This window comes from Melopsittacus undulatus, chromosome Z (genome assembly GCF_012275295.1).
Source record: "Melopsittacus undulatus isolate bMelUnd1 chromosome Z, bMelUnd1.mat.Z, whole genome shotgun sequence".
Classification (NCBI taxonomy): domain Eukaryota; kingdom Metazoa; phylum Chordata; class Aves; order Psittaciformes; family Psittaculidae; genus Melopsittacus; species Melopsittacus undulatus.
In genome coordinates this window covers 25,328,421-25,454,914 of record NC_047557.1, presented here as the reverse complement: position 1 = coordinate 25,454,914, position 126,494 = coordinate 25,328,421, and the positions used below count along the sequence as shown (strand labels likewise).

General features: G+C 40.3%; 2 protein-coding genes across 3 annotated transcripts; one reads left to right on the top strand and one right to left on the bottom strand.

Moving 5' to 3' along the window:
- Positions 1–10,781: 10,781 nt before the first annotated feature.
- Positions 10,782–85,114, top strand: PDE8B (phosphodiesterase 8B). 2 transcript variants are annotated; one of them, XM_034072546.1, is made up of 22 exons: positions 10,782–11,128; positions 45,378–45,434; positions 50,149–50,339; positions 51,634–51,693; positions 52,645–52,702; positions 57,564–57,652; positions 61,538–61,616; positions 62,271–62,411; positions 64,090–64,178; positions 64,795–64,855; positions 68,854–68,905; positions 72,024–72,101; positions 73,009–73,085; positions 74,327–74,491; positions 75,254–75,299; positions 75,770–75,905; positions 77,568–77,766; positions 78,713–78,930; positions 79,756–79,891; positions 82,601–82,768; positions 84,125–84,254; positions 84,788–85,114. In XM_034072546.1, the coding sequence occupies exons 1-22, from the start codon at positions 10,817–10,819 to the stop codon at positions 84,901–84,903; spliced, it is 2,658 nt and encodes an 885-aa protein (XP_033928437.1). In that variant the 5' UTR covers positions 10,782–10,816; the 3' UTR covers positions 84,904–85,114. The 2 variants fall into 2 exon arrangements, with proteins under 2 accessions (XP_033928437.1, XP_033928436.1); XM_034072545.1 differs by having other exon boundaries at positions 73,006–73,085.
- WDR41 (WD repeat domain 41) lies at positions 84,581–112,597 on the bottom strand. The gene is made up of 13 exons (XM_005142004.4): positions 112,412–112,597; positions 107,613–107,728; positions 102,495–102,543; positions 101,399–101,530; positions 100,990–101,052; positions 100,370–100,481; positions 98,953–99,015; positions 97,687–97,797; positions 96,312–96,496; positions 93,797–93,918; positions 92,733–92,821; positions 90,791–90,924; positions 84,581–89,019 (listed from the first exon to the last, which is right to left on the bottom strand). Exons 1-13 carry the CDS (start codon positions 112,460–112,462, stop codon positions 88,867–88,869), a joined length of 1,380 nt encoding a protein of 459 aa, XP_005142061.2. The 5' UTR covers positions 112,463–112,597; the 3' UTR covers positions 84,581–88,866.
- Between the last annotated feature and the right edge of the window lie 13,897 nt (positions 112,598–126,494).

The window sequence follows — 126,494 nt, the reverse complement described above, 5'->3', positions numbered from 1 at the left end:
TGTCATCAAGTACTGTGGCAATAGGACAAGATGTAATGGGTTTAAACTTAAACAGAGGAACTTCAGGTTAGATAGAAGGCAGAAGTTCTTTACTGTTAGGGTGGTGAGGCACTGGAACAGGCTGCCCAGAGAAGCAGTGAATGCTCCATCCCTGGCAGTGCTCAAGGCCAGGCTGGACAGAGCCTTGGGTGATATGGTTTAGTGTGAGGTGTCCCTGCCCATGGCAGGGGAGTTGGAACTAGATGATCTTAAGGTTCTTTCCCACCCTAACTATTCTATGATTCTAGGATTCTATCATTCTATGAATCTGTGATTCTATCATTCTATGAAATAAGATGTGTACACAAGAACCAGGCACATAAAATGCAACATAAAGCCCCAAATAACTAAAATTGATTATTATTAATACTACTACTACTACTATTGTTAAATGACACTTCCATTCTGAAGAATGGTTCTTTCTTAGCCAGTGACAAAAGCAATGAATCTCTGAGTACACATCACAGGACAAATCTCCATCAGGCAGTGTCCTATTCACTGAGCTGTGAATACCCAGCCAGAGGGTATTGTTAGATATCTATTTGCCTCAGCTTCTAATGTCAACCTTTAATGTTTGTTGGAGTTTTTTTGCTGTTTGTCCTTGCGATGACCTGGAAACCTAAGGAGAGATTAAACCCAAGATAGTGTATAAGGACTGGCTTTAAAAAAATAGTGAAACTGTTTTCTATGCTCTAGTTCGGCTTGCAGTCTGGCAAATTGTGGCCTCTTCAGGATTAATGTTCTAACCTACATGTGAGTTATATGTGTTCAGGGATAAAAATTATTTGTTCATTTAAGTAATGCTAATTTTAGATATTATTTCCTCTCTGTTAATATCTAGCAGCATTTTTAATGCTGGCCGAATATAAATGAAAAAAATAGAGAAAAACTTTCTGTCTAAGTGGCAAAAACGTCCTACTCCTGCTACTGTGAGATCACTGGAGGAAATTCTGATGGCAGAGATGCAACTGAATATGCCATTCATGGGACCAGATCTGTCTGCAGGACCAGAAACATTTTATTGTGAGCTTTGCTAATGCCAAATAAGTGGTCAAGTACAAACTTAATCTGAGCTCTGGAGTCTGCATAAGCCTAGGAGGACCAAGCTCTGATCCTTGCAATTGAGTCAGGAAGGAATGTCTGGGCAAGGACACCTCAGCTTGATCACCAGCAGGCTATCTAGAGCTTGTCTCTTCACAAACATGTGGATGCTTTGTGCTGAAGCCACCGTCAGGCTACAGCCAGCTAAAGAGGCAGAAATAGATTTTGGACCTTGCTGTACCTAGACCTACTGGCCTGCTGCTGGAGTTTGACGTTTGCTTCCATTGACTGGGGAATTCACCAGATAAAAGCAATATGCTGGATCTTATCTGTGACAAGTCTTGGATACCTCTTGCAAGAGCTCCCAAATCCACAGAGCAGGCATTTTACTTGCCTAAGAAACATGAACTCTACTGCTGTCACAGTACAATTCAGGCACAGAATATGTACTCAGGCAAGTCCACTCAGGCTGATATGCAAACATCCACTTTCTTACTCTTTGTGTTATCACAATAATATCTCAGGAACGGGCTCCTCACAAACAGGTTTGTGGATGATGGGAATTTTAATGACAGATTTATGCACAGCAAAGAAAATTGCAAAGGCCAAAAGTTCAGAACCTAACAGGTTACATGCAAGTAAGAGCAAAGCAGGCAGCATAGGAAAGAAATGGGGAACTTCAAGAACAATGAAAATATTGAAAATCACCTCCTTGGTACTAACAGAAGAAAGTCACAGGAAATTAGCATGAAAATACAACCTGAAGGAGAGTTGAAGCCTGTATATGTTACCCACTAGGAGGCACAATGTTTTCATACTAGAATTAAAGATGCTGTTCAAGAGGCTGGAATGTACTTACAATGTTCTCAGAACACAGCAAGAGCAAATTAAGAATGGTGAAATAGATTATAAAAAAGAGGAATAAAAATCCATAAGGTTCAAATGAAGGACCTAATTCCATCCCTATTAAAATATCAACAGCCACATTCCCATTAAGTTCAGTGGGAGTATTATAATGAGCCTGAGGTAAGTCATGCTAAACTCTGCACACATGCAAAACGTACTTAAAAAAAAAAACAACAACAAAAAACAAACAAAAACCAGACAATTTATTTTTTGTTTTACTTCTAAAAGAAAAGTAAGCAGAAATAATCCCCTATACTTGGGTTGTTTTCCCAGAAACAAAGACTGAGTTACTTTTTATCTCCTAAAGCACTGCAATTAGTGTCAGCAGTCTGGTCCCAAGTCACAGGTGAAGTAAAAAGTTGAGAGGACCTGTGTGCTCTTTGCTGACAGCACGGTTGCTGCAGCATGGTGTCCTTCTTTCAGAGTACACACAAAATGACAATTGTCTGCCCCATACTAAATTGTTAGTGATGGGGCTGAGCCTTCTGTGTTTCTCATGTCAGCTTCTCAGGGCTTGCAAAGAATTGATGCTTTGGCTGGTCTCAGCATTCCTCTAGTGAGTCTTCAAAAGCAGTATCAGCTTGAAGAGGATGGTACAAGGAGAAATGCAGAGAAAGGCCTAATGGCAGGGAATGGCATAAAGTCTACATGGCTGTATCCAAAACTTAGCACTGGGACACATTTGAGCACTTGTGGCCATATGAGTATCTCACCTTGATCATGATGCCGTGTCTGGGTGAGATCCTTCCTCTTTTTCCTGGGTCTTTATTGGGAAGGCAGCCTAGCTGAACAAAATTGCAGGAGTAAGAGGCATGCTTTAATTAGTCTCTAATTTGTCCTGCTGGGAAAGCAGGGTCCCAGGGCAGGCTGTGATGCTTTTTTGTCTGACAAACCCTTGAAATAACTGGGCAAAGCCAATTCTGAGGCTTGCAGCTGGCTGGCTGACATCTGGCACTTGTGCAGAGGTGCTAAAGAGGGAAGGTTATAACTCCTCTGAGACCGTAACAGGGCCACAGTTCCAGGTATCCAAGAATGTGACTGTGTGCAGCTGAGGCTGTAGCAAACCTCCCATCCACCTAATCCGTGCAGGACAAAGACCTCTGGGAGACTACCAAGGACATGAGCTCCCAGACAACTGTTCTTGCAGATGCATGGCCAAAAAGGGGGGGGGGGAGTGTTAAGGACATCTCAATATGTGCACTATCTATGATTTCTGGGGAGATCAAGAACTGTTTGCTGACTGTGTGTCTTCAGCCCTAGAAATAGGGCAGCTCTTCACAGTCCTTAGCCTCAATCTGACAAAACTTGCTGACCCACGCTGGTTCTATTTCTCCTCTCTAGAAATGGTTTTCTGCACAGGTTCAGCCCTTCGGCTGTATTTTGTATTATGGTCTGTGGTTTTGTGGGAGCAGCTACTGTGACTTATTACTTGTCCCACAGCTTCCAGTCATCTTTAATATTGCTCTGCTTTTGTGACATTCAAGTGCTGTCCACTATTTTGTCTGCAAGCCTTTGACCTTTTTGGGTAAGGATTGTTTTTTATTGCATGCCTAGTGTCATGTAGAGCTCCCTCACTGATGCCTTGCATACCACTACGGAGCAAGTAATGATGATGTTAATAAACTCCAAAGAAACAGCAGTACTCCATAAGGAAAACCGGCAACAAGCTGTTCTTAAAGCATGAAGAAAAGAGCAAAAAAATGAATCATGTCCAGTCAAGCCCAAAGATATAATTCCCGAGTTGATGTGTTCCACCTACCCAGTACTTGCTGCAAACTAAAACATCCCAAAGATGAAAGTAGGCTGCTTGACGTATGTCTCTGGTCCAACCTCTGGCAGTTGGGATTCGATACAAATCAGGACCGCTCTGCCCTCTCTCAATTCAGGGCAGTTTGCCTCCTTTCTCCTCAACTGTCAGGCTGGATTTTGCCCAAGGGTCCTGAAAACCATCAGCAAACGGCTATCTGCTTAGGGATTAGGATTTATCGCTCTAAGTGTTTTGCCTCTTTCCGAAGGCTGTGTAACTATTGGCAGACTGAGCCAAGCCAGGCTCAGAGAACACGGTTCATCTTACTTTCCCCGAGCGCTTTTCCCCGTTACTGAATGTTCCTGATCGGGGCAGAAAGGGATCTGTTCAGGGCACTGGGGCGGGGAGAGGCCGGGGGCGGCCGGGACAGCTCTGTGAAGCCGGTTTGTCCTCCTTCCCCAGCGGAGCTCCAGAGCACGGACTCATTTTCCTGCAGCGCTTCCAGCCCGGCCGTGTGGCTGGGTAGCTCTAGGGGGGAGGCCCGGCCCTGGGGGAGGTGTCGGCGGCAGCGGCGGGTCCCGCCCCACTCACCTGGGCAGCCGCACCGTAGCGCCGGTCCCGCTCCCTTTCGCTCCTTGGAGGATGAACGGTCCGGGGACAAAGGTAAAGTGTAGCCGGGCGGGTAGAGGGGCAGCGGGGCGGTGGCGAGGGGTCCCGCGGGGGACCCGGAGCCGGGGCACAGCGGCGGCGGGTGCTGGCAGTCTGCGGGTGACGTTCCGCTCCGGGCGGCACCCCGGGGCCGGTGGAGAAGTGTCCGAGTGCTGGTGCTGCCGCAGCGCCTGCTGACCCCGCTCAACACGGCTTGGCTCACCCGGAGCTGCGCCCAGATGCGCCCGGTGCGCAGCGCCAGAGGCTCTCTGCACATGCAGTGACCACTCGAGCGCTGTTTTCTGCCCAGATATTCCCGCAAAAGAATAAATTAGGGGAGTTGTGTTACTAAAGTAACAGCGAGCAAAGAACAAGCTGTCTGTGAGGAAACGAAGTCTTGATGGAAGATTTTTCAATGGTGTTAGGAGAGCCACTGTTGATTTTCTTAACTTTTGAATGGTGTGAAGTGCTTGATCCAGTCCTTCTCTTGTCCACCAAAGCAAAGGGTTTTGGTGAAGAGCATATGTCTAAGCTTTTTAAATGTGATCGGATCTTCTTGTCGTAGAAAATTTGCTTGCAACCAGAAGTGTCTGTCCACTGCAAAAAGTTGAGCTCCTCAAGGGGAATAATATTAACACATAGGGCTACTGCCGGTGACAGAAGCCTGTAGTTACCGTGCACTTCTATATGTTACTGTTCCTCTTCACAGCAGTATAGTAAAGGGTTGCAGTGTCTCCTGAGAATATGCTGATATTGACGACAATGGCCCATTTTAGGGAAAAATCCTGCAGGTGTCTGTCCCCAGGAGGGAATCTGTGTCCCTGGGGCAGCTCATCACCTATCAACACTGAGGAGCAAACACACAGGACTGCATCTTCTCCCGCCCCTGGAGAGAAAGAAGCAGCTGCAGACAGAAGAGGACAGAACCTGTAGCTCTTCCCTGCTCACATACAGAGGGATGAAAAGGCAAAATACAGGAGGTTGCATGCCCCTCCATGCACTCTCCACAGCATCTGTGCCTCACTGCCTTTACAGTGGCACAGACTGCTTGTGGAAGGTGAGCCAGACTGAGTTCCCTTTTCAGCTCTTCTTCTTTGAGTGAGCTTGCAAAATTTCCATAGAGTCATAGAATGGCTTGTGTTGGAAGGGACCTGAAAGTTTGGCTAGTTCCAAACCCCTGGTACAGGTAGGGACACAGTCTAAAGTCGAAAGTATTCCACAAACTTCTGGGGGAAAATGGGATAGCTGGCATTGTCCAAGCCAGTCAAAATCTGTCTGTAAGAGAAGGCCAAAGATGGAGTTTATGGTGTGATTAGCAAGCAATCCCAACAAAAGCTTTCTGTCTGAGCAACACCTACCTGGGGGAATTTTGTTGTAGGGTGTTGCTATCAGGAGGCTTGTTATTCACAGCACTCACAGACTATAGCATGCAAATGCAGTCTAACCAACCCATGGTAAATTAAAACACAGCTATGCTGCAATGACTGATTTTTCAAAGTTATGAAATGAAAGGAGTTTGGGACAGGAAAACAAAAAGGATTTGATTTTGCTTTTTGGCTGACTTGGAGAAAAGTTGTTTTCAGTGAAGTTACTCTTAATCATATGGGTGAGATAGTCATTGGATTTGTAGGCTGAAAAATACATCCTGCTTTTCCTCAGGCAAAAGAAATAACATTTGCCTCTTGTATTTAATATCTTTCTGTTTTCCAGGCACCACTATTTCTTGTATTGATGAGTAAAAGCACAAGGTTAACGTTTGATAATCTATTACCAAGTTATTGTAGAGGTGGGGTTTTTTGTTGTTTGGTTGGGTTTTTTTTTTTTTTTAGCAAAATAGAGGTATACAGAGAAGAGTTCTAGTCTAGCTGCCATGATTATTATTTTCCTCATATCTATTTTAAGTTAAAAACGTAGCATGTAGTCTGGATAATTTAAATAATTTCTAGGTATTTACTTTGCTCTAATCTGATTTTTAGTGTATTTTAGAAATCTTTTGAACCAATATAAAAGGATGCAGAAACTGTTGAGCTGCCTAAGAGCCTAGTGGTTTTGTGTTTTTTTGTTTGTGGGGTTTTTTTTGTTTTTTGTTGTTGGTTTTTTTTTTGTACAGGCTTATTTATAAATTCTTAAACTGGTTTTACGGTAAATGAACCATGAATAGAGGTAACTGTCTTCAGTAGCTGGTTGTCAAGTACCAGATTTTTAAGTCTCTGTAAAATGTGACCTCTGAAGTAGTATATTCTTACTGCAATGAACTGGGATTTACAGATACTGCTTCCAATAATGCCAACATAAATTTACCAAGCTTTTCATAGCATAGAGTGTTAACATTGCGGTCAGAGTGACTGGCTTTGGAAGGGATATAAAGTTTGGAGGAGTATATTTTCTTCATTGTGGAGGGATTTGCAGGTGTAAACACCATAAAAAATGTATATCCACTGGTTCTACTGGAAAAAAAAAAAAAAAAAAAAAAAAGATGAGACACTTCAGGATTCCACTGATGGCTTCCAGAATCACTCATGCACTTCAATTCATCATGCTAAAATTAGTCACATGTAAGGAATTGGTTAAATTAATTAAATAAATTGTTAGGATTTATACAGTTGTAACTAAAGGCAGTGAAGGCTCTTTAGTAGTGGAAAAACTGGTACATGTGAATATCTTCCAGAGGACTGACTTAATTCTTGGGCCATGCTAAATATGTATTTCTGAGGGCAGAGTCTGCTTCAGTACATTAACTGTCCCTCCTGGAAGTTCCTGTTTGAATTAGTGTGTGCTGCTCACTGTAGAGCCTTCTGCTTTTGTGGGCATCAGTCAGGGAAGGTTGCAGTAGCATGCCTGCAGGAGCATGACTTAAGCATGCCATAAAACGTAGTTTAAGTATGCATGTGTTTTAAATATTCCCTGTCCAGTAAATCCATGGTTGTCCTCTCACAGGCAAGGTGCAAGACAAATACCAGTGTTAGGAAAATGAATCTTTAATTTTCCATTTCTTTACTTCCTCCTCCAGCAGCAGACAGACATTTGCACCCACTCATTCTGCCCCACTCCAGGCTCTGCTCTTGTGTCGTGGTTTAAACCCAAATCGCACAGCTCGTTGACTCACTCCCACCCTGTTGCTCCCCCAACTCCCGGAGAGCTGGGGAGGAGAATCCAAAGAATGTAGCCTCCACGGGTTGAAATAAGAACAGTTTAATAACTAAGGCATAACACAAATCACTACTGCCACTACTACTACAAATAATGATGATAAAGCCAATAACAAGTGAAGAGAATACAACACCTCACCAGCCACCAACCCATGACTCACCCGACCCTGCCCGATCGATCACTGACCAATACCTCCTCCATCCCCCCAAAGAACTCCAGCCCTTCCAGGTAACTCTCGGTTGCAACCTGGGCATGATGTGCTATGGTATGGAATACCTCTTTGGCTAGCCTGGGTCAGGTGTCCTGTCTCTGCTTCCTCCTGGCCTCCCCTCCTCCCTGGCAGAGCATGAGCTCAGAAAAAGACCTTGGAAAAACCAAATATTTGAGCAGTAACCCAAAACATGCTCGTTATCAGCAACGTTCCCAGCCCGAAAGTCAAAACACAGCACTGCACCAGCTACCAAGAAGGAGAAAAAATGACTGCTACTGCTGAACCCAGGATATCTTGTTAATGCCACTTGCTTCTTCTGTCTAAGTTCCTCCTGAGCACTACATACATGAGGAGAAGCCAAGACAGCTGGGACTGTTCAATCTGGGAAAGAGAAGTCTCGGGGGCATCTCGTCAATGGATGTAAATGCCTGAAGGGAGGGTGCAAAGAAACAGAGCCAGTGGTGCCCAGTGACAGGACCAGGGGCAGTGGGCACAAACATGGGAGGTTCCCTCTGAACATCAGGAGAGAACTGTGAGGGTGATTGAGCACTAGAAAAGGGTGCCCAAAGGGGTGATGGGGTCTCCATCCTTGGGCATACTAAAAAAACACTCAGATATTCCCTTCCTGAGCAACAAGGGGTTTGGAGCAGATGACTGTTCCAACCTCAACCATCCTACAGTTCTGTGATTCTGCTGTCAGACAAAGCATTAATTTATTCTCCCCACTTCTCTGTTGCTTTTCAGCAGTCCACATACTTTCCCATCCTGCAGCTTTCGCTCTTCTCAAACACTCTGGCACTGTGCACAGGCAGGATTATTCTCTTCAGTGGTGATCCTTCCCCATCACCCCAAAACAGCCAAGAGCTGTACTTAGCAGACATTCTCCAGAGTTGTGACTTTTTGTTCCTACAACTTGTTCTCTGACAGCAACTCAACCTAAGCAAGGGAAATCCATGTAAGGATGGGCAGGTGCCTACAACACTGTCTTGACAATGTAGCAATGTTGTCAAAGTATTCAGTAGGAAAAAAAAAAACCTGAAAAAAGAAACCTGGGTGCTGGGATGTTAAGGAAACAGATATTGATGGGTGAAATCACTTATCCTTGATATCTGTTCAGAAAAATGGACCTTTAATAGCTAGTTTAGGATGTGATGTGACATTTTCACCAAGCTCAGTCAAACTACTCCTTCCTTTATTAAAATGTTAGGTGCTGTTGATACCTTGGGTGGGTAAATTCCTATGAACAAAGTCTCAAACTAGGCAGTCAACAACCCCTAGAGGTCTTTTGGGGCAGTGTCATTTACACCAATGTATGCGTCCCAGGTGGCATTCCTGAACTGGCTCTGCTGCACATCTAAGGTGTGGTCTAGGGCAGGTAACTCACTTCCCCAACTTCAGTTTCCAGACTGTTAACAGAAATTAAAAGGGACTTGAAAATATAGCAAGGAATACATACAGCTTCTTGCTCTTTTGTTATTAAATACAGTTTTAGGATACATTAATATGCAACTTAATGTATTATGCTTTGGGAGACTAGGAGGTCTCATCCAGAGCTGCAGCCTGAGCAGCAAGAAGGGCTGCATGATTGGGCGATGAAGTGCACTCTGCCTCATTTCACTGGTACTAATCTGGTCTCCAAGGTAGTCCTCAAAGACAGCCACCAGCAGAGCAGTATAGTAGGATTTGAGTCATGACTTGGGTTGTGAATATCAACAACTAAAAGGAAAACTAGGGAGGTTTTCTCTGGTAACCGGAAATCCATAGTTTGTCAAATAGATTGATCTCAGTCCAGCTGTTGATGGACGAGTGAGTGTTCATATTGCCATAATTAGAATAAGCCATGGTCTGGATCGTCAGAGGCTAAAGGCTGAAACAGTCCTCTAAACTGAGGCGTTTCAGCTGTGAAGCCACCACTTCTGAGTAAACTGGTCTCTAATCCATGAAAGCAATCCAGGAGCCTTAGGAACCAAAATAACACTTTCAAAAAACTTTGTCGTTCAGCATCACGATCCTTGCACCAATTGTGCTTCACATTTGTAGTATTTTTACATCCCTTCCTAAAAACTAGGTGGAGAAACAGTGATCAAACATCAGGTAGTGCTCCAAGGAGAAGAAGAGGTGTATTCACAAGTGTTCATTGGTAACTGGGTGTCAGATAAATGCTTTATTAGGCAGGCAGCATGCTGCTTGCATGACATGACCAATTCTTGAAAGATTTACAGTGTGCCATTGAAAACAGGGAGATTTAAACTAGAATCTTACAAAGACTTAAACCCCACAGGTTTAGCTTTACACCTCATAGGTAGTGTCACTTAGGTCAATGAAACTATTCACTGTGGAAAGCTAAGAAGGTGTGTAAATCTCTGCAGCATTAAACATTTTGCTTGATTGTCTCCTGAGGGAGTGGAAACAGGGATTGGCAGCTATCAGACATACAGGCTAAAAGAGCAGCTCGTGCCTTTGAATTTTGGCCTGATTGAAAAAAAGCATTAAAAATTGTGGAACAATCCTGGCCTTTTTCCTAATTTGCAGTGGGTGCTCTGTGGCTCTGAACTCTCACCAAGCAATTGAGATTTGCTCACCCACGGCTAAGAAAAGTAGGTGCATTTTGACTGACAACATAAGTATATTTAACTGCTTTTAGGAAAAGAAAGGCAAAGGTACTTGTCACAATGGGGACGCGAGGGGGGCGGACGATGTGATGATGTGCGTGCGGAACGCTTGCAAGCAGACCCTTGCCAGGGTCGGGAGGGGGCTGCACCACTGGTGATGCTTCTCCTCCTTCCCCCCCCCCCCGCAGCCCCAGGACCCTGTGGTCGCAGGCGCTTCGTAAGACACTGCCGAGAAGGGGAAGGATCTGGGGTCCCTGGGGCGGCTCGGGGGGACGGGCGGGGGTGCCGGGGAGGCGCCGCAGGGGCGGGAGCGGCCGGGGCAGCGCCAGCGGTGGGGGGTGGTGCCGGTGCCGCCGCGGGGTGCGCGGCGCAGGGGCGGCGGCCCCGCAGCCCGCTCGGGCGGCAGGTGGGAGCGGAGCGGGCCGGTGTGCCGGCGGTGCAGCGGGGCGGGGAAGGGAAGGGATGGGCTGCGCCCCCAGCATCCACGTTTCTCAGAGCGGCGTAATTTACTGCCGGGACTCGGACGAGTCCAATTCCTCCCACCAGACCACCACCATTTCTCAGGGCACCACCACCCTGCACGGCCTCTTCATCAAGACAGACGCGGCCGACTCCATCCCCTCCGTCCTCGCCTACCAGAGCCGGCAGCAGCCGCCGCCCTCCGCCGGCCCCCGCCGCAAAGAGCGCAGGGAGCCCGGAGCCTCCGCCCGGGCCAGGGCCACCCGCTGCTGCGGCGTCGAGGCGGAGACCCAGACGAGCAACGCCAGCGCCAAGGTACACCGCTGCTGCTCAGGGAAGAGGGGGCTCCGGTGGGCCCGGTGTGGGTCCTCCCTGCCGGCCGCGGTAGAGGGAGGACGGAGCCGGAGCATCCCCCGCCTGCACCAGGGCGGGAGCTGATGCTTCCTCGGACGGGATGCAGCTGCGGGGAGCGGCTGCTCTGGCGCCCACTGACTCACCGCAGCTGCGGCGGCCGGGCCGGGCTGACACCGCTGCGGGGGGGCCGCGCAGGGGCGCGCCTGGCCCACAGCACCCCGGGAGGCAGTGCCGGGCCCCTCGGGCTGCCCCGCGCCCGCAGCGCTGGTGTGGCTCCGGGGATCCCCTGTGCTGCGATCGCTCACAGAGTTACAGCGGGGGGGCGGAGGGGAGGGTTCGTTGCCAGGTTTGTAGCTGATGGCAGGGTTTGGGCGTCTGGGAGAGGTGTCAATGTGGCGGAATGAAATCTCCCTCTGCTCAGTTCACAACAGCATAAAGCCCGTACTTGCTGTTGGGTTTTCTTCATCCTCTTTTTTCGCTCTTCCTCCCCTGTATGCGGTCAAAATGAACTGTTGCTGCGAGGCGTGGAACCGAACCACTATGATCTGCATACAGGCAAATACGCCTTTCTGGTGTAGGGCTAGGAGATGCTCCCGGGAGGGGCAGGCAAGGGCTGGGCCTGTAGGGTCTTCTCGTCCACATCTGGAAGGCTGAGTTCCCCTCTCAGTGTATAAGGCAGCACTGCTGTGACTGCACGTCAACTTCCTCGCAGAAGTTTACTAGTTAAAAGAGATGACAGCTCTGGCGGGTTTGGGGGAGAGAGGGAGTTGGTGTACTTATGTGTTTTTCTTAGTATCAGGGCAGATTTCATTAATTCCCTGAAAATTTTCAGATCAGAATCAAATTTTACTCTGTTGTCATGTTCCAAATCTTATTATGAAAATAAATGGTGCCTTGTGATCCCATTGTGCCTTGGGTTACTCTTCTGTTGTACTAATAAAGCAGGATATCATGTCACACAGTAATTCCAGGGGATTACATACATCCTGGTATTTTCTTAGACTATAATTAAGAAACTAAAAGGTTATATAATCTTACATAATTAAAAAAAAAACCCAAAAAACAAACAAAAAAAACTCCAGATATCATCTAAGGAAAACACAAGTGAGAGACATCACAGAGAAAGTAAACCCACTTTTTTGGATTTAGGGATTTATTTGGTTTTTTTCCGAGTAGAATACTCTGATGAAATACATTGTGGTTTGTTGGTTTGTTAATGTAGAGAAGAGCAAAATAGAAATTCTTGCAGAATTCATTAAGTTGAGATATGGAAAAAAGATAGTTTTTTTACATAGTAATGCCCCTTTCTGTTCTTATGAATTGTTTATTATCTGGGATTGTGTCATGTGCTCTTATAAGCAAACACATTTGTCAGTTTTCTGGTTATTAAAAGTGGACATATTTTAGATATTTTTGAAGTTCATAATTGGTACTGTAATATTACTTTGAATAATTTCAGTTCTTTTTACAATTTTAGAGTCCCAAGCACCTGAGGGGAATTATGTGGGTTGGGTTATCATTTATTTATTTAACAACTGCTTCAATGATAGGGTAGAAATGTTCCCATTCTCATGAGATTTAAGGTCTGTAAAATACTTTATGTATTTTTTTAAACTAAGCTGTTGCCTCCATTCTTGGTATTTCTGACATTTTCCTGGTATTTCTGACACAATTTCCTACAGGTTAGTATCATGTTTGTCTGGCCAAAGCAAGGCTGGGGTATTGCAGAACTATCATGGAGGCAAAATAGTACTTGGTACCTGATGGGCTATAAGAAATCGAAAATAATGGATATATGTTCTCTGGTATTACATGATAACAATCTTTATTTCCATTGAAGTTCAAAATGAAGAAAAATACTACTTATTTTGGTACAGAAAAAGTATCTAGGAATACCACATGGTTTTAAGGGATGTAGTGCTTGGTTGCATGTATATACTGTGTTGAAATCTCATGTAACTGTATTTAAGGGACAAAACAAATTAATGGACAAACAAGTTTTAAGGCTCTTGTTGCTAACATATAGCCCAGTGGGGAAAAAAACACAACCAACCCTTTTCAGACTTCTGTTGATTACTTTATTTTGTTTTTCTCCTTGAAATGACAAGTGCAGCTAGTGTAATTGTTTGGTTCTTCATATGCTGTGTTCTTTGTGGGAGAGAAAAGCCTGTCCATGAAACTCTCTCGAAAGCTGGTCACACTAGGAACAGGTTTCGACAGTTTTTAGATTTTTTCTATAGCAAAGTATAATTTCAAAGTAAAGCTGAGAAAGAAGAAATACAATGAGACAGTGTCTTTTACCAGCATTGGTATGTCTTAAGTTCCAAGGTGGAAGCATTGAGGAGAAGAATGCACCCCAATATATGAAACACCTAGCTTTTATGGGGGTTTTAGTTCTGGGGGAATAGGGAAAAGGATGCAGCTGCCAAATACAAATTATTATGGAGAGTACTGAGAAATCCAGAGTTGCATCAGGTTTATGGATTCTGCAGAAATGCAACCCTAAGCATTGCCTTGATTTTGAATACAATTCTTCTCTTTAAAACAGTATTATGTTTAGGAAAAGTCACCAAACTTTTCACTTCTTGTTTTGTTTGAAGTGTATTGCTGTTCAGCCTGCTGCTAGTATGTTCTGCAGAACATACACAGTACCAGATGAAGGGTAAACTTGGAAAATAAACCTCCCAACTCTGTAACTTAGTGTGATCAGGGTCCATTTCGCAACTCAATAGGACACCTACCTGAGACATCAAAGTCCTCTTGAGCAGACTCTGGGGTTCAAAAGATTTGCGCAGACCAAATAGAGTTGAACTATGATACAGTGCAAAGCATTTTTAATTTAGGTTAGCTATTCTCTAAGAGATGGTGGCCTGAGTAACTCTTACCACAAAGAAAATTGTTAGTAGAGGGATACTTTACTTGGACAAAACCCAGACTTCCTGTATTTTAGTGAATACACTTAAAGGACTTTGGCAGAGGATTCGCGGCTCTGTATCTGACCTTTCAGTTTCTCCTTCAAATGGTGTAGGTAACTTGAGCAAGCACTGTAGATGTGTTTTTAAGTAATGCTGGACAGGAGAAGTGTTACTGAATGGAGAAAAATACTTCTTCAGAAAAATAATATATCAGCTGGCAAAGGAAACTGAGCAGCCTGGTAGATTAATCTTATTGGTGTTGAGTCACGCAACATTCTGGACTTCCACTACTGTTCTGAGGGATAGGCATTTATATCATAAAATATAAATGCTTGCTTCTTTTTTTTCCCCCCTGCCTTCCTTTGGTAATAGGAAAAGAGGAGTGTTGAAAGCTTGTCAGAGAACAATGAACCTCAGCCATTTCAGCCCTGAGTGTCAAGAGGTGCCTCACAGACCCATGCACCCCTCTAAGTCCTCCAGTAAGAAGTTATTTTGGAACATTTGCTTTCAGTGCCCAAAACACCAAACATTTGTAGGTAAACTGAGCATTGATAGTATCTGTTTTCTACTTTGTCTCATTTGCTATGCGCAAGATAAGACTCTGAGGTTTTACTGTCTGAGGAGCTCGATGTGGATTTTTTAACAATTTCTAATACTCCATGATCATACTGAATGAAGAGCAGAGAGATTTCAAATAAAACTGACCTGGAAGACCATGAAAGCTGAGAAGCTGTGTCATATACCATGGGGAATAGCGTATATCCTTGGGATGAAGGAGTAGGTTTGATTTCTGGCAGCTGGGAATGCTTAATGATTGTTAGGGTGTGATACAGAAAATGGGCACATGGTTTCTCATTTCTCTCCTTCATTTGAGGAATAATCCAGTCATTTATCATCCTTTAAGTAGTGGTTTAGACAGCATAGTAATTGAGCGGATTAAGGTTGTGAAATTAAGCATCACACTTGCCCTGCAGGTAGTCTGAAAGAAACAAGACTACCAAACATCTCTTGCACACATTTCCTTTCGCGTGGCTTTAGTGTCCCCTCCATGCCTTGGACATCTACCACATTAAGATGATGAGCTTGCTCCATTTGCTGTAATGAGCATTTGAGCACCTGACTCATAAAAATTTTCCTGTTGCTGGTGGGGTCCTTCAGCTTCTCCAGGAGTTTGTTATGCAGACAGGTTTCTGTACCTCTTCTGCATCCATGGTTTCCTAGAAGAGGTATTTGTACCAGGCAGGATTATACAACCTAGGCATTCCTGAAGTAAGGAGTAATGCAAGCACCTATTTTTAATAACTTGGTAATGTTCTGCGAAGCGGTCCATGATTTGTGTAATGATACTTAAAGCCTGCAGAAGTTAAAAAGAGTATTATTTATACTCTAAAAGAGATCATAGTAATTTCTGAAATGCTGGCTGCTCATAGAAAGCTTGTCAGATTAATGCAAGCAGAGCTGGGGACATTCATAAACCTTAGTCATATGTGCAAAAAAAAGCAGGAGAGCTGAGGGCTCTGGCTTGGTTTTGTGTTTGTTGTTTTTTTTTGTTTGGGCTTTTGTTTGCTTGCTTGTTTGGGGTTTTTTGTTTCTTTGTGTGTGTGTGTGTTTTGGGGATTTTTGGTTGTTTTTTTTTAATCAAAATCTTCATAGCACAAAGCAGACATGCTATTTGCATGAACGCTGTAGTCCCATTCTGGATTATCTGTGTACTCCCTCAAAAGTATTGCTGCTTGAAAACTCAAGGCCAGAAGAGTAAGCTTTGGTGAAAATGTAAGTAGTGGTGTGAAGGGGAATGCGAGATGGAAAAGAAACCATGCTTCGAGTTAAATTCTCCTCTTGCACCACCCCCACTGCCGTCATATCTCAGTGTGCTTTAGTTTCCATGTTGATCATTCTCTGTTTTTATGTCCTGGCTGCCTGTTGGTCACAACTCTTATTTTTAAAAAAGATTCAAGTCTGTCTCCATTACAGGCTTTTTTTAGTGGAGCCCAAAGTGAAAGATGCATGGTGTATGTGAAACCTGTAGAGTCATCTTTAATGTAACTTCCCTAAAATTGCCTTCAGTGAAGGCTGTATGTACCTATGTGGTTGCTAGGAAATAGCATGTGAAGCATTTTATGGTGTAGCAGAGTTTAACTCTTTAGGGGAAGTATTGTCATGGTAACCAAGCCCAGTATTTTCAGGACTTTAAAGTAAGTCAATATCAGTGGGATTATGGCTTCAGAAAATCAGCAGTTGCATTTACCAATGTAAAGATAAATATACCATTATCCCATTGTGGAACACAGCCTGTGTGTTTGAAGGGCATGAGCTTACAGTAATGACTGACACCTGATGATCTCTTGTGTAGTACTGTCTCCCTCTGGCCTAGTTTAGTAGGTGCATTTCTAGCACAGTATGATCAGTCTTACCAGACAGCAAGAGCTGATTGGCCCCTTGCTTCTCTGAGAGCATCTTTTTTGGGATAATTCTCACAGTCCATAAGGTATGTTGAGCTCATTCTATAGGAGCTCCCACAACTCCCACAAAACACTGGTGCTTTTGGCTTGTGCAGCTTGAACCAGCTTTCATTTTGTGTGAGAAAGAAGTGCTGTCAGAGATAAACTATGAGTTCCAAGAAAGCTGGCAAGCTGCACAGCCTTCTGGGGATAGTGTCTAGTGCAGATTACTTTTTTCAGTTGAGAAAACCATTAGTCCATTTGCTCAGGAGCTTTATTTTTCCCTTGCAGGTCAACCAGTTTTGTCACTGCCCCAGCCTTCAGCATCCAATTACTTACGAATGTATTTCTCTCACCTGTTAAAAGAACAAAATATGTTAGAGACATTCTGTTCCTTTGGGTTACCTCTGACACTGCTAATAGAGTTACTGTGGAGAGTGTTTAAAAACAAACAAAAAAAAACCAACAAAAAACCAACCCTGTATATTTCTACCCACTGATTTGGCCATCCAGTGCCAAATATTTCATATATTGAACATCATAGAATCATAGAACAGCTAGGGTTGGAAAGGACCCCCCCATGGGCAGGGACTCCTCAACTTAGACCATGTCACCCCAAGGTTCCGTCCAGTCTGGCCTTGAGCACTGCCAGGGATGGAGCATTCACAACCTCCCTGGCAACCCATTCCAGTGCCTCACCACCCTAACAGTAAAGAATTTCTTCCTTATATCCAGTCTAAACTTCCCCTGTTGAAGTTTTAACCTGTTACCCCTTGTCCTATCACTACAGTCACTAATGAATAGTCCCTCCCCAGCATCCTTGTGGGTCCCCTTCAGATACCAGAAGGCTGCTATGAGGTCTCCATGCAGCCTTCTCTTCTCCAGGCTGAACAGCCCCAACTTTCTCAGCCTGTCTTCATACAGGAGGTGCTCCAGTTCCCTGATCATCCTCATGGCCCTCCTCTGGACTTGTTCCAACAGTTCCATGTCCTTTTTATGTTGAGGACACCAGAACTGTACACAATACTCCAAGTGAGGTCTCACAAGAGCAGAGTAGAGGGGCAGGATCACCTCCTTCAACCTGCTGGTCACGCTTCTTTTGATGCAGCCCAGGGTACGCTTGGCTTTCTGGGCTGCAAGCACACACTGCAGGCGGCTCATGTTCATTTTCTCAACAACCAACACCCCCAAGTCCTTCTCCACAGGGCTGCTCTGAATCTCTTCTCTGCCCAACCTGTAGCTGTGCCTGAGATTGCTCCGACCCAGGTGTAGGACCTTGCACTTGGCATAGTTAAACTTCATGAGGTTGGCATCAGCCCACCTCTCAAGCGTGTCACGGTCCCTCTGGATGGCATTCCTTCCCTCTAGTGTATCAACTGAATCACACAGCTTGGTGTCATCAGCAAACTTGCTGAGGGCACACTCCCCACTGTCCATGTCACTGACAAAGATGTTGAACAAGACCGGTCCCAACACCAATCCCTGAGGGCCACCACTCGTTACTGGTCTCCAGCCAGACATTGAGCCATTGACCACAACTCTTTTTGTGCGCCATCCAGCCAGTTCTTTATCCACCGAGTGTTCCACCTATCAAATTGATGACACTCCAATTCAGAGACAAGGATGTCATGTGGGACAGTGTTAAACACTTTGCACAAGTGCAGGTAGATGACATCAACTGCTCCACCGCTGTCCATCAGTTCTGTAGCCCCATCATAGAAGGCCACCAAATTGGTCAGACAGGATTTCCCCTAGTAAAGCCATGCTTCTGTCACCAAGCACCTTGTTGTTTTTCATGTGCCTTAGCATGCCTTCCAGGAGAATCTGCTCCAAGATTTTGCCAGGAACAGAGGTGAGACTGACTGGTCTGTAACTCCCTGGCTCATCCATTTTCCCCTTCTTGAAAATGGGGGTTATATTTCCCTTTTTCCAGTCATCAGGAACTTCACCTGTCTGCCATGATTTTTCAAATATGATGGCCAGTGGCTTAGCAACTTCATTCACCAGCTCCTTCAGGACTTGAAGATGGATTTCATCAGGTCCCATGGAGCTGTGCACATTCAGGTTCTTAAGATGGTCTCGAACCAGATCCTCTTCTACAGTGGGCCTAAGGTCCTCATTCTCACAGTGCCTGCGTCTGCCTTCCAAAAGCAGAAGCAGAGTACTAGTGTTTGGAATGAAAGAAAGATTTATCGTGGTGTCAGAGGATCCCAGTGACACTTGGAAGTCTTGAGATGTGATCGTCTGACTCTAGTGATTTCTGTCCAGATCTTATAGCTACACAACAAAAAAATATAGCTTGCAACTCAGTGCTAAGAAATTTTCTGGACTGTAGCAGTTTTCTTGAATATGCTATTTCTGGATTTTATTTGAGGTAGTCTTCATGAGCTTCTAAAACTATTCAATCATACATTGGTTTCACAGCAATAGGAAATGCCTACATGGTGTTCTTGTGCATAGAGTTGTAGTAATGCATCCACTGCTGCCTAAAGTCACCTAATAGTCTGTGGTTTTGTTTCCCACCCCATCACAACAGCAGAGAATGCCTATGTAATTTAATACTTGAGAGCAAGAAAGAAGTATTTAAAATTTGTCTAAACAAATTGAAGTCTGCTAGCCATTTTATTTGCCAGTGCAAACTCTATACTCTTGAAAGGAAGAAAATTCTTGGCTTCACATGTTTTTTCTCCTTGTCTGGAGTACTGCTCCAGACAAAGTATGCTGGTTTGTTGTGGTATCGTGATAGCTGAGGGAAGAATGCTTGTAGCTAAATCAGTGCTTTTACTATAGGACAGGAAAGGGAGCTTGCTGGGAGAGTCTTGCCCTGAAGAGAGCTTTGACAGTAGGGGAGGAAGAAACTCCAACCCCTCCCTCCCCCCCAGAACAAAGCAAAAAATCCCCAAACAAACAAAAATCCCTGCCAAAACAAAACAACAACAAACCACCACCAAGCAGGGGGTAACAATCAGTCAAAACTATTATAATATGGAGATACTTCTGATACAACTTTGTGAAATAACAGCATGCATGCCGATATTCCAAGCTCAGATAGGATGTTACCAGGAGAGGATTCAATCTAAAGTCCATTAGAGCACAGTCTTATCAGCTCTGTGGGTCAGAGCATGGGAGTGAATTTAATCTTAATGGCACTTTTTTCCTTTCTAAAGTGACTTTGTATAATTGTCGCTTTATTTGGTGCAAGTTTCTTTGGTGCATTCTAGCATTTTGGTCATTTCAGTGTATAATCTCGTTGTTCAAGTGGGCTTGGAGTAAGCAATGGAGCTTGTTTGCTTCCCATATCATTAGGAGATTGAAAACTGAGTTTGATGTTACTAAAGACTCAAGCTCAAGACTAGTTGTGACAGTCTTAAAAATATATTTAAAATTTCATAATTTTAAATTCAACTGTGCATTCTAGTGCTAGAAATCAAGCTTTTTCTTTTAGGTATGAAGCCAGGTGTTTAAAAAAAGTGAATTACCATAAAATTAATTATAGCATAAAAACTAGTGGGACTGATCAGTGTTGCAATCAACCAGAAAGCATTAGGATAACCATAGCTTAGTTTGGGTTGGAAGGGACCTCCAAAGGTCATCTAATCCGATCCCCCTACAATGATCAGGGATATCTTTGAACTAGATCAGGTGGGCCAGAACTGCATCCATCTGGCCTTGAATGCCTCCAGGGATGGTGCAGCCACAACCTCCCTGGGTAAAATACTGTGCCAGTATTTTACCACCCTCACTGTAAAGAATTTCTTCCTCACATCCAGCCTGAATCTCCCCTCTTTTAGTTTAAAACCTTCACCCCTCAGTCCTGTCACAAGTCCTGCTAATAAGTCTCTCCCCATCTTCCTTATAGGCCCCTTTTAAGAACTGAAAAGCCACAATAAGATCTGCCCATATCTTAGCTTCTTCCTGCTGAACAACCCCAACTCTCTCAGCCTTTCCTGACAGGAGAGGTGCTCCAGCCCTCTGATCATTTTTTGTGGCCCTCCTCTGGACCCTCTCCATCAGATCCATGCCTGTCCTGTGCTGAGGACTCCAGAGCTGGCTGCAGTATCCAGGTGGGGTCTCACCTCCCTCCCTGCTGGCCATGCTCTTTGGATGCAGCCTGAGACATGATTGGCTTTCTGGGCTACAGGTGCACACTGCCAGCTCGTGTTCATCCACCAGTACCCCCAAGTGATTTTCTGTGAGGTACTCTCAATCCCTTCATCCCCCCACCTGTACTGATATCGAGCATTGCCCCAACTCAGGTGCAGGACCCTGCACTTGCCCCACTGCACCTCACGAGGTTCATGTGGGCTCACCACTCAAGCCTGTCCAAGTCCCACTAAATAGCTTCCCATCCCTCCGCTTGGTATCAACTTGCTGGCAGCACATTCAGTCCTACTGTCCATATCATTGATGAAGATGTTAAACAGTACTGGTCACAGTACAGATCCTGAGGGTGCCAGTTGTCGGTGGTGCTCATCCAGACAATGAACCATTGATCACAAGTCTCTGGATGTGACCTTCCAGCCAATTACTCATGACCAAACAGTCCACCCATCAAACCCATATATCTCCAGTTTAGAGAGAAGGATGTTGTGGGGGATTCTGTCAAAGGCTTCACACAAGTCCAGATAGACAACACCTGTACCCCTGGTAAGATCCTGCAGTGAATTAAATCTATATACTGCTTTTGGGGGTTTAGATCTATATACTGCTTTTGGGGATTTAGGCCCTCACAAATGTATGTGGAAAAATCTTCTATGTTCAGTGTATCCTTATACCTACCATTTTCTCCCAACACATGATTCTAGAGTTTGGGAAGAAGAGCTAGCAGGTGGTGAGAAACTCTTTTTAAAAATAGTCTGAACCACCAGTTTTAGACTTTTGACTTACATTTGTTTTTTTCCTACCTTACCAACTCAGAAGGTTCTTTTTTTGTCAGTTTGCAGATACATGTTAGCTGGAACAGCCAATGCACATGTAGATCTTTCTTTGCCCTCTGGCATTTTTAGTGGCTTAGAAACTATCCATACAGTTCAAAGAGTTCAGTAATGAATCATCTTCAAAGAAGGGAATCGTTTTCATGGGTTCCACCAGATTTATACGAAAGGCTATTTTTAGATCAAGGATTTCCTCACACCCCCCCATCCTCAACCCCCCCCCCCCACCCCCCTTAGAGCTGTGAGCCATCTGTGGCCTCACCTTAGATCTGAAAAATCTGCTGTGCTGAAAATAGCTCCTTTAAGGCCATCTTTTCATGTTCACTTTGTTATTTTTCATTTGATTGCACATTACCTGCCTATCACTTAAAACTGAAAAGGACTCTATAGTTACGTAGCTCACATGTCAAGTCTTTTCAGAGGACACTGTTTTCCTGCATTGTTAATGGGGATAGTTGCCTGTGAAATGATGACCCTTCATTACCATGCTCATGCTTATTCTTGGGTGTCAGTACATAATGCAGTTTAACTATCTAAGTCTAAGATATGTGTATGTTTACAATTTGGTGTTTTGTGATAGATATATAGTTCTTGGCATATAGCATGTTAAACAGCTGTTGAATAAAGAATGCCTTCAACATAGCCTTGTTTTATTTGGGAACTCAAGTAGGACAGCTGCACAGGATCCACTGGAACAAAATTAACAAAATGAAAGAAAATTGAGGCAACTTGCTCACAGTTGCAAGATGTTTCAGTTTCTGTTCTGTAAAATGGATACGAGATAGGTATGATCTTCTTTGCATTAGAGAGCTACTCCTACAAGATACTGTCATTGGGCAGATTTAGGAATATCTGGGTGGTAAAGAGCAGCTATAAACTTTTGTGCACTTCAGAAATTTTTAGGAAAGAGATCAGGTCAACTCTGATTGTGTGCACACATTGTAAGAACATTTAACAGAGCTAGCTTTCTAAATGAACATCAGAACATGAAGTGCGATTTTCTTCTAAGGTACTCTTAAGGTACAAGGAAGTCTCAGGATTTTTTGTGTAACACCATCGAAGGAAGAACAGCATTTTATTTCAAAATCTAATGAAAGAGCTTAAAATACAAAACACTCTTCCTCTTACAGAACTCTAATTTTCACTCGTTCTTTTGGCAGAGGATCACTGAAGAGGATAGTCTGCCTTCTAGGGATAATAGGTGATCCTTTTTTGTGTTTGTATACACACTTGATGTAAGATTGTCTCCAGATTAGATGAGCCATACTCTGGTATCTCCCCTCCAGTTTTGGTTGTTTGAGTGGGTTTTCTTCCCCCCATTTGACAGGTTGCAGAGGTGTTGCCGTTGCTGAGAACGGGATCAAAGCAGGATACATTTAAAAGTATGGACTTCCTGCTTCTTTTTGGTCATAGTTCACATCCTGTATCTACCAGCCACCAAATCTCTTCATTTGTCCTTTGATAAACATTCTTTCTCACTCTAGAGGAGAGCAGTTCTATCTGCCTTTTCCAAGTACTATCACAACTGATAAGTATCTGATGACAGTAGGCTTATCTTCTTTTCTGCTACCAACGTGTATGCCATGGACAGGAAAGAATCATGCCATAGATGTGACTTAAAACAGTACTTTCATTGCTGCCTATCATAGGATTAAGCATAAAACAAGAAAGACAGTCTGCTGTGTACCCTCTTTAAACTCCTTCCAAACTTTTGCTGCTTATCTGCTTGTAAATTTGCTTAGCAACTGGCCTGCGTACTGATGGAAAACTAGTGGGAGTTGGATTTCCTGCTTATTTGGAAATGTCACTTCAACAAGAAAAGTATTTCAAAGATAGCATTCTGGAAAAATATTTCAACGTCAATCAGAATTTACTATAGTCAATCTCAGATTCTGTTTATAGTTTGATAAAAATGTCCACCTGATTTACTGTTTCTTCATAAAGCTTTACTTCTAATAAATTAAAATAGTCTGTTGTCTTGAAGGATCCAGCTGGAAAATTTATAACTGTCAGGCAATGGTGACTTTGATCACTTCATGCTGCAGTTGGGAGGTCCAAAGATGGATTGCCATAGAGATACCCATGTAGAGACAACCAGCTTTAAATTACTGCAGCTCACAGGCTAATGATTACACACACTGGGAAGCTGGCTAGTTTCAGCAGCTGGCTGCTCTGATTATACCTAACTATAGCCCAGTGATGTATGCTTTTGAGGCTAGAAGCATAGGATTGAGATCTTGTAGTCTTTGCTGAGACACAACCAGCTTTGTACTAAGGGGCCTGACCAGGTACCTAAACACCTCAGTTGTGCCACTGTTGTAGAGGACAAATAACTGGCCTTGGACAACTGAATCAGATCTGTAAAGGCTCAGTGGTTCCACAGATGAGATTGCAGTGCTTGTTGCTGCTCTTCCTTCTCTTCTGGTAACTTACTTTTTTTTTTTTTTTTTTTTTTTTACTTTTTGCAATGATGTATTTTGCATCTTTGTTAGAGGTTGCACTGTTAGATCAAACTTCAGGGTGAAAAATTAAATGCGTGTTTATTTACTCTTCTAACCATCAGCCATAAAACGTCATTTGTATTGTCACAGATTGGGCTTTGCTGCCTGTGTTTAGTGCTTGCAGATGTATTCAGTGAGCACATATAAAATAGGGAAATCATTCCCTTTGAAGGAAAAGACGAAGTGGAGCATTAAGGTGAAGAATTTAGCAAGCTATCTTTAAATAAATACAGTTTCTGACTTGGTTTACATCTGAGTCCAAATCAGTCAAAAGAATCCAAGCAAGGTTTTAAATTAGACTAGTAGGCTGTTACTCGATCTATTGTCATTATGTTTCTTTCCATGGATAACCTAGTCATATGAGGAAGCATATGAGTTAAATGCTTACTTGATATTACTGTTGGCAACAGAAAAATGAATGACAGTCAATCGTGTATGTTCTGCTGTGTATGAAAATTCATGGAGACTTCTGTACTACTTCATGCTGTACATATTTCAGCGATAAGTAATAATCTCAGACAGAAATGTCTGCAGTACACCTTCCAATGGTAGCATAAGACAATCATTAAACCTAGCCATCTTAAATAAGATAGATGCTGTTGCAGTTGTTTCATTTTCTGAGAGTTAGTCTTTTCAGTAGATCTCACTTATAAATCCTTCCCAAGTATAGTGTATCTATTCTATTTCTGTACACCAGCATCTTCACTAGTCTTCCAAGGCAGCACCTTCACTAGTCTTCCAAGGATAATAAAATAACTTATGGTGGGTACAAGTGAAATTATTGTGTTCATACTGTAGTTACTTGAATCTGTGTAAAATTTCATTATAGCAAGTGTCCTATGCAACAAGGAAAAACTCAAAGTGACAGGAATGCATGAGAAATGGGGAATAGCTCTTACTTGCTGTGAACACAAGTAAGGTTTCTAGTCCAACGCCATATATTCACTTTTGTAATCTCATAACATGATCAATAACTACAAAGTAGTACATTTTATTTCATGTAGAAATAGGGTAAACTTTTTTTCAAATCTGATAGAAGCAAAGTCAGTTTGAAAGTTGCATGTCCCAAGTTCTGAAATGGCCTGATGTTTTTAATGTTGTGGCTTTTGCCTTCCCTGAGATGGCTGGATGCAGAGAATTCCTGCTTTGCAATGAGAATTCCTGCTTTGCAATGGGGATTCCTGTGCCATCACAGAGGTTGTTTCAGTTTCTCCAAGTGGAAGCAACCTCCTAGCTGACTCTTCCTGGACTGGATGGATAGTTCCCAATCTAGAGATGAAGATCCCATTCTGAAGAAAAATGGGAAGTGTGCACAGAGTTGCTTTTAGTTACCCTTTGAAAACTTCCAAATGTATATTCCTTAGCTGTCTCATGATAAGTGTTTTGAGGCAATCATATTTTAAATGTGGCACAAGTGACTGAATAATGTTTAAGTATTTCTGCATACATCATGATTGAAATCAAAATAATGGATGAGAGAATTACTTTTGGGGGGGGTTTATTCTAAATGGCAAAGGAAATTTTTTGGGGCTATTTTCATAAAGTGAAATATAAAAATGCCAGTTAATGCAAACATGTTGCATTAGAACTTTTACAGGAAGAACTGTATTTGCAAATGTATGTACCTCTTTACTGGAAGCAAAGAGGAATTAAACCACAAGAAATTTCTATAACATGAAATATGAAGCATAAGCCAGGACACAGACTTGTATGGAAGAATGTCACTTTTTCAGCATTTTGTATGTATTCATTACATATTAAAAAAAAAAAAGATGATTAAATGGATCAACAGTGCCCGTTTCTGTAAATTCCATACATTTCTCATAACTAACAAAATTATTTCTCACCTTCTTTCTCATCTTTGGGGAGGGGTATGGGGTGTTTTCTTAAAGTCTCCCTAAAATCAAATTATCCTGATTTGGATCTGAGAAGCAGCATTCTCAGTGTCTGTCAGGAAAAACACCACTGATCAAGATTCATGTAAGTGATGTATCAAGACCACTTATAGAAGGCAAACTCCAGTTTCAGAAAAGATCCGTCTTAAAGACAAATTAACCATGCTGCCTGCTAAACTGCCCTAAAGGCTATCAGAGCAGTTGTCTCAGACCCACTGTGGATTCAGGGAGATGCTGATTTACACTGACTTTAAAAATATGTCTTTATCTGCCTTGATGACTTAAAAATGGCTTTTCTTTATTTTTAATTAAAGTTTTCTGGGTAATCTGTACCTGATACATGGCAGTTTCAGTGAAAAGCATAATGACGGCAAATTACAGAATGTGTCAGGCTATGCCTTGCTTTGCAATTATATATATAAAAAGAAGGTAGTGTTCCATGAACCACATAACATGAGTACACCAGGACACTGAAAATAATAAGTGAAAAATAGATCTTTTGCAGACTAACAGATCAAAAATTACTTCTGTGAATTTGGTAAATCTTTAAGGCCCACAGTGGGGAGTGGATGCTGGAGCTTTCACACATGCTTGTCCTGGCCTTGTATGTATTACACAGTGTTGACCATTCTCAGAGACATGATGTTAGTTTGGTGGCTCGATCTGACCCAGTGCACCTGTTGTGTGTTTGCAATCCTGGCCTCCACTGAAGCCTGACTTAGCAGAATATTTGAGTGCATGAGTCAAACCATCCAGCTTGACTGGAAAAACCAGAGCACCACTTTGACTTTATATTACCACTGGGTCATTGCACTCAAAAGAAGCCCAAAACAGCCTTGGGGTGGTTATAACCTGTGTCTGGCAGCTAAATATAGAACAATTGGTTAGCTCCAAGTTACAACAAAGGTCTAAAAGGGAAAAGTGATATTTCCCCAAGAAGAGCTTAATATGTGAAAATTTCTTGTTCTGATTATGTTATATGGATCTGAAGACTTGAGGCCTAAATTCTGTTGGGAGTACTAATATATTTGCACTACCATAACTGAAATAATTAATGATGCTGTTTTGTTACTCAGCGTTGAGGATCCAGCTATCAATACTGTGTTATCACCTCATCACAAGGTTTCTGCAGATGGGACGAGTAAGCTAGTCAGACTGTTTATGTGTGCCCAGAAATGGGCTTTTATGTTCAATGACTGAGACAATTACAAACATTTCATTACAGATGTATTTTGTTAGGATGCCTTGCAGCCTGTCAACTCTCATTTACTTTTGGAGAAGCATTTAAACTTTAATAGTAACTTGCTACGTGAAGTAAAATACAATTTCTGAAATTACTATGAGCCGGCAGTGTGCCCTTGTGGCCAGAAGTGCCAGTAGTAACCCTGTTTTCATCAGCAGGAATGTGGCCAGCAAGTCAAGGGAGATGATCCTCCCTGTCTACTTAACCCTTGTGAGACCACATATGGAGCACTGTGCCCATTTCTTTGCTCCTCAGTACAAGAAAGACAAGGAGCTACTGGAGAGTGTCCAGCAAAGGGCCACAGGGGTGACCAGGGCTCTGAAGCATCTCTCATATGAGGAGATACTGCAGGAGCTGGGCCTGTTTAGTTGAAAGGAGACTGAGAGGGGATCTCATTAATGCATATAGATATTGCAAAGGTGGGTGTCAGGAGAATGGTGCCAGGCTCTTTTCAGTGGTGCCCAGGGATGGAATGAGGGGTAATTGTCATCAACTTAACCACAAGAAGTTTCACCTCAACATGAGAAAGAACTTCTTTACATTGAGGGTGGCAGAGCACTGGAACAGGCTCCCCGGATGGTCATGGAGTCTCCCTTTCTGAAGACATTCAAAACCCACCTATATAACCTGCTCTAAGTGGCCCAGCCTTGGCAAGGGTTTGGTCTAATGACTTTCAGAGGTCCCTTCCCACCCTAATGATGTGTAATTTTGTGGAAGGGCTATTGGGCCAGAGAGCTGACCCCTGAAACTGTAGGAAGCCACTTTTTATAGCCCCTTTGGCTTCATCCAAACCTTGGAAAAGTTCTTTCTCTGACTTGACTGGTGAGAGTCTTAAGCTGTAATTTCTGCTTTTTCTGTTCTGTTCAGCTGAGAAGTTTTTAACATATAGCAACATACATAAGAACACAGTGTGGCACTTCACATTGTTTGAATTTCAGCCCATTTCTGCAACTCCTGCCCTCAAGGTTTTCTATTACCCTATCTACTTTGCAGTTCTCCTATTCACCCCATTTTCTTTAGCTTATTTAATAGAATTACCTGTGGCATGCCAACAAATGCCTTTCAGCAGTCTTGAACAGGACAGGTTTATTAGTTTTCCTTTCTCTAGAAAATATTTTTTATTATTTTATACATTTTTATCAGCACTCATATCAGGGTGACCCAGTAAGTTTGGTAAAATGAAATTGAATTGTGTCTTCTGCTCAATATAATTGTATGCCTTTATTCTGTACAACTCTGGCATAGATTTCTAGCATGAGTGCCAATATGGTGGGCCTATTATTGCCCAGACAACTTTCCCTGCTCTCTGAGCAGGTCGTTTCTCCCAGCTTATGTCAACCAAATATTTCTCAGCTTCTTTGAAAAAGGAATGTTTTATTTGAAACAGAATGAAAATTGAATTTAGCAAGAAATTTATAGCTATGGTTTTCTATATTGTGATATGCACTTGTGAATAAAGACAATATTAACAGGAATTGCCACATATTTCTCTATAGAGCCTAACCAAAGACAATTGTAAAAAAAAAATATACATATAAGAAAGATACATAACAGGAGAGTCCAGTAATATATTTTTCTGTTACAATCTCATGGACTGTAATGTTAGATTGTGAATAATGCATACATGAACAGTTCTTCAGTGGAACTATATGGGATACTCAATCTAATCCACTAAAGTGATCATGCCCTTTAAAAGCTTTGTTGTGAAAATTTTGTCAGTGAATTGGAATTCAAATATTTAATGACTTTCAGAGACAGAATTTCTAGATAAAGGTGGTTGAAAAGTGTCAGGCTTTGAACTGTCCATGTGATCTCTTAAATAGATCAATGTTCTCCTGCACTTCATATACAGATATGTATATAATTCCTGTTGCTTAATAGTTGCTTAATTGTGCAAAATGTTGAGCATTTGCACCATGCTACCTTTAACTGTGTAAGAAGCCCTTTTTTTCTCCAGTAATACTGCTCATAAAACAAAACTAAACAGATTGCTGAGTTGAGGCTGTAGTGCACAGAATTTGGCCTCAACAGTATAAGGTGGGTTGAAAATAGGCAACTGTAACTATTCTCTGGGCAGAGTAAGCAGGACAGTTAACACTGCATTTGGTGGTCAGAACTTCTGCTTTTAATTCTTGAGTTTGAAAGTTCATACTGTGCACATGTAGAAGACATGGTTGAAGATCAGTTGCCAAGAGATTTGCAAGAAAGTTGTGTTTCATTATCTGGTTGGTGAATAAAACTGTGATTTTTTTATCCGCTCAGTATTGTGTTGGTAATGGGTTGCATAATACATCCTAATGTTGCACGGTCCTGACAGTGAACTAAAATTGCTATATTCTGTTCAAATAGATGTCAGTACATAAAAACTGCAGCAGTAGTAAGAGTTCTCTATAGAACATTGGTGTGACTCTTAACAATGCTGGGTCTGGAATGCAGCACATAATTTGGTGGTGCTTCTCCTGTTATGACTGGAATAAAATGTCCGAAAAAAACCCCATCTTTTTCAGAAAGCTTTTACTGATTTCTCCTACTACCACTGTGGAAATAGCGATGTGTAACAACAAAATGATTATTGCCTATTACAGAAGTAATAGTTTGGCTTGGTGCAGCAAACCAGTATGTGATGTCTTTTCTTCATACTTCTGCAGAGCTTATTTGAATTGCAGCTGTGTGCAAAAGTTAAACCCTAACACATGATGCTGAGCCTACCAGCATTTACATGAGTAGCATAAGGGCAGTGAAATTCGTATGACTGCATTCAAGTTTGCAAGACGGGGTAGTTAAGTTTCCAGGTATATAATGGTAATTCTTACTTTTGTGAGGTATGAATGCTTCAGATGCGTTTAACACCCACTACTCTATTCCTCTGGGTCAGATCTTCACACATTTAATGTGTGCCATTATACCCACCTTGTATAAATATTACTTTTACTCTTCCTCACTCTTCATTGTGTTTGGGTAGGACTTATAGAATTAGTCAGCCTGCATGCCATATTATATGAGGTAATATAAAAGTAAGTACCTCTTCGGTCTGTAATCTAAATAGATGAGACAAGCTTCATAACCACTTTATTCTTGAATGGCAAAATACAGAGGGTGAAAATGCTTGTTTGGGATAACATCCATGTGGCTCAGCTGCACGAATCACCATAGGGCAAGGCACTGTGCACACCCCAGAAGGTGAAATCCAGATGTTAGTATTAGAGTCTTAGATTTACACACTACTGCTGCTGTCTGGGTCATCTGCAATGTCTTTCTCAAAGTTAAATTGGAAACTTAAATGTGACCATGAGTTACTAAGTCAGCATGAATGCCTCTGTGTTGTTTATTTTGATAAGAATTTGGCTTTGATTTTTCTTATCTGAGCAGTTTTTACTGTGAGACATGGCACAGACTTCCATGTTGATGATTTATAGCTGCACAATAACAGGTGGTGTTGTGCAGGAGGTTTTGTTACTGGAGACAGCATCACCCTTGATACTAAGATGGTAGGGTCTACTTTGGGAATAATTTTTCTGTCTGTGGATTTCTGGTAAAAGAATCAATGGCAAAATAGTTAATTTTAACATATATTTAAATGTTATTTTTTGACTTTAACATCAATGAAAGATTGTAAAGAAAAAAGTTATCTTGAAAACTTGGAAGATTTGATTTTCTATTTCTAATTTAATTTTCTATTGGGGGTTGTACTGTGTATTTGCAGTTTGGAGTTGTTGTTAGCTTTTAGAATCGTAGAACCATAAAATGGTTTGGGTTGGAAAGGACCTTAAGATTTTCTGGTTCCAATCCCCTGCCATGGCAGGGATACCACATCCTAGACCATGTAGCCCAAGACTCCTCGCACACTTGAGCACTGACAGGGATGGAGCATTTACCACTTCTTCGGGCAGCTCATTTTAGTGCCTCACCACCCTCACAGGAAAGCTTCTTCCTTACATCTAACCTGAACTTCACCTCTTTAAGTTTAAAGCCATTGCATCTTCTTCTCTCACTAAAGTCCCTAAAGAAGAGTCCTTCTCCAACATCCCTGTAGGCCCCCTTCAGATACTGGAAGGCTGCTATGAGGTCTCCATGCAGCCTTCTCTTCTCCAGGCTGAACAGCCCAAACATTCTCAGCCTGTCTTCATACAGGAGGTGCTCCAGTTCCCTGATCATCCTCATGGCCCTCCTCTGGACTTGTTCCAACAGTTCCATGTCCTTTTTATGTTGAGGACACCAGAACTGTACACAATACTCCAAGTGAGGTCTCACAAGAGCAGAGTAGAGGGGCAGAATCACCTCCTTCGACCTGCTGGTCACACTCCTTTTGATGCAGCCCAGGATATGCTTGGCTTTCTGGGCTGTAAGCGCACACTGCAGGTGGCTCATGTTCATTTTCTCATCAACCAACACCCTCAAGTCCTTCTCCGCAGGGCTGCTCTGAATCTCTTCTCTGCCCAACCTGTAGCTGTGCCTGGGATTGCTCCGACCCAGGTGTAGGACCTTGCACTTGGCTTCATTGAACTTCACAAGGCTGGCATCAGCCCACCTCTCAAGCGTGTCAAGGTCCCTCTGGATGGCATTCCTTCCCTCCAGCGTATCAACGCCACTACACAGCTTGATGTCATCAACAGACTTTCTGAGGACACACTCAATCCTACTGTCCATGTCACTGGCAAAGATGTTGAACAGGATCAATCCCAACAGTGACCCCTGAGGGACACCGCTTGTCCCAGCTGGACATTGAGCCATTGACCACAACTCTTTTTGTGCGCCATCCAGCCAGTTCTTTATCCACTGAGTGGTCCACCTACCAGATTGATGTCTCTCCAATTTAGACAAGGATGTTGTGTGGGACAGTGTTAAATGCTTTGCACAAGTGCAGGTAGATGACATCAACTGCTCCACCGCTGTCCATCAGTTCTGTAGCCCCATCATAGAAGGCCACCAAATTGGTCAGGCAGGATTTCACCCTGGTGAAGCCATGCTGGCTGTCACCAAGCACCTTGTTTTTCATGTGCCTTAGCATGCCTTCCAGGAGAATCTGCTCCAAGATTTTGCCAGGCACAGAGGTAAGACTGACTGGTCTGTAACTCCCTGGCTCATCCATTTCCCCCTTCTTGAAAATGGGGGTTATATTTCCCTTTTCCCAGTCATCGGGAACTTCACCTGACTGCCATGATTTTTCAAATATGATGGCCAGTGGCTTAGCAACTTCATTCACCAGCTCCTTCAGGACCCGCAGATGGATTTCATCAGGTCCCGTGGAGTTATGCACATTCAGGTTCCTATGAGGATCTCAAACTTGATCCTCTCCTACAATAGTAGGTAAGGTCATTAGTCTTCCAGTCTTTGCATTTATCTGTCAAGACTTGGTCACTGTGGTCAAAGCATTTGCCAGTGAAGACTGAGCAAAGCAGTCATTGAGAACTACAGCCTTTTTCCAAATCCAGGGTAGCCAGTTCTGTTTCCTTACAGAGAGGGCCCTTAGTCTGTCTTTTGTTAGTGACATACTTGTAGAAGCCCTTTCTGTTATCTTTGACATCCCTGGCTAGACTCAATTTTATGTGGGCTTTTGCTTTCCTGACCTGATTCCTAGCTTCCTGGACAATGTCCTTGTATTCTTCTGAGGTTGCCTGTCCTTGCTTTACCTTATATAAGCTTCCTTTTTACTTCTGAGTTTTCTCAGCAGCTCCTTATCTGTCCATAGAGGCCTCCTGACATTTTTGCCCCATTTTCTTCTTGTTGGGACGCAATGCTCCTGAACTTGGAGCAGGTGATCCTTGAATATCAGCCAGCATTCTTGGCCTCTTCTGCCCTCTAGGGCTTTATCCCACGGGACCTTACTAAGCAGGTTCCTGAAGAGGCCAAAGTCTGCTCTCTTGCAGTCCAGGGCTGTGAGCTTGCTGCACGCTCTTCTCACTGTCCTGAGGATCTTGAACTTGATCATCTCGTGATCTCTACAGCCAAGGCTGCCCTGGAGCATCACATTTCCAACCAGCCCCTCCTTGTTGGTGGGCAAGACATCAAACATGGCACCTCTCTGCCTTGGAACGGACTCAGTCAGAGACCAATATGATCAGACAAAAAGCCATTTATTGCAAAGCATTAACTCCTTATATACTATTGCTTACACACACCTACAGCAATTTGGCATGTCATGATTGGATACTTGTCTTGAAGACCCTTAGTGACTAACATATAATTGGTTAAGCACAGGTGTGAGAACTTGACCTCGAACGCTTGCCAACAGTCCACAGTTCTCATAAGTCAATGAATTCCAGCTTCTTATCTTGCTTGCTTAGGCTTCCTCGGGCCTCCCATGGCCTTGCTGTATCCCTCGGAGTTATTCAGAGCTCATGTACCAAATATCCATTCTCCTGTGAGAACACTGTCTCCACACCTCTCCTTGTTGTCTCCTCTGTTACTTGTAAGAGGAAGTTGTCTTCCACACAATTGAGGAGCTCTCCAGCTGATCATTGACATAAATAGCTACTCCCCCTCCCCATCTGCCAGGCCTGTCTTTTCTAAAGAGTCTATAACATTCCATTCCAAGACTCTAGTCACAGGAGCCATCCTACCATGTTTCTGTGATACCAATGATATCATACCCCATAGGTGTGCACGTACCTCTAATTCCTCTTGATTATTTTGGTTTGGGTTTTGTGTTTGTTTGGTTTTAGTTTTATTTTTTAATAGAGTTTGTAGGTATAATTCTAAGATATAGCTTGTGGGTGCTAAAATTTTAATTAAAATGCCAAAGTAATTGGCTTCAGCTACCTTTCCCAGGATTTGAACAATCAAAACAGAAGAACTGTGAAGCAAACACTGTCTGGCAGTGTGAAGGAGTGGAGGAGAGAGAATCATCATGTCTTTGAAGAAGTGAGAAATACCCTATTCTTTACTAGAACTTGTTTTGGTATTTTTGTGAAATGTAGATCAACTTTCACAGCTGAGCTTTTTCTAAGAGAAAGACAACTCAGAGAACTTCAGTAAGTGCCTAGTTCTTATCAGAATATTTTTGTTCTGGCTTTGAGGTTTTTGTTTTTCTGTGTTCCAGAAAGAGAAATGTGGTGTTGGGTTTAGGTCAAGATAATATGTAGGTACCTTATACTATCTAGCAAAAAAAGATATAAACAGACCTTGTTGAACCAGGGAGAAATTCTTTCCAGCTATGTCTATGTGGGTTTAACACATAAGGAGAGATGGTACTAAGACAAAGCTCTGATGTGAAGAGCATTGTCATGCATCATGCTTCCATCATGAATCTCTGAAGGAGCCTGCTAACAACTCTAAGGTTGATATTGAAAGCCAGAAGCATCTTCACTGAGTGGTGTTGGAGAAATGGTAGATTAAAAACAGTACATACCTTGGATCAAAATGTTGTTTTCCTTTTAACCCTTGGAGTCCATAACACCTATGTGTGCATTTTCAACTGGTATTTGAGGTGCTGCTTCTGACTGCTGTCAGCTACTGAGGAGCATAATCTTAGTGGTTTTGAAGGCAAGAGGGAACCTGTGAATTCAGGTCAATCTTAATTTGTTCTTGTTCAGTAATCTCGTTCAGATTGCACTTTCCCAGTAGAAGTAGACTTGTGGAAAACTCCTGAATATTCACGTATTCCATGAGGAATTTCAAATATGATAACTATATTTCAGCAAACTCCTACTGAGATCTCAGAGCCTTGGAAGTATACCCCTCACAACTCATTACAGAAGTGGGACTTGAAATCTGTTTTGGCAACACCTTCCATATGAGCTGGAGGGAACTGAACAGTCTGTAGAGCAAATGGTGAGCTGGCAGCCCTCTGGTGAGTGCAGACAACCTCCAGATGTTTTTTCTTAGACTTTGGAAGTCGAAGTTAATTTTGCATTTTAAAATTGTTTGATTGCAGACTAATGGTGTGCTTCATAAGTTGTGACTATTTACTCAGACAAAGAGCTGGCCTAAGAAGATTCAGATTATTTAGGTAGCAGCTTGCTACAAATTATTGTTCTAGCTTTTTTCATTCATATTTATATGATCATATTACCCAAATCTTCCAATATTGAAAATCACTTCAAATCTTTTTGTATCAATTTTAAGAGCCATATACAGAGTTGATATACTGTATTGAACCATAAGTCTGCCAGCCCATTATCTTGCCTTGGACAAGAGCAAAGAGCCTTATGCAAGAGATAGGAAAGAGGGCAGATGGAAAGGGATCTCTTCCTGGGCCTCTATTAACCTGTCAGTAAGGGGACTCTGAGTTGTGATGTTCCTACTGACATATTTCACAGCAACTCAGGGGCCTAACTTTGGTAAATTTTGTTCAACTGCTTTATAAACAATACCCCCTTCAGTGGCCTGATGGTTTAAGTGAAAGCATTGTATTTCTTGTATTGTGAAGGCTATTGATGAATCGTTCTTCATTCAGCTCTACACCACTCATGATTTCATAGATGCCTTTTATGTTCCTTGGTTACCTCTCTTCCTGGCATAGGCAGCCTAGTCTTTTGAGTTCTCTGAAGATGTCTTGGAATATGTATTAATTTATTAACTTACAGAAAAAAAAGAAAAGATAATGTACAGAATTGAAAGTGTGGGTTCCTCATAAATTTACATGACAGCATAAAGTAATTTTGTTTGACTCTTCATTCTTACCCTCACCCTGATTGCTTTTTTGACTAGCTGAACATAGAAGGATAAAAATAAGATTAATTTTGAAATCTTTCTGTGTTTATATTTTTGGACTTTGCTCTCTCCTAAATACCTCTGTATGTATTTCTGAAACAGTTCAGGTTTGGTTGCTGTATTTTTCCCTAAGATTGATATAAGAAGGTTTGACTGGATTCTTCAGTAATATGTGCAATTCATGCTCTACAAAATTGAGAATGAACAGTAATGATAAATCATTCTACAGAAAGAGGTCTCACCAAGCCAAGTTCCACAAGTCTTGGGCAGATTCTGCTTACTTTGACAGATATTTTGAAAAGTTTTTTCCCCACTCTACTTCATACTTCAAGGACAGTAACACAACTTACCTGCCATGCATATTTGCATGCTTACTGAAGTGAAATATGTGTGCTAGCAAAATAAATAGACTTTGAGAGAAATTTCTGTGGACAAAGTCACTGTTTATTTAAAATAAACCTGATGTTACTGGGGACTACATTCTGTAATTGGCTTTCTTTCCACAAGTATTAAAATGTTGCCATTTGTGACATGAGTCTCTTTACTATCTGTGTGCAGCTGAATTAAAATGTGGAAGTATATTTTTCTCAGAAAAGCCATTTTTTAGCTTGCCACAATAGTTATACGGAGAGTTACTGAAGTTTCTTGTCTTTGGATGAGTCAATAGTGTCTGTTCGATGTTCACTTTTTAAAGTATTTCAAAGAGAAATCTGTTTACCAGTTAATCTTTTTGTTTGGTTGGTTTTTGTTTGGTTTTTTTTTTTTTTAAGTTCCAGTTTGGTCTGAACTTGCTCAATATTACAGTTAAGAGAAAGGAGTAAAATAAAAAAGTGTTGTTATGAAATTTTTCGTACACAGTAGTTCAGGAGTTTAAGCATTTGGCCCGTCTGTGGAATTTAATACCTTTCTTGTCAGTGCAGGCTGGAGGTGATTGCCTGAGCAGCAGACATGCCGGAAAAGGATAATCAGAGGCATGGTTGACCCAACTGTGCACTGTGATAGCATCACTTGGAGACACTAAATGCTATTCAGGAGTCCCTTCAAGCCACAGTTTTGTGTTTTTTTACTCATTGGTGTTTCACTGAACATCTCTAGACATTAGCAGGCCAGTCATCCTACTCAGGTTCTGAGCACCTGGGGAAAGGGAGTAAGTTTCCTACAGCTATAGACTTTGAGGCATTATAGGTAATCAGTGGAGAAAGATATGCTCTTAAATTATATGTCCTGCTGCAATGTGTGCAGAAACACCTAGTTGAAATGCTACTTGAAAGCTATGAATTAGATTTTTGCCATGTTTCAATCCCCTAATTAGGAAGAAATGCTGCAAGTTGTTTTTTGCTTTTCTTTTTTTTGGTAGTGGGTTTTGGTTTGGTTTTTGCGGAGGCGAGGGGATTAAACATCCTAACAGCATCTGTGGATAAGAAGCTGTTATCTTGAAAAGATACCATGTCACAGCCAATTTAATTTCTCAAATTTTTGTATTTGTATGGATAGCAATCCAGCCAATTTAAACAAGTGTGCCCCTAAACTACATAAACACAAGAATAAGGAACCTGCAATACCTTAGAATGGCTTAAGGTAAAGAGGAATAAATGCTTAGCTTTCTTATCAAAAGGTAGGAAATGTCAACTATGCCATATTTTTCTCGTTTCTGTAGACTTGCATGTAAAACATTAACCAGAAAACCCATTAAGGAATACTACTCTTTCCCTAAAAATCAATACTGAATTTAGAGTGAGAAAGACAGGATGCCTTAAAGATAGAATTTTATGAAAGAAAAGTGTTTGGTATCAGACTGTGATGCAGCATTTTGTAATTCGATGTATATTTACATCCTGGTGTATATTTAACCTAATAAAATTAATTTATAGCTTTTTTTTTCTAATTTCATTGGCATGAAAGCATCACTGTCAGTGAGTACACTGATAATGATAGCTACATCTTTTGATACCATACCCTTCTCAAGCAATGTGAATAGCTGACAAGTCATTTGAGGCACCTCTCTGGGCACTTTGCACTTGAAAAAGAGATGTGTGGGTAGTAGGTTTTGGAATGTGGACCATTTATTGCTCTGCTATAGGAAGGAGGTGATGGAGAAGAAAAAAATTGCTGGGTTGGAAGGTAAGCTAATTCACCCAAGGGTTCACAAGGAACATAAATCTGAAATTGGTGAACTACTAAGGTGTATCAGCTATTCTTTAAACTGATATCAGTGCCAGAGGAGTGAAAAACAGATAATGACACATTAGTCTTCCATAAAGGGTACCGAAGATGATCTAGGAACTACATCTGTTTCCATACTGGGCAAGACACTACGTCTAGAGATATAGCACAGCACAAATACATGTGGTATGTAACTGGGCAAAACGATGGACTGGGAAAGAGTTAGCAGAGTTTTTTTCTGTAAGGAAAGCATAAGCTGAGGTTACTTACGAGCACTGAGTTTAGGTGGTATAAGGGACAGTGTCAGTTTGTGCTTGTCCTGGTTTTGCCGTTTTGGGTTTGTTGTCTGACTTGGCCAATTCTGGAGGCAGAATGTTGGGCCAGGATTGGTTGTTCTGGCCAACTTTCAGTTGTTCCTCAAAGACTTTGTATAAAGGGCATGGGAATGTGTTTAGAAACCTCTCCAGAGGTTTGTAGGGTTTTATTAACAGATGTCCTAATCAACTGTGTTCAACTAACTGAAGTTTGGACACCAAATCTATTTCGTGCTAACATCAAGAATCAGAGTTGTGGTACTAGTCTTACTAGGACCAATGTTCAGAAGACGAGCCTTGAATCCATGTAAGAAAAATTTGGGGTGAAATTTTATGTACAAACACCTGAAGGATTTCTTCCCGATCCTATTGGAAGCATTAATTTGCAAATTATAGGAATAAGAGAGACATGGACCACTCTTATGCATTGTGGGGTTTTTGATAACCTATCTTCCCTAAACAGGTCTCAAAGCAGTAAGTTGCTGCTGTAAGTTGAATTGAGGACTAATTGACAATGGTAGTTTGTATGCCAAATTCAACAAAATAATAGCCAAAAATAGTGTCTTTTCTACTTGATTGTTTTACTTCCTATTATGATAATGTATTCATAAGGAAGCTACTACCAAAATGTGAGCAGAATGCAAAAAGTCCTAATATAATATTCTTTCTTCAGTTACCATTTTATACCAGGTACACATCTGTTACATTAGAGCTCACAGAATTATTTGATAAGAGTCAGCTTGCTTGTTCAAGAGATTACCTAAAATTGCTAGCAACTTGACACTGGTACATTTTTCTTTCACAATTATTTTTCTCTCAGTGTGATCCAATTTTTGTGACCTGTTTGTGCTATCTGTCCTTTGTTCCTCTTTCTCTTCCCCATGTCTTTCAGAGGTTTACCTGAATCTGACTGGTTTGCTTTTCTTCCTTTATTACTTATTTTAGATTGAAGCAGCAAGATCACTGCTATCTATAATTGCTTAAAAAGCGATTAGTTATGTTGTGGGGTGAGAGGGCGGAAGGAGTGAGAAACAAAGAAGAAATACTTTTCAAATACTTACTTTTCTAATTTCTTATTTGAAACACAAGCCAGGAAACCACATAGAGTGGAATGAGGATGAAGGAAGAAAGATAGAAATCTTAACATCTGTTCCTGAAGCTGACTCTGATCATACAGATCTTTGCAGCTTTGCACAGAAGCAGTTGTAGGAGCAGACTTTGAAAACCAAAGTCAAAAAACAGCTTAAGCATCCAACATGCTACCAACTGTGTAATTCACAGAAACTCAGTTTTAGCAACTTGGTTCTTGGACTTCTGTTTTTCTGAGAACTGTTGCCAGTCTTCGCTCTATTGAGATACACAGTCTTGGCATACAGGACACACTGAAGGACATGTGGAATTCACACTCAGAGGCATTTCTGCAGCAGGTCCCCTGAAAGACATAGTCAGGCTGGTATTCTCAGAGTTCATGGGAGATGCAGGAACAACAGTGAGCTGGGTCATCTGATGATGATAGCTTGTGTCCAGCCAAGTTTGATTTCAGATGCTTCTCTCCCAGGTGATTGCTCCCCCACCAGGAGCATTGTTAGCTGGGAAGAGGGAGATGGGAAAGGAATTTAGAGAGCGCTTAATGCTCCTTTTCTGGCACAGGTCTCCCTCACTGGTGAAGGAGTCAGTATGCAACAGGAGCCTCACTTCACCACCCAGAGGTGAAGGTGGACACAGAAGGGAAGATCCTTGACTTTCTTCCTCTCCATCACAAATTTTCAGTTCCATTGTGTGCAATGACATATAGGTTTAACTGGAGGCACTGAGAGGGCCTCACCTCAATTCTGCTTAATTTTGGGAAGCAAGAGAACCAATTGCAGGTTTCTGAACATTACCCTTGAGCTAGGTGCATGAAAGTACAGCAAAGCCTGCCAAACCTTTGTGTCTTTGTAGGTTTAGGTCCAGTTAATTGCCTGTGTATGTAATGTTTTCATGCTATGTGCCTCAGTGTATGTTGTCACATGTATTGTGACGATCTAGCTCTTCAAAATGAGTATTTTTACCAGTTCCTGTGCATCTGATGGGTCAGGCTTCTGTTATGGATGCTCGCAGAGTTTGCAGTTGTCAGCAAAGTCAACAAATATGAAGCCTTATTTCTTCTAAATGGCATATGCATTTGATCATTATTTTCAATTAATAAAACAGCATGATCTTACATTAACCTTAGAGTTGAGCTATCCAGCTATTTAGTGGTCTTCTGGACTCCTTGGAAGGGTGGCAATCGGCTGGCACAAGGGGAGCAGCTTGGGGAGCAGAGTGAGTTAGCAGCCCTCTCGCGGGAGCCAGCGAAGTGCCGGGTATGAGCGGTCGGGGAAGGTGGGAGACAAGTAACTGAAAGCCACAGAAAGGAGAGGACAGGGGGAGAGAAAAAACACTACTAAAAAACCTACAAAAACACATCAGAACTTGACAGCAGAGGTGGCAAAGAGTGGTGCTTCATGAGAGAGAGTTGGGGAGTAGCTGTATTGATGGGTGGAGAGGATGAACAGAGGCAGCTTGTCAAATGAGTGAACTGGGGAAAGACAGTGTCTGGAAAAGCCATGGAAGTCAGGCCAAAAGCCATCTAACTCAGGACCAAGACTCCAGCAAGAGTGTGTAGTGATCTATCCTGTTTATTCTCACAGCCTTTGCCAGCTTATTGTTTAGGGGCTTCTTCAGTCAGAGGTGACATCTGACTGAATTCATCTTTGTGAATTCTTAAATTTTCCCCTGTAAATCTGCCCCTTCTTTGATACACACAAATTGCTAGATAGGTCAAGTGATATCCCCTGAAAGAGCTGAAGCTTGCAAAGAAACATAGGAAGACTCCAAACAGAGAAGGAGTAGTGAGGTATAAAACTATAGAAAAATTCCAGTGGGTGGGAGCTGAATAGAGCAGAAGTGATAATAAAGTAAAAGAACAGGAGAAAGATTGGGATACAGTTCTTCTGAGAAAGACAGGCAAAGAAAAGAAGGAGAAAAAGAGAGTGGCAGAATGTTGCTAAACAGTGGAAGAGGAGCTGGACACCCTGGTCAGATGTATTGTAGCAGGAACAGGAGCAGGACACCAGCTCCAAGCCAGGGATGTTGAAGAACAAGATATGGGCCTTGTGTCCTGTAAGGGAATTCAAGCAGGGTTAAAGTCACACACAACTGTAATCCTTTTCAGAACTGAAGACTGGCCTGGGAAAAAAAAAAATAAAAAAAAAATAAGAGGAAGGGATTTGAGGCTGAAAATAGTGGTATAATTGAATATGTAACTGGTAATAGACAACGGATGGGCAGAGGTGTCAACACTCACTAGCTGCGTGGATAGGGAAAGCTGAAATGGAAAGAATTGCAAGTGAGCCCTAGCAAAGATGAGGAGAGCTGGGTCAAAAAGAGAATCCTGTTACTTGCTTACAAAGCAAAGCATGTCTGAAAACATGCTACAAAAGTGAGGGAAGGGATGTTTCCTTGTGGGAGTGACTAAAGAGGAAAGAAAATATAGGGGGCAAGGGGAAGAGGTTTTTAGGGCAAAAGGGTGTCCATAGCATCTATGTGATGCTTCTCAACAGGCACACCCATCCTGAGCCTTTGTAGGAGGCTAAATTCACCAACACCTTTGCTTCACTGGTTGGTTGGTTTTAATTGATGTTTTTGCTCTGGAACAATCAAGAATCGTTCAAGGAGATTTTGCTGTACTAATTAGTAATTATTTTTACAGTGGTTGTGTTACTAACTATTGATGATTCATAAACTGCAGGGGCTGTAAATCTGTAGGCATAAACAGGGTGAAAATTTTTGTGTTGGTGATTTAAAAGGGCAGAACTTTAATGAAGTGGTAAGTATGTTTTGCTTAATGGTACCGCTTTAGGTAATTGACGATCTCTGATTTACATAAAAACATGCATGTTAAGAAAGTATCATTGTCTTTTTCTTTAATTACTTGATTAATAGCCAATTCCTGGTGAGATTGCCTTGGAGTTTAGAATTATACTGGAAACAATATGGTTTAAAATGTTAAAACAAAAATTTCTTCACTGTTTTTAAGCTTTGGTTGTTTGCTCATGGTTAGTTTATTTATGATTTCTTTGCTTCTAAACATGCTCACTGAAATCAGGAATTTTCTCACTGACCTCTTTGGAACCAGGCTTGTATCCATGGTTTTACCAGAAATGTATGTCATGAGCTACTGTTCTAATTCGTTCAGGTTCCAGCTCTATCAGCCCTTCCTGACAGTCAATCACATAATGAGAGATTTATTTAAATTGGAAATCATCAGCAATGAGATATTGACTTAAGTCAGGAAATGAGCAGAGGTATGGTCATGGTATCACTGATATGCAACATCCACACAATCAGACTCTTCTGGAGGTAGGAAGATGTGGAATTAATTCCTTCAGGCCAAAGAGAGATCTGTAGGACCTTGTGAAGGCCAGGCCCTCATTCTTGCTGCATACTGTAGCTGTGTTTTGAAAGAGAAAAGTGAGACGGTTGCTTATTCCCAGAGCAATTTGGGCATATAAGTCCAAGGGCTTGATCTAGCTTGTAAAGTAAAACTCAGAGCTCCAAGTCCAGGAACGAGGATTTCAGACATACTTTTTTGCTGTATCTGATGCAGTTTATTAATTTTTCCTATGCTAAGGTTCATTACCATTTGTTTCCATGTATTATATAAGCATGTATTTCCATGTATTATATATTGTTGAGCAAGTTAGGGACTTAAAGGTTATAGCAATCTTTCAGGTATAGCAGCACGTTTTCTGCATCCATGTGTGGTTCTGGCCCTATCATGTCTGCACAGAAAAGGATAGGGATAAGTTCACATACACTGGGGCTCTCAGATTTTCTAATCTCATGAAGCTTTTGTACCCTTAGCAAAGGCAGGAACACCCTGAAACTGGGAAAGAGGAAGAGGAAGAAAACTTGATTTTTAGGTTCTTCTATTCAGGTATTTTCTATTCATGACACTGACACAGAAGCAGCAGGAAGAGAAACCTAGTGTCCCAGTGGTGTGGATTTATTGTCATTATTTTAAAACAGCCAGGCTAAGACAAGTGGCTACCCTGTAAAGGACTCTCTGTAAAAGAATTTAGAGACTTCCCTGCTTCGATCTATTCAGTTGTGTTCAATGGCAGGTTGGGCAGAGCCTTAGGCAACATGGTCTAGGATGAGGTGTTCCTGCCCATGGCACGGGGATTGGAACTAGATGATCTTAAGGTCCTTTCTAACCCAAACCATTCTATGCTTTTATGGTTCTATGTTGGTATCCCATTAATAAATGGATAATAATATAAATATCTGTGTCCCAACTGTCTTCTGTGAAGGATCCCGGGCTCTTGATCAGTAAATTCTGGGACAACCAGACCTTGTAAGAAAAGAAGGTTTTTCAGTGGTACTGACCCAAGCCTGTCATGTATTCTTACAGATTCATCTAATGAGTCTACTTTAAAACTTTTCTTTTTTTTTTTTTAATCAAAATGAATAATGATAAAAAGTGTAGTTAAAAGTTTCCTCCAGCACTGGAGGGTGAATGTGCTGTTTTCCTGTTTTGCTGGGTGGGAAGATCAGTTGGGAGCTTTCAGAGAACTGTTTCTCAAACCTTACAACTCATGGTTAGTGGTGGGTGCTAACTTTGTATTCTGATACACTTTCTGGCATTAAGTTACATTTTGCTATGGCAGGAGCTCAAGTGGGAAGTTAAGCTATTGTATGAGAAAAGGAGAGGTTAACTACACTTATATTGGGGGCAGTTTTTGCTTTGGAAAACAGTCGCAGGCTTTGTGGTTTAATCTTTTGGAGTCCTGCCAGTTACCACCTTCTGACGTACGTTGTTGGGCTGAGAAGAATGGATGTCCAGTGGTGCATGAAAGTCCAGCGTGTCAGTTGTAGCTATACATAATACCACTGTCTCATGTGAAGTTAAGGCTGTTAATGCTTAACAAAGTATTGTATTCTCTAAGGGAAAAAGTTGAATACTGGTAACTTCATCCATTTTGAATGTTCATATGCATTCCTTTGAAAAATCCTGAAATTAAGAACAAGGTAGTACCTAGACAGAAGGCTCAAACTAACAATAACTGTAGAGAAAAATGCTGCACAAATTAGGCTCCAGGATGCCTGTGTGCCAGGGAACAAGCCTGAGAATCTGCGTACAGTTAGGGCTTCTTTCAAACTACGTGCCTGAAGGAGCAATTGCTTTAACTTGCCTACACCTGGGGTGACTGGTACCAGCAACACAGAGAATCTGCCCTTCTGGAGATTACAAACTTGCAAATAATCCTCCATACACAAGAGGGGAACAATATTTTAAGGCCTCAAAGACTCTTTTCCTTAAGTACATGCATCTGTGGGTGGACATAGGTATTGTTCAGTTGCTTAACAACCTTCTATGGCTAATGGTCTGAAGTGAAACAAATCAGTAGTGTACAGGAGAAGTGTACTGAAATGTATCAAGACACTAAAAGTATTAAGGTAATTCAACTCCTAGGAAATATTGGCAACCAAAGCAGCCACAGCCAATGTGTGCTGGCTCTCTTACAGTAGCTTTAAATTATGATATGCTCTCATATCTTCTGAAAATGTCATGGTTCACATGGTAACAGTGTTTTTTTCCTGCAAAATGAAGGCTATGGTTCTGAAAAATGATTTTAAATCTGCAGTCCAAAGAAGTTCTCTTGTCTAAATAGGTAACTTTTTTCCTAACCAGACCAATTAAGGTATTATTGAATATATGTCACAAGACCTTTAATACAAGTTCTGTATCACATTCAAATGAGTAAGCAAATTTTGGCCATTAAAAAAAAAAAAAACTTTCTGTGGTCCTAAACAAAATACAAGTCCTTCTGTGTAACCAAGGTACTCTGTCGGGGCAAGAGGGGAAAGGAAGTGGTGTTTCTCGTTTCCTCATTTAAAAACTTACAATTTTTAACTTAAAGGTAAATAAAACAAAATTGGGAGTTTGGTAAGATATGCTTATGAAAGATACACTTCAAAGCAACTATGTTAATGCTGCTTGTCATATGTCTGCCTGCCTTTGAGAGTCTTTCATGGTTCTGCTTGATCTTTCACTCTTGCATGTAAAATGCCATCTTGTTAAGAACCAGAGTGGGAAAAAATATCCGTATCACTTTTCTTTAACAGGGTTCAGCGACAGAAGTACAAATTGGGCCCATGAGACTGACACAAGATCCAATTCAGGTAAGATGCTCTTTCCGTTTCTTGATACAATCAATTCAGTGTTAATGGATGAAGAAATGAAGGTTCAACCCCTGTAGTTAAGCATAGTGTTTCATTTTACTTGTTCAAGGACTGTGAGATGGGTAATCGGTGTTTTGGTTTATCTGATTGCTTCAGAAGAGATGTACAAGTAAATTAACTTGGTAAACAAGGTGCTTAGATTTCCATTAACATCAGATCATTCCTTTTATAAGTCCTGTCAATAGGAGTGTGTGTGTACGTGCATTTGCAAGGGAAAGAGCTGCCTCCCTGTATCTAAAATCTGTTCTGTTCTGATACACAAAAGCAGAGAACTCTGTTATAAAATTTAAGTACCCTTTGAGTTTTGCTGGTTTTTGCACAACAAAACAGAGAACTGCTTCTACAGGTCACCAATCCAAGATATCAAACAATACATGTTCAACTTCAGCTTAAGGAGCACAGCTCTCACCCTCACTTGCTTCTGTACGTTTTGTTCCTGTGCCAGTAAACAGATGCCAAGCGTTTGTTTTTTTCCTTTTTAATTTAGCTTATAGTGGGTGTTAGAGCTCTCAGATATCAGGAAATTAAATAATCTTAGTCTTTAACATTGCTCTAGTGACACGACATTCATTTGAATTAACTTTTTGGGTCACAGAGACATTTAGTCACCAGTCACCTTTTCATTTTGTGGGTTGGCTTCTGTATCTTGCTATGAGAGGAAAAACCTACAAGTGGAAGAAATGCTGTTCCCAAGGAAAATAAATCATGTGTATATGCATCAAAAAGCTTTATATATTTATTTCTGTATTAAGCATTCAGTCTTAAGGATGACTTCATCTGATGAAACTGTTTATATTATGACTGTGGAACAGTGGTTTCAGCAGCAGACCAGTCTTTGATTTTGCAAGGAATTTCAACATAAAAGTGTGGAACTCTTCACAAAAAATATTCTTTAGACTGTGATCATCTTCAGAAAGAATGTCAAGCAGATGTTTAACAAACACAGATACACTCACTGCTTATGTCAGGATTTTACTTTGTAGAAACTGGATTTGCCAAAGTATTACAGTACCAGTCGTAGCTGTTGTAAGTGAAGATTTTCCATATAAGAAAAGCAAATGGGGTTTTGGTTCTTTCTAACTGTTTGACATTTTTCTTGGTGTCTTATCAGGTGTGGATGTTACTTTCTCCCTAGAGTTCACAAGTGAGAGTCTATGGTGCTGAAATAGAAGTCCTTAAGCAAAGCAAAAAGCAGAGCCGAAGTAAAACTATTAACTGATTAGTTTTCCTTAAAGACATTGCCATATGCTAACTTATTTATGGTAAAGGGAAAACACTTTGTGTAAACTCACCTCAAGTGAGTATTGTGTGCAAGTATTGCACACATCTATGCATTTGAAAAATGCGTATTAATCTTTTATTCCACCTAGACAATGGAATTTACGTGTTTCTCTGTGCAATGCAAACAGCTACTGAATACCATATTTTACATGTCTATTTGCAGGTGCTTAATCATGTTCACAATTGTCTGATAAGTCCATTTATTTTGTTACAACAATTGCCACCAGAGTTTTTCTTAGCAGTTATTTTTATTCTGGTGGTTGTTTTATGCTGTCACAGGGCACCTGTGCCAACCTCAAAATGGCGCGTATTTTTTGTCTTGAGAGGTGACCTTACTTACGACTGTGACCTGCCATAAACCTTTTAATAGATTACTCTCTGAAATTCATGTTCATCTGTGTTGAAGGACAAATCTGGTTTGGTTTGTACTAGATTGTGACCCAGCTGCTGCTTGCCTTAAGGGGGAAGGAGAAAAACCTACCAGCTCTGACACTCCAAACACCTTCCTCACACGCTGCTTGCATGTTTATCCTGAGTTGGTACCAAGACTTGCAAATAGGCAAAGTTGGGTTCTGAGGCCTTAGAAATGACCACGGTAAAAGTACATATAAATGCACTGTCTCCAGAGGGCACAGGAGAAGGGTGGGTTTTATAAAAGTTTAGTGCACATAAAAAACCCTGTCTTATTACTTACCAAGGCTTGGATGTGTCTGTTCCTTCCTTTCCCACCCTTCAAATACTGCATTTTCTCACTTCTTGGGGCATTCATTTGCCATCATCTCTTTCACAGCATTGACATCAAACTCCGTTTCTGTTCTGATGATAGTCATCTTCCCTGCTGAGCTGCAAAGGAAGGATAATGATGCACAGCATTTTACTGTGTCCCCATGCCTATTTTCAATGTAACAAGAGCTCTTCCCTAACTTAATTCAGAGCTGCTATGTGTTTTCCACCTTAAAACTCTCTTGCAGAGATACAATAACATAAAAATAATTAAGCAGCTTTATTTTCACTTCTGAAGTTGCTGTTTGTAATTTTCTCAGTTTTGTTCTGGTACCCTACATGGCTGCACTAGCTGGTGTCTCTTGGTTTATTTTGAATTCTTTAAAGCAAATCTCTGTCCATTTTCTGTATTTGTATGATGAACTGGGAACAAGGCATATAGTACTGAGCAAAGCAAATACTTAGAAAGATGGTAAAAATTACAGTAAATCACAAACAAATGTAAAGCTCTCCACAGGAGAAGGTCACAGGGCTCCTAAACAAGGGCAGCACTGAGTAGAATGATCTTTTTACCGTTTTACAGTTTACTGACAAATTGCACACACACACACCACACACAAAGCTACATAGGGGTTTTTGCCAAGAAACACAGATTGAATTCAAGCTTTTCCTTGTAGTATATTTTATATGTATTGTTAGATTTTTATATTGACTTTGAGAACATATCCTGCAATATATTTCTAGTTATAGTAAACTTCATGCAAATGTTAATGAGAAAGCATGATAGTAATGCTTTACCTTCAGAAGTTAATATTCTCAGAAGGATTCACACAGTGGTAGTTAGGTACCAGTGGAAGATTAGGTGGTGTAATTAAACTCCATTATTTTACAGCTGGTGAATGATTACATTTTGCAATCCTTTTAACATTCCCAGTTTGGAAATAGAGAAGGAAGATATCAAAATATGTGCCCTAAAAAAATCAGTTTTCTGAGACATATTGTACTGATCAAAATAGGAGCAAAATAAAACTCATACCAGTTGTAAACCAACAAGAGAAAGTAAGGTCTTTCCTGAGTATCTGCCATATCACTCCTTCCCAGCACTTCAATGGTTGCAGGGATTAGGTAGTGTGACAACAGTTGCCTTGGATATTGAGTGTCAGTAGCCCAAATCTGCTTGCTTTAACTGTAATTAATTACTTCTTTGTTAAAAAAAATACTTTAACTGTAATTAAAAATACTGCCTCTAATAAATTGAAACTTCTTATTTATTAAAACTTATGGAAATTCCATACAATTTTCTTTCCCTGCTCAATGAAACCTTGACTGGCTATCCCACCAGAGTAACATTAATTGTTTATTGTTTAGAAATTAGCAATCCAGACAACTCAAAAAACAAGAAAAATTGTGGCCACCTTCTCTGGCTTCTGGACTGATGGTGTTGAACTTCATGTGATGACACCACAGCTTCATAGAGAAACACAGATGGAAGGTTATTGACATTTCCTATGAGCTTGGGACAAAATCTCATGTTTTGCTGAGACAGTTGTTTGTTTTTCAGGGAAGTCGGGGGATTACTTTCATTTGTGAAATGAACAGGATATGGTTTCATACATAGATTATTCTCTGCCCATTGTCTTTCTGTGCAGTTTTGAGGCCTTCTTTTTCATAGCATATTTACACTAAATTAACTTTTTTATTTCATCTGTCACACAGGGTGGCCTGGTTAGTGACCAGTTGCTATGGCAAATATAAGCAAATTGTGAAGGAGTTGTCTATGTGACTTGTGTTCCTAGCTATATAATCCAAATACTGGTAACACATGTATTCTAGAGCAAGGATGAAAAATCTGTTCCGTCTTAAAAACACTCTTTCTTTCACACAAGCAGCAAACAAATAAAGCTGTTTTCAACCTATATTCTGTTATTCCATATGTCAGTTAGCAAACAGATCTCCTACAGCATCAATCTGATTTTTTGAACAGCACCTTTGCACACATCCTACCTGATCTTGTGTGAGCAATTCCTTAAGTGTTCAGCTGAGGTTGTTGAAACTATGTCATATATGTAATTAGAGATAATTTATTTAGTAAAAATTGTTATGTCTGAAAGAAGGGCTTTTTTCCCCTGCTCTGCCCTGTCTATTCCTACTTGTCTGTTTTTCTTCTCAGTTTTGAAAGAACATGGGTAAACTTCATTTTGTTGCACATCAAAGAAGATATAATGAATAAAACTGTGTTAATTGTCCCTGAAGAGGGATAATTAAGGCAGTTATATTTCAGACATGTCATTACAATTTAAGGTGTGTATAGCTGGGATGGCCTGATGAGAGTGGCAATGATGTTGGAACATGTACCTACCTACTCTGGGTGGCTGCTGATTGACTTTGAACGTCAGATAGGAGACTCATCATCTGGCAGCCAGTTTTTTTCTACCTATCAGTCCTATGCAATTAATTATTGATTATCTACTAATAATCTATCTATTAAGAAAGTTGTGCTACTGCATCAGCTGTTTTACGGTCTGCAGATCAGGCTTTACACTTTCAAAGCAGACAGTTTTTCATGTAGCAGAAGTTTGCTAAGATTTGCACCAAGCAGAAAACTCTTTTGTATGCATAATGTGATGCTGCTGTTTTGCATGCTCTGCAGGTTTTACTGATCTTTGCAAAAGAAGACAGCCAGAGTGATGGTTTCTGGTGGGCTTGTGACAGAGCTGGATACAGGTGCAATATTGCACGTACTCCAGAGTCAGCACTTGAATGTTTTCTTGATAAGCACCAGGAAATAATTGTTATAGATCACAGGAACTCCAGATATTTTGATGCAGAAGATATCTGCAGGTAACCTAAAGGATCTTATGCTCTTTTGCTTCTCCTGAATTTCAGAACATGCTGAACATTAAAACATAAATAAATACATAAATAAATAAGAAGCCCAAAACCCACAGTAAAAAGAAAGTTTGGGGATTGAGGCCAGGAGCTTTGCATGCATCTTTAAGAGCAGAACAATACGAAAAATACACTTTGGCAAAGCTGATTTGTAGAACTGTCTCTTTAGGTCATGGACTTCTTTCAGAGCATAAGTGAGAGCTGTTGTGAAATTATTCCCTGCTGTCTGTGCCTACTTCTTTCTTGGGTTAATGCTGCTGCAAAGTCTGAAGCTGTAGGGCTTCAAAGGAATGTGCATGTTTGTTCACCAAGTCAGGCACTGCCAGCTCTTCACAAAAGTTCCCATCACTCTTCTGGTTCACATGACTGTGTTAGTGGCTCTAAGGTTGCAAGCACTTAGAATTCTAAGTGATTCTTTGCTAAAATACACTGTGTCAGCTGAAGCATACCTTTTGTACCATAGACGATTCCGTGCTGCTCAGTCCACCCTGAGCTGAAATGTCCCATCTGGATGACAGGGAGCATTTTAAAGCTCAAATACTTGTGCTGATGGAAGTTCTTCTAAAAGATCAAGACTCAGGACAGTGTGACAAGATTGAAAAAGATAATCTATCCTTAGCCAGTGAAAGGTGAATGGGGTGTTATTCTGCTAGTTGGTCATATTTTTTTCAGTTTCTCAGTAATATGTAAAGTGGTCAAATTTTGTTTACTTGGCATTTCATAAATGATAGTTTATCGTTTATACCTTCTATATCCTCTTTCCTTACTTGCATGCCCCAAAAGCAGTTTCCACCCTTTAAAGAAAATTTTACAGTATCTAGGAGGACTGGTAAATATGGAAGAAGGTGTTGAAGATTCTTATTTAAATGAGGTAATAGGTATTGAAAAGGCAGTGTTTAGACTGAGCTTTCTCAACCCATGCATTCAGGGCAGTCAGCCCCAAATAAGCTGAGTAAACAGGGCAAAGGTTTGCTAGGTTATAAGAGTGGATTTGAAGAGCTGCTGTTCATGCCTTATGTTTTTGGAGCTCTTGCCTCTTCACTACACTAAGGAAAATCTGAGGAATCTGGTAGCAAAATGGAAATTAATTGGCTACGCTGGGATAAGTAGATTTTGGCAGTGTAATATCCTATTGTCTAGCCTCAGTGGTGTCTTTCAGTCCTGGTATTCATTTATATTTTCTGTAAAGATACTCAAAGTAACATTGAGGAAGCATGTGGGGTAACTGAGAAATTTGTTTCTTTAGATCTATTCGTGCCACAAAACCATCAGAGCATACCGTGATACTTGCTGTGGTTCCACGCACGTAAGCATTACTGTTCTGTAAAAGGTTATTTTTATATAAAAATGTTATGAAGAATAGTCACCTAATTTGCGGACTACACCTATTTTGCTGGGAGTGTTGATCAGCTGAAGGATAGGAAGGCTCTGCAGAGCCTTCTGGACAGGCTACATTGATGGGCTGTGGCCAATGGTATGAGGGTCAACAAGACAAAGTGTTGCGTGCTGCACTTGGGTCACAACAACCCCATGCAATGCCCTAAGCTTGGGGAAGAGTGGCTGGAAAACTGCTCATGGAAAAGGATCTGGGGGTGCTGATTGACAGAGATGAACATGATCCAGCTTGTGCCCAGGCAGCCAAGAGGCCAACAGCATCCTGGCCAGTATCAGCAATTGCGTGGCCAACAGGGCCGGGGCAGTGACCATGGCCCTGTGCTGGGCAGTGGTGAGGCTGCACCTCAAATCCTGTGTTCAGTTCTGGGCCCCTCAAGACATGGGAGACGTTGAGGTACTGGAGCAGGGCCAGAGAAAGGCAATGGAGCTGGTGAAGGGTCTGGAGCACAGGTGTGATGAGGAGCAGCTGAGGGAACTGGGGTGGACTAATCTGGAGAAAAGGAGGCTCTGAGGGGACCTTAATTGCTCTCTACAACTACCTGAAAGGAAGCTGTAGCAAAGTGGATACTGGTCTCTTGTCCCCAGGACAAGAGGAAGTGGCCTCAAGTTGTACCAGGAGAAGTTTAAATTAGATCCTAGGTAAAATTTCTTCACTGAGAGGGCTATCAAGCATTGGAACAAGCTGCCCAGGAAAGTGGTGGAGTCACCTTCCCTGGAGGTATTTAAAAGACATGTAGATGTGGTGCTTAGGGATATGGTTTACTGGTGGAATTGGCAGTGCTAGGTTAACAGTTAGACTCAATGATCTTAAGGGCCTTTCCCAACCTAAATGATCCTATGAGCCTATGATTTTGTTTTGTAGATCTGCTGATGAAGAAGAAACTTCTGTTCTTCCACTTCTTAATGCAGGCTTTGATAGGGTACGTATAAATTCCATATTTAATATAGTAATCATAATTGCTTGTAAGTTACAGACACTTCTAATTCCTCAAATTGAAATCTATACATTTGCTTCTGTCAAAAACTTAGTTATGAGAAACTAGTGGCAATTGATTGGGTATTCTTTTCTTTTCAACAGTGTATCCAAGGAGCATATGAAATAGAAGAATCTTTGATCTAGCTAATCCTTCCAGAATAAGCAGGAATACTGAGATTAACTTCTTGTGGTCTGTGTGGGTGGCTTTTGTTTATGACTGCATTAAAAAGACGATGGGTGACTTTGATGACTGTGCTGCATATTGCAGCATGTTGACTAGTCACCCAGGCACTTCTGTGCGCTTCGGATTGCTGGGATTTCTCTTCTGAAGAGACTACAAGCCAATTCCAGCTTCCTCTGATGTGAAGAAGACATTTTCTTTTCTTGTCATGAGGTCTGTTGTGCTGACTTGCATCCGTTCTTCTCAGGACAGTGTTAGAAGCTCTCTTATACAGGCAGCTCAGGGGAACATACTGTTCATACTGTTTCCCAAACATATTTGGAGAAGAGAGTGCAAAAGGCAGGAGTTCTCAGCTCTGAAAATCTGTGTTCAATTTCTTACCCTTTCCCAATGTTGGTGTGCATGGCTTTAAATGGATATTAGTGGCATGTTAATGTAATATAAATCAGCTCTGATGTTAAAGTTAGCTATTTGTAAGAAAGGTTATGTATTGGAGCAATAGAGACACACCAGTGGACACTTTAGTTAGGGAGAATTAACTATATATACTTAGGACAATCAACGGCAGTAAGGAAAATCAGAGAAGGAAGGGAATTAAGTCAGGAAGAATCTCATGCGAATATGCTCATATTGAGTCTAGTGTGTGAGCTAACTCATATTTAACTTCAGTTTCTTTACAAAGCAAGAACATGCACTGTTCTTGCATTTTGCAGATTATCTCCAACAAGAGGTAATAAATCTTGCCTTGCCTGCAAGGGTACTGTGGGTGCAAAAGCATTAAAAGTAAAAGCATTTCTGAAATACTTAGATGCTGTGAAAATCAGAAAAGTCGAGGCTAAAAGATCAGCCCCAGAATGCCAGTGCTTTCTTGGACTAGTCTTCTCCCTTTCTCAAAAAAAAAAAAAAACAACAACACAACAAAACAACCAAACAAAAAACAAAAGGGTTTAATATTTTTCAAAGAACTCTTTATTTCTTCTCAAGTCTGGTGTTTCGTTCCAAACCAGTGCAGGGCAATGGGTTTTGTGGACTAGATTATAACTGTAGGTGTAGTACTGAATAGAACCAGAGGAGACACTGTGAGGCTCTGGGACACATCTCAGTGGCACAATGTCTGCCTAGGAAAGTAAAGTATTTTTGCACATAACAGCTGCTCTGACTATTCCTTCTAGCTGTCCCAAATTTATCAGGGAGCGTGCATAATACAGTATTTCCCTAATGGAATTATTTTTAATCCTTTAAAACACATCTGATGTCAAATATCCTATTTTCACACTGGGGTGGACATAGGAATTACTTCTATTTGGAGGGGGATCAGTAGGGACTAAAACCATTAACACACCCACACACATATCCTGCGCACAAAGATTTTAAAATGCCCTTCTTCAAATAGACAATATTTTCAGGCAATCTTTTTGTCAGCAATAATATGAAATTTATTTTTGGAATATCCTATCTATTCAAATTAGAAGTTTCTCTTCACTATTTTTATTTTTAGAGTCCAACCTTTCTGATAGCTTAATTTTTACATCATCACGATTCACTGTGCTGGCATTTTTCCTGGTTTTGCTGATCATCTTGATTCTCATCCCTTGAAAAAACACTGAATGCAATCACTGTGGCGGTGGCTTCTTCAAATGCATCTCCAACTTGATTAGGAAAGAGTCTGTGCATCTAGTCAATTAATCTGCCACCTTTTTGTAGAGTTTTGTAGGCAAAACCAGACTTTTTGCATCAGGTTTTGGTTTAAATGTTCCAAAGAACTACTTTAATTTTTTTTGGAGATACTCTTGCATATAACCATGAATGCTTTTCACGCAGTGAATATTTTATTTGAATCTGCTTTAAAATGTTCTGTTCCCTTCATGTATACTTACGTTAGAGTATTATCTTTCTATGTTTATGCTAATATGTTATATACATTTTAAGTAGTCTTAAAGAAGTCACTTTTCATTTCTTCTAATGAAATCAGTGATGATTGATTGCTATCCAAACCTGGATCACTACAATCACTAAAAATCTTATAACAGAAAGAGATTTTAGGAGACTTTTCTGTTAGCTTTACACATTCCTTTGGCATTTTTCTTTATGCTGAATTATTTCTAGTTTTTTCCATCTCCTTCTCAAGGAAGTGCATTATGTTACATCTTTGATTTTTCTCGGTATATCATCAGCACCTTCTGTGTTTGTGCCTTAATGGTGCTGTTAATAATGCAGCACATTCATTACACTTTTTTTTTTAATCTCTCAGCCTCATAAATCTTATAGTAATGACCTACTTAAGATGAACGAATTTAAATAAGTGATTTGGCATCCTGAATGATTTTTAACTGTGATTTAAATTAGCAAACAGAGGACCTTAATGATTGATTGCAGTTACTCAGTTACAGTCTTGTCTTGTATTTTGAACTTCTTTCCCTAAACACATGTTGGTTCTCATTGACCAGTTACTATTGAAACTTTCTGGTTTGCAACAAAATAAATCTTTAATATTAAACTTAGTACTTAACTCTAAGCATGAAGAATGATGCACTCCTATTACCTGATGGCTCTTGAGGCTTGTGATATGTTCTGTATATATTAGTTAAATCAAAATGTAATGTATAAATACTAAACTTTTTAAAAGAAGGTATTGTTGTCTGCCTTCTAATATTTGAGAGCCAATAGATTTTCATCTTCCTGTGCCTCATTTAGATGCACAGATTAGGGAAAGGAAATGCTTTGTGCTTTTTTCAGGTCCCAGTTGATTTCTCAGATTTAAGTGAGCCATTGAATGAGTGGCATTAGTACTATAAACTTAAATAAAGAGATTCTGCATATCTGAAGAAGACTATACCACAGTTAAGATCAGGTTTAGCACTTCAGCAAGCTGCAGTTCCTGGTTCTTAGCCAAAGATTTGTGCCAAGATAGTGGTTGATTTTTCTCAGTAGACAGCACTACTTTAAAGTTCAGTTTATAAAGAGCTTTAGTATGTTCTAGTAAATTTAGTTTGGGAAATAGGTTGCCATCATTGTTAACTTGTATATTATTGATATATTGGGTTTATACTGGTTTAAATTTAGCATAAGCATATTTTAATATTTAAAAGAGCAGTCTAAAACTGAAAATCTACCAAGCTGTAGAAGACACATTTGTTTGCAGGCAGTTTGTTATGCAAAAACAGCATCCCTGGACCTTTGCTTCTGTCAGTTTCATATTGTGCCTTTCGGTTTCCCATGCATTCACTTAGTGTGTCAAGTGAGAATTACAGATGTATTTTAAGATCTTAGCATTAAGGAGAGAAGCAGACCCATGTCAAGAGATATTTTTAATTTTACTTTTTTACATTTTGCTGAGAACTTGGGATTAAGCCATTGGTCCCCAGAGCAATCTTTCGTACAGGAGAGAAGCATAGTTTTTTTAAAGCTGTTGTTTGTTCCGTGGAGGTTTGAATGCTGCCACTAGACTCTGCATGCAACTGTGCTGTGAGAAATAGTGACAACGTGGGGTATTTCCTATGAAAACTAGGTTTGGTGCATGTATTTCTGAAGGAGTGATTTAGCTTTTCGTAGCAGAAGCTTACTAATGAGCAGTAAACTTTAACTGAAGTCAGAAAATCTGCTTCTTTTGTATCAATGTAAGTTTCTGATTTCAGCAGGACCAAACATAAGACCTTCCAGCTTACTACCCTTGCCTAACAAAGAGAGGCTGTTTGCTCTGGTCTGGAGTATATAAAAGTCTGTTAACTGTTGTCAGCTTGCTTCTTACTTTATGTACTTTTCTGCACTTCTGAATTCACAGTGACAGCTCTGTGAGATTACTTGTGGAGCAAAGTTACTTTGACCTTCTGAGCTTCAGCTGCAGTATTTGCTTGAAATGCCAAATATCCTTTTTTTTTTATTTTTTTTTTGCACAAATGTTTTATGTCTCTATTCTGTTTCCATCCTGAACTAACAATATATGTTCAAAATGAAATATCAAAGCAATAGTAGTTTGTTTGAGACTGTGTCTGGGTTTTTTCTTTTTTTTAGACTGTTTCTAACTGGGTTGCTAAAACCAAATGAGAAAACTCACAGTTGAGGTTTTAGCATATTTTTACACTTGCTTTGTATTTAGATAGCCGTGTTGTCATAAGTACTATAAAATCATTCTTGAGAAAAAGGTGATAAAAGAACCCAAAAGGTGCAACTAAAGCTTTTTATTTCTACAGAATCACAGGATGGTTGAGGTTGGAAGGGACCTCTTGACGTCATCTTGCCCTACCTCTCTGCTAAAGCAGGCTACCCAGGACCATGCTCGCACAGCTTTTGAAGATCTCCAGGAATGGAGACTGAGCAACCTGTGCCAGTTCTTAGCACCCCTCACAGTAAAAAAACCTACTTCCTGATGTTCAGAGGGAACCTCCTGTGTTTCTGTTTGTTCCCATTACCTCCTGGTTCTGTTACTGGGCACTCACAGTCTCTTCAGATATTTTAATGCCTTGAGCCTTCTTTCTCTGGCAGAGCAGTCCTGGCTTTTCCAGCCTTTCCTCACAGAAGAGATCCTTAGCCACCATCAAAGCCTTTTGCTGGACTTGTGCCAGCTCTCTTTATAAGGTTTTAAACCATTCCAGTCTATTTCATGCACTCTTGATTTGTCTTCCAGCAATTCAAGGAGAATAGCAGCATAACTGCTTGTTACAATGAACTGGTTCAAATAGAACATGGGGAAGTGCGATCTCAGTTCAAATTACGGTATGTAGAAGTGTAAGAAATTGCAAACATTAGCTTCTTCCCAGCTGTGTATATATGTACTTTTCACCTGTATCTTAACTAATATACTACACCATACCCTTATTTCCTTGTTCTATTATTTTGTAAAGGACCAGATTAAGTGTCTTAAGTGTCTTTGTAACTGGTATCCTGAGAAACCTTGGTCTGTGTATGTTTCGTTCACTGGTGGTGTAAACGACAGCCTTCCTTAATGCCAAATGCAGTATACATCTTCTGATGCTTCCTCGTGAATGCTCCATGCCTGGCTGTGTTCAAGGCCAGGTTGAACAGAGCCTTGGGTGGCATGGTTTAGTGTGAGGTGTCCCTGTCCATGGCAAGGGGGTTGGAACTAGATGATCTTAAGGCACTTTCCAACCCTAACTATTCTATGGTTCTATGATTCTATATATCTTGAGATACCCATATAGAATTTGGCAACATTCAGCAGCCATTCTTACCAACATGAGAGTCAGGAAAAGATCCTTTAGCAGAAATATTGCAGAACAATAACTTCAGCTTGTTTAATTGCAAGGATAGCATTTTGAAAATGCTATCTCAGGTAAGCTTTATGGACTGCAAACTTATATGACAGTAAAATTTCAGAAAGTCATTCTTGATCTCATGTGTGTGAGATTTCATATATGATGGCTTGAGCTAAATGCAGTCTTAATCCAGCTCTTCATATCCTGAGCTTTTTCTTGCTTGGACAAGACTTGGCAAAGCAGGAGCACAGTTTTTGTATCTTAGTGATAAATTAATTTCCTTATCACTTTTTCTTTAATGTGAAGATTCTAATTTTATGTTTAATATGGGTGCTTATATATGCACGTAGATATGTTTGTAATACAACTATATGGAAAAAAAGCCCCAACCTTGAAGCTGAGTTGCACAATGCAGAGGTGTAGTTGCCTCTGTGGCATGACTTAATTCCATTTCTATCCACAGAAAATAGTATCACTTCTCTAAAGGTTTCAATGTTTCTGTTTAAGAAATGGATTTTTCTAAGGTTTCATTTGCAAACTGATCCCAAAGTGGCTTCATGTTCAAGTGACTACATGTTTGTACATGCAAAGTGCAGTTCCAGGGCAATCCTCAGGGGAAAAAAAATGGAATTTGGGCTTCCATGAATTTTAATAGTCGTCTTCCAAAACTCAGCAGTATTAAATGAGTGACTTCTGAATTAAACCAGCATAGATCAGAAACACCAGTTTTATATAGAAAGATTAGTATAGAATTTATATAGAAAGTTTAATATAGAATATATAGATTTATATAGAAAGATTATTCATACACACAATGCTTGTAGTTTGTTTCATTTCAAAACCAAGATGCAAATACAATTTGAGCATCATCTATACATGACAGTATCGATTATGAATGCAGATAATTACACCTCCAATACAAGGATCATGATTCATGTTGTCTACCACATTTTGCTGCAAGTTTGTGTATAGTCATCACCAAAAATATCTTAAAGTTCATTAAAACTGGAAGGAAACAAAATCAGTCTCCAGTGGCATTCCATCTACTGACAGTTCTTTCATTCATATTGTTCATGGAAACATGGAAGCATTATACAACTCACTTATAATTCTGCTTGCTTTTGGTCTCTTGAATGTAGTTACATAAACTGTGAGCCTATTTCTCTTTGATTTACATAAATAATAACATTACAGAAAATGTATTCAGTGTTATAATGTCTTTTGTATATTGAGAATACACATTCTATATGTTTATGTGTGTATATATATTCACATCACCTCTGAACATGACTGTTTTGGAAACTTTTGGCAGCATTGCAAAATAGTATGAAAAAGAAAAACCAATCATTGGTATTTTAGGGTTTGCTACTGTTGCTGCCGGATGCAGTCCCAGAACAGTCAAGTAATTTAAAGAGTTTAATAGATGCAGGCCCAGGATAGTTAAATAGTTAAATACTCCTCATCATGTAACAAGCACAAGTAATGCTTATGAGCAACATTTGTTGTATTCTCTGGGGGTATGAAGTAGACTTTTAGAAGATAAATATTTTTGAAAAGGCATATTTATAACTTAGAGAAGCCAATGTCTTGCAACAGAGTATCTCCCCCTGCCTCTGCCTGATTAGTGCTCTAAATGAATTTGCCACTGAAAACAAAGCAGAACTAGTGTTTGGTACAGCTATGTGGCTATAATTTGCATTCATCTGTGTGGTTTGTTTAAATGGGGGAAAAAGTGTTGCACTGTGTGTCTATTCCACCGGGTCCCTGATCTATTTGCTGTTTCAGTAGGTCTTCTATGCAGATTTGTAAAAGTGAAAGGGGGGAGAGTATTTCCAGAGTTAGTCAATGGAATTAAACCCAGGTTATTTCAGGTGTTTGGATACAAGAAAAAACGTGATGAGAAAGCTGGATCAGCCCAACAAAGCAGTGTATAAGGTCATGTCAGTGGTCAGAAGTGTCTTCCATTCCAAGCAGGTGCTCTGCTTCTCCAGAGAGCTGTTCCTGGTTTGAAGCTTGGTTGGACATCTGTGGGAGGTGTGTATTAATCAAAGAGGATATGGGACGTTTAAACCTGTAATTTCACTGGCTTGGTTGCCACATCAAATGAAAATACTAAGGTTTTAATAGTGCAAATATAGATGTGTGTTTTCTTGCAGAAAGTTCATGTAATGACATTTGTTAGCAGCTGGTGTACCAGGCAGGCACCTATCACTGAGAAGAATTAGTTATTTCACACAGCACAAAATCATGCCTTAGAGCCAGTTTGGGCTGCTAGAAAATCACTTGTAAATTAACACTGGGAGCTCCTTTTGTTGTATGAGCTAAATACCGCTGTCTTTTGAATGCAACACTTTTTTCCTACAAATCTTCATCTACATGGCTGCATGTCTGTGTCTCTGTGTGTATTATCTCTTGGTGTATCTGATTTGATTTTGAGTTATTTCCATGATGAGCAGGCCTAGCAATGTCCTGTATTTCTTAATTTTCTAATAATTGGTATTAATTCAAGCCCCTCTATGAACAAGGTGTTCCTTTTAGGTAATAGCTATACAAGAATGTTTATGTATAGTGCATTTAAGCTCCCTGCAATGAGAGGTACACAATAGATAATTAGTTTGTGTTTAGTCCAAATCAAAGATGGAGTACTGATATCTATCAAAGCAAGTATGCCTAAGTTGTTTCTTTTAATATGCGCTCTCTCTTTCTCTCTCCCTTTCTACTTTCTCCCTTTCTTGTCCCTTTTGTTTTCCTTTTGTTTTCCCTTTTGTTTTCCTGCATTAGTTTAAAGATAGCCCTGAAAATAAAGGAAAACAAAGATCATTTTGGACCTTCATAAAAATCAGGATCTATGGAAAACAAGTCACTGAATTATTACTTGGAAACAGGAAAATTGGTATTTTTCTGACTAGGACTTTGAGATGGTTTATACTATTTTCTTTAATGATGCTGTATCATGACATCTTTGATAGTGCAAATCTATTTGCTGTATTGAAACCTTTGTACACATCTGTTGTGATGATTTTTGTTTTCCCTGTCTTTAACTATCAAAAAAGTTTCTACTTTAATGTAACAGCCATTTGTTATTTTTGCTGCTAATTGTTAGTTCCTGTGATCTAGAGCATGTTTGGAGAAAAAAGCATACTATTAACACGTTAAGACCCCTGAACAATTTTACAGTGTGATCTGCAGGAAAAACACGTTAAAAAAACTAAGTCTGAAGCTGAATTTCCTGAAAAAAAAAACATAATGGAGATAGTTATATGGTTTAGTCAAACAACATGCTACTTTGTAGATCCATCTGCTGATAAGTTCAATATAGTAATGTATTTATATTAAGCAAAATGGTCTAACAATAAAACTAACATGAATCATTTACTAATTTCAGGGCTTGTAATGCGGTGTTTACAGCATTAGACCACTGTCAGGAAGCCATAGAAATAACCAGTGAAGATCATGTCATTCAGGTAGGGGGAAAACGTTAGCTATTTTGTAGTGTTCTAGTTTTGCTGCCCCTTAGAAAGCCATGTGCAATGAGCTGTCTTGTTTCTGCATGCTGTACATTGGTGCCTGCTGAACTGTTAAGACCTTTCTTCAGTAACTTTACTTAGATTCTAATTTTCAGTAATGTTACATGTAGTAAAACCAGCATGAAATCTGCAGCAAAACTAGATAACCTGTACAGTAGAGTTTTGTTCTCTTTCTGTGCCTTCTGGTAACAGTTTGCATATTTCCTTCTGAGCTCATCTCATTACTTGAATAAAATGTTTCCCCATTACATAGTATTTTTATATGAAAAACACTGAATTCTGGGGATGTGTGGTTATTGTTCAGTATGTAAGGGTGATGAGGCACTGGAATGGATTGCCCGGGGAGGTTGTGAGTGCTCCATCCCTGCTGTTCAAGGCCAGGTTGGATGAAGCCTTGCGTGGCATCCTTTAGTGTGAGGTGTCCCTGCCCACAGCAGGGGGGTTGGAAGTAGATGATCTTAAGGTCTTTTCCAGCCCTAACTATTCTATAATTCTATGCATAACTAGTAACAATTTAGTAGTTATATGTGAGTAATTAACTTTTAAATATGTTCTTTTTCATATTATCTTAAAGTACTTTTGTTTTGGCAGTATGTTAATCCAGCTTTTGAACGGATGATGGGGTATCACAAGGGAGAGCTTATTGGCAAGGAGCTTACTGAACTACCAAAAAGTGATAAAAACTGTGCAGATCTTTTAGACAATATCAACACATTTATTAAAAAAGGAAAGGTAAGCAAATAAAATAAACCTGTGCAAAATTGCTTTGAATTTCTATTCTGCTTCATTTTCAGTAGTGTAGGTTTAAGAACACAAGATGTGGTTTTCATGGGTGTACGTGTAAGACCAGAATTCTGCTTCTCAGATGTCTCAGAAGCAGAACAGCCCACGCCTCAGACAAATGACTACTAGATTTCTTTAGCTTTGCTTTTAGGATGTGATTGAAGTCCTTTACTGATCTGTTTGCTTAAGAGCAGTGTAAGAACATTTTCTGTGTTTCTGTTTTGCCTAGAGCCCATGGAGATGTTATTAGTTGGAACATGGTAATTTGTCCCTCAGTCAGTCTCTCAGGTGGTTGCATCATTCAGCCAAAAGGTTTAACTGTTCTGTCACACTGCAGAGCTTTCACCACCTGCATGATGTAGGCACCACAACGTATTAGTACCAGTGGGGTTTGTTTTTCTAACTGTAGTCAAAATATCTGCAGTGCGCTGTGAACTCCTGTCATGGTGGTGATGGGCCACAGAAGCACTACATTTTTCTCGGGGGTATGCTCTTCTAACACATGCAACAGTCTCTTATCCCGTCTCCCAGAGGTTGCAAAAATACCTCTCACCCTTCCTTGTCTCACTCTTTGCTTCATGAACTTTGGGGAGCTCCTAAACGTTTGAGTCCCTTACAGCAATGATCAGAGCCTTGGGGGTCACTGCTGGAGCTGTTTGCAGGTTTGCCTTGGTTCATTAGCAGCACCCGCAGGCCACTCTTGCTTTGCTCTTGCTCATTTACATAGGCTGCCCAGATGCTAATACTGCCTGCTCAAAGGCACCCTGTGTTCCGCATCCATCCGTTTTTGTGACGGAGAAGGTATCATCCACCAATTTTCCACCTTCGTTCTACACTATGGCTAAGTAGTTCCCTCCTTGAAATCTTTCTTTGAGTTGTTAAGGAGAACAATACCCTCTGCTTTATCTTCCTTTTTTCTCCAATCCATACTAGAGGATAACTTTTATCTCTGCATCAGTGGAGTGTTTAAAGATGGAGCATATGTGGCTCTTGTTTAGCCTGCAGTCTTACTGATGTTTTCCTGTAGCAGTGGGAATGGAGGGAAAATGAGTGGCCAGTCAAAGAAATGGGTATTTGCATGAGAGCCCAGGATAAAAGATGCCATGAAGAAACTGTTCCTTTTGCTGATCTAGAGAGCTTCAGATATTCATGGTCATGGGAAATGAGTCATGAAGTGAGAATAAGCTGTTGGTTACTTGAGATTAGTTGAAGGACATCCTTAGGTCAAGGGTTTCTGCGATTTTGCATGCATATTCCTTGATGATTGGCAACTTCAAAGCTGAATGGTATTTAGTGCAGAGTTTGGTTCATCTGCTTCCCGGGGAGATATCTTCTGGATGTGTTGCAACCATCATTGTTTGTAACCGTCAAAACAGATGATTGCTAAAGTTCTTTGTAAAAATTGTATACTCTCGCACAAGGGAAACATACTTACATTGTCCATATGTTAGGAAATGCCTATTAAAGGTGCTACTCTGTGCTAATAAATTTTACACTTTAAAAAAAAAAATGCAACCAGAAATAATACATTATTATTTATTATGTAAGGATTATGTAATAATAAATGAACATTTGACTGCCAGCTATGTATTCTTAGATGATGTCTCTGTTGTGTGTGTTTGCTTAGGAATGGCAAGGAGTTTATTATGCAAGAACAAAAACAGGAGACAGTATCCAACAGCATGTGAAGATAACACCTGTGATTGGTCAAGGAGGGTAACTTACTTGTCGAGAACATAATTGCTTTCTGCTTTTTAGGGCCTTCTCTCTGCTTTCCCCATCTGTAAGTTTAACATTAACCTCCATGTATTTAGTAGCAGGATGATGATGTAACTGCTGACTTCATGCAGTCTGGAAAGAATAAGCAAAGTTGAGAAGGTCATGTCCATTTTGGTATCATCATTTGCTGACTAAAAGAATTGCAAAGTCATAACAATTAGTAGTGTTACTGCTATGGATACCTGCAAGTTGACATTTACATTCATGTTATCAGGTATTTCTTTATGCAGTTACTGTACAGAATGGATCAGCAGCTGGGTAATGTTTGTGTGTGTGTTTGGATGTGCTCGCACCTTTGCCATGTGGTATGGGCACATTGCCAGGTTCTGTTCCCAGATGTGCAGGTGAATGCCTGCAGGAGCAGAAGGATCAGGTACTAAAACATAGCTGTAACGCTGAAGGAGAACTTGCCACCCAGTTGTCTGTTTGGTGTTGGATTTGGTACCTTGTTTCATGAAGGCTTGGAGACCTCTTCTTAAGAAAACAGCAGTATATCATTTCACTTCTCTCTTTACCATTTTATATGATAATGAGTGGTTATTTCTGTTGCTAGGAAAATAAGACACTTTGTGTCCCTCAAAAGGCTGCATTGCACCAATGAAAACAACAAACAGGTATTGTATTTCTTTCATGTCATAATTTTCATAGCTTTGAGTAAACTGATATACTTGGTTTAGAAATATATATTTTTCCAAGAGGATGGGATCTGTATTATCAATGAGATTCTCATCGATTGTTGGAGCAAGAAAAATAACTTCATTTGCATGGGATATTCTCCTTTTGTAGGACTGGTGAGTAGAGGAAGAATGGAATTTTAATGTTCTTTTATCCATTTTGTGGGTAAAGACACTTGTGCATAAAAGGTATTTAGAAAACCACTACTATTTCTAGTTCCTCCTTCTTCAGTGTAATAATACTGAATATTAACACATTATGGGAAAACCTCTACTACTGAAAGAAGTTTGTAAGTGTTATTCTGTAAAATCTGGCTGTTGAAACCATGCCACTTGCACAAGTTTTTTTGTGGCGACAGGGAGCCAAGGGAGAAATCTGCATATGTTCTGGAAGAACTTTGAAGGTTGATCACTGAAAAACAAGGCTCAAAATACTATAAACTGACCTCACCTTTGCACTAAAACATGGACTTTAGTATTAGCAGCAAAGTGCCATTTACTATAGCACAATGTTTCAAAGCACTCAGGCAGAGTGCAAGAGTTGTGTAACGGAAGCAGTGCTAAAGTTACAGGTATTTCTTAGATACAAGCTGATTCTTTTTTTTCCCCTAGAATGTACACACAGCTGAAAGGCTGGTACAGGGAAGTGTAGATATGATACTTTTAGTGCAAGATAATGAATACAGAACAGTTGCAAACTTGCAGCCATGTGTAAAATGCAACAGTAGGAATACAGATAAAAGTCCTTTTCCTTCCTGTTTTTCTTTACCCTTTTGGGGGGCTGCCAAAGCCAGTAGTAAGTGTAAGAAACAGATTTTAGCTTGTGTCCAAGGCCACATTCATGTTCTCTGTACTACTGGAACTGTTAGAAAGCATCATCAGTTCACATATTTTTCTCACTAGTTCATGAGCACTTACTGGTAAAAAAGCATGAACATGGTGAGTTACAGGTTTGGGGACCTCTACACATTTGGTCATCACAGGGAATATGGCTTTTTGCAAAAGTGCATATAGACATCTACCACAAAGGTTAAAGACCACAGCCTAAAAAGAAGACATGGTCTGCAGGGGTTTAAGGTCCATGGTGGAAAAAACAAGGTGCAACCAACAGAACTAGGTAATTATTGTGTTTCAGTTCTGTGGCAGAAGTATCTCCTGCCTAGAGTAGAGCACGAGGTGCTCCCTGATTGCATGACAAATTCACAGCGTGTCTTGGAATTCTGGGGGGCTTGGAGGTGGGTTTGGGTTCATCTTGTGTTTGTTTTGCTTTTCTCTTTTTTTTTTTCATTTTAGTTGGGCAGTGATGGTGATGTGAATATCTATTATATTCAAAAGACTCTTTAGAATTATTTTGTAGTAATAATCACTAAGGTGATGTTACCAGTCTTGATCAATATTTGGACACTGAAGCCTCCTAAAATCCATGCCAGAATACTTGCAGCAATAAAACTTTTCCCGGCCTAAAAAAAAAAAAAAAAAAAAAAAAAAAAAAAAAAAAATCACATTTCTCTTCAAGCCACAGATAATTCTTTACAGAGGAATAAAAAGAAATCAAACGAACTTTTAGTTACAGAGCCGTAAAAACTGATGCTTCAAATTTTGATGCAAATGTCTAATGTTTCACTGCATTGACATAATTATAAATGGTTTGATGTCAGCATTCAGACTCTGTGCAAACTTAGAAACACCCTTACATTATTCTGCATTGTTTCACCTTAAAAAGATGTAGAAGTGTTCTTTGTCAATACCAACAGCCTCCATAATGGGTATCACAGCATGATTAGAAATCACTGTGTAAGAAGCTTCATGGATCTCTGTGCCACATTTATCACATAGAAAAATTAAGCATGTTAGATTTATTCGTGGGGGAAAAAAAAATATATATCTGAGAGTCTATCAAGTATTCTTACAGTGAAGATTGATGAATAGGGATTGATTTTCATGTGACTGTTCCTGTGTGCTGAAGCCCAATGATTAATGCTGCCTTTGTCAATTTGAACCATGGCAGGATAGAGTCCAGTGTTTGCACATTCATAGATTTACAACAGAGGTGGTGTTTTTTCTCTTAAGAACATACTGGCCCAAGATTAGCTGTGTAACTAGCCTCATAACTTACCTTATGTGGCTTTTTCAGGTCATGCCTGCAGGAGGGATAATAGAAGTATTCAGAATTCAATTATGATTTGTTTTACTTTCTCAGTAGAGAACTTAAAGGACAGTAAGTAATGTTTTCTGCCAGCTGTGCAGCAGAGATGTATGTGCAGGCTCTGAAGGAAGCTCCTGTTCAGGACCAGAACAAGTACTCCAGATGCATTTTGTCATTGTACCATATCTGATGAGCTTACTTGATTTTACTCTGTTTGGATGAGATGACTTATCTGAGTATTCCTGCATGATTACAAGACAGGTGCTTAAGCTTTTAAAATTAGTTTTCTGGGGGAAGAAATGTTCCTTAGGCTCCAGATTTATATTGACTGTGGGTGCAGAATTCCCCCTTCCATTTTTATTTTCCTTCTAATTCATTGCAGAAAGCCACTCATGAATCTGGGGGTGTGTTTTGATTTGTTGTGGGGTTTTTTTTTTGGGGGGGGGGGTTGTTTGGTGTTTTGGTTTTTTTGGAGTGGTTTTTTTTTTTTTTTTGCAGGGTGGGGTGGAGAAGGTTTGGTTGGTTGTTTTTCCCTTTCCATTCTCTTCTCATTCTTATTCACCCTCATCTCTCCTCCCATCAATAGCAAAAAAGGAAAAAAATGTGGAAGTTGCACAAGAATGATGGAAAAGAGAATTTGTGTAATTCCTCACCAGTTGCAACCATGATTTCATGCTTCCATGCAATCTAGTGCCTTGCTATAGGCAGGTGATGTATTTGGCCAGAGGAACCAATCACCATAGACTAGACTGTGATGTATCATGAGTAGTGTGTAAAGTGCAGTGTCAAGCACTGAAGTTTATTCATCTGAAGTAAAGGGTATGTATATGTTTGTTAGTGATTACAGGAAAAAAGGGAATGGTTTTAGCCCTTTTCAGTGTCTCTGTTGGCTTTACCTAAATACATCATGTGCTGACATTTGAGGGAAGGTTTGAGGAACTGGAAGCTCTGCTCAGTTTTCCTACTAACAGCAAAAAAACTTTCTTGTACCTGTGTAACGAAGGAACAGAATGAAGTGATTAGCAGATATTAAACTGTCATGTAATGGACAGACTGTGCTTTTTGTGTCTAGCAGGATGGAAAAGCATGGAGCATTTATTCTGTGTTACTATAGGCTAAGCAATAGGCATAAACTTAAAGATGATGGAAATACCCAATCTAGATCTTTCAGTGGAGCTACCCAATATGCATCAGAAGAACAAAGAATAAAGATTTTTTCAACTTTTCATTTCTGAGAATGTTTAAAAATGACTAGGAAATAAAGAAAGTCTTGATAAATGATACCTACTTCTACCCTTCAGTTGCTGGAGAGTGATTTCTATAACTGAGTTTTCAGAAGTCCAGTTTATCAGTGACCCATGAAAGGACGCATGCAAAATTAAATAGTACTAAGAACATGGTTTTTAAATTATTTTACAGAGGGCAAAAGTAAACTTACATGTTTGTGTGTGTGTTTATGTTTTATTTCTTGAATCTTTCAAGTTAATACGTAATTTGCGCTTAAAACGTTATCTCAAAATGAATGTAAGTTCTGTTGCAGGCACAAGCATTAAACAGGAACTTAGCACATAAAAGCACAATTGTATCTGTGACCTTCTACATTGCATATCTGCTTACTTTCATATTATTTCTCTACATCTGATTACACCTAAAGAAGAGTCTTTTCCAAACACTATTTTTTTAAATAATTGAACAGAAAATGCTGGATAAGGACAGTGTTGAATGTAGCCCTTTTAAAATATTTTTGTGTTCTTTTTCCTTACATATGTATTTCACTCTTCTGCATCTTCAGCTCTACAAGAGTCACCGTGATGAGAAGTATACAGGAGACAATTCTCAGTCAGGTTAGAATTCTGTCATTTACCTTTATACATCACTGCACTTGAGGTCATGGCCTGGTTCTTTCCTGGTATGAAATGTTGTCTCTTCCCTCTGTCAAGTTAGTGGCCAGAGCAGATGGCCAGCGATGGATGCCAGCTGCTCTGATGTTGCACCATGAATTGGATTTGTAACCATCATTAATAATTCAATCTCCTGTGCAGAGCTCTTCCCGAGCATTTGAAGTTAAGATGTATTGCTCTTCATTGTACTAATACACTGTTTCAGATCCAGAAGCTGGTGTACCTTGGCACCTCTTTATGTTTGAAATTAATGTGGAACTGTGCTGATTTGTGCCAGACCTGCCCTAGTGTTTTCAAGTTAGGACTTGTCAGCAGGTCACTGGTTTGGCTCCAGCACAGAACTAAGATAGTTGTCTGTAGAGCCAGGGTAAGAACTAGTCATGTCCAGTCATCTCTAAGTTGTTGCAGCATGTCTGAACAGCCCTTGCACTGTCTCTTGGGCAGGTTTGCTTACTTGTAGACAGTATATTCAAGCTCTCAGTAACTTCTGCAGATAGGTTTTGACTAAAGGTATGGAGCACAAGGGGATAATCTCTTCTGATGCTGTGTTATCTTTGGAATAACACTTTTCACTGAAGAAGGTGGCACTAAAGGCTGATTTTAAGCTTGTGATTCTAGCAATCTGAGCCAGATGTTCACTGCTGTTTTATTCTGAGTGAACAGATTCTCATGCCCTCTTACCTTCTGGCACCTTGAGGTCCTTCCCACTGTGAAATACTGGACAACATTGCTATGCAATGTCAGGCAGCTCCTGATTTTCACATGGGAGGAGGATATAACATACCAAGAGATGGGAAGTGACTGACATCCCCTACCTTTTCAAGTAGCATAAATGTTGGAGACCTTTACTGTGCAAAATAATAAGGGGCAGGGGGAAGAAGAGACAATATATGCGATTTGCTGTTCTCATTTCCATGGCCATCAGAACTGATCCACAGTGTGTTAAATTGCTTGTTCCTGTGTCCTTGTAATAAATGCAGTTTTACTTTCTCATGGCTTCCTGCAAAGAGGAAGTTGAGAACACACATGAATTAAGATGAAGGACACGACACTTGTAACTACTTAACACATTGTCACTAGTTTACTAATGTGTTTTACAGGTAATGTGGCCATTTAAGTTTGCTTATTATTGTGACAGATTTCAGCAAGACTGTGGAGCCACATCCAATTGGTGGCTACTGTGCAGTGAAGACAGGCAACCTTAGAGTCACGTATGTGATGCAGGTTATCCTTCCCTGCTGTCCATGGTTGTGCTCCAAGGGTAAATTCCCAGAGCCATGGGCATATACCAGTATGTGATGAGCGTAGAAAATACTCTATATGTATCATGCTGCTTGTGATGGCTTGATTTGTAATAAATCTGATAGGGAGATATTGCGCTCAATGACAGAGCACTGGAACAGGTTGCCCAGGGAGATTGTGGAGTCTCCTACGTTGGAGATATTCAAGGCCCGCCTGAACAAGTTCCTGTGTGATGTACTCTAGGTTACCCTGCTCTTGCAGGGGGGTTGGACTAGATGATCTTTCGAGGTCCCTTCCAACCCTTGGGATTCTGTGATTCTGTGATTCACTAGGCAAAGGACATTTTTCTTATTTAGGCATTCGAATACTTTCAGCCAGAACTGTTGTGTGGCACGAAGCAGCCTCTATACCCCTGTAACTCTCCAGGTGGCAAAGTTTTGGACCTGCTAGTTGGTATTTAATATGAGGAGAGTTGTCTTGTCAGCTACTGCCACTCGCAGTTGTGTTTATGCAAAAATGTTTGCTCCCATGTAAGTGCCTTATGTTAAACTCTTCCAAATGTTAGTGCAGGAAAGGGATTCGAAAGAGAAGTCCTATCAAATAAATGAATAAAATCATGTAACACACATTAGTTATGCCCTGCTCTCAGGTGTCAACAGAGAAAAGGCTTGTAGTTTCGCCAGTCTGGACTGCAACAGAAGAAGAAAAAGACCCAAGCTGTCCTGTAAATCTGAAATACAGACAGAAACTGTGTATCAGTAATTCATAAGACACTTAAGTTTGTAACTCTGGAGAACTGTATATTACCATTTTATTTTGCCAAAGACAGGCTGCATATAACATGTCTTCTAACAGCGTTATGCCAATTGGTCCTTATTTTGAGAATATCAATTTTATGATACCTCTGATTCTTCACATGATGGTTATCTCTTTTTTGAAAGCTTGGATCTCTGATCTGGGATCTCTGAGTAGCATTTCAGATACTCTGGGGACAGGTACTACACCTATTCTTGCAGAGATATATAGATGCATGGCTGCTGGTTTTAAACACAAGGCAGAGTGTGATATTTTGGAGGAAATCTTTAATTTTTATTTTTTTTTAGGCTCTTTCCAGGCATTTCACCCCACTTTTGGAGCTGCCTGGGTGTGATAATTTCTCTTGCTTTAGCAAATGGCAGTTTCAAGAATGACAGCTTGGTGCATAATTACTTTTCACAGGAACTGAATTGATTGTTTATAATCATTCTCAGTATGTCGGATTTTTCTTACACAGGGTACAAAAAATTATTGCAGTTAAAAGCAAAAGCTGTCAGAGTCTGAATTGTGCTTGGGCTCAAAGAGTGTAGATGCTTTCATGGGAGATGGGATTTTTCTTAATTGGCTAAACTTCTAGGCAGGTAAACTCAGGGTTGTTTAGTGGTCAGTGAAGAACAAAAGGCACTTGCAGGAGGGGTTCAACCCACCTGCCTCAGACATCTGTTCTAAAGCAGGATCTCTGACAACTACCTTAGACAAAGACAGCCTGAAAGATTGCTGCTTTTAGGCAGCTAACTTAGGTCAAGTGAGTCCCCTGTTCCATAACATCTCGACTTCCTTGAGAAAACAGCTTTCCAGGCGCTTCAGAAAAGTTGCTGTAAAGTGACAGTGAGTCCCTTGTTCTGACGTGCACAGATTACAGTATTACCAGGTACAGTATTTCCAATACCACTAATGCGGTATTGTTAAGGTCATTTAATGAGATGTTCAGAATTTTAGATGAAAGAGTCTCTGTAGAGGTCTTACTTGATGAATTTTTAAAGCTTTTGTTTTGTGTTTACAGAATCCCATTCCTTCAAATGCAAGAACAGAAGGAAAGACTCAACTGATGTTAAGTCCATAACATCTCAAAGTAGTGATGGTAAGAAAGTAAACTGTCCAGAATGACATTACAAATAAAGAATAGACTTTCCATAGGCAGTACAAATGCAGAATGAAAGAGGAACCAAACAGATTCACATCTGATTAAAGAGATCACTCGATTTTTTTATAACTGCTATAAGATTTCTTTAGCATTATTTGCAAAACAGTTCCCCCGCCTGACTACCAGCATCAATATGGAATGCATGGCAGCATTCAGTGCCTTCAGGTAGAGGAGGGGTAGCTGTGCTATGGGATAGGGGCAGCCTGCTAAAAGAGTGCATGGTGAAGCATTAATTCCACTTCTCTAAGAAAGCTGCAGCTTGTGCTCCTGAACCAGTACTTTGGTTTCATTAGCATGGGACATGAAGGGATCTATTGCTGCTGGTAACTTGAGAGCAGTACTTCTGCTTCTGATCCTATTTGTAACTGCTTTCTTGGGCTGGGACAGTGGTGGCAGAGATTTCTTTCTGCTCCAGTATGTAGTGAGAAAGCACAGATTACAGGGAGCAGGAATGGGTTTTGTTAAAGCAGCTGTATCACTGAGATGAGGGACATACTCTCACAGAAGGAGCCATCACTGACAGAGACTCATAGCAAAGGCCAAGTGGCAGGTACTGAGCATTAAGTATAATATAGCTTAGAGTAGTTTCATTTCACTACAGCTGAAGTGAAGGATGGATGGAAAAACTGACAGCAGAAGTGAGGGGTGGCTGCAAAGGAGGTAGACAACAATGTGAAAAATGAAACGGTAAAGCAAGAACTTGCAGAAAGGGAGATACAGGAGAAATGGGAGATGAGGCTGGATTTTGTTGTGCTGTTCTCCAATGGCAACCTTCTGCACTCTTTAAATGCTGTCACCTGATTTACACTCTGTGGCACTTAAACAGTGCTTTCTGTAACAGCAGCTCCAAGCTTACCAACCCGACGGTACTCTTCCATGGCAAGGATCCACTCAATGACAATAGAAGCTCCTATTACAAAGGTGAGCCCCGAGCACTACCTTTTCCACTAACTCAGAGTTCAGAGTTGCTCTCATAGGGAATGCTGCAGTTTGTGGCAGGAGAGCCAGGGGTTTCATGCACCTTTTATTTAACAGAATAACTTATTTTTTTTTCTTTAATTTTCTTACTACTTTCTGCATCTCATTCTAAATGGTTTTATTTAGTTCTAAATTCTAAAGAATAATAAACAGGGGAAAGGGGTGTCCTTGCAAGAGGCAGTGCTTGTGGCAGGAAGAGGACCCTGCTTTGTTGGGCCATGCACATGTAGTAGAATGTGTGCTTCCAGTCTCACCTTTGCTTTTACCATGGATATTTTAAAGATAGCATGAAGAGGAGGGAGCACCTGCACCATATTCTGTCCTCCATTTTCCTGCAGTCTTTTCCTCACTATCCATGCTGTACAGATTGCTGTCACAAAACAGCTGTACACCACTTGTCCCACAAACCAAGGTGCCTGTCATCTCTGATTCTGAAAGCACTTTTTTCCCCCTCTCCCCATCTTCTCTTCCTACCACCAAGCTCTTTACTTCCCAGCACAACCTTCCTGTTAGAACAGCTGACACCTTTCCTTTTCCTTCTCCCCAAGAAGACCCACAGATGCCTGCAGTGCCCCCACAGCAGCTTCTGGTTGCTGCAGAAGAGAGCAATGGGGCTTTCTCCCTCAGTCCCTGCAGTTGTTGGTGCTGCTGTGTCATTGCTGCATTCCCTGGCTGCAGCTGAGACACAAGGTGGGAGGCAAAGAAGAGCTATCTTCTCCCGAAACCATAGCCCAGCTGTTTCTGCTCTCTGCACTTAGTTTTCACATTGATAAAACTAAGGCTTTACATCCAGGATCAGGATATCTAAGTCACATCCAGGAGTTTGGTTGGTCGGTTATTGTTTTTTCTTCTAGAGACTGAATGATTGCTGCTGAGCAGCCCTGACTATGTTGAAGGACTGGGACATGGCTAGTTTTTGGTCTACCCACCTGCAATATTTTCAGATACCCCATACCCTTCTGCTTTCACTTCCCAGGAGTTTCCCAGTTATAAATAGCAGATGGATACCAGACAATATGAGCACAAATTTACATTTTCAGAGTTGTACTTCAAAGGCTGAGGAAAATACATAGCACTTCCTGAATGGGAAATAGCATAATCAAGCCAAGGATGAAAAATTTCTAATAAGAAAAGACAAAAGTGCCATTCAGTCTTCCTCACCTGCCTCTTTAATCTGTTTTCAGGTTATTAACATAATTAATGCCGCCCAGGAAAACAGCCCCATCACAGTAGCAGAGGCCTTGGACAGGGTTCTGGAAATCCTGCGGACAACAGAACTTTATTCCCCTCAGCTAGGTACCAAAGATGAAGATCCTCACACAAGTGATCTTGTCGGAGGTCTGATGACTGTGAGTAAAATTAATAAAGATGAAATTAACACTACCAGTGCCCTACATCACAGTTCAGTGCTCTGCTGTGCTGAAATTTCACAAGAAATGGGAAGGGGACTCATAATTCATCACCATCTCACTTAAGGATTTTGGTCTTTCTACAAACAGTAGGCCCCAAGATGTAGTAAGATATGGCCATGTCTCAGTGCATTGGGTGCATTCATCCTCGTATATAAGTGAACACAGTTGCCACTGGAAACTGTATCATCCATTCTGATTTGTCTCAAGGAAATACTTTTTTGCAAATTTTAGAAGCTTAGATGGGAATAGAGGGATTGCTCTACAGCTGGTCCAGTGCAAGGGTAAGGTTATTTTAATCAGGTTCTGACTTTGGTCTTGTAATAGCAGCAATGCTGTTCACCAGAGACAAGACTGCCTAGATTTCAGCAATGAATACTTCATTTTTTAGCATACACTGAGCCAATCCTTGTCAAAATAATATAAAGAAAATGAAAAATAAGTTATAGTTGCTAATTTGAATGATGAAATCCTGCAAATGCCAATGAAAGGGTTAAGGGGGGCAAAACACTGTATATTTCATAATGTCCTTTCTGGAGATCTCAGATTAGTGCTCCTTGGATCCTTTCATGTCTATTTTGAAAGACCTTAAAAAAGGGTTGGTGCTTATAGTGCTACAATAGGAATAGTAGCTAAAGAAAATGTTTTTGGAATTAACGATGGTTGCTCTGCCTAAAACTTACAATAAACTTGCTTTTTCAGGATGGCTTGAGAAGACTGTCAGGAAATGAGTATGTGTTTTCTAAAAGTAAGTCACCATTTTAAATTTCCCTTTGCCTGTGTGACATCTTTGGTAGATGCTGGTGACATAGAAGTCCAAGCTAATGTGCAATAGGATGTCCATCTTTGAAAACACTTGCTACATGACTGCAGAACAAGTGCTAGACTGCCTCCATTTTGGAGTTGAAGCAAATTGAAAGAAATAAGAAAATAAGACTACAGAAAAGCCAATAGACTGTAGGAAAATAAGACTGTAGAAAATAAGACTAGGAAAATACTAAATTGTCACTCAAAGAAAGGTTTATTGATCTTTTTAGTTTATGTCCAAATCACATGTAATAATATAAACTATATATATTGTAGGCTTTATTACAGACTTTTTTATTTAAGGAAAAGAGTTGTTTTACTTGAAAATGAGTTATTTTCTAAATGAAATTGTGCATGTGGGAGGTAAAAATAATCCAGGAATGTTCTAATTCCCAAAATCCATTTCAACAGATGTGAACCTGAGCCATAGTCACCTTTCAATGCCAAACACCATCAATGATGTTCCGCCCTGTATTGCGCAGCTCTTGGATAATGAGGAAAGCTGGGACTTCAATATTTTTGAGTTGGAGGCTATTACAAATAAAAGGTACTGGACTCCTTTCCCCGAATGCCTGTAAAGATGTTATTGAAGAGCTGTAGTTGCTTTGGCACAAGGCACAGCAGATGTGTGAAAGCTGCCTTCTTTGTGTGTGCGTGTTGATACCACGGTCCCATTTAACAAGCCAGGCATGCATGATGGTCATGGATAGACCTGTGCAGCCTGTTGTCTTCTCTGACAGCATCTGCAGCCCTCCAGGATTCTCTGGGACATGACTCCCATCCACCCTGTACAGCTGACGATGTCTGGCATAGTCTTGTGTTGTTACATGCTGGGTATCCCACAGATGCCCCTCTCTCCTGCTGATATGCAAACGGCGCTGCTGGAAAAAACAAGCCTCTTGCTTTCCTCACCTAAATCCCCCTATGATTTAGGAAGCTCTGAGGCAACTGTGGCTTTTGATTATAGGGATAAAAAGCTGAGATAGATAGAGGATAAACCAGGGATAGGACCAAGAGCCTGACCTTTTAAAGCTTATGATGAAAGAAGATGCCAGTAGTTTTGAGGTCATGTAGACCACAAAAATAAACATGTCATGCACAGACAAAAGTTATTTTCATTCTAAGATGCAAAGAATTGAAGAGTCTACCTAGACTTTTGTACTCTGATTGGAGAAAGTGGCCATTTTTGGAATTTGCATTTGCCTGTTTTTAATTTGCTGATGTTGGCTTTTGGTTGTGCGTTTCTCAGCCCGGGAGCTCTATAGATCACCTTGAAGGAGTGAAAAATGTGACTGATAGATAGGGCTCTGTCACAGGCCACACAGAGTAAATGACAACCCAGAGTGAATTTAGACTTAAGAACCAAAATGAATTGAGATTTTACTCTACTCACTCTTTCACACACCAGCCCACTGCTGTCCTCCCCAGAATCACATTTGCCAGACCTCAAATGCCCTCTCCAGCCAGGAGATCACTGCTGGTTAGGATTCAGGACATGCCACTTGTGTTTAGTCCAGCCCATACTGCTTGGAGCAAGAAAGTAGAAGGCTTCTGCTTGAGAGTTCAGAAGTTCTATTTTAGATATTAAACCCCTACAGACACACACACAAGCAGTTACCTACTGCCTGTTAGCATGTGGAATTAAAGAGAGGGTGGTTTACTGATGACAGATTCATGCCTCAGCTCTAGAAAGTAATCCAGGCCTAAAGCTAGAAGAGTTCATATGAAATACAAAACAAGCACTGCTCTGGGAGACATCAATACACTTTGCATATTGCCAACTTCAAACAGTCAGCAAGTAGAAATATGGACCCCCTGAAGCCACAGAACAAATTTAAACAGCAGCCATTTGACCTTTTTAGCCTTTGGGATGTGCCTGTGTCATGTTCAAAGTCTCTTTTTTCTCCTCAGGAAAAATATGAGCATTTAAACTTTTTTTCTGAAGCCAGAAGAATTGTCGAAACTCTAGTGGAACTGCACCCTTTCTGCTGAACATACTGAAAGGATGTCTGAAAGAAGGGTAGATGTAGTGATTTGTAACTTTGGTCAGGGTTGTGAGAGGTTGTAGGTGTGCAATTTAAAACTGTTTACCGTTCCCCTCCAACTTTCATATATACAGTCTTATTGGTTCCTTTGCCAAAACTCTCTCTCTTTAGAACATCAGAAGTTCCTGTTTTACAGCAGTGCTTTTTAATTCATTGTTTTGCAGGCCGTTAGTGTATTTGGGCTTAAAGATTTTTGCCCGGTTTGGGGTTTCTGAGTTTTTAAACTGTTCGGAAGGAGTACTGCGAGCGTGGCTGCAAATGATTGAAGCTAACTACCACTCCTCCAACTCATACCACAACTCCACACATGCAGCAGATGTCCTGCATGCTACCGCCTTCTTTCTCAGGAAGGAGAGAGTCAAGGTATAACCACCAGCTGGGAGTCTTTTCGGCTATGATCTCAGTGTGTTTGCCATCTTATGTCTGTCACTCAAAAGTCAGATGTTTTCTTTAATAATGGTCCTGGCTTCCTAAAGTCTCTCTGTTCCTGAAGTATTCCTGTTGATCTTTAGATAAACTGCCCACAAAGTCTATATGAGTAAGGAATTTGCATTTTTAAGTAGCAGGAATAGAGGGGAATACCCGTCTCTTTTCTGTCCCCTGGTAAGTGGTTGTTAGTAACAGCTCTTAATAAAGTTTTGCAAAAGCTTTGGAGAGGGAGGTGCTGAGCTCTTCTCCCTGGGATCCAATGATAGGATGTATGGGAATGGTTCAAAGCTGCACCAGGAAAGGTTTAGAGTGGACATTAGGAAGCATTTCTTTACTAAGAGGGTGGTCAAACCCTGGAACAGGCTTTCTAGAGATGTCAATGCCCAAGCCTGCTGGTGTTTAAGAGGCATTTGGGCAATGCCCTTTATAACATGCTGTAACTTTTGGTTAGGCCTGAAGTGGTCATGCAGTTGGACTTGCGTGATCATTTCAAGTCCCTTCCAACTGAAATCACATCCTCTCCTATCCTAAAACACACAAGCTGTGTAGGAGCAGAGTCAATACAGAGGCATTCAGCCAAGCACACAAAGTAGAAGGACACCATTAGATGATCCATCCACCATTAGAGAATTTTAATGCAAAGATACAGTTGAGGTGACAGCACAGTAAAAGGCTTTGTTGAGGAAAGAGGGGTTTGGTAAAGTGGGGGGGAAGGTTTTGGAGTAGGTAACCTGTGGGCAGAGTGCATGGAAAATAAGTGCAAGGAAGTATAATCCCTGCAGTCAAGCTTACACTTGTGTGTTTGTGGGTACAGGGAAAAGATCAGAGGTTATTTACTTTCATTTTTGTGCCACATCACAATTTTTCTCTCTTCCTGTAGGGAAGTCTTGACCACTTAGATGAAGTGGCTGCACTAATAGCTGCCACCATTCACGATGTAGACCACCCAGGACGGACCAACTCTTTCCTGTGCAATGCGGGCAGTGAATTAGCTGTCCTTTACAATGATACAGCTGTATTAGAGAGTCATCACACAGCACTGGCATTTCAGCTTACAATTAAAGACAGCAAATGCAACATTTTCAAGAACATTGATAGGTGGGTCTGCTGGAGAAAGGGGAGTGTGTGTGTGTGAGTTGCTTCTTTGGTGATTTTAGTTTGGGGTGGATTGAGAGCCTACCTTCTAAACCAGGAATGTAATTTAGATAAAGACATCAATATTTAACCTCTTCCAGAATCCCATGTAGACATGATTTTTCAAAGCACCTAGATGTGCCTACCTGTGGCCCCATGCTTGCTGGCACTGCTGCATTCACATGGGATGGAAAGGGGACTAAGTGGAGGGAGCTGAAACCTCTGGGAGGGTTGGAAACACCCTGCTGCCGGGTGTGCATGTAGCCTGGGAGTTCCCATTGCATCAGCATAGCTTTGGCAGGGACAGGGTGGAGAGAAAGTGATGTGGGAGAGAAAGGGATGTGCAAGGCGATGGGGGCTGACCCCAAGAAGGTGATGAATTTGTCTAGACCTTATAACTCTTCTGGGTTTTGAAAAACCTGAGATTTGATTCCAAGCTAACATAGAGTGAGATGGAAATGTGTTGGTGCCATTCCTGGGGGTGTTGCCGTAGTGTTACAGTGTTACAATTAGGAAATTGAACTATAAATTTTTATTGACTCCAGGGGATTGTTTTCATTAGGTAAAAATAACAAAACTAATAAAAAACCAACCAAACCAAAACCAACCAACCAAAAAAATCTAGGTAATATGGGAATTCAGAGCTGGAGGAAGCCGGAGAAGCATGATACGGCCCATTCCTCCAATGCTGCTCTTCCCAAGCAGCATTCTGCAGTGCAGTCTGGGCAGGGATGAGAAAGGATAGAGCTCTGTCAGCCTTGCAAGCAGGAACTCTTTTTTGTTCCCCAGAAATCGCTACCGGACATTGCGCCAGGCCATTATTGATATGGTTCTGGCCACAGAGATGACGAAGCACTTTGAGCATGTGAACAAATTTGTGAACAGCATCAACAAGCCCATGGCCTCTGAGGAGACCAGCTCACACGTAAGTGCTGCAGGTCTTCATGCCTTCAGGCATTTCAGTGGAGTTCTTCAGAGACAACCTTCAGTGTCATTTTCATTCACTTTGTATTAATTTGCACTGTGGTAGTGGCCAAAAACCACAATGGTTTGGTGACCTCAGATCTCAAACTGAAAAAATACTTCTGTTTTCTTGTTTTCTATGTCTGGCTCTGCCCTTAGCCCATTTAAACACTTAATTTTACAAGCCTTGCCTTCAAAAGCCATCTTGTGCTCAGAAAACCTGTGGGTGGGTTCTTTTGTTCATGCAAAACTCTGCGCACGGCACCAGGTTGGCACTTATGCCTATGGTCCTGCCTCCAAACAGCAGGATTGCCTAAACCCAGGCTTGCAACTGAGGAATCTGCCCTGGCAGTTTTGTGTCAGTGTAATCTGGAGCCTTCAAGCTGTTCACCCCATTTCCATTCCTCACTGTACCAAGAAATGGCCAAACCTTTATTCCTACCAGTTATACACCCTCACATTCCATCACCAGACAGGGTACCTTTTGTAAGATGCTTCCAGGTTTCCCAGCCCAGGCCCCTTTTGATCATCTCTTGTTGCCACTTGCAGTTGAGTGCTCAGTGTCCGGAGTGCTCTCCAAGGCACTGTTACTCACCTAAGCAAATACCATCTTATCACAGCTTAGAGAAAATAGTGCTTAGAAAGACTGAAAAAAAACGTACGTCAGACCAAATTGAAGGTCATTGGTATTAAAAATAAATAAAAGTAGCTTCTGTCAGTTCTCCATAACTAGACTTTTCACACTATAGGTTGTCATTTCATGCAGGTTCTCGCTCCATAGATTGTCATGGATGCAGAAACCAGTCAGTGTTTACAACTTTGCAGACAGCATTACATCAGTTAACTGACCTGCTTCTAGGGATCGCTGAGCTCCATTCGCCCAGCAGTTTGAACTGGAAATCACAAATAGAGCTGAACTTCACAGGTTCTGTGGACACAGCAACTTCAGTCTGTGGAGGGCTCACTGGATGTGGCATTGGGTCTGAATTAGCCTGATCATCTTCAGTGTCACAAGTCCCACAGCACAGGGGACATGCTTTGGGCACTGCTGAGGGCACCTATCACTGTTTCTGCATGGCTCTCCCAGCACATCGCCTGGTGGTGTGTTTCATGGGTTTGCCCTCCAGGCATGGACTAAGCCAGGACAGCAAGGATCCCACTTTAGATCAAGGTCCAGAGGAAAGGAAGGTCCACATTAGTAGTGGAAATACCTATTCTCAGGTTTCTCTGTACTTACGTGGTGACCAGATGGCAGCTTGTTCCATTGGTTTCTAAAAAAGGCACCTGAGGTGTCACTGGGAAATGTGGCTTCTCACAGTGCTTCATTTCTTGCTCTGACAGTTTAAGCATTGTTCCAAAATGTCTTGTCAATCTACACCCCTTTAAAATGCCTTTAGTTTTCTGGCACCCCCACACTGGCCTGTGGGACTTAGATTCACAACCCTCACCGAAACCACGTGTTTCCAAGCTCTGAACATATTTCTGGGAATCTTGCTTTTATCCCATGAATGCATTTGTTCCAGCACTTCCTAAAGGGCTGTTCTTAAATACTTTTTCTTTACTCATTCTCTTTCATCTTACCAGTTTATAGCAGAGGCTATTTCAAAATGTAAAATAGTTGGAGGGCAATAAAAGTGGAGCACAGAAACACTTGTATTGCAGGCTTTTTTTTTTTTCCTGATATTAGGTTGTTCTGTTCCTCATGGTTAATGGTGGCTCTTTCCTATTTTTGGTTAACAGCTAAGGAGCAGCATTAATTTGGCATCTTTTTCAGCATGCTGAAAAGAAAATAAATTAACTGTTAAATGTGACATTAGAAGATTAATGTCTGAATTGGCAAGAGTCACTGCAGAACATCTCCCCATAAACCACAAAGAGGTTAATTTAGCCATGATGGTAAAAAGTATTCATGCTCAGTATTTCACTCCAGTTGAAACTGCAGTGAAGGGAGGCTATAACTACATATTATTTTGAGAACAGTGTTAATACCAAAGTGAGCTGAGGTAGAGGCTTTTTATTACTCAATAAGGAACATAATATACCTGGGCCCTTCTAAATTGTTCAAGACCCAGAAGATGATGCTATAGCAGACTTGCAAGCACTGCTTTGTCCCCTTCACCCATTCTCAAGAGCAGTCAATAAGCAGTTTTTTACTGCCTAGAAAGCAGAGACTCCCTGCAATTAGTCTGCCACTCCTGTGTTTTCCTACTGTTAATCTCAAAGATTATCTAAAACCTGGTCCTAGCTGATAACTAAGACCAAAAAAATCCTTAAATTTAAACAACTCAACAAGGAAGACCATTTATCACCTCACAGTTGGTAATGCGTCCCTCTGTCCTGGTCCTGTTCCAAGACGTCAAGGCTGGGATGCAGAGAAGGGTAACTCACTCTACCCAATTAAGAGCCTGTGATTGTTTTATTTCACAGACTTTGCTATTAATCATGAAAATCTCCACAACTGTCACATGTAATGGGGCTTTAATTAGTTACTTAGCAAGGCTGCAGTTCTCCTTTGCAGTTCTGCTCCAAATTCCTGGTGCTCTGTATGAAATTAGGCTTCAGGCGGGATGCCTGCTTACTGCCTACGGTGCAATGGAGCTGATAATGATGCCCTGCTCCTGCTGGCAGGGATACTGGCCACTGACTCCTGAAGCCAACTCTCTTTTTACAGAGTGAAGGCAGTGACTGTGAATGTACAGCCAATATAAAGAATTTTCCAGACAACCAGACACTGATCAAGCGCATGATGATTAAATGTGCAGATGTAGCAAATCCATGTCGCCCCCTAGAGCTGTGTATCGAATGGGCAGGGAGGATTTCAGAGGAGTATTTTGCACAGGTACGTGTATTTTTATAATGACTATTGGGTTAGGTAACAAAGCACACATCGGCAGGTCTGCTGTTCCACATGGGGTCTGCCTGGCATCACCAGAGCCAGATGTATGCTTTTTGTCCCCAGACCTTTAGTTTCATAAAGAAAAAATCACTCTAGTCAAAGTTAGCTAGTTTGCTTACCACAAAGTTTGCAGTACAAAATGGTGAAAAGGAGCTTTACGCTTTCTCCATCTAGCTAAACAAAAACTATTTGATTAGCCTTGGTGAATTTAATTGGCTGAAATTCAAGATTGTCAACATTCTCGCTTATAGTCCCAATACCTTCCCTGAAGAGAGCATGAAGATCTGCTTGATGAAGCCCTCCGCTGAACCATCAGGCTGGTCCTTTCTCTTCTAACATGGCACCTGAGCTACCATCACAGTAGGCAGATGATGTGGTAGGCCAGTACTGCAGACATGTGGGCAGTGTAAACACTTATCAAATGGGATCTCTCTGGACAGAAATGGAAGCTCAACTTCCTTTCTCAATAATCAATTTATCTACTGGTGCACAAATGCACAAGTTTCCTGAAAGTGAAACACTCTACCAGATGTTTAGTTGAACAACTGATAGATTCTTAGCCCTCTTTCAGTTGTGGCCACAGAGTTAAAGGGAATACCCTTACTTCTATTCATCTTATAACCCAACACAAGCAGAGAAAGTGGCATAAGCAAGATTCCTCTTAAAAGACAAATGGTTTGAAACAGACACTAGAGATGTGGTAAAAAAGGAGATCCCTGGGAAGGTGTCAAGAGGATGGGTCCGGATGCTTCTTGGTGGTGCCAGGCAATATGGCAAGAGGCAATGGGCATAAACTAAAATACAGGGTGTTCTACCCAAGGAAAACCTTTTTTACTGTGAGGGTGACTGGTCACTGAAATAGGCTGCCTGGAGAGGTTGTGGAGTCTCCTCCCCTGAAGGCATTCAAAGAGCTGTCTGGAGACAGTCCTGAGTAATGTGCTCTGAGTCTCCCTGCTTAAGCAGGGATGTTGGACTAGGTGACCCCTAGTGGTCTCTTCCAGCCTCAACCTTTGTGTGATCAAAGCAGCTATCTGCTAAAGAATGCGGCCATCTGCCACAACCCCACTTCCCATTTTCAGCTGAGCATTGTCTTACTAGAGCTAAAAGCAATCACAGCAGTAGAGTAACAGAGTCCCTGTTGAGACAAAATAAAGCACGTGAAACTAAGGTAGGTCACCTCAGGGGTTCTAGAGTGTGCCTCAAATCTCCTACTGCAATTCATCTTATCCCCTGGCCTTTGCTACTCCAGCATTAAAGCCAGCAAAGTTCTAGGGGCTAACTGGAGTTTTGTTTTCTTAGACTGATGAAGAGAAGAGACAGGGTCTGCCTGTTGTAATGCCAGTATTTGATAGAAACACCTGCAGCATCCCCAAGTCTCAAATTTCCTTCATTGATTATTTTATAACAGATATGTTCGATGCATGGGATGGTAAGTACTTCTGCTTTTTAATTCCTTGCTCCAAGACAGAGAATTCAACAGACTAAACCGAACAATCTCAAGCTAGCCTCGAGTCAGTTTTTTCCAGGGACAGTACCCATATATTAGTACAGCATAAGAACTAAGCAATGATGCTGGTTAAACCCAGTGCACTGCAAACAACACACTTTACGGAAGTTGAGCACTTACCAGACAATCTATGTAAAGGAGTAATGGCTTTAAACTAAGCTTTTTTTTCATCTAAAATGCTTGGTTGTTTTTTTTTTCCTTTATGTCAATGTATTTCTTCTGAGCAGCAGAAACTGAGGCCACAGTGGTTGTGTGTTAGCACAATTTAATGAAGTCATCATACATTAAGAAAGGGAGTTGCTTGTGAAAGAAACAGACTGAAAAGATCTTTCCCCTTTTAGCATTAGCTTACAGCTGAAGGAACAAGAAAAAGTAGGAGAATGACGATTTCAGATTAGGTTGGGCTGTTCTGCTTGCTCTGTACACAGTACAACTGATCCTCCTATTCATTTCAGCATTTGCACATCTGCCTGTTTTGATGCAACACTTGGCTAATAACTACAAACACTGGAAAACACTGGATGAATTAAAGTGCAAGAGTGTCAGGCTCCCATCAGAAAACAACAACTGACACTAAGCCAAGAAAATCAGACCTCTTGATCTACCAGTTTCACTGTGAATCACTTACAGACTTGGATACAAGAGGGGTGGTGTTTCCTTTGCAGTGAAATTGAGACTTTACGGCAAGAAGGAAATATTTTATTCACTCACTTCTAAGCTTCTCTGAATCCTAAAGAAAAATGTTTTCAAGAAGGCTACATAATCCACAGATTAATAAGTGCTCTTTGGAAATAACATTTTGTGGCAGAAAATGTACTTCTGAAGCTGATTTCTAATACTGAATATACATCTGTCAAATCTTGTAATTGATACAACTGTATTCACTAACACTTCATACAACTGTTTCTCAGACAAAGGGGTAATCTAGCCATCAGTAGAGTAAGAATAAGTTGACAAGTAAGTGTAAACTTCCCACTTATCTAGCATAAGCCTTCTCCAATTCTACTGATACAGTTTAGAGAGCTGAAGAATAGGTCTAAAAGAGAACATGCACAGTAGAACAATTAAACCTTGATAAACAGGACAGTAAAAAACAAACCCTGCACCACTTAACCCAAACTTCTTATTATACAGACTTTCTCTTAGAGCACTACTGTTCTTTCTTTTCCATATAAAATCTTGGTAGCAGTCAAATTCCCTTAGAATTAGTAACATAATAAAGAAAACAAGATGCTCTGTAAAACTGGTGATATCCACATGCTTCCCTGCCATCTTAGAGATGTTAACATGAAATGTTTCATCAAATTTTACACAAAAACCATTGTGGCACTTGGTCAACATCCTTCTCTATAAAGTGGTGTTTATACACATCATCAATTTTATTAAACTGATCTAAATTTTATGATAAGTCCATCTATGATACTTAATCCTAGGATGAACTTGCTGCTTTTTAAAAGAGGTTTCCAGGTTATAATTTGTAACAGCATTATAATTTGTACTGCTTTTTCCCCATAGTAAAATGTTGGTTTGTTTTGTGAGGTAAAAAGTATTTCAAAATATGTAAATAAGTTAGAAATCAAACACAGTTTTTCATTAAAGATACAAAATTTATGCTTATGCTTCCAAAGCACAAATGTGTATTTTTGTACATCTCATTTAACCCTGCACAGAACATGACTTCAAATTTTAGACTACTCTCAGACTATTCAGTTAATAAATACTAGCTGAACTGCTGATTTTTAATACCGTGCACTCAAGGCTGCAGGCGAGAGCTTCAAAGCTGTGGCTGCAGTTTAAGAAGCAGTCCACTACTCCTTAAACAGAAAGGTCTTGAGACATACTCTTTACCTCTCCTAGGCTGTATCATGAATTGAACTCAGTAAAGGTGAAAAAAAAAAACAACAAAACCAAACACAGAGTTGAGACTGCTGTGGAAGAAAAGTGACAATGACTGCTGTCTGCTACAGGTAGCTTACATAATGTGCCAACCTTTTTTGTATGTTTTGTACCAAGTTCTGAAACAAAAGGAAACATTCATAAAATGTAAGTGCAGATAAATGTATATAAGCTATATTTTTGTTAGAATTGTAACAGACCCTTACTTTTGTCATAGCTAAGGCAGGTTGCTGTGTATTAAAATGCTGCATTGTGTGTATCTGAAGAATGGTGTTTCTGGTGAAGTATGTTTATTCATTCTTTCTTATCTATTGCAACATTCTTCAATGAATTTTTAGTCACATAAGTTAAATCTGGTTTTTTATATTGTAAACTGTTTGCTTTTACTATTCCTTTGTCTAGAACTAGTGTTCTCGGTGGTTGTATCATAAGTATTCTGATTACTAAACGCTCACTGCAACTTGAATTAGAGGAAAAGATTTCAGAAGATCTAAAGCTTTGTTATCTTAATTTGTTAAATACAGCAACACTGTAAAACCACACCCATGTAAAACATTCATTATTTTTGTCACAATTCTGTCACAGGGAAGAAAATGGCAATGGTGGAAGGAACCTAAGAAATAAAATTCAGCCTCAGTTCTGGTTCACAGATTAAGGCATTGATGTGTAATCAGTATATTTGTTGCAAGAACCCGTGTTTCTTCCCACAGCCAGAGACCTAAGTAAAAAATATAGTCTGTGTGGCAGTATGTTCTTTTTAAGAGAAAAAGAAATCAGTACAGAATAACTGTCATCTGCCAGTTGTGTCAGATCTGACAGATCTTAGACTCTGACCTGTCCAGTTGATCAACAGCTGCCTCAGAGTTACAGAAGTATTAAGAGTAGGTCTGCTGGTTAACTCCATGAGGTGAACATGGAATTCTGCATTGCTGAGATGTGGAAAAAGACACTTAAAAGGACAAAGTGGAAGTAAAATTTCTAATCTGGTTACCCAAATTCTGCTCACTAGACTTTCCAACAGCAACTGACAAACTTTTATGTAAGAGGAGTGAGCTACTATAGCTTTACTGCTATGCTCAAAGTTCACCTGTAAAAGAAAGAACTGAATGTACTACTTTCAACTTAACCATTTTTAAAGGAAAAGACCTCTGGAGCTCTATTACCAATGGAGCATTATCTGAGAACAATGGCACTTCTGATAGAAATATTTATACGTGCATGTAGGACCTTTTAAGGCTGAATTACACCACTGTAAAATACAGAGCGAGTTTTTTTTACTAGACTTGTTCAGTTAAATAGCTCTGTTTCCCTACCAGATATTCACTTAAAAGCAATCACATAAAAATGAAATAGTTGTTCTCATGGTTCTCACTGTTGGGAACATAAGGTTATCATGTTTTCAACTGATACACTGCAAGCAACTTACTTCTAAGATCTTCTGAGTAGACCCAAGCACCCTCTTCTCATGGCTTTATGACAACTAAGTTCCCCAATTCCCCCCTTCCCTAGATCAAATAGTAACTTACCACTCATTATATCATCCTCACTCACACTTTCTTTCTATCAATTTTGGGGGCTTTTTTTGTTCTTCTGGTTTTTTGTTGCTTTGGTTTGGGGTTCTTTAGTTTGGAATTTTTCTTCCCATTCCTGTTTATTTTTCAGATTACTAATGCTATCTCAGACTTGAAAAAGGCATTGTGTACTTACTTAGAGGCTTTTTATTTTTAAACTCTAAAATATTACTTATACTTACAAACTTGGTGCAGATTTCTCTGCAAACTTCAGCTGAAAATTTAATATTCATCTGGCAGAAATGCTCTGCTAATACTGAACACAGCAACTGCTACTGCTTAAGAAAGTATTTTACATCCTGAAAATCCATGGTAACGCCAGTGCTTTTTATTACATACAAATTAATTTGATGAATGTTTTGTGGAAAGACTAAGCTAAGCCAATCAGATTTCATGCTAAACATGATGATGGTGCTGTATAAAATCCAGCAGTGTAGGTTAACCTGCAGTAAAATGGCAGCTACTTCAAGTTTAGGAGTAGCTTTGTCATAAAATTAAAACTTGACAAACCAGTATTGCCTAATTTTCTTTCTTGAACTTACCGTTAGTGCAGGATAACCACTTAAAATGGAAGAATTCTATCTGAGAACTGTTTCTTCGGGTTTTTTTCTCTGGATACATATCTCAGCCATGACTGACTGAAGTTTAGCTTCAAGAAAGATGTTACATCAAGCAGGAAGACTCAGTGTTTTTTAATATGCTTGCTTTCTGCACATAACACTGTGGAAAGCCCCCAGCTTCTTTACTTTTGATGCATTTAAGGACTTTCACAAATCTTAATTTTGACATCTGCCCATGATATTTTTAAACATTGGGAATAATATTAGAAACTATCTTTATCTTCAATGTTTCAAGAGAACACCATTTCTGCTGACAGAGTAAGCAAAGTAAGTTTCAACATACAAAATTCTCCTTTGAGAAGAGTAGCAGCAACTAACAATAATTCTAATATAATACATGATATTACTGGTAGTTACTGGTAGTCATTCCAAGTAGTTCAAACTTTCCTTCACACTCACATTTAACACGTACCCAGTTTACATATACATAGCCTGTACCCAAGCAATTTAAAATTTGAGCTGCAAATCACCATTTTGCGCCAATTTCTGAAACAGTGTTAAACTGCGAAGTCTAGATTCTCGTTCACCATCCTTCCACAAAATGATGAGGTGGTCAGCAGAGCACGTAGCCAGTCCCAGTTCACCAAAGTACAGGAACATCTGCAATGAGACAATTACTATTACCATGATGCTCACATGAGACTGTCAGCTTGATTAGATGTCTGGTGTACAACTGGACTAAAATACACATTTTGCCTGAACATAAGTATGCAAAATTACAATGCATACTTTCTATATGTTTGAGATGTCATAAAATCCCTACATCAAAACAACTTCTTAATGACACTTCAAACCGAAAGACCTCAGTTTAGAAAAAGCAGTAAAGCCTTACAGATAGGGAAGCTAAGGTACAGAATATTGAAGAAACTTGTTCCAAGTCAGCAGCAGTGGAGTGAGTGACTTGCATAAACTCTGATCGCCTGGTTTCTCAGGAATACAAGCCACTATCCTGTTCTCTTGTGTATACTGTCCCCTTCCCACACAACACCATGGGCTACCATCACCAGCCCTAGAAGGATCACAGAGTAAACAACTGTGACAGATATCAGCACACGCCTGGTCATACAGAGTAAGCCAGACCAGCAAGAACTGCAACACAGGAGGAAAGTACAGCAGCAGTGGAGGGATTTTGCAAGAGCAATGGAGCTGACAAGTCATGTAGTCATCCCTTACTTCAGAGGCCTCCAGAAGGCTGCCTCAAATTAGCCACTAATCACAGTTCAACAGCCAGTGGATCCAGGTCATTGATACCACTATGGCATGTTTGTAGTGTCCTGACTCTTTGGCTTATGAAGGGATGTGCCCAAGGGAGCATTCAGGCCAAGGACTGCTACAGCCTACCAGCTCTGGCAACAGCCACTTACTAGCTATGCAGTTCCAGTAGAACAGTCAGTTCAAGCCCACATCTTTGACAATCACATTTCATCACTACTCAACATTTCCAGCCTCCAGTCTGCTCAGAGTTTAAAAATGGAATTTTCCATATGTAGAACATTGCAGGAAATCATACCCACCATTATCTCAGTTACTCTGTGACCCTGTAGTATCCCACATATGCCTTCTTTACTATGCCTCTTGCTGAATTACACAGTATGTCCTCTTTCTCAGATAGCAACTTCTCTTACTGATAAAAGGGCTTCTTTCAGCAGTTTTTCAGGAAGCTGCTAGAGAAGGGCAGAAAACCTTGCAGAAATCCCTGTAGCAGAAAGATTCACCTTAGCTATTCCTGAAAAGCTTTCAGCTTTTGGAATTAGCAGTTCTGAAATCCAGTCAATCTCATGAATACTTGTGAGAACTACTCCAGAACCACACTGTTCCTCTCTACCTGCCTTTCTCCCTGCTCTTGTCAAGAAAGTGTATAGAAGTCCTCAATAAGAAAATAGTTTGTTACTCCAATAGGTTTGTCAAATAGAAAAAAGCGTGGAGAGAAAATGCCATTTAAAACAAAAACATAATTTACTAGGCAGACAGGCACAGGACATTACCTGATACCAGTTAAGACTCACAGAACAGATGGCTACAAAATTCCTGATTGTTTTATATGAGTCCTTGTTAAGATTGCAAAATTAAGATGAAATCTGGAACAAAACCACAGTTCCCAGCTGTATATTTTGCAGTCCATTAAGAAACCAAGTACCCTACATGTATGGATATATCTGCACACGCAATCGTTGGGCATCGGTGAATGCGCTCTCGTTAGAACTTTAAGTCAGTATGTATTATTGTTGTCAGACTGCACTAAATGTCCTACACAACTGATGTGTTCTCAATCTCCAGAGCCAGTCAGAAGCTGCAGTTCTTTAAGAAACACTGCCAAATTACACTAGTAAGTGATACTCACTTTTTCTTGTTCTTACTAAAGCTCACCTACCTGCACAGCTGATGAATGACCAATCAAATCACCAACCAGATCCAAGAAATATACAGGTGTATTTTCCTGCATCTTCTTAGCAGCCTGGTTTGCTTGCTTGTTTGCCCTTCCAAATCCCCACATGTTGAAAAACCCTGGAGCGGAGGACAGTAGAGATAATAGCAAAAATGAAAATGCAATTTTTTTTTCCCTCTAGCTAAAGAAAGAACTACAGGAGTCACTTAAAATCTAAAAGCAGGACATTCAGCATGGCAAAATGACAGAATCGGTCCAGCACCACATTTTTATCCCTGGATTATTCACCTTCATGGGGCAAAGAAACATAGCTAGTTTGTCTTTTGTCCTAAGTAGACTTAACTTAGCAAACATGCTGAATTACTCACCTGGATGAGACAACAGACAGATTTAACAAGATAACCAAGGCCTGCCAAAATTCATTAGCTGAACAGCAAAGGTAGATGCAGCTCAGTGATGTTTACCTTTGCTCTCTTTGTCCCCCTAAACTGTTACTTCTATAAAAAGATGAGAGAAATGAGGTACCAGTCTCTCCCTGTGTGTCCTGCACTGAGGCATTAGAGTGCTGGCATATAGATAACAAGCAAATTTCTGATCCTGAATTGCCTTTTTTTACAGTGCCCATTGGCTTTCTCCCTCAGACTTAAAACTATCAACTAAACTGGAGTGTACATATTGTACTCCACATGTTCTATTTAGATAGCAAGAAAACATATGTCTGTACCACAGCCTCTAGGAGAACTGTGGAATAATACTGGCAGAAGTAAGAAAGATGGGCTCTGTATACAATGCATATCAGACTTTCTTACTGACCCTTCCCTCAGTCCCATCAGCACACAAAACGTGTGCTAGACCATGGTCCTGGTGCAAGGGGGATAACTGGAGAATTTAACAACTACTCAAGGGATTCTTAGAACATAAAAATAAGAGCAAATCAACAGCACTCCACCTACCTTACCATTACATATGTTTTTCTCAAATGCCTCCAATCACAGACATTGTAAATTTCCAACATGAAACCAAACACTACTTGTCACAACAACAAAGAGAACTGTAGATTAGCTGCCACCAGCAATACTGAAGACAGAAGGTTACTGAAAGAGTCTTTCTAAATCAACCCAGGCAGCAAAACAGCATTTAAAAAAATAAAATTTAAAAAGCAGACAGGTAGGCAAGATACACCAAGAAAATTATTCACACCTTGAATTAAAAAAAAAAAAAGTCCTACAAGATAGATTAACAGCTCATTACTGTTCCCAGTTCATGATACTAACTATCTCATCCGGAGCACCAGTCCAAGACCACAGCACAGGGAAGCTGCTGGCCTGGTCAAAAAGCAGCAAGCACTACACAGGCAGTGTCTGTACTTGGCAGAAAACACTTCCTAAAATATCTACAACTAGCCCTGAGAACCGAGCTGCCCAAAGTTAGGATGTAAACGATGTTAGATACAGCTCAAAGTGAGTCCCAGTGTAATTCCAAGTTCAAGGAGGAGATGTGAAAAACACATTTTTCAGTGCCAGCTGCTCATCTCCAAGCTTTTCTTTGGCTTTCTTCGCAAGGTCCTGCAACTATTTACTCCAGCATGAAAAAGGGTCCAGCACAATTAAGTGCAAGAAGTGGATGAGGGCTTGTCACGAGAGGTCATAATTTTTGTTAAATCAGCTGATACAACTGTAAAGTCTGAATAAACTTTACGGCATAGAACTGCTTCAGCTGGACTTTCTAGCTTCCCATATCAGATCCTGGAAGGCTTGTACACCTATGTCTTTATTCAGTTTCTCACCCACATCTATTACCAGTTGGTTGAATACAAAAGACATCATCTCTTCTTACAAAGCCTGTAAGCCTCTCTACTACTGTAAAGTGAACATCAGCTTGCTCAGTATCCTTTTTAAATGTTCTTTTCACCCCACGCTAAACAAACCTGTTGGAACTGCTTCAGCTGGCAGCTGCTGCTTTTCTCGGAGCTCCCAAATGCGCACACTGCCATCTTCTGAACAGGAGATCAGCTGCCTGTAAAAACAGTTGTTAAGCAAGACTAACATGGATACTTATCTGCACAAGTCACCTCGTGATATTTCTATAGAAGAAATAGCAAGTGCCTCAGCGTCTACACAAGTTTGCTAGAACTCTCAAATGTAGCAGGACATCCAGGTGTTCCATACAAAACAAGGTGCATTTTTATCAGGACAAAATATAGTGGACTTGCAAAATAGGTAGAAAAAAATTACACATTTTCAATTCCATTTTAAAATCATAGTGCTCTGTAAAACAACAGATAGTAAGTCTAGAATCTGCAAACACAGTTCCACTAATGCCTTCCATAAGCTTACTTTCCTTAAGAACTTTTTTTTTCTTATGGGAAAGTAACAAAAAAAACATACTTCTTTTCATTACGTATTTAGAACAGTTTAGAACAGCACATGGATTTGCAAGGCCCTAAATTTTACTTTCTGACAGGCTTTTTCTCCATTGAAGAAGACTATAAAGGGATCTAACAACACAACTATGAGATACATATAATGTAGCAAAATGTCCAACTTGGCTGTCAAAATAAGTTCCAGCTAGAAATTTAACTGGACAAATGCTGGAAGTTATTATTTTTTGTTTAAAAAAATTTCAACTGTTACAAAATATTTAGTGAAAAATATTTACCGAACAGCCATAGGCCTTTGCTTTATAGAAGCAAAATGCTATTAAGCTGTATTTTCTCAGTGTAGACAAAAGTGCTTTATCAGGTCTGATTTTGAAAATAATCATTTTAATCTAAGCCTGTGCATTAATAAGCATACTATAGTTTTTTCACACTGAATTACAATGCTGTAGTTTCAAAAATCAGATCAACAAGCTCCATCTAATACAGGCAGATCAAACTAAAGATCATGTCCCGGCCCCAGAAATCAGATGTGGCTTTGCAGACTGACTCTAGCCACCCTTCCAAGTTCTGCATTTCTTTACTGCATTAACAAAATGTACCATGACTTGTACCTGTTTGGAATCTTCTTAATGTGCAGTACAGAAGAGTCATGAGCAGTTCTTTGGCAAGCAATCACACGCTTCATTTGAAGATTATATACGTATATGCCTTTCCCAACAGCAGCAAACACACACTGGAAAGAAAATTCAATGGAACAACTTGCAGAAACAGATACTGAAAGATCACTCTGCGTGCAATGGATTTCCAGCAGTACTATGACATCATCTGGCCTGCATTATCCAGCTTGTTTTTCTCCTTGTGTTACTGCTTTATCCCAAATGTATGGAATCAGCAAGTAACAGGGAAAAAAACTCGATTTTTTTAAGAAATGAGAGACATGTTCCTATAGTCTAAATAGTTGTTTCATTCCTATATTTTCATCCTGTACTTTACAGTCTAAGCAGAAACACAACACATTTCTGCAATTAAATATTTATGTTCTTACACTAAAATAATACCCTGTATTTTGACAAATTCTCGTTTTATCAAGAAAGACAGAATACTGGAAGCTGTTCTGCATTTTTGCCTTATTTTTGTTAAACTTAACTGAAGCTGTAAAAAACAAGTCTTGCTTAAACATTTGGGTTCTACAGAGTGTAGAAAAGGAATTCTCTCACAGAAAGGTATTACTCAACACTGCAAATACTTGGAACCATTTTACATTCAATGCTCTTCAGAAAAAGTGCAGGGATTCTGTTTCATAGCCATCATGGCCTTAAGAAACCACAAACAGCTCACAGATCATTGGACTCAGATCTTCTCATGTTTTGGACAACTGCATGTACATACACACAATAAATATTTGGTACTAAACAGAGGACTGCAAAATACTTCCATTCAGTACATATTTCGATTTTGAATCTACCCTGTTTAGGGGATAGTATGCTGAATCATTTCCCTGCATGGCCTGCTTCCATCTACACAGCCTAAACATTACTGTCTCATAAGCAGTCAACATTCAGTAAAACTGGTAAGCCAGTGTCTTTGACTAAAATTCCATATATTTATATGTATTCAACCATGTTTTGACACTTCTCAAAACTCTGTCCAGGTTTTTGTTGCATTTTAGTTTTAGCTGTTTTTCTGGGGTTTGGTTGTTTTTTTTTTGGGGGGGGGGCAGAGGAGGATTGTTTTGGCTTTTGCCTCACTAGGGTTCTGTTTGGATTTTTATTTCTTATGCACATGTGTGGTGGGAGCTCAAATAGCTCTGAAACTAAGCTTAGATTTCTGATAGCACTCTACTAAATCAAGCAAAAATACTATGCCCATTATTATTATTTTCCTGGTTTTGTGCTGTGCTCAATCCAATGGCCTTCCACACCACTTTGCTACTCATGTATCTCAGCCTTTTCTCCCTTACAGTCTTCTGCCTTAGGACAGGCTCCTGAATTCCATACAGCCCCTACAGCTTTGTAAGATGCTCTTCACAAACCACTCTTCTCCCCCCTCCCCTTTTTTTTTTTAAACCCAAGCCCCAGCAAAACTCTGGTCATTTCAAACCCAATGAAGCATAAATTTTACATCTATCTTGACAGGTAAGTTAAATAAACACACATACACACACACACACATATCAGGACAGCAGGTGCACTCCTTAGCATGGTTTCCTAGTATTGTCAAACTTTTACCATCCCATTTGCCTCTGACGATGTTTTGCCTACAAGCTCAGTGTCAAACTGGACATCTTCTTCAGTTACTTAAGTACCAAGCTGCCTACAAAGTTCCCAACAGAGGAAATACCAATTTTATCTTTTAAATATGAAGAACAGTGTTCTACTTTTAGATAGCAGGTAACAAAGTAATTTATTATAGAAACTGGTAAAGAAATGTATTCCTATGTAGGAACTTTACAACACAGACAGCTCCACCCTAAAAGCACCTTCTATTTCAGGATGTTATGCTACAACTACCTTTTCCTCTCATGATTCAAAAGTATCATAATAAATAAATAAATAATATTCTGCAGCAATTTGTTTAGTTCACTTCCATAAAAGGAAGAAAATCCTCAGCAGCCTTGGATTCCACATTCAATGTTTTAACTGCTTCTGAACTTCCCAAAATTCTTTCCCCCTCCCTTTAAAACCCATCCATGTAGCTTTCAAGCAGGGATTGAGAATATTTTGAAGACAAATTTCAGAACTTCTTCTGAACAGGACTGGCTTTTGCTCCTTCTAGAACTAAGGCACCCACAACAAAACCACAGACAAGTACATCTTTCACACACATACACAGACACACAAACACACCAATGTTTCTCTCTCCAGTGTTTCAGGAATGCTCTTTTCACAGACAAATGCATCAGGTAACTATTTGGACCTCAGCCTGCATTCAGGATTTTCCACAGCTTTTATTTTGTTACAGTTTGTGTTTTTGAATTCATTTCCATGAATCCCTTTTCTTGCACATTTGAAATAAACCTCTCGTATTAAAACAAATGAAATGAAAACACAAAACACTTGACCTCCTGTGGTAAAGTCACGGTCATGCCACCTCCTTTGAAGTAGTTCACTGTTTAAAGCTTTTTACCTCCTCATCAGATGTTAAGTGTTGTACTGAAGTTTCATTTGGGCTTTGAGATAACTTTATTTCTGGCTGTATATCTGGATGAACAGAGGAGTCCCAGAAGTTGCACTCAGATGCCTGCTTTGTCCAGTCAAGTGCATCCCAAACTATTAACTCACCAACATGAGAACCTGTCACAAAAGTAAAGTCTAGAGGGGAAAAAAAAAACACATACATACAAATCACATTCTATTAAAAAAAAAAAAACAAAACAACCAACCATCTCACATAAAATTACAATCCTAAAAAGCTAAAAAAGCCTATTTTAGAGTGAAGCTATGTAGAATGTGCAGTATGTAACTCACAAAAAACTCTCCCTTTGACTGAACATTCATTTGATTACCTAGCATATCTCAGATGAGCAAAAGGAGATGAGCTCTCTCTTGTAGAATTAAAACTAACAAGGAAAACATCCACCAGTCACAGCCCACAGTTCAGTATAGCAAAAGCAAGGAAACCTGTCGAATGTCCAAGTATTTGAAGTTCATTTGTTGCCTATATACAAAACCCTTCTATTCCTTGCACAAGGAGGTGTATGAGCACCCCTCAGACAAAACAAAGTATGTCTCTGCCATAAATTTAAATACTGATGAAAAACTAAATGGAGAGTTAATGTCAAGACTGAAGCAGCTGCTCATGAACTGGAACTGCTCATGAAAGGAACTGCTTCAACAATATTTAACACAGTTAGCGTTTTGTGTTTTTAAGGCCAATACTGTTTCCCCTTCATAATCATAAGAGAAAATAACTGCAATGTATATACACTCTCTATCACATCAGAAATAGCTTGTTTTGGGCTCTGGGGATGCTCCACAAAAAGAAAAAAACACAGGGAAGAACAAAGTACAAACGTTTATAGCTGTAGTAGAGTAGACAAATTTCAGGTGGTAGCTCAGTACTGCCCTAACAAGCAGCAGAGATTGCATCACCTTCCAGGGCCTCTAAATAATGGATCTATATGCAGGTACACAGCTGCACACCCTGAACTTTCAGCTACCTTGGGACTACAACTGCAAAGGATGTGGCATTGTATATTCCGTTTTAAGAACCAAAAGAAATGAGAAAAAAAAATACATTTTAAAGTTTCCCAACAGGAAGAAGAGTTCTCACCAATGACACTGCCTCTTTTGTGCCCCTTTGACATCATAACCTACCTGATTTTATTTCACTGTTAATCCATAAATAAAGTCATTATATTTTCACATTCCACTACTGTTTCAGCTACACAGAAAGGTACATCTACTAGCTACGAAGTTTCCCTCCAGTTAAAAGTTTGGTCCATAGTTGAAATATCCCACTGGTAACTAAGAAAACTAGTTACATTATAAACGACTCTTACCATTGACACTGACTAGTGACAAAATGTTATCCTGATGGTCAACAAGGCGTTTTACTTCAAGGACATTCCAACCCTCAGACCCACCATTACAAGCAATCAACCTAAAAATTACTTAAAAGACAGAGAAATAAGTTGTTTAAACGAGTTTTATCATTTTGAATAAAATGTAGCTATGCTTAAATGAAACACATTTTTTAAAAAGACACAAAAACATAAGTGAGACAGTATAAGATGTGCAAAGCCACTTACGTCCATTCATAACACCAAAAACATTTGAATAAATTATTTCAGTGTTATTATTAAGGCCTCTTACTACCACAACTGTGGGCTAAAAACTCTTCAGTCTACTAACACTGAAATTCAGATAATCTGTCTACATCTGAAGTTGCAGAAAGTAGAAGTGAAAAGTATAAACATCTTTACTGATAAGTAAACTAAAAGCAAAACATACTTCTTGATGGTTCATCTGACTTATGATGCAATATTCTCTAGTAAGGCCGTAAAGATCACCAGGAATTAAGACTTTATTTTAACCCATCTTGGAATTTCTTTTATATCTCAAGGGCACTGCAGAACTGTGGGAAGTTCAGAAGGAAGTCAACATTGCACACCAATGTCTAAATACAAGAAGACTATTTGCTCCCAATTTTTTAGCTAAGTGTTTAATCATATTGAGCAAAGTCTGTTTTGTTGATTCAGTGCTCTACTTTCAGTCCTGGATTTTTTTATAAAACATATAAAACAAAAGACTCTATCAACAGCTAGCTGATGATTTACAGTTTGCACAGACAGAAAACCCTGTCCTCAACTGAGCAATAGAAACTGTCACATTGTCTCATTATAGCTTTGGACAGTATCACAAGATTGGCAATATCTCACATTCCTGATGTTACGATAACAAGGCTCTAGAGAAGCCTAGTATCTGACAACTCAGGTAATGAGATCCTGACCTTCTCCAGGACAAATGTAGACCACCACAAGCAGATCTGGATCACAGAATCACAGAATCATCACAGAATCCCGAGGGTTGGAATAAGAGTAATAACAATAACAAAGAATATAGGAAAGTTTTGTCATGCAAAATTCCTGAATGAGATCAGCATTGTCTGACTGTCAAATAACAGAAAAAGGAAGAAGGCTGTTAATCGCACCCTAATACCATACACTACTCCTATACAATTCCAGCAGCATGCTCTTTACACATACCTCTGATAAGCAGCTGTTATAGAAGTATATGAACATTTAACAAAATGCAAACATACTCACTTAGCTCTTTGCCAACAGCTGCCGCAACACAATTTTTAGGCAATTCAGCCAAAGCAGTAATACCTTTGAAAAAAATACAGGAGATAAGGGAGAAAAGGATATTCATTGACCATAATAAAACACAGCAAACTGTTAATTCCGTATTAATAAAGTTGTTCATAATCTTCCTTCCATTTACAAGGTATTATAAAAATAAAAGCATATTGTCTAAAGTGAAAGTTGAACAGCATTAGAAATAAACAGATTACCTCAGATGGAGACAGTCAGGAGTTTTGGTCCTGAATCCAGGAGAATTCTGAATGTCAAACTTGAAGCTGAGGATCAGTAATCTTTTTACTTTAAATACAGTTACGATATTTATGCCCTAATGCTGGACAGTATTAAGGGTAATTATTTAGACTCTCAACACATGCAGTACTGAAGTTTCTAGATACTGCTACTACCACATTATGCATGACACTAGAATACTGTGTAGAGGCAGCTGAAGAATATGTCACAAGATAATAGTCCAGCTTACTGCTACTGTGCCTTCATCCTGCACAGAATTCCCTCAGTTTGTGCTGCCACACCATTAAAGCAAAATTCCCCAGTGTCTCTTTCCCCACAAGGGAAGCAAGAAATTAGGAGGGAAGAGAGGGTGCATGCTGTACATCTTATTGATCACTTGTACAACAGTTTCAGCAGCACCTCATGCAAAGCACTACAGTGCCACTTCCACCTGGTATTTGGCATGGTATTTCACATTGACCTAAAAGAAGCATTAATATACTCAAAGATTAAGAAGGTTTTGACTACCACGACTCCATTCTATGACAAAAATATGAAAAATATTGGTTCCAACTTTGAATTTTATTCACAGCTTCACAGGTATCTTTGTAAAGTATGCTAATAACATGCAACAATTTTCTCTGCATGGACAGATAATATATAAGCTTATTAATAGAAAAGTGTGACTGACATTGAGATCTGATTACATTTACTGTATTTGTATCAAAACCTGCACTATGTATATCAAAAGTATTAATTCTTAATAATAAAAAGAAATCTTTACTGCTTTACTACTAGAAAACTTTACTTGGGAATAATAAAACTCCCACTTGCTCACAGAGAAATGTAGCCAAAGCATCTAGTCCACATTAGAGCAAACATGTACAAATCAGCATCCAAGGTCTAAGCCTGTAAGTCCAAGTTAACTACATTTATTGATGTCTGACATATTCTAAAATTCACACAGCACAGAAGACTAAAAGCAGCCTTAATTCTGAAATTATTAAGTCTGACATTTAAAAAATAGAGTGGCTTTAACACATAATGTTATCATTAGAATTAAAGAGAATTTGCTAAGTTGGTTTTGCATCATTATACAGATCCATTTTACTTGCACTTTAACAGCTATAATGAGTCATTTAAATTTTACCTGCATCAGTAAGATGACTGGTCTTACACAAGAGATCTAATTTTCGGTTCCAAACACACAGATCACTCCCTCCAGACAACCATACATTCAGTCTTTGAAGAACTGTCAAACACTGCAGAACAAGAATCAGATATATATCCTCTGCAAAAGTTCTACAGGGAATTTCTCAGTGAAATGATCATGAGCTTTAGCTAGATAACGCTGTAAGTACTATAATATACAGTATTAAGGTGTCACTTTTGTGAGAAATAAAGATTGAATTGAATACTATATGTTACATTTTTCTATCAAAAATGCAAAAATTTATTTTTTCTTTTTTATACTATTAACATTCAAGAATTAGTTTGACTAATTCGTTTGCCTTTTTGAACACAGTAACAAAAACAAGCCATAAAGTGACCTTTGTTCTACATCCTTTCAAAAAAGAAAACCAAGATATTACGAATTCCAAAAACAAATCCAGAATTGTGCTCACTTCTCAGCCACCCATTATGTACCTGTTCTTATACCAAACACTCATGTTCATTTTAACACACCTGCCCATATGGTCCATAAGCCACACATAAAAGGTTCTTATATACAAGAAAACAGCAGACAAACCTAGGTTTTCCTTAACTTACCTTGACAGTAGAATGGAAACATGACACTTTCTGAACCTGTCTGCCACTACTGCAATCCCAAACCTGACTTTATTCAATAAGGAAACTGAAAGGTTTTCAATATAATATAACTGCTGTGTTTGTAACTATATAGGGAAATAGGTATGGAGAATGTCAGTCTTTTAAATACTGATTGTGTTTTCAAATTTGTCCAAAATAAGATATTAGTCTGTTACAGATTCATTTTTGTAACAAAGATTTCATCTACCTGTGAGCAATAATTAGTGAAATCCTAGTGTAATTAGATTATACCTACTAGATATTATCAGCCAATAAATTTAAACAACCTGCACCCTGTCTCAATGCTACATTAAAAAGTAAAACCACAAAAGCCCATAGAAATTTGAATCTTATCCTGATATAAGGATACAATAACTGTTCTATCAGCTGATGCTGTTAAAATCAAGGGGTTTTTTTCTTCAGAAGAATCTGACGAAGGAAATGGTGCTATAGCTGTAATTTTGTGTGTGTGCCCATGAAGTTCAAAAAGTTTTTCTCCAGTCTGAAAAATAAAAACATGGAAAACTAAGGTAAAATTTGGAAAATGCTTACTATAGCATCCAACTGTAGTAATACATGTCACATAATTTTTTCATAAGATTTCTAAAAATGTTACAGTCTGAGAATTCTGCCTTAATTTGAAAGTTTTATATACTGTTTAGACAGCACAGTATGTCTCTATTTTAAACTTCCTAATGAACAACCAAACTTGTATGCCAGCTCTCCTTAACACAACTCTAGTGCTCATCCCTTCTCTACAATTTTGTTGATGATACAAAGACACAAAGCAGAAGAGCGGAACAGATATACTCACAGCACTAGTTCCATGATACAACTAATGTCTTAGTATGGTTTTCAAAAGTTATAAGAAGGTTTTTATCACAGCAAGCAATTAAAGCCTTGTTTCTGCACTGCATGAAACATTTAACTTCCACTGACTTTGGTGTCTTTCCAATACAGCTTTGTGTCACCTCTCCATTTAGTCTAATCAGCTATACTACAAATAGACCGTAACAGAGCCACTGAAATATACTTAAAAACTTAAGTACATATATAAACCTTAACAGGACTGCTACATATTTGTTGAGTAACTAGTCAACATTTAAGTGTTTACAGCAAACCCAAACATATTTTAAAGGAAGGCTTAAAGCCACAAGTTCATACACACTTCTGCTTTTTATATCATCATCTCCTCACAGATCTCTATAAAAATGATTATTGTCTTTTCAAAACAGTCTAGCTTTTCGACTTACTGTTCTCTTGTGTTAACACATCTTTTACTTTCCTAGCCCTCCTTTGTAAACTCAGATTTGACAGACTCCCTCCACTTCTACATTTTCAAGCCATAGCCCTCCAGCAACTCTTAATTATTCTGCTTCTTCCCTACTAGATGCTTCTAACTCCTATGAAGTCAGAAGAAACTACCTTCTACCCTCTCCAGAGCTCACAAAAAAAAACCAGCTAACCTGAGCATTCCACAGAAATATAATGCCATCATCTCCTGCAGATGCAAACCTGAAATAAAAAAAAAAGCTGTGAAATCTTCAGATGTAATGGAAAAGCCATAAACAGTTATGTAAGAAATATATTTACAATATATGTACATATATATATATATCTCAAGTTTCTGGCTTTGAAGAATTATTACATTTGTAAATTACAAATTTGCAAATCCCAATTAGTTTATAAACTAAAGTCAGTACATTTAAATAGGTATTTATCAACATATGCTTAATATAAGAACAAGGCTTAAAAATTTCAATAAATAGTATTATAAAGAGAATCACACATTATAGAAACAATTCTTTTGTTTAAAAATGTGAGATCTTACACACCAAAGAACAGCGAAAAACCAAGTACTATTATTCAGAGCCAACTAACTGCAAGACATCTAACAAGTTACAAACCACTTATCTGGGCTCAGCCATGAGCAGAGGAGCCTGGTATTTATCGAGATACTTTAAACTGTAGCTTAAGTTGCTTAATTTGACTTCTGCTAAAAATCCAACTTGAAGGCATACCATATGAGGAAAAAAAAAAGGTTCATACTAGCTTGTTAGTTTCACATTAACAAAGTTAGACCTAAATTCAATAATTTTCTTTAGGCTAGACTGAATATCTAACTACCTGCCTACATCTGCACCTTACCACCACAGCAACACTGTAGCTGGCACACACATCCCAGCTATCTCAGTAAATGTGTACTACACGCTGAGAAAGCCTAGAACAGAAGCAAAACGTTCCAAAGATAATTTAATTCAGTTGTTACTTGCAAATATATCTACCTTCTAATTTTTCCTTTTGTTTTAAGCCTTCACTAAGGGTGAAGTTGATATTTAGAGAACAAAGATTTGTCCTGTGTGCAAGAAAGTCATGAACAAGAGAAGTTAGATGCATTCTGATTATTCTTCTGTTACCAGCTGTGAATGATTTAATTAACAATATGCTTGTTCTTTCTTTTAGACTCTTTGCAATTACACTGATTGTGAAACTTGCTAATGTGAAACTTGCTAACAGAGTAAGTTTTCTGACATAAAGCCACAGGGTTTTTTCCCAGTCTTTCTTCCATACATCCTTCCATTTTATTCTATTACAGGGAGGAAAAAAAAGTGTAAGCTGTGTTTTCTTCATATATGTCATTACTTTATATCCAATCAAGCCCCTTCTTTAAAAAGATTTGAGCAAAAGAACAATCTTCAATGCACTCTTCTGATTACATTTATTTCTTATCTTTAGTTGCCTTTTAGCTCTATTATACCCTGTTTTGTGACAATGACAAGAACTTAAAATAGTAAGACTCTCACGATTCAGGAATAACTTTAAATTCCAAGTCCCTTCTTGAGTAATATTGGAGATGTGTGTCACTTGAACAAAATTGTGGGAAGAAAACTGGTCTTTGAAAGACAACATGACTGTAATTCGTCAACAAATAAGTTCAATAGAGTGCTGTTCTGTGCATTTTCCTCCTCATCTTCTAACCAGTATTTCTGTTTAAATATAAAGGTATAGTTATTCTACAGTTACATTCTGTTCACCAAGTTGGAGATTCACGGGTCACCTGATTCTTTTCCAGTCATGATCACCATCATCTATAACCTTCTCTGCTTCCACAAGGAGCAAGAAGTGGTCAAATGAGCAACAAAAACCACTATTCTTCAAATGTATTATGAACTCAGTTTAGTTTAATGTGTCAAATGCTAGAGTATTACATGCAATTTTATCTCAGTCCAGTTTCTGGAATACTCTTGCTGAGGCTTAGCCTTCTTTAGTGATCTTCCAATCAATATGACCCTTTCTTTATGTTCAAAAAAGTACAAGAGAAAAAAATAATAATAATATCTTTTTTTTTTAAAAAAAGCAGTTTTCTGTTACATTTATACAGGATTTATTTAGTGTCTTCAAAAACCAATCTGAGAAAATTTTCCACTCACTGGTTTTAGGTGAGCCACTGAGAAAACAAGAAAATCCTTCTGCAAAATTCTCACTAAGATGATATTATCTGAAGACCTGAAGCGTGAAACTTGGCTTACAATAGTTGACAAAAAGCACACAATGGAACAGCTGCAGAAACTAAATAAAAACATTTCAGAAGCTAAGTAACAATACTAATTTTACTGAAAAGAATCAAGTGAAAAATACTATCAGCTGTTTAACAATCCAGAAACTACTATATTCTTGATAAATAAAACCTCAGCTTACTGTCCAGTGAAGCAACTCCCTTAAATTCTTCAAACCCTCAGAATATTAACCAGCTATATAACCTACTTGTTATCCATATGCTATTTTTATAACCTATCTTCAACACGGCCATGCAGAGTTTAGTTTTACACTGATTATCATTAGTTTAGCTTCAATAATTTACTTCAATAAAGCCCCAAATTGTGAAAGATTTCTCTGCATCCAACAGTGCATGCAATCTGAGAATACTTTGATATTTCCATAAAGATCAGATATATTTACTATGTGTTTTGGGAAAAATGTACTTAGAGGAAAGGTTTTTTTAACAACTCATCTGGGAAAAAAAGAACTGCAAAAAACCTCACAAGACTCTTCTATTTTTATATGAATCTTCTGGTGGATTACTATAATGTAGACAAATAAATTTCATGGTTATGCATGTAACTTGTCTGAAATATGTATTTATGATATTAAGTATGAAAACTGGCAAGCTAAAAACTCTCCATGGACTCTTCTGTGAAATTTTCATCACAGCATCATGGAACAGTTTGGCTTGGAAGAGACATTAAAGACTATCTAGTTTTAACCAGCCTGTCAGGGTAGGGATACCTTCTACTAGACTCGTCCAGCCTGGTTTTCAACACTTCCAGGGATGGGGCACCCACAGCTACTCTGGGCAACCTGTGCCAGTGCCTCACCACACTCAGAATAAACAATTTCTCCCTGATGTCTAATCTAAATCTCCCCTCTCTCAGTTTGAAGCTATTCTCCCTTGTCCTGTCACTACATGTGTAGTACTTCTCCAGATTTCTTGTAGGCCCCTTTAGGTACCAGAAGACTGCTCTAACCTCAGCACCAGAGTCTTTTCTTCTCCAGGCTGAAAAAGCCCAACTCTCTCAGCCTGTCCTTATAGCAGAGGTGCTCCAGCCCTCTGATAATCTTCATGGCCCTTCTCTGGACTATCTCCAACAGCTTCATGTCCCCTTTATTTGGAGCCCCACAGCTGAACACAGCACTGCAGGTGGGGTTTCATAATAGCATAGTGAAGGGGCATAATCACCTCCATCAACCTGCTGGTCACAATTCTTTTGATGCAGCCCAGGATATGGCTGGTTTTCTGGGCTTCAAGTGCACACTGTTGGCTTGCTTTCAATTTTCCATTCACAATCTCCCAAAGTCCTCCAAGGGAGAGCTGCTCTCAATCCAGTTATCCCTCAGACTCTACTGATCTTGAGAGTTGCCCCAGCTCAGGTGCAAGACCTTGCACTTGCCTTTGCTGAACTTCATGAAATCTGCACTGGTACACCTCTCCAGCCTGTCAAGGTCCCTGTGGATGACATCCCTTTCCTCCAGTGTGTCGACTGCACCACACAGCTTGGCATCTTCAGCAAGATTGCTGAGGGTACATCAATCCCACTGCTCATGTCGCTGACAAAGATGTTGAATAGTATCGGTCCCAAAACCAACCCCTGAGGGACACCGCTCATCCCTGGTCTCCACTTGGACATCAATACATTGACTGCAACTCTTTGTGATCATCCAGCCAATTCCTCATCCACTGAGCGGCCTATCCTTCAAATCCATATTTAGCCAGATCCCTGCCTGATCAATGTGCAGAAGAAAGGAACGTTCCTACACAAAACGCCTGCTTTACGCTGCAAGGATGTAAATGAAATACCCATGTTACCTTAGTGTAGTGTACTGATTAATATATTAGAAATCCCCTTCTGTGCCTAATCCATAAAAGATATAAATTACTAGAACTCCTTAATAGAGAGACTATTGCCTATTACTTACATTCGTAGCTCTATCAGTTTTCTATTTATTTCTCCACATCAGCCAAGAGTCACTATGCTTATTATTGACTAAAGGTTTCACAACCTTACTTTTAAGGCAGATAAATATTTCTTCTCTTTCAGGATTAAGTTAAATAACAGAACATGCAAGGTTAACTTATACAAAACTAGGCTGGAAGCTAGGTCGTAACAGAAAACTACCATAATTTGTTCTCTCAGATGAATTCACACTACAAAATGATAATGGCAAATGTAGTGACTTCATCTCTGCTTCATAATCAGTTTTCCAGTTTTTAGAAACCTCTGTCCTCAGAGTTCAAAATAAAGTTGGACCTAATTACAAGGAACTAAGAAAGGAACAGATAGGCTGTCAGGGAATATATAAAACAAAAGCACACAAAGCTAAGAATTAGATGAGAGGAAAAAAAGCAACTGCCAAGTTATGAAGTAGTACAGCAAGTTGAACAAGACCAAATTGAAGGAGATATGTAACACAGAGGTTAGGCATATGTTGAATTTTACTAAGAAGTCATTCTAAACTAAGCATTGAGAAGTTCAGAAAAAAAGTTGCATTAACGGAAACTCAAGTTAATTAAGCCTTTAAGTTTCAGAATAAAGTGTAATACAAGATTGGAAAGAAAGAAACAGCAACATTCAGTATTGCTAAAATTGCTGAGAATGTCATGTTCAATTGCTATAGTGTATCTGTAGAAATCTATTACACTCTTTTGCAGAACCAAAGGATGAAACAACAGCTGCCCTCAATTCAAAAACCTAACACATGCATCCACTCAGAACAGAAGCAGACACTACTGCATATTGTCCAGGGAGAAAGCCTGAAAGAGAAGGGCAGAGTTAGCTAAAGGTATTTCTTTCAAACTATTGAATTTTTACCAAGAAATGTAACTCCATCACCATTATTTTCTCATGAAAGTATAACTCACAAAAGAAGCCAAAAGATGTAGTGACATACCAAGAAAAGGCCTTTTTTAACTCCAGACTTTTCCTGCCCTCCCCACCAAAAATGAAAATATTAAATTATAAATATTACTAAATTTTCATATTTTCTGAAGTATTGCAAAGGATGCTGTGAAACACTAATTTTCATACCTGCTATCATCTATTTGCACAAGAAATCGTACTATGTCTTGATGACCTTTCAATACAAGGAGCTCCGTGTAAGGATTCTGTATTTGTTCTTCACCAATTGTCTGTACAGATGATTTCTAAAATTCATAAAAAAGGAATTAAACTTATTTTGTACTGACATCATTATTTTCATTAGGTCTTTGTAAAGTCTAACAACCTACACATGACTCGTGAAAACTTACAGTTATATTAGAAGTTAAATTAAGTTACTGAAATATAATTTTACCTTAATGAAAATTTTTACAAAAGATAATGTATTATTTCAAGTAAATAATACCTTTCTATAGCATGTATTTGGAATTATAAGACAGCATTTTCTGTTTAACAAAGAATTTTGTACTACTTTAATCACTAATACACCAAGATGAAAAACCACTTTAGTCATGAGCTGTCATATGGAGTCACCTTCATGACTCAATATCCACACATTCAGTTTTTCATTAAAATACACCCCTTCTGAGAGGTTTATGAACCTTTCATGTCTTTCATCTGCCATTCAATTTTAAAATCCTACATAAAGATAGCATATTTAAAACAAACAAGAATAAATGCTGTTCTGTTACCAAATATATAAATCATCCATTGGGAATCCATTCACAAAATACCAAAGCAAATCACTTAAAAAAAAAACCAACAAACAACCTAGGAAAGTTAATTGTTTTATAGAACAGCATCTGCAATTACCCCCAACTAGGCTATTAATTAAAAGAACAATCAATCACTCAGAGCAGGCTGATCACCAGACAGGGTCAATAAAATATTGCACAGGACTGCAGTCTCAAACTGCAAGAGTTGTGCTTATCTCAATCATCAGCTTGTTTCAGCAGAAGACAACTCTTTTACCTTAAAGGCCTTCCACATTCTGGAACAACATGCTATTATTCATTATTTTAAAGAAAACATAAATCTAAATAGCTCAGTACTAACTCAGTGACAGCACTCTCCTCCTAGATTCATTTTATGCAACACTCAACATCATCTTACTTCCAGGACTGTCTCTTCTTTGAGGACTTCAACAGAATCTAGACTGTAAGACAGTAATTACTGAATACTGCACAACATGCAGCATACATGACTAGGAATTCTACATGAAAAACACACGTATTATCCCCAGAAACTTCAACATTTTCTTTCAGTAATATAAATTATATTCTATTACTTCCATAATGGTACTATGATACTATTCTTCAGGACTTAAGAATGACAAAGCTAATAAATAGGGAAAGAAATCTTGTTTATTTTTAAAATGAAGAGGTTGTCAAAATGCAAGTTCTTGTGATTTTATCTTGGTTTTGTATTATCTGATGCATTTCATGACGCAACTGTTCTTCTTTTTATGCAATTATGCAAGAATAGCAGTTCCCACTTAAAATAATGCAGTAGAGTCTGCATGTTTATAAGGAAAAGTTGGACAAACATGAAACTTGGGAGTTTGGCTGTCAAAAGCTAAGCAAAACATTCCTTAAAAAAAAGTTCTAAAAATCCTAAGCAAATCTCAGCATCACTGGATAATATTAGCAATACTGTAGAAGACTTCCATTTTTATTTACTAATAGAAACATACATTCACAGATCAATTGCAATAACGCTTTTAAAAAGTCAGAACTTGTAACATTAACATCCCAATTCTATATTCTGTTGTTGTCTCCTATTTAGTACAAGATTGTGCTACTTCTTTTGAACAATGTGTCTAATCTTACTTTTTCTTAATTCTAAGAATGCCTTTGAATACTGAAAGATACAGTGCTGATGATATACTATAGATAACAACAAAATAACAGTTTTTCCCCCAGTTCTGTAATACAACAAGCTATATTCTCTCTTCAGATCTTTATTAGTATTTACCAGTGTGGGATTACATGTACATTCCTTCTCTTAATAAATCCATCTTTTACATAAACTAATAATTAAACTCTCATGTTGCAACACCAAGTTTTTAGAAGACAAGACTAGATGCTGACACTAATGGAAGCCATTGCCAACTTGCATGTTTTTCTGCAGGACCTGTTAGCATCATTACATCACAAAAAAATGCACAATGTTCATCTCAACCTCAGAACTTACTACAACCCCTGTGATGTCATGTCCTTAGAAGAGGGATTTTCAAAAGCAACTCACTAAAAATATGAATACAACAGTACACAGATATATTTATGTGTATATCATGAAGCATGAGAAATTAGCTTATATTGACAATGATGCTACTGAAGTTAGGCTGTTCCCATTACGAGAGCCACACTGCTAGCGATCTACACCAACTGAAAAGATTCAGGAGATTAAGTCTTAAATGATTTTAAACTCCATAGAAAAAAAAGAAATGGGTAAGGAGAAATTTATATTTCACAAATTTAGGACAGCTTTGCCAGAAGCTCTGTCTATTCACCCAGTGCAACATCACTCGAATACATCTGGCCTGTTCGTAACTGGCTGATGCCATGGCACATAGAACAAACTTCATAAGCCCATAGCCCACACACTGCTATGGGCTTCCTTATCTATTTAAGAATACAGAAATAGTTATGAAGATGATCTTTAGATAAAACAGTACTACATAATGCAGGAGAAAAGTACTTTCAGGACTAACTCTTACCGATGTTTGCTCTTCACTTTTTCAACAGAGAAGCAAAATGATCACCATCTTTCAGCAAAACAGTGGTAGGAATGGAAACAGAACCATTGAATAATAGAACAGTTAGAGTTCAAAGGGACATTAAAAAGCATCTAGTTCCAATCTCTCTCCCATGGGCAGGGACACCTACCCCTAGATCAGTTTGCTCAAAGCCCCGTCCAGCTTGGACTTGAACACTGCCAGGGATGGGGTAGCCACAGCTTCTCTGGGCAACCTGTGCCAGCATCTCACAACCTTCATAGTGAAGAACTTTTTCCTAATGTTTCACCTAAATATCTGTCAGCTCAAAGCCATTCCCCTTTGTAAAAAGAACTTCTCTAGATTTCTTGTAGGCCCCTTTTAGGTACTGTAAGACTGTTATAAGGTCTCCCCAGAGCCTCCTCCTCTCCAGGCTTCACAAACCAAACTCCCTCAGGCTGTCTTCATAAGAGGTGCTCCAGCCCCCTGATTGTCTTCGTGGCCTTCTTCTAGGCTCACTTCAACAGCTCTGTTTCTCTTGTGTTGGGGGGGCCAGAGGTGGACACAGTACTCCAGGTGGGTTCTCATGAGAGCAGAGCAGAGGGGCAGGATCACCTCCCTCAACCTGCTGGTCACACTCCTTCTGCAGCAGCCCAGCATATGCTGGCTTTCTGGGCAGTAAGCACACACTACTGGCTCATATTGAGCTTCTTGTAAGCCCTTCTCCTCAGGGCTGCTCTCAACCCAGTCTGTGCCCAGTCTGTATTTGTTCTTGGGATTGTCCTGACCCAGATGCAGGACCCTGCACTTGACCTTGTTGAATGCCATGAGATTTGCACGTGCTGACCTCTCAAGCCTGCCAAGATCCCTCTGGATGTCATCCCTTCCCCTCAGCATACCAACCGAATCACAAGGCTTGGTGTCGTCAGCAAACTTGCTCAGGACACACTCAATCCCACTGTCCATGTCACCAACAACAACTCTGTGCATCGTTTAACTAAGCTACAAAGGGAAGAATTGTACCACATCTTGACTCATGCTTTTTTCAAATCACAATATACTAAACAATAGCCAGAGTTTAAATTTTGGAGAGGAAGGCAGATCAACGTAGTTTTCTAGCATATGTTAGAAAGCTGTTGTGTATTTACCATATTCCTCCAAAAACAACTGCAGACAAACCTGCTAATTATGACTGCAATATAACCAAAATTTTTACTAATAATAAAGGTCAGTGGTATTTCCAGACAGTCATTCCAAACTGGTGCAGACTCAAATTTGCACCAAAGTAATGACTGGCTTTTGAAAGCCACCATGATATTGTCATGACTTGTTCATGTACAGCAACTGAAAAATAATTACTTCCTTGTATTTGAACTACAAAACCACTAAGTGTAAGGAGCCCTGCAATAGTGTTAATGAACTCTACTTAACTCCAAGCTCAGAAGTTCAGCAGTGTCTAAGGGACAAGAAAATCTCGATAATCTCTCCCACAAACCCAGTAAAACTCTTTTTCCAAGTGAAGCAACAGAATGTCAGTATAATCACACCACATAATTTACTTTGTTTTATGATGAGAAACTAAGAAGAAATGCTGCAAGACTACTACAAACTACAACTAGGCCACACAAATAATAACTTACTGCCTATAATTTACATTGACCAGAGAGTCCCGAGAGTAGGACTCTATACATTGTAAGATACACAACATAACCCCCACTTGCTCAGGACGCGCTGAACAGGCAGGAGGAAGCTGGAAGGCTCCTGACAGTGACAGCTCCCAACCCCTTCTGCTTGAGAGATTTGCTATTTGCTTTCGTGGTTTTGCCCTCTTTCTCTTCAGCGGAGCCTGTAACCCCTTCTATCAGCCAGCAGGTTTTACAAGCTGCGCGCCAGCCTCGAAGGCCCCTTGCTACGGGGAGCTCTGAATAGGTCCCAGCCGTGCTACCATAGGGCCAGCGACCCTCCCCGACAGGAAGCTCACCACCCTCACACCGGTCCTCCCACTGCTGCCAAAAGCCCTCCAGCTGCTGCCAAAGGCCCTCGAGGGGCACGGTGCTCCATGAGCGGCAGTCCACAGGGGCAGCACTCCGATCCTGCCCGCGGGTACACCGCTTCCCCTGGCCCCGCCTCCAGCTGCTCTGACCCCTTCCACCACGCCCGCCCGCCACCTTACCTCCGCCAGGCCCTGCGGCTCCCGGCCGCCGCCGATGAGCCACCGCAGCATCGGGAGTGGCTGCTGCAACCGCCGCCGCCTCGGTACGGCAGCAGCGCTGCCGCTGTCCCTTGTCCCCCGTCGCCGCCGCCTCGGTACGGCAGCGGCGCTGTCCGTGTCCTCCACCTCCCACAGCACCCACTGGCCGGTGCTCCCGCTGAGGGAAAGGCCTTCTCAATCGAGGACCGCGCGGAGACCAGCCCTCCAGCGGGCGGGGCCGGCAGGTCCTGAGCAGTCGATCGCCGACCGTGGGCGTGCCGCCGCCAGGAAGGCGCAGCGGAGGGCGGTGCAGTGGAGGGAGCTGTGAGGCGGCGGCGGGGGAGCCGCAGCGTGGCTCACATTAGCCTGTGGGCAGATTGTGCAGTTTAAGTGCCAAACGTGTTAATTCCATGTAATGGACAAATGAAATATTATCTTTGTATTTGCTGCCTTGCGATTTTATGCTACTACAAGGGAATAGTTGCTGCCGTTTTATTGTGGCCACCTTACCTGTTTCCTGAAGTAGACAACCAATTTTTTCTGACTGTAACAGATTTCTCTTGCTGTGGGTGCTTTCCCTCGCTGAACCTCCTTTAGTTCTGAGGTATCCTTGTCAGGGTAGAGCAACAGCTACTGAACAAACACTGTGCCTTCACAGTGTGGCCGCACCACGGGACTGAACACAGCCTCGCCTCAGTCTCCTCTTATGTCCTCAGCGCCATGGTCTGTGCAGCCTTTACGAACTCTCCGAGCACACAGAACAAGATCACAGAACCCAAGCTAAAAGGCTACACAAACCCCATTCTTGAGCAGACACAGGCAACAAAGAAACCCTTAATGTGTATAAACGCCTCCAACAGGCACTGCTCCATGTACCTGAATCAACACAATTCACCTGTCACATTGCCTTTTCACCCATGCTGTTTCAGGTAATCAATAACACACAGTATCATGAAGCATACTGAGGTTTCCCAAATACATAGGGCAGGAAGATAATGGTGGTTTGCTAAAACCTGAACTTCTAGTAGTGATCAACCTGTGTGTGAAAAGCATGGGAGGCATTCTAGGTCTAGGATGAAAGGCCACTGTCATGACACAATTTGACAAGTATTGATGGTGTGCAACCTGAGTATTGCCACTTGTTGACTACTGAGACTTTTTCGCAGCTTCTCAGCATATTAAAGTTGATGACAGCCATAAACTGGTTTTAAAACAGTAGATGTTTAGCACACTCCTGCTTTTCCATTACAGTTCAGTTGTGCTAGATTCCCAGCTCAGAGGCGCTGTTCTTGCAGACGAAGGGCTTAGCTGGTAGGATTACTTCGTGCATACAGATATATCTGCCAGGGTTTCCATGGTAATGTTTTGTCATCACCAATCTGCTTTTAGTTATAAATAATTTGATATCTTCTAAATAATTTGATATCTTCTCCAAACTGGCAAGTGTTGACTCGTTTTGTTGCATTTGTTGCATTACAGTGTAACACTGTAGTTCTGTCCTGTAATCCTCAAATACTTATCCATATGTAATGTTTTTAGAGGTATCCATAGTAATAACCTCCAAAAACAAAAAAGAGAGGGAAGAGTTCTTACTACACCAGATACAGGGACAGGGAATGCTGCTTGCTCAGGTTAACAACATAAGTAAGGATCTTATTTCTTCTTTAATACAGTAAGGAAAACACACTGCTTGACTTTACCTCTCCTTCCAAGCCTCCCTATTTCAACCTATTGTGCTGCATCACAACTCACACATCTGGAGGAGACAGGATAGAATACATCCAGTGCGGTACCACACCAAACAACATCTGTTTTTATAAATACAGTGGCCTTCGTGGCAGCATCTGGAGTCTCTAGGTGTTGCACTGTCTTTGTAAAGACCATGCTGGAACGTGTTCTTCAAAACAGGAGTTGCAGATGTGCTAGGTTCCTGCATGGTGAACATGGGGCTTTGCATGGCTCTGATGGTGTATTGGGTTTGTGTGGCAAGGTTTTGGTAGTGGGGGGGGCTGGGGGGGTGGCTTCTGTGAAAAGGTCCCAGAAGCTTCCCTTGTGTTCGACAGAGCCTGTGCCAGCCAGCTCCAGGAGGAACCCACTGCTGGGCAAGGCTGAGCCCATCAGCAATGATTGTAGTGGCTCTGGGATAGCATGTTTCAGAAAGGGGAAAACACTGTGCTGGAAGAGGGGAGTGAGAATATGTGACAGCAACAACCCTGTAGACACCAAGACCAGTGCAGAAGGAGTGGAGGAGGTGCTCCAGGCATGGGAGCAGAGATTCCCCTGCAGCCCATGGTGCCACCCATAGTGAGGCAGGCTGTGCCCCTGCAGCACGTGGATGTCCATGGTGGAGCAGATCTCCATATGCAGCCCATGGAAGGCCCCACACCAAAGCAAGGGGATGCCCAAAGGAGGCTGTGACACCGTGGGAAGCTGAAACTGGAGCAGGCTCCTGGCAGGACCTGTGCCCCCGTGGGGAGAGGAGCCCACACTGGAGCAGGCTTATTGGCAGGACTGGTGACCCCACAAGCGTGAGGAGGAAAGAGCAGCACAGACAATGTGTGATGAACTGATCACAAACCCCATTCCCTGTCCTCTGTGCCACCAAGGGGGAAGAGGCAGAGAAAATTAGCAGTGAAATTGAGCCTGGGAAGAGGGGTGAGGGGAAGATGTTTTAAGTTTTGAGTTTTATTTCTAATTATCCTACTGTGATTTGATTTGTAATAAATCAATTTCTCCAAGTTGAGACTGTTTTGCCTGTGAGGGTAATTGGTGAGTGATCTATCCCTGTCCTTATCTTGACCCACAAGATATTTATTACAAATTCTCTCTCTGCCCAGTTGGGGAAGGGAGTGAACAAGCAGCTTGGTGGGCACGTGGCATTTAGCCAGGGTCAACCCACCACAGAGGGATTTCAGAAGAGTGCCTTTTGCCTCGTTAATTAGACCTAATTAGACCTGAGGCTAGCTGTCACTGCAGGATGTTTGCAGCACAAGTTATAATTACACTTGCAAAAGGAGACTCTCTTCCACAAACATGGCACTTCTTGTCCCCAGGCCTTTGTAGCTGAATGGAGGAATACTCTAGCTTCTAGCACAACGGTTTCTCTTTTAACTCATCCCAATGTGATCCTGGCCTCTGTTATTGTGATTAGGCATAGAAACTGTCTGGATTATGTCTTCCTCTCTTAGCTAGCATTTCTAATATATCATTAATTGTATATCTCTTGCCTAGCTTCTATTACAGCAACCAAATACACTAAGATAAACCTTTAAAAATTCTGAGTCTTCAGAAAAAGTGATTTTACAGTCACCTCAGATTGATAACATAAATGTTCCTGTGAGTTTTGCAAAGTAAAAGTACTGTCCAGAAATACCACAGGATTTGGATGCTTAGCATTTGTAAGTCTTCTCCAAATACTGTCACTCTTGTGTCACACTCATATACAGAATTTTCATTTTCCCATCATGTTATCATTGAAATAATCATTAACAATGGGAACCTTTTTGCACAGTCATCTGCAGTCCTATCACTAAACTGCATACTTTAGTTTATTGCAGGCATCAGGACACTTAATCAAATGGACTAATTTGTTTGCTGCATGAACTTGCATATATATATATGCACAGATATCTGTATGTATATACACAGACACAGAAACACACAGGTATAGCTCTGTAGCTATCATATATGTACATCAGAATTTAATTGTATGTATAGAAAAAAGAAAAGCTGCTTAATACACTGATGTTGCTTTCTGTTTACAAATTGATGAAGTTTATTACAATTCAAATTTTTCTACTATGAATGGAGCAGCTAGGGACAAGTAAATAGTTTACAATCAATCTTAGAATTACTTGGAGAGATTTTTACAAAGAAGGTACTAAAAATGTTATTTTAAAAGTGACTTCTCTAAACCAGGCTATATACCTTCAAGATACAGTTAGCTGTGATTCAGTTTCAAAATCCATGCCTAATCCAGACAATATTTTCCCTTATGTCTTATAAATACGTCAGTTGAAAAGTGCCTGCCAGGATTTCACACTCTGCCAAGATCAAATACAGTCTGAAACACTTTACATATTTAAAAAACAGAGTTAGAAGCAGAGTAGCCAAGCCAGCAGATGATATTTCAATGGACATCATATGTTACACTCCTCCACAACCAGCATATGTCAGAATACATGCCTAAAAAAATCCATTCTACTGTTCCTTATATTCAAGGCAGCTAAATCCACCCCTTGGGAAATTGCTATCCCTGCATTCCCCAGATCAGGTGAGTGATACAAATGCTCAGACACCTGTTATTCCTGCAAAGAACTTATCTCTTTCGATCCATAGGTCCTCTTAGAGGTATGATGTGACCCTGGATGATGGGGTTAACACAGTGAAGTGTCACTTACATCCTTGTAGTGCTTGAGACCACACTGGTTAGCAAGCTCATTTAGTGACTGAAGGTGATTGAAAATACTGATTAAAAAATGGACCCTATGGCTCTCACCAGCTTAAGGTCGACCTACAACATGCCACCAGGACAGCCTGGGGGCTTTCCTTCAAGGTTCCATGTATTTTGTCACATCACCACCTGTTTTGCATGTAACCATCAGCATACAGAGGTTTAGGAGTCAGGCAGGAGATTATCCAACAATAACCACCTAGGCACATTGAGTTCCCCTTCCTAGCCTGAATCCAGGTTGAGCTAGACCTGGGTTGTTAGCTTGATTTAAGTGAAGCTAGATCTAAACTCCTCTAGGAACTTGCAAGGGAATGGAAGTTCAGCCATGGCTGGTAATTAACTTGACCCTATATATCCTAAGAGGGTGCCTGCAGCATCAGTCTCAGTGTTGTCTCTGAGAGTGGAAATGTTTCCTCCCTGAAGAAAGGATTATCTGCTCCTATCAAGAGCTGCTGGAGCTGCCCATGGGCCAAAGAAATGCACGGACACAGATTCATAAGTGCAAATAAATAGTTTTGCATTTTAATCTGTTTTTTTATAAAATGCGAATTTTTATCAAAAATACATTTCTCACCCCTACCAGTCAACAACTTCAGGTACCATTAAAACCACACTAGAAACTTATGTGTTGCCTAATTATGTGGGATCACCTTTGCATGCTGATTATTTCTCTGTTGATCAAGTGATCTGTTATGTGAACATAAATACACATCATCTCTGCCCCTAGAAATAGACATTGTTCATGATCCACCTTGCTACAAGGACAGCTAGCTTCTCAGGTCTTTGACCCAGGAGCAGCTCAGTTGATGGAAGGATCCAATGGTAGGTGCATGAGTGCTTTAGGGTCTTATGATTGTGATGCAGCTCATCATATAAGATGAAATGGAGTCAGGTAGTGCAGTGCTCCCATCTGCCCTTTCATGGAGAATTTCAAAAGACTGGGGAGAAGTGAAAGGTATCTCATTGTGCCTGACTGAGGGAAAATTAAATGGTGACTTACTAAAATTCTCATGGAAATGGGATCACATCTCTCTCCTGGGTTTTACGTTTAACATCTGGGTGTACAAAATGTGTATTAAGTTCTCCTGTCTGGTCTGAATTATAAAAGTTCACTAAAAGTGCACATGAATACTGCATAGTGGGGAGAGGTTACCTACATATTTCTAACAAAAAAATGTTATTTACATGTAATTTCTGGAGAAGATTCAGGTCAGTTCTCACTTTTGTCACACTGAATTCACAATCGCTGAATGTAAAATCAAGCGAATACTTTAAATACTGATTTAATAGGTTAGAGATATGGTCCATATATTCCCATTTTAATGTTTTGATTTGCTGCATTACGCAGTTTATTTGTGCTTGAATTATCACTTTTCTGTCTCCACAAACTTTGTGGCCTCCTCTGTCATATGGCTGATGTAATCTAATGTTTGCTACTGTATTTTATGAATAAATATGTATGTTTTTCTGTATCTTGTATTGCATTTGCATTCTTCTGTGAAAAGAATCAGAAGAGCCATAATCCTGTGTTTTCCTTTGCAAAGCAAATTGATTTACTTCTTCGGTACGCATTTTTTGTATTATATTCTTGCTGAACTACTGAGGAGTTAGGTGCCATAAAGCAGAATAACCTCTTCATGAGTTCCTAAAAGTCTGACTGTACTTTGTGAAGGAAATGGAGAAAGCTTTTGGGGTTTTAATCTGACAGTACAAATTGCAAGCTGCTCTACTCCGAAGTGAAGTGTGATGGCAATATAAGCCCCCAGGTGGCATTCTAACCTTGTTTTTCTAAATCATTTGTTTTCATGAGGAATGGATCTGATTCTTTTGTTTAAAAAGAAATTTTCTTCACCCTCATGGTAGATTCGAACAAAAAAAAAATTAAAGCTGTACTCTGACTTTTTTTAAGTTTCCAATTTGTATACATTTTGATAATTCAAATGCAGTAGCCTCAAACCCAGCTTGAAATCTGATAGATGTTTAATGGAATCATGTAGATTATACTATAGTTCAGATACTAAAGCCCATAAGCTTATGAAGTCCTGCAACAGCTACTCAATAAAAGATACCATTCAAATTTTAAATATCACAATTACAGCAAAATTAGTTACATTTCAACAACTTTATGATGAAAGTGTAAATCCAATTATGACTAGTACTTTACAATACATGGATATTAACTGATGCTGGATCACGATAAAATCCAGGCAGAATTCAGTGTTATGGCTACGTGAAACTAAAGTGATTCTGATGGGATTTCTGTTCCCTTTCAGGAGTAACAAGTAGACCTTTGCAAAGAGCACAACTTGCACCTTGAAATTTAGACACCCTTTCAGGTGTTGAGGGTGCTGACTGATGATCTTCAGCTCCTTCATTCACCAGGGCAGGGATGGCTCCCACAGAGACTGACTTAGACTACTTCAGGTAGCTCCTCATTTTGAGTTGCTCCCTACTGAAACATTTCTTTCCTCAGCTTCATGGCTCAAAGGCTGGGGTCTCATGTTTCTCTTTCAGTGTTTTTTCCTTTTCAGTTATCTCATGACCAGTCGTGACTTTGCTGGTGGACACCAGTGTGAGTCCACAAGAAAAACATCACTGCCCCCTCAAATCCCTTCTTCCAACTTGCCTTTGCAACAAAACCCACAAGGCTGATATGCTGCAGGTTGTCCTTACAGGACTAACCGTAATTGTCATCTAGTCACAATCACCATGGGCTGTCCACCTGCATCTCCTTGCAGCCTCTTTGCTTGTGTTTGGATTATAGCATCTTCAAAAGGTGGACCATTTTAGTGTCTATTTGTGCAGCACTCATACAAATGGGATCTTTGTACCTCTTTAAGATTCCAGTGGCATACAGCAGCACAAATACACAGTAATCATATTTAATATAGCAAATTGAACTAATTTAAATTACTGCTTAAAATACATTGGTATGTAATAAGTCATAAATAAAAACCAGCCTATGCATTGCCCTGGATGTTTTTCATAGTGTACTTCAGAAGGAGTTACTAAGTCAGAGAGTATCATCAACCCCACTTCCTGAAGCAACTGTGAGACTGTGAGTAGCCAGGAGACACAGAAGGAAAATTTGAACTTCAAATTTTCATCTATCTTGTGTTTCAGCCCTAAAACCCTCAACCGTTCATCTGAAAAGTAATTTTGCTGTATTTTTAGGGACTAAGATGTAATTCATATTAGTCACTTGCAGGTGGTATCACTGGGCTCTGGGCTGGACAAATTAAAGTCTTCTTTTAATTTAAACATATTTTGAAAGAAAGCCATATATGTTTGTGCACAAGACTTATGAAAAGCCTTTTTAGACTGTCTTGGACTGTGCAAGTGACATATTTCTGCTTAATTATCTTCCTATTTGTCAATCCCATTTTCTTCATCTTGTGTTTTCTAGTGGGGTTTAGGTATGGTTTTGTTAAGTCTATGTTAAGCATAGACTTCTAACTTTAATGGCTTGTCTCCTTCACAGTGAGTGCAAAAATTGTCACAGGGTGTTCTCTTCTTCCCTAATTCAGAAATGGTTGAGAGATTCCTTTGCCATTTTGTAATTCCTCTTGAGAGGTAAAGGATAGTCTGACAGCTGATCACAATAAAGTTTCATGCTGGTAGGAAAGAGGTTCAAAATGAAAGAAGTATCACTGCCTTAGCTGTTGTGAATAGTCTGGCGACTACAGCAAAAGCTCTTAATACCTACAGTAGCAGAGTAAGCCACCATGACTAGAGGACAGGTCACTTCTTGCTGTCCTCTGGGGCCTTGCCGAAGAATAAGTTGTTAAATATCCTCTACTGTTAATTGTTTCATTTCTTTGGAGTGACGCTTGGTTCCTGGCCATATGAATACATTGGTAGTGTAACACAAATGTGCAACAAATCTGTGTGAAATATTTCTGGTACAGATATGGGTTTATGAAGACCAACATACAGGATGCTAGCAAGACCTGCCTCACTGTGCTATGTACAAGCCTTGTCCTCCAATCAGAAAATGTTAATTCACACACATGTGTGAGCAGGCAGCAGTCACTGTAACCCTAAGGCTGATCACATCAGATGACACCAGAAATTCAGTTCAATCAAGCACAAGAGGGAAGAGCAGAACAGCTCTCCCTAGTGTATCATGGAGACTCTAAAAGAAAGCTGAGAATGGAGAAGGGTTTTTAACCAAAAGCAAAGTTTTGGTAGGATAAGCCCCTAAGAGGCTGTGCATATGAACAGCCTCAGAAAGGGCCTGTAGGTAGTGGTTGCCCTCTGAAATCCCTTCCTATGCTCCTGTCTTGCTGCACTAGGCTGGCACAAGGCCACTAGTTACCCACTTTTGCCATACAATCAGACAGGAATAAAAAAAATGCATATAGCTTGCTTGGATCTCTAAACTGAGGGTGAGAGTGATGGGGAAATTTCACCATTTATGTGCCAAGGTCCAATCTAGCAAGTATTTACACCACATTTCCAGTGTGCACTATCTGAATTGGGTCCCCAAAATGTTAAAAGGCATATCTGTGTTTAAGTGTGTTGCCCAAACATTATGTGAGCCACATGCTGATAACTAAATTTTTGCAGCATACCCTTTCTGTTATTCAAGAGAAATCTGCCCACTCAGAAGAACACAAGACAAATCCTTGAAAATATTTCATTATTTCATTCATTTATTCCAAGTTACTAGGGAGGAGATATCCCCAGTAAATGGTGATATTTGGCCTAACTGTTAAGTCCAGCACTCCAGTTAAGAAACACACTGGAGTGTAGGTTACATGAGCACCATATACTGAGATTTTTTTCTTTCACATTTATGTCTGCACGGTTTGAAATAAAATGTCATTCAACTTTATATAGTAAGTTCAAACAAAAATTATAATTGATGAGCCATAATGATTTAGAAGATTAGCTAGGGAACAGTTCTTTTCTACATGTACCATGGTTAAAAAATATTGCTATGTTAATTCACACTATGTCATTAAATAAAATGGTTTTCTAATTCTGACTCCCTTCTCTGTATGGAAGTACTGAAATGCCACAAAAAGACGGCAGTATTAGGCCAGTACTTACTCTGCTTCCTTTTCATACAAATTCCCCCTCATGTAACAAGTAAGGTTAAGTCAGGAGAGGGCCCCATTTTCTTTGGCCTTGATCTCATAAATCCTTGCACAATGTACAGCTGGAAGCTTAGAAGTGTTGCTTTCAAGGCTAATTTTGTGGCAGAAGAGTCCGGATGGTGTAGCACAGTGTGTCTGAGTGCCAGCTAACCAGCTGTGTCATTTGTCCTCTTGCTGTGCTGGCTTTCCTCACCTCCACCTGTATGAAACTTGCCATGGTTGTTTTCCAGGACAAGTACAGGCAGATGCTGCATCTGGGCTGCAAGGAAGGTTAGATGAGAGCTGCAATCTTTGGCTTAGTGTGGGAATGATTCCCAAAACCCTGTTCTCTTGCAGTGTTCTCTTCATGGTAAGAAGGGTGACAGATGAGAAGTGAGCCTTGTTAATAACAACAAAGCTGGTGTAAAAAGGTGGAAGGGACCTTAAAGCTCATCCAGTTCCAACCCACTGTCACAGACAGGAACACCTTCCACTAGACCGTGTTGCTCAAAGCCTCGTTCAACCTGGCCTTGAACACTTCTAGGGATGTGGCATCCAAAACTTCTCTGGGCAATCTCTTCCAGTGCCTCACCATCCTCACAGTAAGGAACTTTTTTCCTAGTTTCTCATCTAAATCTCTCCTCTGCCAGCTTACAGCCATTCCCCCTTGTCCTATCACTACTTGCCTGTGTACAAGGTCCCTCTCCAGCTGTCTTGTAGGCCCCTTTTAGATAATGGAAGACTATTATAAGGTCTCCCCAGAGCCCTCTCTTTTCCAGGCTGAACAAGCCCAGGTCTCTCAGTCTGTCTTCATCGGAGAGGTGTTCCAGCCCTCTGACCATCTTCATGGTCCTACTCTGGACATTCTCCAGCAGCTCCATGTTCCTTCCATATTGGGGGTCCCAGAGCTGAACACAGCACTTCAGATGGGGTCTCATGAGAGCAGAGTAGAGGGGCAGGATCACCTTCCTCAACCTGCTGGTCACACTCCTTTTGATACAGCCCAGGATACGTTGGCTTTCTGGGCTGCAAGCTCACACTGCCGGGTCATGTTGAGCTTTTTGTCAGCCAACACCCCAAGTCCTTCTCCTCAGGGCTGCTCTCAACCCAGTCCATGCTCAGTCTGTATTTGTGCTTGGGATTTTCCCAACCCAGGTGCAGGACCTTGTGCTTGGCCTTATTGAATTCCATGAGGTCTGTACATGCCGACCTCTCAAGCCTGTCAAGATCCCTCTTAGAACAGGACAGGCTGTACTGATGCCAACACCAGGCCAGGTTATCTCTTCATTCAATACTACTTTCTTGAGTAGTGACCTGGTCTCCTTGGTGTCCTGGCTTGAAGGACATTTTAATAGGCTTTCAATTCTTTCTAAACATTTCCACTTCTTTCCTCTTGGAAATTCTTCATGCAGAAATCTAACTCTTCAGACAAAAATTAAGCCGGAAGGAACTACAATGTTCAGTAACTCCCATCTTTCTTATTGCACAGAACAGAAATCTTTACCCAGCCATTTGTATAACAAGTTTCCATGCAAGCTGCAGTGAGTCTTCATAAAGGCACCTGCTGTCCATGTAGGGATCTCCCATGACAGAATCTGACACAACTGTGGTTCAGAGCTTGATTCACTTCACTGTTAAAAAATTTTTTTAAAACCTCTTGACATTTTTCTGGTTATACCATCTAGCCACAAGGATCGTGGTGTGTCTTTTTATGCCAGATTTCAATAGTTAATTCATTCATTCCATGTCGAGTCAGTAAAGTGAGCAGCTAAGTACTTTCCTGTACATCCATGTACTTTCTTGTACTTCCTTTGGTCAATCTCTTGCTTTTCTCTGCTATAGACAATTTCAGCAGTTAGACATGTTTCCCATCAAGAACTACCAAGGCTCTAAATACAGTGCACCTTTACGAACAAAGCTCAGTAGCTTCCATTTAAATGAACACATTTGGGGGTGTTTTGGTTTGGGGTGCTAGGCTTTAGGATCTCTTTCAGAAATGCTTGCGCTGCCCACCAAAGGAGGGCTGCCCGCAACTGTCAGTACTCAGTGCCTCTGGAAAACATATCTCAAGGGGGATTCTAAACAGCCAAAAATCAGGAACAGGTTTTGAAATATGCAGGCTTTCAAAGCAGCTGAAGCAGCTCTGTAACTAACCAGCCAATGTGCTACACTGCCAGTGAGGCCTTCTCCAACAGCAGCTTTTAAAATAAGAGTTGATTATTGAACAATTTTATTAATTTCCTTTTCTGCAATGGCTACGTTTGTGCAAGTGCTACTTCTTTTTTGTTGTAGCAGTACTTATGCCCATATGGTATCTTAGCTGGATCAATCCTCTATCCAAGTGAGACTTCAAGAGAAGCAAAGGAAAAGGATGAGGGAAATTCTTTTTTCTTCATACACCAGCCAAGGGAGAGCCAGGCTTCCCTGCCTGCAATTCTTAGACATCTGTCTGGATTTCCATGGATATCCACCTGGATATAATCTGGACATGCATCTTAGCATTATCTGCAGTTGATGGTACAGGGTTTTTTTTTATTCCAGTGGGGCTAGAAATTCACTTAAATTCCTGTTAGAGTCAAGGAAAATTGTGCATGCATTCTTGGGGTGAGAGCTTTGCCTTCTTGTGCAAGGTATAAGAATCCCCAGAACAGCCTAGCTGGGCAAACAAAAAAAGGACAAGATAGGCTTTCTTGGGCAGCAGTATAGTTTGGAGGGCAAGGGACGGTGTGTGTTGGAAAGAAGACTGGCTGCTATGCATAGTCCTTGACAGCACCAAGATACCCAGCCCAGCCTTCAGATCACACCAATGTATTGCTGCAGTTGATACCGATGCTGCCACCACTTGCACTCTCCTCTTCATGAGAGCCATTGAGTGAGACGTGGATGCACAGATTACTGGATGACCTTTTTGCTTTCCTAGCTCTGGATTAGAGAGAGCCCTTGTGATTAAAATTTTCATGAAGCAAAACGAAGTTACTGGGTTTGTGACTTAAGCCCCCTCTTGTATCACCCTTTCTGATATGTCAGGCTGCTGCTTCTCTCTCCCTGTAGCTGCAGGCAGTGGGAAATGTTTTCCCCTTGTCTCAGGCAGCCAAGAGGTACCAACTGCTAAGCGAATACAAAATGAAGAATACATAAAACTTGCAGCTCCATGTAGGCTGACATCCCCACCTTTGCCAGACTGCTCAGCTCCTCTTGTCATCTCCCAAGTTAGACAAAGAGGCTGTCAAAGCCAAACAGATTGGTACATTCAGCAAAAGCCCCTCTGACCCACTCTCTTCTCCCGAGAGACTTCAGCTCCTCTCAGCTTTTTCATCATTATCACTCTCAGGGCAGGCAGGGGGTCATTTCTAATTTGTGAATGCCCTTGGATCACAAGCTGGGATTTTTAATTTGTTTACCTTGCATATTAAACAGTACTTTCAAAGGTACTGTCAATAAATCCTCTATGAATAAGGATCTTCATTCCAGACCTAGTTGTTACTTTAGCTTTTCAATTTAACTAGAGGAGATTAAAAACAAAATACTTTGAGGGCAATCTCAGTCATCAAACATAATGCCATCACTGAAAGCCTCAGAGAGCTGAAGGAAAACCCCAGACTGTATGATGTGAGGGAAGAGCACTACTTTGAAAATGAGAGGTCAAACAAAGCTGCTACTTCAGAACCAGAACTGGACATTCAACTTACAGTTATGTGGCAGTGAAAAGTACCTCGTGGGAGAAGCTCACATCTGGCTTCTGCCCACCAAGAGGGACAGAGGGGTCTGTGTCACCCTGCCCAGCGTGCCCTCAGGAGTGCGTAGACCTGTGCTATTAATCCCCTAAGTGCCATGCACAATGAATCAACCAGGAAATCTAGGAAAAACTAGTTCATCAGTTTAACCTTCCCTCAGAGCTGCATGCCATGTGGGCAAGCATAGCCCTCAACGCAGCTGTTTCTCCAATAGGTTTTTCATGCTCCCGAAATCTTGGTTGTACGTTTGTCCTTGTTTCTTCTCCAAGAGAAAGTAGGAAGTTTTACTTACTGCTCAGCTTTTCATCTCTCAAAATACTTTTATTAAGCTTATAGGGCAAAAAAGGGGGATGCTTCTATATGTTTATATGTAAAAGCATAACAGTAGATCAGTAGCGCTCACACTTGCTCCCCCTCTCTACCTCCACATGGTGCTGCATAGCTATGGAGCTGTATCACTAGTCTCACATACACAGCCACATGGAACTCAGCAGTTTGGACAGGGTTTCTGATAACCCTACTCCCACATTTAGCTCCTAGGAAGTTTGCTCACACATATACTCAGGCCTGATTTTCAGGACATCTAAAAAAAGCTGGAGCAAAACTTAGCTGCTAAGTCATTTGTGCCCACTTAATCATGAAAACTATGGCAAAGCCATAGAACACTTCACAATACATCATCATATGGTCATTTGAAAGAGGTCCAGTCAAAACTGTCCCAGGTTTACTTCTTTTTAGTCCTAGATTAATTCAGAATGGTGCCCTGTTTCTCAAGGATGTTGAAACTACAGCAAACA

Bases quoted from the DNA above. Each gene is read 5' to 3' on its own strand.
- PDE8B (XM_034072545.1), top strand. From the start codon at position 10,817: ATGGGCTGCGCCCCCAGCATCCACGTTTCTCAGAGCGGCGTAATTTAC. The intron at 64,856-68,853 runs GTATTGTATTTC...CTGCATCTTCAG, and splicing joins CCAATGAAAACAACAAACAG to CTCTACAAGAGTCACCGTGA. The intron at 77,767-78,712 runs GTATAACCACCA...CTCTTCCTGTAG, and splicing joins TCAGGAAGGAGAGAGTCAAG to GGAAGTCTTGACCACTTAGA.
- WDR41 (XM_005142004.4), bottom strand. From the start codon at position 112,462: ATGCTGCGGTGGCTCATCGGCGGCGGCCGGGAGCCGCAGGGCCTGGCG. The intron at 101,531-102,494 runs GTTAGCTGGTTT...TTTATTTTTCAG, and splicing joins TATTTCTGTGGAATGCTCAG to ACTGGAGAAAAACTTTTTGA. The intron at 100,482-100,989 runs GTAAGTTAAGGA...CTTGTTCTGCAG, and splicing joins GTTTCCATTCTACTGTCAAG to TGTTTGACAGTTCTTCAAAG.